The 121,896-nt window shown below is 44.3% G+C and overlaps 15 non-coding genes and 6 pseudogenes across 15 annotated transcripts; all 21 read right to left on the bottom strand.

The window, feature by feature from the left end:
- Positions 1-933: 933 nt before the first annotated feature.
- Positions 934-1,097, bottom strand: LOC132134635 (U1 spliceosomal RNA). Its single transcript, XR_009429690.1, has one exon. It is a non-coding gene; the product is annotated as a U1 spliceosomal RNA (small nuclear RNA).
- Positions 1,098-1,448: 351 nt separating this feature from the next.
- Positions 1,449-1,637, bottom strand: LOC132134735 (U2 spliceosomal RNA). Its single transcript, XR_009429734.1, has one exon. It is a non-coding gene; the product is annotated as a U2 spliceosomal RNA (small nuclear RNA).
- A 10,534-nt stretch (positions 1,638-12,171) lies between these two features.
- Positions 12,172-12,335, bottom strand: LOC132134758 (U1 spliceosomal RNA). The gene has a single exon (XR_009429752.1). It is a non-coding gene; the product is annotated as a U1 spliceosomal RNA (small nuclear RNA).
- Positions 12,336-22,543: 10,208 nt separating this feature from the next.
- Positions 22,544-22,707, bottom strand: LOC132134770 (U1 spliceosomal RNA). Its single transcript, XR_009429764.1, has one exon. It is a non-coding gene; the product is annotated as a U1 spliceosomal RNA (small nuclear RNA).
- A 351-nt stretch (positions 22,708-23,058) lies between these two features.
- LOC132134702 (U2 spliceosomal RNA) lies at positions 23,059-23,237 on the bottom strand (annotated as a pseudogene).
- A 4,725-nt stretch (positions 23,238-27,962) lies between these two features.
- LOC132134614 (U1 spliceosomal RNA) lies at positions 27,963-28,126 on the bottom strand. The gene has a single exon (XR_009429669.1). It is a non-coding gene; the product is annotated as a U1 spliceosomal RNA (small nuclear RNA).
- Positions 28,127-28,477: 351 nt separating this feature from the next.
- Positions 28,478-28,654, bottom strand: LOC132134685 (U2 spliceosomal RNA; annotated as a pseudogene).
- Positions 28,655-34,706: 6,052 nt separating this feature from the next.
- LOC132134658 (U1 spliceosomal RNA) lies at positions 34,707-34,871 on the bottom strand. Its single transcript, XR_009429713.1, has one exon. It is a non-coding gene; the product is annotated as a U1 spliceosomal RNA (small nuclear RNA).
- A 12,355-nt stretch (positions 34,872-47,226) lies between these two features.
- LOC132134625 (U1 spliceosomal RNA) lies at positions 47,227-47,390 on the bottom strand. The gene has a single exon (XR_009429680.1). It is a non-coding gene; the product is annotated as a U1 spliceosomal RNA (small nuclear RNA).
- Positions 47,391-47,742: 352 nt separating this feature from the next.
- On the bottom strand, positions 47,743-47,922 carry LOC132134715 (U2 spliceosomal RNA; annotated as a pseudogene).
- A 4,723-nt stretch (positions 47,923-52,645) lies between these two features.
- LOC132134612 (U1 spliceosomal RNA) lies at positions 52,646-52,809 on the bottom strand. The gene has a single exon (XR_009429668.1). It is a non-coding gene; the product is annotated as a U1 spliceosomal RNA (small nuclear RNA).
- Positions 52,810-53,160: 351 nt separating this feature from the next.
- LOC132134678 (U2 spliceosomal RNA) lies at positions 53,161-53,337 on the bottom strand (annotated as a pseudogene).
- A 6,356-nt stretch (positions 53,338-59,693) lies between these two features.
- Positions 59,694-59,857, bottom strand: LOC132134677 (U1 spliceosomal RNA). Its single transcript, XR_009429724.1, has one exon. It is a non-coding gene; the product is annotated as a U1 spliceosomal RNA (small nuclear RNA).
- A 10,756-nt stretch (positions 59,858-70,613) lies between these two features.
- On the bottom strand, positions 70,614-70,777 carry LOC132134665 (U1 spliceosomal RNA). Its single transcript, XR_009429719.1, has one exon. It is a non-coding gene; the product is annotated as a U1 spliceosomal RNA (small nuclear RNA).
- A 12,731-nt stretch (positions 70,778-83,508) lies between these two features.
- Positions 83,509-83,672, bottom strand: LOC132134764 (U1 spliceosomal RNA). The gene has a single exon (XR_009429758.1). It is a non-coding gene; the product is annotated as a U1 spliceosomal RNA (small nuclear RNA).
- Positions 83,673-84,023: 351 nt separating this feature from the next.
- LOC132134698 (U2 spliceosomal RNA) lies at positions 84,024-84,200 on the bottom strand (annotated as a pseudogene).
- A 6,244-nt stretch (positions 84,201-90,444) lies between these two features.
- Positions 90,445-90,608, bottom strand: LOC132134640 (U1 spliceosomal RNA). Its single transcript, XR_009429695.1, has one exon. It is a non-coding gene; the product is annotated as a U1 spliceosomal RNA (small nuclear RNA).
- An 8,521-nt stretch (positions 90,609-99,129) lies between these two features.
- Positions 99,130-99,293, bottom strand: LOC132134603 (U1 spliceosomal RNA). The gene has a single exon (XR_009429659.1). It is a non-coding gene; the product is annotated as a U1 spliceosomal RNA (small nuclear RNA).
- A 9,253-nt stretch (positions 99,294-108,546) lies between these two features.
- LOC132134611 (U1 spliceosomal RNA) lies at positions 108,547-108,710 on the bottom strand. The gene has a single exon (XR_009429667.1). It is a non-coding gene; the product is annotated as a U1 spliceosomal RNA (small nuclear RNA).
- Positions 108,711-109,061: 351 nt separating this feature from the next.
- Positions 109,062-109,239, bottom strand: LOC132134676 (U2 spliceosomal RNA; annotated as a pseudogene).
- Positions 109,240-115,595: 6,356 nt separating this feature from the next.
- On the bottom strand, positions 115,596-115,759 carry LOC132134653 (U1 spliceosomal RNA). Its single transcript, XR_009429708.1, has one exon. It is a non-coding gene; the product is annotated as a U1 spliceosomal RNA (small nuclear RNA).
- Between the last annotated feature and the right edge of the window lie 6,137 nt (positions 115,760-121,896).

Raw genomic sequence — 121,896 nt, 5'->3', positions numbered from 1 at the left:
CGCTCGACATAGCAATCGTCGCTACACTTGATCTTAGCCAAAAGGCAGAGAAGCGATGCCGCTAAGACGCAGCGGGGAGGTAGCCGGACACGGCGATGCCCATCTCGGCTTTGGTAAGTCTGGGGGACCTAAAAACGCTGGGGGATGGTAGTACCCTCCCCTGTGTGCAACGTCACTGGGCCTCGTCACTCTCGGCCTGACGCTGGCACTGCAGCGACGGAAAGTACGGCATCGCTCGTAACTCCCAAACGGTTCGTCACAGAGCCTTATGTCATGGGAATCCTTGGCTCGAGCCGAACCAGACGCAGGTCTCAGATTGGCTCGTCGCTCTGACAAAATTTTCGTGTATTTGGGATTTTGTCAAAAACCTTCTTTTGCAACCTAGCGCCAGGTATTTGGCCCAGTCCCACCCAAAGCAGCACAGAAAGCTTCTCTGGAGTCTGTCTGTCAATAATCATCCCAAAAAAGTGGAAATTTCCATTCACCTTGGCGAGGGGACCTCAAAACGTGCTAAGGTGGCTTGTCCGAGATGGCTCGAATGGCTATAACTCCAGGAAGGAATGAGATCCCTTCACCCAAATCGGCACACCTGTGCAGGGGCTCAGTCAGAGGCCAGGTGAAAAAGGGCGCTGGGACAGGCCACTCGGTGGCGCTGTAAGTGACAACAAAATTAATACCAATTGAAAAAGGACAATCAAACAACATGGAGACAGCTACAGCTAGGCTGCAGTCAGTCCAATCGACTTTCAAAGTAAGGTCTGTGCTATATTCGAACTAAACCACCCACCAAGGTCCGATTTTTCAAGAGCGTAACTGACTTTGTTTCACAGGCGCACAACACATACCTCGCATGTGATAGAACTCCCCATTCTGAAATGCAAAAAAAAAAAAAACCTGGAAAAAACCTCTTCTGCTTTGTTTCACCAACAATTTCAGGGGAGAGCGCGAACGCAGCCCCCCACTACCATAAATTATGCAGTCGAGATTCCCGCATTTGGGGAATTCGCAGGGGTCAGCATGGCCGGAGTGCAATGGCCAAGCCTCGCCCTGGGTGAACCGCCTTCTTGATCATGGTGTATCCCTTGCCAGGTAAGTATGAAGGCCCAGGCGATCAGCCAGAGGTATGATTTGCGTCTCTACCGTCCACACCAATGGTTAGCCCCCCTCCAGGAAAGGAAGGACGGGTGCCTTCCGTTACTGGCCTGGAAACTGCCAAGCTCATGGGCCGGTGCTTCCCAACGCCGGTTTTAGATGACTCTCTTTAACCAAACACACCTGATTTGATGCATCACCTCGTCTGTGAAAGACCTCAGGTGGGTGCATCGTTCGTGGAAGAGTCCAAGACCCCAGGAGGGCGCATCAGGAAAAAAGTTCGCAATACACCACAGCATGGCAGATCTCATTCCTTGTTCTGCTATTCGACACAATAAACGGCAATCCCCAAAAAGGGAAAGCACACCGTTCCTGGAGACACTGCAATACCAGGCCGATGCTTGGAGTGGACGGAGCAAGCCCCGGCTCCAGCTCCATGATCTAAAAATCCATTTAATATGTAGTCCCCGGATGGGGGACGTATCAGATATTAAACCTCTCGCTCCAGTTTTTCACAAGTTCATCAAACAACCGCAGTAAGAATTTTCATCAAGCACGGTGAGTAATGGCTTCTCCTATCATTGTTTCTTGCACCTCTTGCCACATGTACAGTTTATCTATCTCTGTCGCTGATGAGGGATTCACATGTGATAAATGCAGGGAAATAGTTAGGCTGACAGAGAAGATTTCAGAATTAGAGACACGCATCCAAACTTTAATTGAGGACAGTAAAAATGTTAGGGCTCTAGATACGGCTTTGGATGCGTCTAGCTCAGGGATTCCTGTACATTGTTCGGTTCCGGAAACAGAGCCCCAGCAGCAGGGCAACTGGGTGACGGTGAGGCAGCGTAGTCGTGGGTCAAAACACCGCTCTTCTGTTCCGATCAAAACATTAAACAGGTTCTCCCCACTCAGTGATGCACCCACTGAGAAACCTGATGAAAGTGCTCTAGTTATTGGTGATTCTATTGTACGGAACGTGAATATAGAGACACCAGCCACCATAGTCAAATGTTTACCGGGAGCCAGAGCGCCTGACATCTTGTTCAGTATTTATACTGAACAGTGTTTATACATCAGTGTTTATACTTGACTAACTGGGGCCCAGGTCAGGAAGCAGACAGACTGGCTAAACCGACCGTCTGCTAGCTGCCTCCCGTCACAGAGGTCAGTTAATTCTCAGCACATAGAGACTTCTTCACCTAGATATCACACTATAGAGACTGTGTCTGTTCCCCGAACTAGAAAATACAAAAAACGTCCAAACCAAGCTAAGATTAACAATTTAATTGAGGTTCAACAAATAAAAAACAGAAGCAATATGGATAAACAAATGATAAAGCTTGGCTTATTGAATATCAGATCCCTTTCTACGAAAACACTTTTTGTAAATAATATGATCACTGATCATAATATAGATGTACTCTGTTTGACAGAAACCTGGCTAAAACCTGATGATTACATTATTTTAAATGAGTCCACCCCCCAAGATTACTGTTATAAACATGAGCCCCGTCTAAAAGGCAAAGGTGGAGGTGTTGCTTCAATTTATAACAACGTTTTCAGGATTTCTCAGAGGGCAGGCTACAAGTATAACTCGTTTGAAGTAATGGTACTTCATATAACATTATCCAAAGAAACAAATGTTAATGATAAATCCCCTGTTATGTTTGTACTGGCTACTGTATACAGGCCACCAGGGCACCATACAGACTTTATTAAAGAGTTTGGTGATTTTACATCCGAGTTAGTTCTGGCTGCAGATAAAGTTTTAATAGTTGGTGATTTTAATATCCATGTTGATAATGAAGACGATGCATTGGGATCAGCATTTATAGACATTCTGAACTCTATTGGTGTTAGACAACACGTTTCAGGACCTACTCATTGTCGAAATCATACTCTAGATTTAATACTGTCACATGGAATTGATGTTGATGGTGTTGAAATTATTCAGCCAAGTGATGATATCTCAGATCATTATTTAGTTCTTTGCAAAATTCATATAGCCAAAATTGTAAATTCTACTTATTGTTACAAGTATGGAAGAACCATAACTTCTAACACAAAAGACTGCTTTTTAAGTTATCTTCCTGATGTAACCAAATTCTTTAGCATATCCAAAACCTCAGAACAACTTGATGATGTAACAGAAACTATGGACTCTCTCTTTTCTAGCACTTTAAATAAAGTTGCTCCTTTACGCTTAAGGAAGGTTATAGAAAACAGTTTTACACCATGGTATAATGAGCATACTCGCACCATAAAGAGAGCAGCCCGAAAAATGGAGCGCAGCTGGAGGAAAACAAAACTAGAGGTATTTCGTATTGCTTGGCGGGAAAGTAACATATCCTACAGAAAAGCATTAAAAACTGCTAGATCCGATTACTTTTCTTCTCTTTTAGAAGAAAACAAACATAACCCCAGGTATTTATTCAATACAGTGGCTAAATTAACGAAAAATAAAGCCTCAACAAGTGTTGACATTTCCCAACACCACAGCAGTAATGACTTTATGAACTACTTTACTTCTAAAATCGATACTATTAGAGATAAAATTGCAACCATTCAGCCGTCAGCTACAGTATCACATCAGACAGTGCACTATAGACCCCCTGAGGAACAGTTCCACTCATTCTCTACCATAGGAGAGGAAGAATTGTATAAACTTGTTAAATCATCTAAACCAACAACATGTATGTTAGACCCTATACCATCTAAGCTCCTGAAAGAGGTGCTTCCAGAAGTCATAGATCCTCTTCTGACTATTATTAATTCCTCATTGTCATTAGGACATGTCCCCAAAACCTTCAAACTGGCTGTTATTAAGCCTCTCATCAAAAAACCACAACTTGACCCCAAAGAACTAGTTAATTATAGACCAATCTCGAATCTCCCTTTTCTGTCCAAGATACTAGAAAAGGTGGTATCCACACAATTATATTCCTTCTTAGAGAAAAATGGTATATGTGAGGATTTCCAGTCAGGATTTAGACCGTATCATAGTACTGAGACTGCTCTTCTTAGAGTTACAAATGATCTGCTCTTATCATCTGATCGTGGGTGTATCTCTCTATTAGTTTTATTGGATCTTAGTGCTGCGTTTGACACAATTGACCACAACATTCTTTTGCATAGACTTGAATACTTTGTTGGCATCAGTGGAAGTGCATTAGCATGGTTTAAATCGTACTTATATGACCGCCATCAGTTCGTAGCAGTGAATGAAGATGTATCCTATCGATCACAAGTGCAGTATGGAGTACCTCAAGGCTCAGTACTAGGGCCGCTACTCTTCACGCTTTATATGTTACCCTTGGGAGATATCATCAGGAAACATGGTGTTAGCTTTCACTGTTATGCTGATGATACTCAGCTCTATATTTCTTCGCGGCCCGGTGAAACACACCAATTTGAAAAACTAATGGATTGCATAGTCGATATAAAAAACTGGATGACGAGTAATTTCTTACTGCTAAATTCTGAAAAAACAGAGGTGTTAATTATAGGGCCTAAAAACTCTGCTTGTAATAACCTAGAACACTGTCTAAGACTTGATGGTTGCTCTGTCAATTCTTCATCATCAGTTAGGAACCTAGGTGTGCTACTTGATCGCAATCTTTCCTTAGAAAGCCACGTTTCTAGCATTTGTAAAACTGCATTTTTCCATCTCAAAAATATATCTAAATTACGGCCTATGCTCTCAATGTCAAATGCAGAAATGTTAATCCACGCATTTATGACCTCAAGGTTAGATTATTGTAATGCTTTATTGGGTGGTTGTTCTGCACGCTTAGTAAACAAACTACAGCTAGTCCAAAATGCAGCAGCAAGAGTTCTTACTAGAACCAGGAAGTATGACCATATTAGCCCGGTCCTGTCAACACTGCACTGGCTCCCTATCAAGCATCGCATAGATTTTAAAATATTGCTTATTACTTATAAAGCCCTGAATGGTTTAGCTCCTCAGTATTTGAATGAGCTCCTTTTAAATTATAACCCTCTACGTCCGCTACGTTCTCAAAACTCAGGCAATTTGATAATACCTAGAATATCAAAATCAACTGCAGGCGGCAGATCCTTTTCCTATTTGGCGCCCAAACTCTGGAATAACCTACCTAACATTGTTCGGGAGGCAGACACACTCTTGCAGTTTAAATCTAGATTAAAGACCCATCTCTTTAACCTGGCATACACATAACAAACGAATATGCTTTTATTATCCAAATCCGTTAAAGGATTTTTAGGCTGCATTAATTAGGTAAACCGGAACCGGATACACTTCCCATAACAATCTATGTACTTGCTACATCATTAGAAGAATGGCATCTACGCTAATATTTGTCTGTTTCTCTCTTGTTCCGAGGTCACCGTGGCCACCAGATCCAGTCTGTGTCCAGATCAGAGGGTCACTGCAGTCACCCGGATCCAGTACGTATCCAGACCAGATGGTGGATCAGCACCTAGAAAGGACCTCTACATCCATGAAAGACAGCGGAGACCAGGACAACTAGATCCCCAGATACAGATCCCCTGTAAAGACCTTGTCTCAGAGGAGCACCAGGACAAGACCACAGGAAACAGATGATTCTTCTGCACAATTTGACTTTGCTGCAGCCTGGAATTGAACTACTGGTTTCGTCTGGTCAGAGTAGAACTGGCCCCCCAACTGAGCCTGGTTTCTCCCAAGGTTTTTTTTTCTCCATTCTGTCACCGATGGAGTTTCGGTTCCTTGCCGCTGTCGCCTCTGGCTTGCTTAGTTGGGGACACTTCATCTACAGCGACATCATTGACTTGATTGCAAATAAATGCACAGACACTATTTAACTGAACAGAGATGACATAACTGAATCCAATGATGAACTGCCTTTAACTATCATTTTTGCATTATTGACACTGTTTTCCTAATAAATGTTGTTCAGTTGCTTTGACGCAATGTATTTTGTTTAAAGCGCTATATAAATAAAGGTGACATTGACATTGATAAGAACAGATTTTTTTTCTTTCGAAAAGGTTTTATTGTCAATAGTTACATTTTTTCCATTTGCATTTTTACTTTCACACACATTTTTCTTTTCAAGCACACATTAAAACAAGCCATATAATATATAATAAATACACATGGTAAAATGAAAGAAACAATCATTGTTAAAAAACATTTGATTAAAACCACAGTGTTTTGCTTGTTTTTAAAAGTCCATATTTGAGGTGTGTTTAAAAGGTGCGATCGGTTTCAAAAGTAAAATACAAATTTAAAAAAGCAAACAAGCCTCATATGCATGTTAATAAAACCAATTTCATTGATAAAACACCATAAAAAACAATTTATTGGATAAAAACCAATAAAAAAAAACATCTGTTGTGCAAGACCGGGGGTGAGTCCTCATCAAGTCGGTCTTCACCCCACTCTCCAGAACAGGGACATGAGATGCTACTTTACGGGCTCAGCGGAGATCCCCTCTCCTCCGGCCCGCTGGCCCGCTGTTCCCGTAGCCAGAATGGTTAGGGTGCATCTACGGGCAGCCAGGGTCGGTGCCTGCCGGGACCCTCTCTGTGCGACCCCGGCCCCCCCGTCCGAATATCGTCGTCCGGTACCCCTGCAGCCTTGATGTTACCTTTAGCTCGCATGCATGGAGGGTTACCGTAACGCGCTTCCCCACCAGCAGATTTCTGGTGGCCCAGATGGCATCCTTGATGACGTTGAGGGTGAGCCAGAGCGAGGTAAATTTCTGTGCCGTCAAGTCCTTCAAACTTGTTTGGCCTCACTTAGTGTGAGGCCCGGAACTGGACTCACCGGTTTCCGGTCCTGCACAACAGAAATGAGAGACTTGTGTTTAGTTAAATGGTGACATCTTCACTCTCTAAAAGGTATTTCTTTAAAAACTTTTTTATAAAACTGTAGTCTTTAGGCAAGTTAAAAGACACTGGGGTTTTCAAATCTACTGGTAAAATTTTCAAAGTTCTTAGGAAGACCCCATCCAAAATCGCGCCATTGCAGCCGTCTTGTTTTCTTTGGATGGGGTCATGGCATAACTGATGTGCAAGGCGGTGAAGCGGCTGCCTAAAAACAGGTGGGGGTCTGGGAGGCCTTTTCCAACGTTCTCTGGCCTTTTCTTGACTGTCTCCCTCTTCAGGCACTCCCACTTGGACCCCCACAGGAAGTAAAACACCGCCCTCTCCAGTTTCACCAGGAACCACCGAGGGGGGCTAAAAACAGAACAGACAAGTAAAATCAGAGGTAAAATCACATATTTAAAAATAAAAATTTTACCTTCAATCGTCAACTGTCTTAGTCCCCAAAACCCTAGTCTTTTCCTAACTTTCCCTAGCAAGTCAGTCCAGTTTTCCCGTCCTCCACCCTCTTTATCAAATTTAACACCTAAAATTTTAAAGTCCTCCTGTGTCCACGTCCCCCCACGGCCCGAAGAGCTGGGCCTCAGACTTGTTTCTATTGAGTTTGGCGCCCGAGGCCCGACCGTACCAGTCAGTCAAGTCCAGTGCTCTTCGTATAGATAAAATGTCCGTGGTTAAAAGAGTAACATCGTCCATGTATAAGGCACAAGTCGCTGTCAGTCCACCCGTCCCAGGAACGTCCAGTCCTTTGACCCATTTATCCTTTCTCAAGATCTGTGCCAGTGGCTCGATACAAGCCACATACAGGAGAGGAGATAAAGGACATCCCTGATGGACACCACTGTGTATGTTCACAGTTTTGGAAAGATGCCCGTTTACAAGGAATTTGCTGACTAGTCCCTTGTACAGCAGTCCCACCCAGGCTACAAACCTCTTTGTTGGAAAACCCATTTTTTGCAGTACCTGAAAAAGGTACTGGTGCGAGACTCGGTCAAATGCTTTTTCAAAGTCTAAATTTAGGACTACTAGCCGAATATTTCTGTCTCTCGCATAACAGATGGCGTCTCTGATCAGTACTAGGCTGTCTGTTATCTTTCTTCCGGGCACAGAACAAGCTTGATCCGGGTGAATCACGTCCTCTAAAGCCGTTGACATGCGTGTTGCTAAAATTTTGCTAAAAAGTTTATAATCAAAATTTAAAAGTGTTATGGGTCTCCAGTTTTTTAAGTCAGTCCGGTCACCTTTTTTGTGAAGTAAAGAAACTATCCCTATTCTAAAACTGTCTGGAAGTATGTCGAGGGTCTCAAACTCTTTAAAAACTGTCAAAAGCTCTTGTCCTAAAATGTCCCAAAATGTTAGATAAAACTCTAGGGGAAGTCCATCCACTCCTGGGGACTTCCCCTTCTTAAAACCTCCAAGTGCTTTTTGGATTTCTAAGATGTTAAAATCTTGGGTTAAAATCTCATTTTGACAGTCAACCCTTTCCTCAATAAAATTTAAAACTTCTTTTGCAGTGTCAAAGTGTACCTTTTTAAAACTATATAATGCCCCATAAAATTTTTCCACATCCTCTAAAATCTCTTTTGTTGTGTTAACCTCCCTATCCCCTGTTTTAACCCTGGTTAACCCCCCACCCCTTGTTATTATTTTCTTAAAAAAATATCTGGTACACTTTTCGCCTTTTTCTATTTCTCTCTCTTTACTTCTTAAAAGGACCCCTTTACTTTTTATATTGGCTAAAACTGACATTTCTTTTTTTACTTCCTGAATTTCGTCGATAAAATCAAAACCATTATTTAAAAGATTAAAATACCTTTGTAGTCTTTTCTGCAACCCCAACATGCGTTTCTTTTCCCTACTCTTCTTTTCTTTCCCTATCTTTCTAAAAAACTGTCTTGTCCGGTCCTTTACCATCTCCCACCACTGTGCACGTGTATCGTAAAAGTCTTGGAGGGTCTGCCATTGGCTGAACTGTTCCCTATATTCTAAAACTATATCCTTGTCTTCCAACAGGGAACAGTTCAGCTTCCACAGCCCTCCCCCTACCGTCACACCCATGGGCAGTGAAAGGGTGCAAGACAGCATTATGTGATCAGAGAAAAAGAGGGGGGTTAATGTAGCATCGGTCGGCGGGCAGTCCCTTGTAAAAACGTAGTCGATTCGAGAGGCTTTGGTACTATCACCACTGAACCAGGTGAAGCCCTCCTCTCTTTGATGCAAAATTTTAAAACAGTCGACTAAATTAAAATCTCTGACTAAACCCTGCAATAACACCGACGTTTTGTCCACTCTAAAATCCTCCCCTACCCTTTTCCTGTCTGTTTTGGATAAAACACAATTAAAATCCCCTGCTACCATTAGGGGGGCCCTACCTAGCATGTGGGGTTGCAAGTCTTCTAAAAGCTCATATCTTTCATTCTTTTCCGTAAAACCATATACATTAAGAACATTAAAATCCCTGTCTAAAAAGGTCAGATTTACTAAAAGTGCCCGGCCTTGCCTCACCACAGTGCTGCCCTTCACCAAGATGTTAGGATTATTAATTAAAACCGCAACTCCGTCATTTTTGTTAAAATTTGATCCGCTCCATATGGAGGCTCCTGCGGACCATAGCTCCTCCATTTTCTTGTACCTAGTTAAAAAGGGCAGAGAACACTCTTGTAATAAAAACAAATCTGACTTAAAAGATTTTAAAAGGGACAAAATACTCTGTGCTCTAATGGTGGACCTCACACTTCTTACATTGATAGTAGAGATGGTGAGGGCCATGAGCAGTAGGGTTAAAAAGGTATAAGACATTTAAAACAGAAGACAGTAAAAAGACTACAAAGATACGATTAAAATCATGTTATATCTTGTTGCATTTGCCTTTCCTTTTCCTCAGACGAGCTGGGATCAGGAGGGCAAATGCCTGTCGCTTCAGAGGCCACAGAGGAAACCTCTTGTGGCTCTTTTGGCGACGATGCTGTTAGCTTAATGTGCAAAAAGGATACCTCATTAGGGGACTCTAGGGGCCACATGCGCTCCAGATCTACCGAATCGATACTATCAAGCTTATATGCTGCCCTAGATTTTTTCTCCTCCGTTACAATCAGAGGAGACCCCGCAGGTCTTTTTTGCACCTGAGCGTTAGGGAGTGAACACTCTGTCTCACTCCCGGTAGATTCCTGCACCCCATCCGAAACTGTTACTAGTGAGGAATTGGTTTTTTCCTCACTTTCCTCTCCCTCCATGACCATTTCCTGTTCCGTTGCCTCCGCCCCTGTGGCCGTCCCACTTCCTCCTTCCTGCCCAATCCCTGAGGCCGGCTGGGAATTTGAAATTCCCGCCAAAACCTCAGGGACCGCCTCCTCTTTCCTTTGTTCATTCGTTTGTTGCCCATGTGGGGTGGCCATTTTGAGCTTGTTGGCAAAACTTTTAGGGCAGTCTCTGTAGAGGTGGTTTGTTTCTCCACAAAGATTGCACCGTCTGAAATTGGTACAATAATCAAACTGTGACCAATTTCTATACACTTCCCACATACTAACTCTTGGCATGCTTCAGCGAGATGACCAAACCTGCAACCCTTCCTGCAGAGTTTGGTATGTAGCCTCTGCTCTCTCCGAGCACAATCATGGAAGGCAGATGTTTCAGGCCCTGGTAGCCCCCAGCGTCTTTCCATTGTTTAATGGGAATTCGCCAGGAGCATGTCCAAATGCCATCTTCATCTAACACTTTGACAGGCTGGCCTCGAACAGTGCAAAATCTACCCAACCAAACATAAATATCATCTCCAGTCACTGTTTCATTGAACATCCTTACAATCACAGTTTTAAGTGTGTTATCAGAAAGTTTCTCGACAGTGAACATGGAGAACTGGGCTTTAACTGAATCAAACCTTTGCCAAAAGTCATTAAGCAGGGAAGCGGTTTTAAAACTGACATCAAATCCTTTGTTCAAGGGCAGAGTCATCAAACAATTCAGGTCATCAGATCTAAAAGCTAAGGTCTTTTGGATCAGCTATACGGGACATTCCAAGGAGCTTCCCCTCAACCTGCCTGAATAAAAAACGCACGCTGTGGTGCCTCCGCACGCCGGCAGGGGCAGCCGACATGGTGGAGGCACCAACATTCTAAAAACTTAAAACAACAATAAATACAATAATAAATAACCAAATAAATAATTAAAATACCTTACCTTAAAACTTGTTTTAGCCCGAAGCAGCAGAGTTCAATGTACCTCTCGAAGTTGTGTTACTCAAGATATAAAAAGATCTCTAGTCAGGAAACCTCCAAGAGGCGATCGCAGTCTCAACCGTCCGACAAGATATGTGATCTTAGCCAAAAGGCCGTGAAGCGATGCCGCTAAGACGCAGCGGGGAGGAAGCCGGACACGGCGATGCCCATCTCGGCTTTGGTAAGTCTGGGGGACCTAAAAACGCTGGGGGATGGTAGTACCCTCCCCTGTCTGCAACGTCACCGGGCCTCGTCACGCTCGGCCTGACGCTGGCACTGCAGCGACGGAAAGTACGGCATCGCTCGTAATTCCCAAACGGTTCGTCGCAGAGCCACGTGCCTTATGTCATGGGAATCCTTGGCTCGAGCCGAACCAGACGCAGGTCTCAGATTGGCTCGTCGCTCTGACGGAATTTCGGGGATTTGGGATTTTGTCGAAAACCTTCTTTTGCAACCTAGCGCCGCCAGGTATTTGGCCCAGTCCCACCCAAAGCAGCACAGAAAGCTTCTTTGGAGTCTGCCTGTCAATAATCATCCCAAAAAAGTGGAAATTTCCATTCACCTTGGCGAGGGGACCTCAAAACGTGCTAAGGTGGCGTGTCCGAGATGGCTCGAATGGCTATAACTCCAGGAAGGAATGAGATCCCTTCACCCAAATCGGCACACCTGTGCAGGGGCTCAGTCAGAGGCCAGGTGAAAAAGGGCGCTGCGACAGGCCACTCGGTGGCGCTGTAAGCGACAACAAAATTAATACCAATTGAAAAAGGACAACCAAACAACATGGAGACAGCTACAGCTAGGCTGCAGTCAGTCCAATCGACTTTCAAAGTAAGGTCTGTGCTATATTCGAACTGAACCACCCACCAGGGTCCGATTTTTCAAGAGCGTAACTGACTTTGTTTCACAGGCGCACAACACATACCTCGCATGTGACAGAACTCCCCATTCTGAAACGCAAAAAAAAACGCAAAACGCAAAAAAATCCTCTTCTGCTTTGTTTCACCAACAATTTCAGGGGAGAGCGCGAACGCAGTCCCCCACTACCATAAATTATGCAGTCGAGATTCCCGCATTTTGGGAATTCGCAGGGGTCAGCATGGCCGGAGTGCAATGGGCAAGCCTCGCCCTGGGTGAACCGCCTTCTTGATCATGGTGTCTCCCCTGCCAGGTAAGTATGAAGGCCCAGGCGGTCAGCCAGAGGTATGATTTGCGTCTCTACCGTCCACACCAACGGTTAGCCCCCCTCCAGGAAAGGAAGGATGGGTGCCTTCCGTTACTGGCCTGGAAACTGCCAAGCTCATGGGCCGGGGCTTCCCAACGCCGGTTTTAGATGACTCTCTTTAACCAAACACACCTGATTCGGTGCATCACCTCGTCTGTGAAAGACCTCAGGTGGGTGCATCATTCGTGGAAGAGTCCAAGACCCCAGGAGGGCGCATCAGGAAAAAAGTTCGCAATACACCACTGCATGGCAGATCTCATTCCTTGTTGCAAATACAGTTGCTATTTAATGAAAAGTGAGATACGCACCACATGTGGTGCACATGTGTGCCAAAATTCAACGCTCATTTTTATGCAAATTCTACAGTATTATGGGATAAAACTTACAAAAATGGATTCCTCTGAGTGCCCTGAGTACAGTACAACTGTTTTCTCTAGGCCTCATAAAAAAATTTCTTCCGACTTCCACCCCCCTCGAGCTGCCTTTTCTAGCCAGGGAGCGTGCACCCTGGCCGGCATGGATGAGTAGGTACGAGGGGGGTGGACGGTACTATTTTTTTGCTAAATTCGGGGGATCCCTAGGGGTCGAGGGGCCTACCGTATGCGACCATCCTCGAGTTCCTGGGTGGTCCAGTTCCTGAGTTATAACGGTTCAAATTCCACATTTTGGGGGGCCGTAACTCGGACCCCCGGGGTCATAGGGACATGGGGCTAGTGTCGTCGGATAGAGCTCCCAAAGGTCTAATTTTGACCAGAGTTTGGTGTTTTTTCCCCTCTCTTTGGGTGAGTTATGGCCGGTCAAATTTTGGGACTTTTTGCATTTGCGGGCCCGTATCTCTGGCCCCCGGGGTCTATCGACTTGTGGGAGGTGGCTTCAGAGAGGGCCCTTTGAGGGCTATCAAGTCACCGAGTTTCAAGTCGCTAGGTCTCTTCCTTCCATTTGACTATCAAAAATGTGGGGGGCCATAAATTCGCCCCCCGGGGTGTTATGGATGGGGGGACAGCGGTGTTCGGTAGGCCTTCTGGAGGTCTTACTCCGTCCTGAGTTTGGTGCAGTTTGGCCCCGTTTTGGCCGTTTTGACCCCCGGGGTCATAGGGACATGGGGCTAGTGTCGTCGGATAGACGGCCCCCTGGTCTGACGTTTTTCTATGCATATTTCTACAGTATAATGGGATAAAACTTACTAAAATGGATTCCCTGAGTGCCCTGAGTGCAGTACAAGTGTTTTCTCTAGGCCTCATAAAAAAATTTTCTTCCGACTTCCACCCCCCTCAAGCTGCCTTCTCTAGCCGGGGAGGGTGCACCCTGGCCGGCATGGATGAGTAGGTGCGAGGGGGGTGGATGTCATTAGTCATTAGACTAGAAAATGAATGGGAAATAGACTGGTAAGGGACCAAGGTAATTTACAGTTTATTAGACTAAAAGTGGAATGACAAATAGACTGGTAAGTGACCAAGAAAATAGTTCCATTTGTAGTTTCTTAGACTAGAGGTGGTATGAAAAATAGACTGGTAACTGAATCAAGGAAATAGTCATATTTGTAGTTTATCAGACTAGAAAATGAATGAGAACTAGACTGGTAGGTGACCAAGGAAATAGTACTATTTGTAGTTTATTAGACTAGAAGTTGAATGAGAAATAGACTGGTAAGTGATCCAAGGGAATAGTCCCATTTGTAGTTTATTAGACTAGAAAAAGAATGGAAAATAGACTGGTGAGTGAATCAAAGGAATAGTCAAATTTGTAGTTTATTAAACTAGAAGTGTAATGAGAAATAGACTGCAAATTGTGCTCTCTAATGTATTAGACTCAAAGTTGTATTAACAGACTACAAATGGGACCTAAAAAGTTATATAAGTAACCAATGCTTGGGCAGTGTCCCTTGCATTCATCCTTTTGCTATTCATCCTTTAGTGTTTTAACAAAAGTAGATATGGCTTTGGACGACTGTCCCTTGTGCTTTCGTGGCTATAATCAGCTAAGCCAACACCTTCGTGTTTTTCACAAGGTGCGGAATGTGAAGGAGCGCAAGCTTCTCCTATCCATTGCTTCTGGGAGAGCTTCTCACGGCGGTACCGGCAGCTGAGGAAGCGGTCAAATCCCACCCCCTCTAGGCAGGTTGCACGGGCAACACATAGTCTGCTATCGGCCCTCAACAGCCCTGGGGAGGAGGAGTGCTCAGAGTCGCAGGTTGACAGACTAGATGAAGAGCCAGCCACCAGGCCTGAGGCAGAGCCAGCCACAGGACCCGAGGAGGAGGTCGCCGGGCCTTCAAAGAAGGCCCACTCCTCCGATGCACCATACCCCTTTCCGGACCACGTGCCAGCCCTAAGTGAGTATGACACTTGTCACTTTGATAACACCATACAATAACTTTCATTAATAAATCTCCTATTTGTAGATTATTAGACTAGAAGTTACCTGAGAAATAGACTGGTAAGTGAACCAAGGAAATAATCTCATTTGTTGTTGATTAGACTAGAAGTTGAATTAGAAATAGACTGGTAAGTGAACCAAGGAAATAGCCCCATTTATAGTTTGTTAGACTACAAGGGAAATGAGAAATAGACTGATAAGTGACGAAGGAAATAGTACCATTTGTAGTTTATTAGACTAGAAAATTATAGTAATATAATTATACATATGCACACACATATTATGTATGTATATATATATATATATATATATATATATATATGTATAATATAGTTTATTATATATTTAATTTAATTTAATTTAATATAATAATAATAATAATAATGTTTGTTAGTGTTTACCTCTATGTTATCGACCTGACTCACCTGGTCCTTCTCTTGTGCTTTCTTTTTGCAGATCAGCTCATTGAGGAGTCCAGGGCCCACTGGGAGGGCATCAACCCCACTCCGAAATTAATAAATAATGTGTCCTCAAAGATTTTTAGAATAAAAAATTTTATTTCATATATGTCAGCTGGCCAGACCAATCTGGCCAGCTTGATGTTTTTGGACAACAGGGCAAAGGTCCGGTCCTGGCTGTCTTTTTTAAGGAAATGCAACATTGCAGAGCCAACTCTGCACCATTACCTAAAAAATGTGGCACAGTTCCTCAAATATCTTAATGAGACCCCGCCGCCCACATGCCGGCTCTCCCGTGTGGCTTTCATTGGGATTAGGAGGGAAATCCAGAACTTGACCCGCCCAGTAAAGCGCAGCGTGGCAGTCCACGAGCTGGCTGTAAAACAAGCCAAGGAGGCCCGCCTGATCCCTAAAGCCACACTGCGAGCTTGCCGGGACTCTGCCAAAAAAATTATTTCTGAGATTCTGGGTAAGTTTTTGAATCCTTTCTCCTCTCATTATTTGGCGATCAATGTGATCCTTTATGCTTCTCTTTTTTTCTGTGAAGATCGTCTGAAGACTAGTCCTGAGAAAAAGGACCAATGGTCTTTTTATGGACACCTCACCACTTACTGGGCCAGCATTTATGGTCACCACGGAGGGGTGTTCCAAAATTTAACAATTAAAGAGGTGGAGGATGCCCGTGCGACAGCTACAGAAGGCCACTTTGTCATTAATGTGAGTGGTTCTCTTTCTCTCTGTCTCTCGTTGTCCACATGGTTTTCTTTAAAATAAAACTCAGCTTATGCCACTTCACACTGTTTCTAAAGATATCAGCCCACAAGACCAACCAGGCCTTTGGTGCAGCCCAGCTGGCCCTGGACCAGGAGGAGTATGGGTGGCTTGAGGAATTCCTTTCACTCCGGTCCAACTTGGTAGGGGGACGAGTTGCAAACTACTTCTTCTTTACCTCAAAGGCCAGCTCCTGCAAAAACTTGAACAAGTATTTTCAGGATGCGTGGGCGAGCATGGGGTTACCAGGCACACCCACATTTACTGATGTGAGGACTGCCATCGCCACCCATGTAAGCATTCCTGTACTTGTCCCGGCTTTATGAGTTTCTGGTGTGTTTTTTTCTAACTCTTTGCCTATGCTGTTCTCTCTCCAAAAAGGCAAAGAAAACTCACTGCCCGGAAGATAGGCACAAAGTGGCACAGTTCATGTGCCACGACACCACCACAGCTGACAGGTTTTATGCCCTCAACCTTAATGCAAAGCAGGCAGCAGAACACCGTCGCCTCTTTGATACAGCTGTGGTGGGTGAGGAAGCTGATAGTCCAAGGCAGCAAGGTGCCAAGAGAAGAAAGACGACAAAACCCCACAAGATGCCAGCTGAGGAAAAGTCCTCATCCACCAGCCCAACGCTCTCCGACAGCCCTCCCGATGCCGAAGAAGGCCAGAAGTCTGGGAAATCTGCTTCAGTAAGTACAATTTCCCATGGATTGGTTTAACTGTTTGTGACAAGTAGACATGTTCACTAACACTTTGCCTTTCTTATTATTTCTATAAGGAAAGAAGCACATTAATGAAGATGGTCCTCAGACGCAGACTGATGGTGAAGAACTCCCCACTTAAATCACCACAGGAAATAGCGTCTAAAAAGCTGGTGCAGCAAGTAAAAAAAGAGACTGGAGAAATTTAAAAAAAAATCCCGTAAATAATTTATGTAGCTATTTAAATTGTTTGTTTTGATATTTTTTATGATAATTGTTCTACTGCTTTTATTTCTACGATAAAAAAGTAAGGTTATCTTTTTATTTGTTTTGATAGCCTGTTCCATTTTTCTTTTTTCTTTTTTCTTTTTTTTGTAAATAGTTATAGTTAAGGTTAATGTCAGTTTGCTCTGAATCTTTCTGAACATGTTTATTTATTTATTTTATTTTTCTTATATAATGCATGTTTCCTATTATACTTTTTATATATTGTGTTTTTTTTGTACAGAACTTTGAGGCATTTTTGATTTTGACTTTACAATGTCTGCAAAACAAAAAGTTCAATAAATATTTGAAATTGAATTAAGGTGTCATTACTTTACACACACTCACACACACTCACACACACACACACACACACACACACACACACACACACACACACACACATATATATTACATGTAATAAAAATAATTTAAACATATTTATATATTGTGTGTGTAAATAAAAAGGTATATGTAATAAATACATAATAAATATATAGTATTTCTATACATAAAATGTTTAATAAAAACATATTTTACTATATTTTGAATAACTTGAAATTAGGATGTTTTCACATAAATACACTTCTATTTCAAATGTATTCAGGCCGATCATCATAACCAGTTAAACTGATTATTAGACTAGAAGTTGAATGAGAAATAGACTGAAATAGTGAAATGTATTGTTTATTAGACTAGAAAAGGAATGAGAAATTGACTGGTAAGTGACTAAGGAAATAGTACTTTTTGTAGTTTATTAGACTAAAAGTTTTGAATAAGAAATAGACTGGCAAGGGATCAGGCAAATAGTGCCATATGTAGTTTATTAGACTATAAAATTACTGAGAAATAGACTGGCAAGTGATCCATGAAATAGTGCCATATGTTTTCACATTAATACACTTCTATTTCAAATTTATTCAGGCCGATCATCATCACCAGTTAAACTGATTATTAGACTAGAAGTTGAATGAGAAATAGACTGAAATAGTGAAATGTATTGTTTATTAGACTAGAAAAGGAATGAGAAATAGTCTGGTAAGTGACCAAGGAAATAGTACTTTTTGTAGCTTATTAGACTAAAAGTTTGCATAAGAAATAAACTGGCAAGTGATCAAGGAAATAGTGCCATATGTAGTTTATTAGACTATAAAAATGAATGAGAAATAGACTGGCAAGTGATCCATGAAATAGTGCCATATGTTTTCACATTAATACACTTCTATTTCAAACTTATTCAGGCCGATCATCATCACCAGTTAAACTGATTATTAGACTAGAAGTTGAATGAGAAATAGACTGAAATAGTGAAATGTATTGTTTATTAGACTAGAAAAGGAATGAGAAATAGACTGGTAAGTGACCAAGGAAATAGTACTTTTTGTAGTTTATTAGACTAAAAGTTTTGAATAAGAAATAGACTGGCAAGTGATCAAGGAAATAGTGCCATATGTAGTTTATTAGACTATGAAATGAATGAGAAATAGACTGGCAAGTGATCCATGAAATAGTGCCATATGTTTTCACATTAATACACTTCTATTTCAAATGTATTCAGGCCGATCATCATAACCAGTTAAACTGATTATTAGACTAGAAGTTGAATGAGAAATAGACTGAAATAGTGAAATGTATTGTTTATTAGACTAGAAAAGGAATGAGAAATTGACTGGTAAGTGACCAAGGAAACAGTACTTTTTGTAGTTTATTAGACTAAAAGTTTTGAATAAGAAATAGACTGGCAAGGGATCAAGCAAATAGTGCCATATGTAGTTTATTAGACTATAAAATTACTGAGAAATAGACTGGCAAGTGATCCATGAAATAGTGCCATATGTTTTCACATTAATACACTTCTATTTCAAATTTATTCAGGCCGATCATCATCACCAGTTAAACTGATTATTAGACTAGAAGTTGAATGAGAAATAGACTGAAATAGTGAAATGTATTGTTTATTAGACTAGAAAAGGAATGAGAAATAGTCTGGTAAGTGACCAAGGAAATAGTACTTTTTGTAGCTTATTAGACTAAAAGTTTGAATAAGAAATAAACTGGCAAGTGATCAAGGAAATAGTGCCATATGTAGTTTATTACACTATAAAAATGAATGAGAAATAGACTGGCAAGTGATCCATGAAATAGTGCCATATGTTTTCACATTAATACACTTCTATTTCAAATTTATTCAGGCCGATCATCATCACCAGTTAAACTGATTATTAGACTAGAAGTTGAATGAGAAATAGACTGAAATAGTGAAATGTATTGTTTATTAGACTAGAAAAGGAATGAGAAATAGACTGGTAAGTGACCAAGGATATAGTACTTTTTGTAGTTTATTAGACTAAAAGTTTTGAATGAGAAATAGACTGGCAAGTGATCAAGGAAATAGTGCCATATGTAGTTTATTAGACTAGAAAATTAATGAGAAATAGACTGGCAAGTGATCCATGAAATAGTGCCATATGTAGTTCATTAGACTATGAGTGGAATGAGAAATAGACTGGTCAGTGACCAAGGAAATAGTCCCATTTGAAGTTGTTTGGACTAAAAGGGGAATGAGAAATAGACTGCAAAGTGTGCACTCTTGTTTTATAAAACGTATTTTACAATACATTATGGATAAATTGGAATTAGGAAGATTTCAAATAAAGTAACTGTTAAGTGACAAATGAAATAGCCCCATGTGTAGTTCATTAGACTAGAAGTGATTTGAGAAATAGACTGACAATAAAAAATATTGCTATTTAATATACTGCAAGACTTGCAACATTTGTGGTGCAAATGAACCAAAATCCAACATTTTTTCTATGCATATTTCTACAGTATTATGGGATAAAACTTACAAAAATGGATTCCTTTGAGTGCCCTGAGTACAGTACAACTGTTTTCTCTAGGCCTCATAAAAAAAATTTTCTTCCGACTTCCACCCCCCTCGAGCTGCCTTCTCTAGCCGGGGAGGGTGCACCCTGGCCGGCATGGATGAGTAGGTGCGAGGGGGGTGGATGGTACTATTCTCTTGCTAATATCTCCACGAAGCGGTGGACCCCGGGGCTGAAATTACCTACCGTATGCGACCACCCTCGAGTTCCTGGGTGGTCCGGTTCCTGAGTTATAACGGTTCAAATCCCACATTTTGGGGGGCCGTAACTCGGACGCCCGGGGTCATAGGAACATGGGGCTGGTGTCGTCGGATAGAGCTCCCAAAGGTCTAATTTTGACCAGAGTTTGGTGTTGTTTCCCTTCTTTCCGAGTGAGTTATGGCCGGTCAAATTTTGGGACTTTTTGCATTTGCGGGTCCATATCTCTAGCCCCCGGGGGTCTATCGACTTGGGGGAGGTGGCTTCAGAGAGGGCCCTTCGAGGGCTATCAAGTCACCAAGTTTCAAGTCGCTAGGTCTCTTCCTTCCATTTGACTATCAAAAATGTGGGGGGCCATAACTCCGCCCCCGGGGTGTTATGGATGGGGGGGGGCAGCGGTGTTCGGTAGGCCTTCTGGAGTTCTTACTCTGACCCGAGTTTGGTGCAGTTTGGCCCCGTTTTGGCGGAGTTACAGCTTGGCAAAATCTGTGACATTTTGGTTAACATTCACCACAATTTTGGATATGTCCGCAAATGTTCCGGATGTGATCCGTGGTCATTCCGTGAATATAATGGTCAAATGGACAAATAGTGGGTTCGTGGGACCCAGGGTGGGGGTCCGCAAGTGGTCCGCTGATGATCCGCAGTCATTGTGTGAACATAATGGTCAAATGGACAAATAGTGGGTTCGTGGGACCCAGGGTGGGGGTCCGCAAGTGGTCCGCAGATGATCCGCAGTCATTGTGTGAATATAATGGTCAAATGGACAAATACGGGGTTCGTGGGACCCAGGGTGGGGGTCCGCAAGGGGTCTGCAGATGATCCGCAGTCATTGTGTGAATATAATGGTCAAATGGACAAATAATGGGTTCGTGGGACCCGGGTTGGGGGTCCGATGGGGGTCCGCATCGGTTCCGTGGTCATTCTGTAACTTTAAAGGTCAAATGGACAAATATAGGTTTCGTGGGCAAAAAAATCGTACACCCCCCATTCGGGTAAATGCCACTGTTTTAAACCTGAGGTGTACTGCTCCGTGCGCCACCCTGTGGAGAAGTGCTGAATGGCATGTAGGGGCCTCAAATTTGGGTGGGCTTCCGCGGGGCCCCTCGGGGGTCCAGATCCTCCTGCGCCGGTCAGGGGTCTCCCGTGGGCCGGCAGACATCGACGCCGCATCCGTCAAAATTTTTTGGGGGTCAGCGCGCAGGTCCCCTTAACCCACGTACACGAGCCCTCAAACTTATACCTGAATGGACGCTCCAAAAAAAAAAGGACTTTCTGGAGAAGTCAAGACGTGACATCCCTAGGAGCTTGCCATTCACCTCTTTAAAACAAAAGCGCACGCTGTGGTGCCTCCGCACGCCGGCACGGGCAGCCGACATGATGGAGGCACCAACAGCCTAGAAACTTAAAACAACAATAAATACAATAATAAATAACCAAATAAATAATTAAAAGACCTTACCTTAAAACGTGTTGGAGCCCGAAGCAGCAGAGTTCAATGTACCTCTCGAAGTTGTGTGACTCAAGATATAAAAAGATCTCGAGTCAGGAAACCTCCAAGAGGCGATCGCAGTCTAAACCGTCTGACAAGGTACGTGATCTTAGCCAAAAGGCCGAGAAGCGATGCCGCTAAGACGCAGCGGGCAGGAAGCCGGACACGGCGATGCCCATCTCGGCTTTGGTAAGTCTGGGGGACCTAAAAACGCTGGGGGATGGTAGTACCCTCCCCTGTCTGCAACGTCACCGGGACTCGTCACGCTCGGCCTGACACTGGCACTGCAGTGACGGAAAGTACGGCATCGCTCGTAACTCCCAAACGGTTCGTCGCAGAGCCACGTGCCTTATGTAATGGGAATCCTTGGCTCGAGCCGAACCAGACGCAGGTCTCAGATTGGCTCGTCGCTCTGACAAAATTTTCGGGTATTTGGGATTTTGTCGAAAACCTTCTTTTGCAACCTAGCGCCAGGTATTTGGCCCAGTCCCACCCAAAGCAGCACAGAAAGCTTCTCTGGAGTCTGCCTGTCAATAATCATCCCAAAAAAGTGGAAATTTCCATTCACCTTGGCGAGGGGACCTCAAAACGTGCTAACGTGGCGTGTCCGAGATGGCTCGAATGGCTATAACTCCAGGAAGGAATGAGATCCCTTCACCCAAATCGGCACACCTGTGCAGGGGCTCAGTCAGAAGCAAGGTGAAAAAGGGCGCTGCGACAGGCCACTCGGTGGCGCTGTAAGCGACAACAAAATTAATACCAATTGAAAAAGGACAACCAAACAACATGGAGACAGCTACAGCTAGGCTGCAGTCAGTCCAATCGACTTTCAAAGTAAGGTCTGTGCTATATTCGAACTGAACCACCCACCAGGGTCCGATTTTTCAAGAGTGTAACTGACTTTGTTTCACAGGCGCACAACACATACCTCGCATGTGACAGAACTCCCCATTCTGAAACGCAAAAAAAAAAAAAACCTGGAAAAAACCTCTTCTGCTTTGTTTCACCAAGAATTTCAGGGGAGAGCGCGAACGCAGTCCCCCACTACCATAAATTATGCAGTCGAGATTCCCGCATTTGGGGAATTCGCAGAGGTCAGCATGGCCGGAGTGCAATGGGCAAGCCTCGCCCTGGGTGAACCGCCTTCTTGATCATGGTGTCTCCCCTGCCAGGTAAGTATGAAGGCCCAGGCGGTTAGCCAGAGGTATGATTTGCGTCTCTACCGTCCACACCAACGGTTAGCCCCCCTCCAGGAAAGGAAGGACGGGTGCCTTCCGTTACTGGCCTGGAAACTGCCAAGCTCATGGGCCGGTGCTTCCCAACGCCGGTTTTAGATGACTCTCTTTAACCAAACACACCTGATTCGATGCATCACCTCGTCTGTAAAAGACCTCAGGTGGGTGCATCGTTCATGGAAGAGTCCAAGACCCCAGGAGGGCGCATCAGGAAAAAAGTTCGCAATACACCACAGCATGGCAGATCTCATTCCTTGTTCTGCTATTCGACACAATAAACGGCAATCCCCAAAAAGGGAAAGCACACCGTTCCTGGAGACACTGCAATACCAGGCCGATGCTTGGAGTGGGCGGAGCAAGCCCCGGCTCCAGCTCCGTGATCTAAAAATCCATTTAATATGTAGTCCCCGGATGGGGGACGTATCAGATATTAAACTGATAAGAACAGATTTTTTTATTTTTTTATTAAATCCATACACTCATACAAATTTACAAATTAATCACTTGCAACAAAGGCATACATATTTTCTGAACATACATGTCCCAAGCCTACAGAACTAAAAAATCATTCCGAACTCAAAAATCATTTCATAAAGGGAAGATTACAATCAGACACATTACAATCAGAACCTCATAACCAGTACTAAATTTTTAAAACCCAAGACTTTATCCCACCCCTACCCGAGGGAGCCCCCCCCATACAGCCCTCATCCCCTCCTCCCCATGAACGACCTTATACCCATTTACCTCTTTCACCAAACTAGCCAAAAGTGTTGAAAATAACTTTTGAGGTTCTAAACCAGGCAACTGCTTCCTCAGGCACCTTAGTCGCCAGTCCCATAAGATACGCTTCCCTTCTGAGATAGTAACCCATACTACTCTTCTCTGATTGTTCTCTATATTTCCCAACCCTACTCCATACAACACTAAGTCCCGGGTAATCAATGGTCCTCCCCACTCTCTCCACCAGCCAGTGACTGCTTTCCATAAAGCCACTGCTCCTGGACATGACCACAAGGCGTGCTCAATTGTCTCTTCTTCCCCGCAACCCACTGGGCACAAAGGAGATCTGCCCTGACCATGCCTATATAAACGCTCCCGTACTGGAAGCCTCCCTAATGCTGCCAACCAGTTCACATCCTTACACCTCCCTACCAAATAATCTGGTTGCAAGGACAACCAGTTCACTTCAATTGGAGGCCCTGCCTCTCTAGCTTCCTTAACAGAGCTCTCCTTCAACCTATCATACAGCTTCCTATGATTTAACAACAGTGACTCTTCCAAGCACCAAGGATTCCCTTTAATGATGTCTGCCGCCACTTTATAATGTTCAGGCCTATCCAGTGACCAAGGTACCCTATTACTCCACCCTGTTAAATGCCTCAAAGGCCAGCCCAACCAAAAGTGAGCCAACACATGTGCTTTATGCTCTAGAGCCTGTACCACTAGGCGAGCTGCAAAAGCAATAAACAAAGCCGTAACCTTCCAAGGGAGGCATGGCACCCCTCTGCCTCCCTCACCCAGAGGACGAAACATCTGCGCTCTTGATACTAACTCAGTCCTCCCTCTCCAAATAAAAGAAAAAATCAACTTCTCCATTCTCCTCCCCTGCCAAAAAGGTAGGGGAAAAACATAAGCCAGATAGTTAATACTGGGCAACACATCTGCCTTCACTACCTGTACTCTACCCCATAGTGACAGATCCCTAACACTCCACCGGCTTACTTTAGACTGTAAAGATTCCAACAGCCCCTCCCAATTTTGTTGTGCACTATTCACCTTGAAAAAGCGAACACCCAAAATTTTAATGCCATCCTGACACAAGGTATACCCTCCTGGAACCACAGTCCTCTTACTCCACCGTCCTACAAACATCACTGAAGATTTACTGACGTTTATCTTGGCACCTGTGGCTTCTGAAAAACTATGCAAAATATCTCCTGTCACTACAAAATCTTTTTCAGTGGTCAAAAAGACTGTCATATCATCTGCGTAAGCTAACACTTTTGGCCTTAACCCTCCTCCACCTGGCATTACTACACCAGTCAAAGCTGGTTTTAATCGTAGTCGACTAATCAGAGGCTCTAAAGACAGTATATAACACAAGGGTGACAAAGGACACCCTTGCCTCACACCACCCAACTGTTTCACTGGTTCAGAATAGAACCCGTTTATCCTAATCTGACTGAAAGCCTCACTATACAAAAGCTGGACCCAGGCTATGAACCCTGGGCCAAACCCAAGCTTCTCCAACACTGACCACAAAAAAGAATGGCTAACCCTATCAAAGGCCTTTTCCTGGTCAAGGCTCAGGATTGCCAAAGGAAGCTGACGTTGCTCAGCCCAACTGATTAAGTCCCGGACCAAAACTAAATTGAGGCTGCCTGATCTTCCTGGGACCCCACAAGTTTGATCTGGATGAACCACCAAATCTAACACCCCCTTAAGCCGTATGGTTAAGACTTTTGCCAGAATCTTATAATCAGTAGTAAGTAAAGTTATTGGCCGCCAATTTGCCAAATCCTCCTTACTATTTTTCTTATGCAGGAGGGTCACCAACCCCCTCCTCATAGACAAAGGCAATTTCCCCACTTCCAGACTTTCCTGATAAACTTTAATCAGTTCAGTGCCTACTAAAGGCAAAAAGGCTTGATAAAATTCAGCCGGTAGACCATCACCACCTGGAGACGTGCCTCTCTTCAAGGACTTAATTGCTACCTCTACTTCCTTCAAGGTGACCTCCTTCTCTAACCTGCCTGCCTCCACTTTATCCAAGGTCCTGTCCAGATCCTCTAAAAACCCCTCCGCTGTTGACTCTCTTACTTCTCTATTCGCAAACAGCTCCTTATAAAAGGCAACTGAAGCCTTCAGCATTCCTTCAACTGAGTAGACCTTACCCTTCTCTGTATTTAAACATTCCATACTGCTACGCTTCTGCCTGCTCTTCACAGTAGAAAAGAAAAACTTTGTAGGCCTTTCATCTAGCACACGCTGACATACACCTGACTGCACAACAAACTTCTGTGCTTCTCCTCTATAATGTTCATTCAAAGAATCCTGCAAGAGTTTGGCTTTCTTCCACCCTTGACCAGTGCTCAATAGACCTTGAGAGCATAAAACTTGCAATTCTTTAGTCCATTGACGCACTTGATTCCTCTTAGCCTGCCCCAAAGCTAAACCCCATGCCCTGCAAAAAAAACCTAATCCTCTCCTTCACCCCTTCCCACCAGTCAGAATGTGACTGGTAGAATCCTTTTAAATTACACCACCCAGCAAATAATACCCGGAAAACCTTACAAAAGGTTTGGTCCTGGAGGTATGTTACATTCATCCTCCACTTCAGATCCCCCACGGCTCCATCCACTTGTTCCTTCATACCAGTACACTCCTGACTTGATGCACTCATACTTCTCTGATCACTCGCACCTGTCGCTTGTTGAAGATGCCTCTCCCTTTCTGCTGGTAGACTGCTAAGAATGGCATCCAGGTCCGCCTGCAGATCATCACCTTCCTTCAATATGCTCGCATATGATTTGTTTCTTGATGGACAGGTACGTAAAGATGATCGGCCTTGCCGCAAAGGCTAAAAAGCTTTGGTGCGGGGCAGGCCGAAGCAACGTGGTCTGCCTTCCCACAAAACCGACAGCGCTGTCCTTCACAGTCTGTTTTAACGTGTCCTTCTCCACCACATCTCCTGCAATACACGGGCTGCCCAGGGTAGTAGAGAAAGCCCCTGTTAGGCCCAATGGAAATGGACCCTGGTAGGTGAACCAGGCTTCCAGGGACCGCTGAATCCACCCGGAGCTTCACAAAAAAACGCCTCTTTCCAGTCCAAATCCCAAACCGATCCCTCACACGCTCACCTCCTTTCACAACCTCACAGTGCCTCTCAAGGAAAGTCATTACCTCCACATCCTCAACAAAAGGATTATACAGATGGACTGTGAGAGGTAAGTAATCCTGTGCAAACAAAGGGTGCAAACTCAATCCTTCCAACAACTTGTGCTTTTTCTTCCCCCAAGACTCAAAAAAACTCACACAGTCCGTTAGATTGAAGAAGGTCAGATCCATAAATCCTAGTGCTGTGAAATCCTGAAGACAGAACACTGAAGAAGCTGCTACATTGAAGACTCCTTTCAAGACGTCCACGACCACAAATTCCCTCCTGAAGTTTTCCTTTACAAACCGGACAGCATTCTGAAGCACTTGAATCCGTACAGTATTCTTCAACCACGCCATCATGGTCGGCAAAGTACCATCTCCGCTCGACATAGCAATCGTCGCTGCACTTGATCTTAGCCAAAAGGCCGAGGAGCGATGCCGCTAAGACGCAGCGGGGAGGAAGCCGGACACGGCGATGCCCATCTCGGCTTTGGTAAGTCTGGGGGACCTAAAAACGCTGGGGGATGGTAGTACCCTCCCCTGTGTGCAACGTCACCGGGCCTCGTCACTCTCGGCCTGACACTGGCACTGCAGCGACGGAAAGTACGGCATCGCTCGTAACTCCCAAACGGTTCGTCACAGAGCCACGTGCCTTATGTCATGGGAATCCTTGGCTCGAGCCGAACCAGACGCAGGTCTCAGATTGGCTCTTCGCTCACAGAATTTTCGTGTATTTGGGATTTTGTCAAAAACCTTCTTTTGCAACCTAGCGCCAGGTATTTGGCCCAGTCCCACCCAAAGCAGCACAGAAAGCTTCTCTGGAGTCTGTCTGTCAATAATCATCCCAAAAAAGTGGAAATTTCCATTCACCTTGGCGAGGGGACCTCAAAACGTGCTAAGGTGGCTTGTCCGAGATGGCTCGAATGGCTATAACTCCAGGAAGGAATGAGATCCCTTCACCCAAATCGGCACACCTGTGCAGGGGCTCAGTCAGAGGCCAGGTGAAAAAGGGCGCTGCGACAGGCCACTCGGTGGCGCTGTAAGCGACAACAAAATTAATACCAATTGAAAAAGGACAATCAAACAACATGGAGACAGCTACAGCTAGGCTGCAGTCAGTCCAATCGACTTTCAAAGTAAGGTCTGTGCTATATTCGAACTGAACCACCCACCAAGGTCCGATTTTTCAAGAGCGTGACTGACTTTGTTTCACAGGCGCACAACACATACCTCGCATGTGATAGAACTCCCCATTCTGAAATGCAAAAAAAAAAAAAACCTGGAAAAAACCTCTTCTGCTTTGTTTCACCAACAATTTCAGGGGAGAGCGCGAACGCAGTCCCCCACTACCATAAATTATGCAGTCGAGATTCCCGCATTTGGGGAATTCGCAGGGGTCAGCATGGCCGGAGTGCAATGGCCAAGCCTCGCCCTGGGTGAACCGCCTTCTTGATCATGGTGTATCCCTTGCCAGGTAAGTATGAAGGCCCAGGCGATCAGCCAGAGGTATGATTTGTGTCTCTACCGTCCACACCAATGGTTAGCCCCCCTCCAGGAAAGGAAGGACGGGTGCCTTCCGTTACTGGCCTGGAAACTGCCAAGCTCATGGGCCGGTGCTTCCCAACGCCGGTTTTAGATGACTCTCTTTAACCAAACACACCTGATTCGATGCATCACCTCGTCTGTGAAAGACCTCAGGTGGGTGCATCGTTCGTGGAAGAGTCCAAGACCCCAGGAGGGCGCATCAGGAAAAAAGTTCGCAATACACCACAGCATGGCAGATCTCATTCCTTGTTCTGCTATTCGACACAATAAACGGCAATCCCCAAAAAGGGAAAGCACACCGTTCCTGGAGACACTGCAATACCAGGCCGATGCTTGGAGTGGACGGAGCAAGCCCCGGCTCCAGCTCCATGATCTAAAAATCCATTTAATATGTAGTCCCCGGATGGGGGACGTATCAGATATTAAACTGATAAGAACAGATTTTTTTTCTTTCGAAAAAGTTTTATTGTCAACAGTTACATTTTTTCCATTTGCATTTTTACTTTCACACACATTTTTCTTTTCAAGCACACATTAAAACAAGCCATATAATATATAATAAATATACATGGTAAAATGAAAGAAACAATCATTGTTAAAAAACATTTGATTAAAACCACAGTGTTTTGCTTGTTTTTAAAAGTCCATATTTGAGGTGTGTTTAAAAGGTGCGATCGGTTTCAAAAGTAAAATACAAATTTAAAAAAGCAAACAAGCCTCATATGCATGTTAATAAAACCAATTTCATTGATAAAACACCATAAAAACCAATTTATTGGATAAAAACCAATTAAAAAAAACCATCTGTTGTGCAAGACCGGGGGTGAGTCCTCATCAAGTCGGTCTTCACCCCACTCTCCAGAACAGGGACATGAGATGCTACTTTACGGGCTCAGCGGAGATCCCCTCTCCTCCGGCCCGCTGGCCCGCTGTTCCCGTAGCCAGAATGGTTAGGGTGCATCTACGGGCAGCCAGGGTCGGTGCCTGCCGGGACCCTCTCTGTGCGACCCCGGCCCCCCCGTCCGAATATCGACGTCCGGTACCCCTGCAGCCTTGATGTTACCTTTAGCTCGCATGCATGGAGGGTTACCGTAACGCGCTTCCCCACCAGCAGGTTTCTGGTGGCCCAGATGGCATCCTTGATGACGTTGAGGGTGAGCCAGAGCGAGGTAAATTTCTGTGCCGTCAAGTCCTTCAAACTTGTTTGGCCCCACTTAGTGTGAGGCCCGGAACTGGACTCACCGGTTTCCGGTCCTGCACAACAGAAATGAGAGACTTGTGTTTAGTTAAATGGTGACATCTTCACTCTCTAAAAGGTATTTCTTTAAAAACTTTTTTATAAAACTGTAGTCTTTAGGCAAGTTAAAAGACACTGGGGTTTTCAAATCTACTGGTAAAATTTTCAAAGTTCTTAGGTAAGACCCCATCCAAAATCGCGCCATTGCAGCCGTCTTGTTTTCTTTGGATGGGGTCATGGCATAACTGATGTGCAAGGCGGTGAAGCAGCTGCCTAAAAACAGGTGGGGGTCTGGGAGGCCTTTTCCAACGTTCTCTGGCCTTTTCTTGACTGTCTCCCTCTTCAGGCACTCCCACTTGGACCCCCACAGGAAGTAAAACACCGCCCTCTCCAGTTTCACCAGGAACCACCGAGGGGGGCTAAAAACAGAACAGACAAGTAAAATCAGAGGTAAAATCACATATTTAAAAATAAAAATTTTACCTTCAATCGTCAACTGTCTTAGTCCCCAAAACCCTAGTCTTTTCCTAACTTTCCCTAGCAAGTCAGTCCAGTTTTCCCGTCCTCCACCCTCTTTATCAAATTTAACACCTAAAATTTTAAAGTCCTCCTGTGTCCACGTCCCCCCACGGCCCGAAGAGCTGGGCCTCAGACTTGTTTCTATTGAGTTTGGCGCCCGAGGCCCGACCGTACCAGTCAGTCAAGTCCAGTGCTCTTCGTATAGATAAAATGTCCGTGGTTAAAAGAGTAACATCGTCCATGTATAAGGCACAAGTCGCTGTCAGTCCACCCGTCCCAGGAACGTCCAGTCCTTTGACCCATTTATCCTTTCTCAAGATCTGTGCCAGTGGCTCGATACAAGCCACATACAGGAGAGGAGATAAAGGACATCCCTGATGGACACCACTGTGTATGTTCACAGTTTTGGAAAGATGCCCGTTTACAAGGAATTTGCTGACTAGTCCCTTGTACAGCAGTCCCACCCAGGCTACAAACCTCTTTGTTGGAAAACCCATTTTTTGCAGTACCTGAAAAAGGTACTGGTGCGAGACTCGGTCAAATGCTTTTTCAAAGTCTAAATTTAGGACTACTAGCCGAATATTTCTGTCTCTCGCATAACAGATGGCGTCTCTGATCAGCACTAGGCTGTCTGTTATCTTTCTTCCGGGCACAGAACAAGCTTGATCCGGGTGAATCACGTCCTCTAAAGCCGTTGACATGCGTGTTGCTAAAATTTTGCTAAAAAGTTTATAATCAAAATTTAAAAGTGTTATGGGTCTCCAGTTTTTTAAGTCAGTCCGGTCACCTTTTTTGTGAAGTAAAGAAACTATCCCTATTCTAAAACTGTCTGGAAGTATGTCGAGGGTATCAAACTCTTTAAAAACTGTCAAAAGCTCTTGTCCTAAAATGTCCCAAAATGTTAGATAAAACTCTAGGGGAAGTCCATCCACTCCTGGGGACTTCCCCTTCTTAAAACCTCCAAGTGCTTTTTGGATTTCTAAGATGTTAAAATCTTGGGTTAAAATCTCATTTTGACAGTCAACCCTTTCCTCAATAAAATTTAAAACTTCTTTTGCAGTGTCAAAGTGTACCTTTTTAAAACTATATAATGCCCCATAAAATTTTTCCACATCCTCTAAAATCTCTTTTGTTGTGTTAACCTCCCTATCCCCTGTTTTAACCCTGGTTAACCCCCCACCCCTTGTTATTATTTTCTTAAAAAAATATCTGGTACACTTTTCGCCTTTTTCTATTTCTCTCTCTTTACTTCTTAAAAGGACCCCTTTACTTTTTATATTGGCTAAAACTGACATTTCTTTTTTTACTTCCTGAATTTCGTCGATAAAATCAAAACCATTATTTAAAAGATTAAAATACCTTTGTAGTCTTTTCTGCAACCCCAACATGCGTTTCTTTTCCCTACTCTTCTTTTCTTTCCCTATCTTTCTAAAAAACTGTCTTGTCCGGTCCTTTACAATCTCCCACCACTGTGCACGTGTATCGTAAAAGTCTTGGAGGGTCTGCCATTGGCTGAACTGTTCCCTATATTCTAAAACTATATCCTTGTCTTCCAACAGGGAACAGTTCAGCTTCCACAGCCCTCCCCCTACCGTCACACCCATGGGCAGTGAAAGGGTGCAAGACAGCATTATGTGATCAGAGAAAAAGAGGGGGGTTAATGTAGCATCGGTCGGCGGGCAGTCCCTTGTAAAAACGTAGTCGATTCGAGAGGCTTTGGTACTATCACCACTGAACCAGGTGAAGCCCTCCTCTCTTTGATGCAAAATTTTAAAACAGTCGACTAAATTAAAATCTCTGACTAAACCCTGCAATAACACCGACGTTTTGTCCACTCTAAAATCCTCCCCTACCCTTTTCCTGTCTGTTTTGGATAAAACACAATTAAAATCCCCTGCTACCATTAGGGGGGCCCTACCTAGCACGTGGGGTTGCAAGTCTTCTAAAAGCTCATATCTTTCATTCTTTTCCGTAAAACCATATACATTAAGAACATTAAAATCCCTGTCTAAAAAGGTCAGATTTACTAAAAGTGCCCGGCCTTGCCTCACCACAGTGCTGCCCTTCACCAAGATGTTAGGATTATTAATTAAAACCGCAACTCCGTCATTTTTGTTAAAATTTGATCCGCTCCATATGGAGGCTCCTGCTGACCATAGCTCCTCCATTTTCTTGTACCTAGTTAAAAAGGGCAGAGAACACTCTTGTAATAAAAACAAATCTGACTTAAAAGATTTTAAAAGGGACAAAATACTCTGTGCTCTAATGGTGGACCTCACACTTCTTACATTGATAGTAGAGATGGTGAGGGCCATGAGCAGTAGGGTTAAAAAGGTATAAGACATTTAAAACAGAAGACAGTAAAAAGACTACAAAGATACGATTAAAATCATGTTATATCTTGTTGCATTTGCCTTTCCTTTTCCTCAGATGAGCTGGGATCAGGAGGGCAAATGCCTGTCGCTTCAGAGGCCACAGAGGAAACCTCTTGTGGCTCTTTTGGCGACGATGCTGTTAGCTTAATGTGCAAAAAGGATACCTCATTAGGGGACTCTAGGGGCCACATGCGCTCCAGATCTACCGAATCGATACTATCAAGCTTATATGCTGCCCTAGATTTTTTCTCCTCCGTTACAATCAGAGGAGACCCCGCAGGTCTTTTTTGCACCTGAGCGTTAGGGAGTGAACACTCTGTCTCACTCCCGGTAGATTCCTGCACCCCATCCGAAACTGTTACTAGTGAGGAATTGGTTTTTTCCTCACTTTCCTCTCCTTCCATGACCATTTCCTGTTCCGTTGCCTCCGCCCCTGTGGCCGTCCCACTTCCTCCTTCCTGCCCAATCCCTGAGGCCGGCTGGGAATTTGAAATTCCCGCCAAAACCTCAGGGACCGCCTCCTCTTTCCTTTGTTCATTCGTTTGTTGCCCATGTGGGGTGGCCATTTTGAGCTTGTTGGCAAAACTTTTAGGGCAGTCTCTGTAGAGGTGGTTTGTTTCTCCACAAAGATTGCACCGTCTGAAATTGGTACAATAATCAAACTGTGACCAATTTCTCTACACTTATGCTTCAGCGAGATGACCAAACCTGCAACCCTTCCTGCAGAGTTTGGTATGTAGCCTCTGTTCTCTCCGAGCACAATCATGGAAGGCAGATGTTTCAGGCCCTGGTAGCCCCCAGCGTCTTCCCATTGTTTAATGGGAATTCGCCAGGAGCATGTCCAAATCCCATCTTCATCTAACACTTTGACAGGCTGGCCTCGAACAGTGCAAAATCTACCCAACCAAACATAAATATCATCTCCAGTCACTGTTTCATTGAACATCCTTACAATCACAGTTTTAAGTGTGTTATCAGAAAGTTTCTCGACAGTGAACATGGAGAACTGGGCTTTAACTGAATCAAACCTTTGCCAAAAGTCATTAAGCAGGGAAGCGGTTTTAAAACTGACATCAAATCCTTTGTTCAAGGGCAGAGTCATCAAACAATTCAGGTCGTCAGATCTAAAAGCTAAGGTCTTTTGGATCAGCTTGCTGGAAAAGTCCATACGGGACATTCCAAGGAGCTTCCCCTCAACCTGCCTGAATAAAAAACGCACGCTGTGGTGCCTCCGCACGCCGGCAGGGGCAGCCGACATGGTGGAGGCACCAACAGCCTAAAAACTTAAAACAACAATAAATACAATAATAAATAACCAAATAAAAAATTAAAAGACCTTACCTTAAAACTTGTTTTAGCCCGAAGCAGCAGAGTTCAATGTACCTCTCGAAGTTGTGTGACTCAAGATATAAAAAGATCTCTAGTCAGGAAACCTCCAAGAGGCGATCGCAGTCTCAACCGTCCGACAAGATATGTGATCTTAGCCAAAAGGCCGAGAAGCGATGCCGCTAAGACGCAGCGGGGAGGAAGCCGGACACGGCGATGCCCATCTCGGCTTTGGTAAGTCTGGGGGACCTAAAAACGCTGGGGGATGGTAGTACCCCTGTCTGCAACGTCACCGGGCCTCGTCACGCTCGGCCTGACGCTGGCACTGCAGCGACGGAAAGTACGGCATCGCTCGTAATTCCCAAACGGTTCGTCGCAGAGCCACGTGCCTTATGTCATGGGAATCCTTGGCTCGAGCCGAACCAGACGCAGGTCTCAGATTGGCTCGTCGCTCTGACGGATATTTCGGGTATTTGGGATTTTGTCGAAAACCTTCTTTTGCAACCTAGCGCCAGGTATTTGGCCCAGTCCCACCCAAAGCAGCACATAAAGCTTCTTTGGAGTCTGCCTGTCAATAATCATCCCAAAAAGGTGGACATTTCCATTCACCTTGGCGAGGGGACCTCAAAACGTGCTAAGGTGGCGTGTCCGAGATGGCTCGAATGGCTATAACTCCAGGAAGGAATGAGATCCCTTCACCCAAATCGGCACACCTGTGCAGGGGCTCAGTCAGAGGCCAGGTGAAAAAGGGCGCTGCGACAGGCCACTCGGTGGCGCTGTAAGTGACAACAAAATTAATACCAATTGAAAAAGGACAACCAAACAACATGGAGACAGCTACAGCTAGGCTGCAGTCAGTCCAATCGACTTTCAAAGTAAGGTCTGTGCTATATTCGAACTGAACCACCCACCAGGGTCCGATTTTTCAAGAGCGTAACTGACTTTGTTTCACAGGCGCACAACACATACCTCGCATGTGACAGAACTCCCCATTCTGAAACGCAAAAAAAAAAAAAAACCCTGGAAAAAAACCTCTTCTGCTTTGTTTCAACAACAATTTCAGGGGAGAGCGCGAACACAGTCCCCCACTACCATAAATTATGCAGCTCTAGATTCCCGCATTTGGGGAATTCGCAGGGGTCAGCATGGCCGGAGTGCAATGGGCAAGCCTCGCCCTAGGTGAACCGCCTTCTTGATTATGGTGTCTCCCCTGCCAGGTAAGTATGAAGTCCCAGGCGGTCAGCCAGAGGTATGATTTGCGTCTCTACCGTCCACACCAACGGTTAGCCCCCCTCCAGGAAAGGAAGGACGGGTGCCTTCCGTTTCTGGCCTGGAAACTGCCAAGCTCATGGGCCGGTGCTTCCCAACGCCGGTTTTAGATGACTCTCTTTAACCAAACACACCTGATTCGGTGCATCACCTCGTCTGTGAAAGACCTCAGGTGGGTGCATCGTTCATGGAAGAGTCCAAGACCCCAGGAGGGCGCATCAGGAAAAAAGTTCGCAATTCACCACAGCATGGCAGATCTCATTCCTTGTTGCAAATACAGTTGCTATTTAATGAAAAGTGAGATACGCACCACATGTGGTGCACATGTGTGCCAAAATTCAACGCTCATTTTTATGCAAATTCTACAGTATTATCGGATAAAACTTACAAAAATGGATTCCTCTGAGTGCCCTGAGTACAGTACAAGTGTTTTCTCTAGGCCTCATAAAAAAATTTCTTCCGACTTCCACCCCCCTCGAGCTGCCTTTTCTAGCCAGGGAGCGTGCACCCTGGCCGGCATGGATGAGTAGGTACGAGGGGGGTGGATGGTACTATTTTTTTGCTAATATCTCCGCGAAGCGGTGGAACCCGGGGCTGAAATTCGGGGGATCCCTAGAGGCTTGAGGGGCCTACCGTATGCGACCACCCTCGAGTTCCTGGGTGGTCCAGTTCCTGAGTTATAATGGTTCAAATTCCACATTTTGGGGGGCCGTAACTCGGACCCCCGGGGTCATAGGGACATGGGGCTAGTGTCGTCGGATAGAGCTCCCAAAGGTCTAATTTTGACCAGAGTTTGGTGTTGTTTCTCCTCTTTTCGAGTGAGTTATGGCCGGTCAAATTTTGGGACTTTTTGCATTTGCGGGTCCATATCTCTGGCTCCCGGGGGTCTTTCGACTTGGGGGAGGTGGCTCCCGGGGTGTTATGGATGGGGGGACAGCGGTGTTCGGTAGGCCTTCTGGAGGTCTTACTCCGTCCGGAGTTTGGTGCAGTTTGGCCCCGTTTTGGCCGTTTTGACCCCCAGGGTCATGGGGACATGGGGCTAGTGTCGTCGGATAGACGGCCCCCTGGTCTGACTTTTTTCTATGCATATTTCTACAGTAAAATGGGATAAAACTTACAAAAATGGATTCCCTGAGTGCTCTGAGTACAGTACAAGTGTTTTCTCTAGGCCTCATAAAAAAAATTTTCTTCCGACTTCCACCCCCCTCAAGCTGCCTTCTCTAGCCGGGGAGTGGATGTCATTAGTCATTAGACTAGAAAATGAATGGGAAATAGACTGGTAAGGGACCAAGGTAATTTACAGTTTATTAGACTAAAAGTGGAATGAGAAATAGACTGGTAAGTCACCAAGAAAATAGTTCCATTTGTAGTTTCTTAGACTAGAGGTGGTATGAAAAATAGACTGGTAACTGAATCAAGGAAATAGTCATATTTGTAGTTTATCAGACTAGAAAATGAATGAGAAATAGACTGGTAGGTGACCAAGGAAATAGTACTATTTGTAGTTTATTAGACTAGAAGTTGAATGAGAAATAGACTGGTAAGTGATCCAAGGGAATAGTCTCATTTGTAGTTTATTAGACTAGAAAAAGAATGAAAAATAGACTGGTGAGTGAATCAAAGGAATAGTCAAATTTGTAGTTTATTAAACTAGAAGTGTAATGAGAAATAGACTGCAAATTGTGCTCTCTAATGTATTAGACTCAAAGTTGTATTAACAGACTACAAATGGGACCTAAAAAGTTATATAAGTAACCAATGCTTGGGCAGTGTCCCTTGCATTCATCCTTTTGCTATTCATCCTTTAGTGTTTTAACAAAAGTAGATATGGCTTTGGACGACTGTCCCTTGTGCTTTCGTGGCTATAATCAGCTAAGCCAACACCTTCGTGTCTTTCACAAGGTGCGGAATGTGAAGGAGCGCAAGCTTCTCCTATCCATTGCTTCTGGGAGAGCTTCTCACGGCGGTACCGGCAGCTGAGGAAGCGGTCAAATCCCACCCCCTCTAGGCAGGTTGCACGGGCAACACATAGTCTGCTATCGGCCCTCAACAGCCCTGGGGAGGAGGAGTGCTCAGAGTCGCAGGTTGACAGACTAGATGAAGAGCCAGCCACCAGGCCTGAGGCAGAGCCAGCCACAGGACCCGAGGAGGAGGTCGCCGGGCCTTCAAAGAAGGCCCACTCCTCCGATGCACCATACCCCTTTCCGGACCACGTGCCAGCCCTAAGTGAGTATGACACTTGTCACTTTGATAACACCATACAATAACTTTCATTAATAAATCTCCTATTTGTAGATTATTAGACTAGAAGTTACCTGAGAAATAGACTGGTAAGTGAACCAAGGAAATAATCTCATTTGTTGTTCATTAGACTAGAAGTTGAATTAGAAATAGACTGGTAAGTGAACCAAGGAAATAGCCCCATTTATAGTTTGTTAGACTACAAGATAAATGAGAAATAGACTGATAAGTGACCAAGGAAATAGTACCATTTGTAGTTTATTAGACTAGAAAATTATAGTAATATAATTATACATATACACACACATATTATGTATGTATATATATATATATATATATATATATATATATATATATATATATATATATATATATATATATATATATATAATTTATTATATATTTAATTTAATTTAATTTAATTTAATTTAATTTAATTTAATTTAATTTAATATAATAATAATAATAATAATAATAATGTTTGTTAGTGTTTACCTCTATGTTATCGACCTGACTCACCTGGTCCTTCTCTTGTGCTTTCTTTTTGCAGATCAGCTCATTGAGGAGTCCAGGGCCAACTGGGAGGGCATCAACCCCACTCCGAAATTAATAAATAATGTGTCCTCAAAGATTTTTAAAATAAAATTTTTTATTTCATATATGTCAGCTGGCCAGACCAATCTGGCCAGCTTGATGTTTTTGGACAACAGGGCAAAGGTCCGGTCCTGGCTGTCTTTTTTAAAGAAATGCAACATTGCAGAGCCAACTGTGCACCATTACCTAAAAAATGTGGCACAGTTCCTCAAATATCTTAATGAGACCCCGCCGCCCACATGCCGGCTCTCCCGTGTGGCTTTCATTGGGATTAGGAGGGAAATCCAGAACTTGACCCGCCCAGTAAAGCGCAGCGTGGCAGTCCACGAGCTGGCTGTAAAACAAGCCAAGGAGGCCCGCCTGATCCCTAAAGCCACACTGCGAGCTTGCCGGGACTCTGCCAAAAAAATTATTTCTGAGATTCTGGGTAAGTTTTTGAATCCTTTCTCCTCTCATTATTTGGCGATCAATGTGATCCTTTATGCTTCTCTTTTTTTCTGTGAAGATCGTCTGAAGACTAGTCCTGAGAAAAAGGACCAATGGTCTTTTTATGGACACCTCACCACTTACTGGGCCAGCATTTATGGTCACCGTGGAGGGGTGTTCCAAAATGTAACAATTAAAGAGGTGGAGGATGCCCGTGCGACAGCTACAGAAGGCCACTTTGTCATTAATGTGAGTGGTTCTCTTTCTCTCTGTCTCTCGTTGTCCACATGGTTTTCTTTAAAATAAAACTCAGCTTATGCCACTTCTCACTGTTTCTAAAGATATCAGCCCACAAGACCAACCAGGCCTTTGGTGCAGCCCAGCTGGCCCTGGACCAGGAGGAGTATGGGTGGCTTGAGGAATTCCTTTCACCCCGGTCCAACTTGGTAGGGGGACGAGTTGCAAACTACTTCTTCTTTACCTCAAAGGCCAGCTCCTGCAAAAACTTGAACAAGTATTTTCAGGATGCGTGGGCGAGCATGGGGTTACCAGGCACACCCACATTTACTGATGTGAGGACTGCCATCGCCACCCATGTAAGCATTCCTGTACTTGTCCCGGCTTTATGAGTTTCTGGTGTGTTTTTTTCTAACTCTTTGCCTATGCTGTTCTCTCTCCAAAAAGGCAAAGAACACTCACTGCCCGGAAGATAGGCACAAAGTGGCACAGTTCATGTGCCACGACACCACCACAGCTGACAGGTTTTATGCCCTCAACCTTAATGCAAAGCAGGCAGCAGAACACCGTCGCCTCTTTGATACAGCTGTGGTGGGTGAGGAAGCTGATAGTCCAAGGCAGCAAGGTGCCAAGAGAAGAAAGACGACAAAACCCCACAAGATGCCAGCTGAGGAAAAGTCCTCATCCACCAGCCCAACGCTCTCCGACAGCCCTCCCGATGCCGAAGAAGGCCAGAAGTCTGGGAAATCTGCTTCAGTAAGTACAATTTCCCATGGATTGGTTTAACTGTTTGTGACAAGTAGACATGTTCACTAACACTTTGCCTTTCTTATTATTTCTATAAGGAAAGAAGCACATTAATGAAGATGGTCCTCAGACGCAGACTGATGGTGAAGAACTCCCCACTTAAATCACCACAGGAAATAGCGTCTAAAAAGCTGGTGCAGCAAGTAAAAAAAGAGACTGGAGAAATTTAAAAAAAAATCCCGTAAATAATTTATGTAGCTATTTAAATTGTTTGTTTTGATGTTTTTTATGATAATTGTTCTACTCCTTTTATTTCTACGATAAAAAAGTAAGGTTATCTTTTTATTTGTTTTGATAGCCTGTTCCATTTTTCTTTTTTCTTTTTTTTGTAAATAGTTATAGTTAAGGTTAATATCAGTTTGCTCTGAATCTTTCTGAACATGTTTATTTATTTATTTTATTTTTCTTATATAATGCATGTTTCCTATTATACTTTTTATATATTGTGTTTTTTTTGTACAGAACTTTGAGGCATTTTTGATTTTGACTTTACAATGTCTGCAAAACAAAAAGTTCAATAAATATTTGAAATTGAATTAAGGTGTCATTACTTTACACACACTCACACACACTCACACACACACACACACACACACACACAAATATATATTACATGTAATAAAAATAATTTAAACATATTTATATATTGTGTGTGTAAATAAAAAGGTATATGTAATGAATACATAATAAATATATAGTATTTCTATACATAAAATGTTTAATAAAAACATATTTTACTATATTTTGAATAACTTGAAATTAGGATGTTTTCACATAAATACACTTCTATTTCAAATGTATTCAGGCCGATCATCATAACCAGTTAAACTGATTATTAGACTAGAAGTTGAATGAGAAATAGACTGAAATAGTGAAATGTATTGTTTATTAGACTAGAAAAGGAATGAGAAATAGACTGGTAAGTGACCAAGGAAATAGTACTTTTTGTAGTTTATTAGACTAAAAGTTTTGAATAAGAAATAGACTGGCAAGGGATCAAGGAAATAGTGCCATATGTAGTTTATTAGACTATAAAATTAATGAGAAATAGACTGGCAAGTGATCCATGAAATAGTGCCATATGTTTTCACATTAATACACTTCTATTTCAAATTTATTCAGGCCGATCATCATCACCAGTTAAACTGATTATTAAACTAGAAGTTGAATGAGAAATAGACTGAAATAGTGAAATGTATTGTTTATTAGACTAGAAAAGGAATGAGAAATAGACTGGTAAGTGACCAAGGAAACAGTACTTTTTGTAGTTTATTAGACTAAAAGTTTTGAATAAGAAATAGACTGGCAAGTGATCAAGGAAATAGTGCCATATGTAGTTTATTAGACTATGAAATGAATGAGAAATAGACTGGCAAGTGATCCATGAAATAGTGCCATATGTTTTCACATTAATACACTTCTATTTCAAATGTATTCAGGCCGATCATCATAACCAGGTAAACTGATTATTAGACTAGAAGTTGAATGAGAAATAGACTGAAATAGTGAAATGTATTGTTTATTAGACTAGAAAAGGAATGAGAAATAGTCTGGTAAGTGACCAAGGACATAGTACTTTTTGTAGCTTATTAGACTAAAAGTTTGAATAAGAAATACACTGGCAAGTGATCAAGGAAATAGTGCCATATGTAGTTTATTAGACTATGAAATGAATGAGAAATAGACTGGCAAGTGATCCATGAAATAGTGCCATATGTTTTCACATTAATACACTTCTATTTCAAATGTATTCAGGCCGATCATCATAACCAGTTAAACTGATTATTAGACTAGAAGTTGAATGAGAAATAGACTGATATAGTGAAATGTATTGTTTATTAGACTAGAAAAGGAATGAGAAATAGACTGGTAAGTGACCAAGCAAATAGTACTTTTTGTAGTTTATTAGACTAAAAGTTTTGAATAAGAAATAGACTGGCAAGTGATCCATGAAATAGTGCCATATGTTTTCACATTAATACACTTCTATTTCAAACTTATTCAGGCCGATCATCATCACCAGTTAAACTGATTATTAGACTAGAAGTTGAATGAGAAATAGACTGAAATAGTGAAATGTATTGTTTATTAGACTAGAAAAGGAATGAGAAATAGACTGGTAAGTGACCAAGGATATAGTACTTTTTGTAGTTTATTAGACTAAAAGTTTTGAATGAGAAATAGACTGGCAAGTGATCAAGGAAATAGTGCCATATGTAGTTTATTAGACTAGAAAATTAATGAGAAATAGACTGGCAAGTGATCCATGAAATAGTGCCATATGTAGTTCATTAGACTATGAGTGGAATGAGAAATTGACTGGTCAGTGACCAAGGAAATAGTCCCATTTGAAGTTGTTTGGACTAAAAGTGGAATGAGAAATAGACTGCAAAGTGTGCACTCTTGTTTTATAAAACGTATTTTACAATACATTATGGATAAATTGGAATTAGGAAGATTTCAAATAAAGTAACTGTTAAGTGACAAATGAAATAGCCCCATGTGTAGTTCATTAGACTAGAAGTGATTTGAGAAATAGACTGACAATAAAAAATATTGCTATTTAATATACTGCAAGACTTGCAACATTTGTGGTGCAAATTAACCAAAATCCAACAGTTTTTTCTATGCATATTTCTACAGTATTATGGGATAAAACTTACAAAAATGGATTCCTTTGAGTGCCCTGAGTACAGTACAACTGTTTTCTCTAGGCCTCATAAAAAAATTTTTCTTCCGACTTCCACCCCCCTCGAGCTGCCTTCTCTAGCCGGGGAGGGTGCACCCTGGCCGGCATGGATGAGTAGGTGCGAGGGGGGTGGATGGTACTATTTTCTTGCTAATATCTCCGCGAAGCGGTGGACCCCGGGGCTGAAATTACCTACCGTATGCGACCACCCTCGAGTTCCTGGGTGGTCCGGTTCCTGAGTTATAACGGTTCAAATCCCACATTTTGGGGGGCCGTAACTCGGACGCCCGGGGTCATAGGAACATGGGGCTGGTGTCGTCGGATAGAGCTCCCAAAGGTCTAATTTTGACCAGAGTTTGGTGTTGTTTCCCTTCTTTCCGAGTGAGTTATGGCCGGTCAAATTTTGGGACTTTTTGCATTTGCGGGTCCATATCTCTAGCCCCCGGGGGTCTATCGACTTGGGGGAGGTGGCTTCAGAGAGGGCCCTTCGAGGGCTATCAAGTCACCAAGTTTCAAGTCACTAGGTCTCTTCCTTCCATTTGACTATCAAAAATGTGGGGGGCCATAACTCCGCCCCCGGGGTGTTATGGATGGGGGGGGCAGCGGTGTTCGGTAGGCCTTCTGGAGTTCTTACTCTGACCCGAGTTTGGTGCAGTTTGGCCCCGTTTTGGCGGAGTTACAGCTTGGCAAAGTCTGTGACATTTTGGTTAACATTCACCACATTTTTCTATGCATATTTCTACAGTATAATGGGATAAAACTTACAAAAATGGATTCCTCTGAGTGCCCTGAGTACAGTACAAGTGTTTTCTCTAGGCTTCATAAAAAAAATTTTCTTCCGACTTCCACCCCCCTCGAGCTGCCTTTTCTAGCCAGGGAGGGTGCACCCTGGCCGGCATGGATGAGTTGGTATGAGGGGGGTGGATGGTACTATTTTTTTGCTAATATCTCCGCGAAGCGGTGGACCCCGAGGCTAAAATTTGGGGGATCCCTAGAAGATCGAGGGGCCTACCGTATGCGACCACCCTCGAGTTCCTGGGTATTCCGGTTCCTGAGTTATAACGGTTCAAATTCCACATTTTGTGGGGCCGTAACTCGGACCCCCGGGGTCATAGGAACATGGGGCTGGTGTAGTCGGATAGAGCTCCCAAAGGTCTAATTTTGACCTGAGTTTGGTGTTTTTTCCTCTCTTTTTGGGTGAGTTATTGCCGGTCAAATTTTGGGACTTTTTGCATTTGCGGGCCCGTATCTCTGGCCCCCGGGGGTCTATCGACTTGGGGGAGGTGGCTTCAGAGAGGGCCCTTTGAGGGCTATCAAGTCACCGAGTTTCAAGTTGCTAGGTCTCTTCCTTCCATTTGACTATCAAAAATGTGTGGGGCAATAACTCCGCCCCCCGGGGTGTTATGGATGGGGGGGCATCGGTGTTCGGTAGGCCTTCTGGAGGTCTTACTCTGACCCGAGTTTGGTGCAGTTTGGCCCCGTTTTGGCGGAGTTACAGCTTGGCAAAATCTGTGACATTTTGGTTAACATTCACCACAATTTTGGATATGTCCGCAAATGTTCCAGATGTGATCCGTGGTCATTCCGTGAATATAATGGTCAAATGGACAAATAGTGGGTTCGTAGGACCCAGGGTGGGGGTCCGCAAGTGGTCCGCTGATGATCCGCAGTCATTGTGTGAACATAATGGTCAAATGGACAAATAGTGGGTTCGTGGGACCCAGGGTGGGGGTCCGCAAGTGGTCCGCAGATGATCCGCAGTCATTGTGTGAATATAATGGTCAAATGGACAAATACGGGGTTCGTGGGACCCAGGGTGGGGGTCCGCAAGGGGTCTGCAGATGATCCGCAGTCATTGTGTGAATATAATGGTCAAATGGACAAATAATGGGTTCGTGGGACCCGGGATGGGGGTCCGATGGGGGTCCGCATCGGTTCCGTGGTCATTCTGTAACTTTAAAGGTCAAATGGACAAATATAGGTTTCGTGGGCAAAAAAATCGTACACCCCCCATTCGGGTAAATGCCACTGTTTTAACCCTCTGGAGTCTAAGGGTATTTTTGGGGCCTGGAGAAGTTTTGTCATGCCCTGACATTTGTGCTTTTTTCAGTTTCTTATAAATATCTAAATGGCTAAAGTCTAATCTCACTGTAATCAGCACAAACTGGGCTATAATAATATAAGAAATGCATGTATGTACATGATTGTGTTTTTGAGAAAAAAATATTATGCGTGGTTAGTGAAAAACTAAAAATGTTAAAACACTTGAATAAGGCAAAAAAACACATAAAGAACAATGGTTCCCAGGATTTTTGAGAACTGGAGCTTGTAGCCTAGAATTTTTCTTTCTAAATGATGTGAAAATCATCTTGTTTACTCACTCACAGAGAACAATATATTGATTTAAATTTTCTAAGACACTTTTTGTTGGTAAAAGTCATATGCGAGTAGGCGTCAACTACCATGAATATCATTGTGATTTACACCTGAGAAGACAAAGGCCTGCATAATGAGCTGCATAATGAGCCATTCAGTCATCTGTGCCACTGAGAGGAAGGAGTTACAAGAAAGAATGCAAGAACAAAATAAATCTATATAATTTTATGTTTGTAGTTTATTTAGAATATATTTAATTATCCCACAACACATTTTAATATCCACTTGGGGGTGCAGTTAAACAGTTTATTAGAAACAATCAAAGCTGACTTTCAAACAAATTGTTTGGCATCATTGTGTGACTCCAGTCACACAAACCTTCAGAAATCCTTTTAACAATCTTATTTTCTACAAAAAAAAACATTTATTGTTATTATTATTATCATTATTATTAATGTTGAAAAGAGCTGAGAATATTTTTCTGGGTTTTTAGGGGGAATAAATTGAAAGAAAAGCATGTTTTTACATTTGTGACAGTTATCTATTTGTTACATTTATATTATTTACATCAAGCTTTTGAATGGTATATTATTGTATATTGTTATTGAAACTTCATAATGTTTCACTTGATTACTATACATTTAGTCAGGAATTATAGTTTGGAAAAAGTATTTGGAATAAGTCTAACTAGTAAAATGTTTACACGTTATGTGAAAACTAGTACAAGTATATAAATAAATAAAAAGAGACTTACTCATGTTTATGATCTCTGCTGAATAAAGTGCTGCATTCTTTTTTTCTGAGGAAATCCATTTCTCAAATCCTCAACCACATGACATCTTTTTGGGGTGAATTATGTCTTATTCCTCTCATCGCGAAGCAAACAGTAAAATAAACACTTGAAGAACAGTCTCGCTGCTTTTTCTTCTGTTATGGGCGTATTCAAGCTGCGCGCTTCAGTTTGAATCTGAATAGCGCGTTCAGCGCGGGGGCGTGGTCACATTAGATATAATGAAGGGAGACTTGAAAAACAGACATCGCGTTGTTTTCATATGGATTACTTTATCACAGAATATCTGTTTTCGGCGGCACTTGTTTAGTTTAAAAATAGACATGTCAAGCTTTCTATAGATATCTCCCCCATGTATTTTCGTTGAGTATTCACGGAGTTACAGTTCATTTTAATGACTTGTTTGTAAATGAAGATAAGCGCAGACAAAGGCTGCAGACAGCACACCTTGTTTGTTATCTTTATTTTATGAGTGCACAAAGTTTTGTTGTTATTATGTCTGTATCCAAAAAAAAGTAGACCCTTTACAGATTCGATTGATGTATTGCTCTTATCTGTACGATTAAAACTGAAAGTGTAATTTAAGGTCTTTTCGGGGTTATCAGGAGAAAATGACTCAAAACGCGTATCCGCGTTAATCGACTCGAAAGGGTTAAACCTGAGGTGTACTGCTCCGTGCGCCACCCTGTGGAGAAGTGCTGAATGGCATGTAGGGGCCTCAAATTTGGGTGGGCTTCCGCGGGGCCCCTCGGGGGTCCTGATCCTCCTGCGCCGGTCAGGGGTCTCCCGTGGGCCGGCAGACATCGACGCCGCGTCCGTCAAAAATTTTTTGGGGTCAGCGCGCAGGTCCCCTTAACCCACGTACACGAGCCCTCAAACTTATACCTGAATGGACGCTCCAAAAAAAAAAGGACTTTCTGGAGAAGTCAAGACGTGACATCCCTAGGAGCTTGCCATTCACCTCTTTAAAACAAAAGCGCACGCTGTGGTGCCTCCGCACGCCGGCACGGGCAGCCGACATGATGGAGGCACCAACAGCCTAGAAACTTAAAACAACAATAAATACAATAATAAATAACCAAATAAATAATTAAAAGACCTTACCTTAAAACGTGTTGGAGCCCGAAGCAGCAGAGTTCAATGTACCTCTCGAAGTTGTGTGACTCAAGATATAAAAAGATCTCGAGTCAGGAAACCTCCAAGAGGCGATCGCAGTCTAAACCGTCTGACAAGGTACGTGATCTTAGCCAAAAGGCCGAGAAGCGATGCCGCTAAGACGCAGCGGGCAGGAAGCTGGACACGGCGATGCCCATCTCGGCTTTGGTAAGTCTGGGGGACCTAAAAACGCTGGGAGATGGTAGTACCCTCCCCTGTCTGCAACGTCACCGGGACTCGTCACGCTCGGCCTGACGCTGGCACTGCAGTGACGGAAAGTACGGCATCGCTCGTAACTCCCAAACGGTTCGTCGCAGAGCCACGTGCCTTATGTAATGGGAATCCTTGGCTCGAGCCGAACCAGACGCAGGTCTCAGATTGGCTCGTCGCTCTGACAAAATTTTCGGGTATTTGGGATTTTGTCGAAAACCTTCTTTTGCAACCTAGCGCCAGGTATTTGGCCCAGTCCCACCCAAAGCAGCACAGAAAGCTTCTCTGGAGTCTGCCTGCCAATAATCATCCCAAAAAAGTGGAAATTTCCATTCACCTTGGCGAGGGGACCTCAAAACGTGCTAACGTGGCGTGTCTGAGATGGCTCGAATGGCTATAACTCCAGGAAGGAATGAGATCCCTTCACCCAAATCGGCACACCTGTGCAGGGGCTCAGTCAGAAGCAAGGTGAAAAAGGGCGCTGCGACAGGCCACTCGGTGGCGCTGTAAGCGACAACAAAATTAATACCAATTGAAAAAGGACAACCAAACAACATGGAGACAGCTACAGCTAGGCTGCAGTCAGTCCAATCGACTTTCAAAGTAAGGTCTGTGCTATATTCGAACTGAACCACCCACCAGGGTCCGATTTTTCAAGAGTGTAACTGACTTTGTTTCACAGGCGCACAACACATACCTCGCATGTGACAGAACTCCCCATTCTGAAACGCAAAAAAAAAAAAAAACCTGGAAAAAACCTCTTCTGCTTTGTTTCACCAAGAATTTCAGGGGAGAGCGCGAACGCAGTCCCCCACTACCATAAATTATGCAGTCGAGATTCCCGCATTTGGGGAATTCGCAGAGGTCAGCATGGCCGGAGTGCAATGAGCAAGCCTCGCCCTGGGTGAACCGCCTTCTTGATCATGGTGTCTCCCCTGCCAGGTAAGTATGAAGGCCCAGGCGGTCAGCCAGAGGTATGATTTGCGTCTCTACCGTCCACACCAACGGTTAGCCCCCCTCCAGGAAAGGAAGGACGGGTGCCTTCCGTTACTGGCCTGGAAACTGCCAAGCTCATGGGCCGGTGCTTCCCAACGCCGGTTTTAGATGACTCTCTTTAACCAAACACACCTGATTCGATGCATCACCTCGTCTGTGAAAGACCTCAGGTGGGTGCATCGTTCATGGAAGAGTCCAAGACCCCAGGAGGGCGCATCAGGAAAAAAGTTCGCAATACACCACAGCATGGCAGATCTTATATAGATGTTCTGCTATTCGACACAATAAACGGCAATCCCCAAAAAGGGAAAGCACACCGTTCCTGGAGACACTGCAATACCAGGCCGATGCTTGGAGTGGATGGAGCAAGCCCCGGCTCCAGCTCCGTGATCTAAAAATCCATTTAATATGTAGTCCCCGGATGGGGGACGTATCAGATATTAAACTGATAAGAACAGATTTTTTTTTTTTTTTTATTAAATCCATACACTCATACAAATTTACAAATTAATCACTTGCAACAAAGGCATACAATATTTTCTGAACATACATGTCCCAAGCCTACAGAACTAAAAAATCATTCCGAACTCAAAAATCATTTCATAAAGTGAAGATACAACACATTACAATCAGAACCTCATAACCAGTACTAAATTTTTAACACCCAAGACTTTATCCCACCCCTACCCGAGGGAGCCCCCCCCATACAGCCCTCATCCCCTCGTCCCCATGAACGACCTTATACCCATTTACCTCTTTCACCAAACTAGCCAAAAGTGTTGAAAATAACTTTTGAGGTTCTAAACCAGGCAACTGCTTTCTCAGGCACCTTAGTCGCCAGTCCCATAAGATACGCTTCCCTTCTGAGATAGTAACCCATACTACTCTTCTCTGATTGTTCTCTATATTTCCCAACCCTACTCCATACAACACTAAGTCCCGGGTAATCAATGGTCCTCCCCACTCTCTCCACCAGCCAGTGACTGCTTTCCATAAAGCCACTGCTCCTGGACATGACCACAAGGCGTGCTCAATTGTCTCTTCTTCCCCGCAACCCACTGGGCACAAAGGAGATCTGCCCTGACCATGCCTATATAAACGCTCCCGTACTGGAAGCCTCCCTAATGCTGCCAACCAGTTCACATCCTTACACCTCCCTACCAAATAATCTGGTTGCAAGGACAACCAGTTCACTTCAATTGGAGGCCCTGCCTCTCTAGCTTCCTTAACAGAGCTCTCCTTCAACCTATCATACAGCTTCCTATGATTTAACAACAGTGACTCTTCCAAGCACCAAGGATTCCCTTTAATGATGTCTGCCGCCACTTTATAATGTTCAGGCCTATCCAGTGACCAAGGTACCCTATTACTCCACCCTGTTAAATGCCTCAAAGGCCAGCCCAACCAAAAGTGAGCCAACACATGTGCTTTATGCTCTAGAGCCTGTACCACTAGGCGAGCTGCAAAAGCAATAAACAAAGCCGTAACCTTCCAAGGGAGGCATGGCACCCCTCTGCCTCCCTCACCCAGAGGACGAAACATCTGCGCTCTTGATACTAGCTCAGTCCTCCCTCTCCAAATAAAAGAAAAAATCAACTTCTCCATTCTCCTCCCCTGCCAAAAAGGTAGGGGAAAAACATAAGCCAGATAGTTAATACTGGGCAACACATCTGCCTTCACTACCTGTACTCTACCCCATAGTGACAGATCCCTAACACTCCACCGGCTTACTTTAGACTGTAAAGATTCCAACAGCCCCTCCCAATTTTGTTGTGCACTATTCACCTTGAAAAAGCGAACACCCAAAATTTTAATGCCATCCTGACACAAGGTATACCCTCCTGGAACCACAGTCCTCTTACTCCACCGTCCTACAAACATCACTGAAGATTTACTGACGTTTATCTTGGCACCTGTGGCTTCTGAAAAACTATGCAAAATATCTCCTGTCACTACAAAATCTTTTTCAGTGGTCAAAAAGACTGTCATATCATCTGCGTAAGCTAACACTTTTGGCCTTAACCCTCCTCCACCTGGCATTACTACACCAGTCAAAGCTGCTTTTAATCGTAGTCGACTAATCAGAGGCTCTAAAGACAGTATATAACACAAGGGTGACAAAGGACACCCTTGCCTCACACCACCCAACTGTTTCACTGGTTCAGAATAGAACCCGTTTATCCTAATCTGACTGAAAGCCTCACTATACAAAAGCTGGACCCAGGCTATGAACCCTGGGCCAAACCCAAGCTTCTCCAACACTGACCACAAAAAAGAATGGCTAACCCTATCAAAGGCCTTTTCCTGGTCAAGGCTCAGGATTGCCAAAGGAAGCTGACGTTGCTCAGCCCAACTGATTAAGTCCCGGACCAAAACTAAATTGAGGCTGCCTGATCTTCCTGGGACCCCACAAGTTTGATCTGGATGAACCACCAAATCTAACACCCCCTTAAGCCGTATGGTTAAGACTTTTGCCAGAATCTTATAATCAGTAGTAAGTAAAGTTATTGGCCGCCAATTTGCCAAATCCTCCTTACTATTTTTCTTATGCAGGAGGGTCACCAACCCCCTCCTCATAGACAAAGGCAATTTCCCCACTTCCAGACTTTCCTGATAAACTTTAATCAGTTCAGTGCCTACTAAAGGCAAAAAAGCTTGATAAAATTCAGCCGGTAGACCATCACCACCTGGAGACGTGCCTCTCTTCAAGGACTTAATTGCTACCTCTACTTCCTTCAAGGTGACCTCCTTCTCTAACCTGCCTGCCTCCACTTTATCCAAGGTCCTGTCCAGATCCTCTAAAAACCCCTCCGCTGTTGACTCTCTTACTTCTCTATTCGCAAACAGCTCCTTATAAAAGGCAACTGAAGCCTTCAGCATTCCTTCAACTGAGTAGACCTTACCCTTCTCTGTATTTAAACATTCCATACTGCTACGCTTCTGCCTGCTCTTCACAGTAGAAAAGAAAAACTTTGTAGGCCTTTCATCTAGCACACGCTGACATACACCTGACTGCACAACAAACTTCTGTGCTTCTCCTCTATAATGTTCATTCAAAGAATCCTGCAAGAGTTTGGCTTTCTTCCACCCTTGACCAGTGCTCAATAGACCTTGAGAGCATAAAACTTGCAATTCTTTAGTCCATTGACGCACTTGATTCCTCTTAGCCTGCCCCAAAGCTAAACCCCATGCCCTGCAAAAAAAACCTAATCCTCTCCTTCACCCCTTCCCACCAGTCAGAATGTGACTGGTAGAATCCTTTTAAATTACACCACCCAGCAAATAATACCCGGAAAACCTTACAAAAGGTTTGGTCCTGGAGGTATGTTACATTCATCCTCCACTTCAGATCCCCCACGGCTCCATCCACTTGTTCCTTCATACCAGTACACTCCTGACTTGATGCACTCATACTTCTCTGATCACTCGCACCTGTCGCTTGTTGAAGATGCCTCTCCCTTTCTGCTGGTAGACTGCTAAGAATGGCATCCAGGTCCGCCTGCAGATCATCACCTTCCTTCAATATGCTCGCATATGATTTGTTTCTTGATGGACAGGTACGGTAAAGATGATCGGCCTTGCCGCAAAGGCTACAAAGCTTTGGTGCGGGGCAGGCCGAAGCAACGTGGTCTGCCTTCCCACAAAACCGACAGCGCTGTCCTTCACAGTCTGTTTTAACGTGTCCTTCTCCACCACATCTCCTGCAATACACGGGCTGCCCAGGGTAGTAGAGAAAGCCCCTGTTAGGCCCAATGGAAATGGACCCTGGTAGGTGAACCAGGCTTCCAGGGACCGCTGAATCCACCCGGAGCTTCACAAAAAAACGCCTCTTTCCAGTCCAAATCCCAAACCGATCCCTCACACGCTCACCTCCTTTCACAACCTTACAGTGCCTCTCAAGGAAAGTCATTACCTCCACATCCTCAACAAAAGGATTATACAGATGGACTGTGAGAGGTAAGTAATCCTGTGCAAACAAAGGGTGCAAACTCAATCCTTCCAACAACTTGTGCTTTTTCTTCCCCCAAGACTCAAAAAAACTCACACAGTCCGTTAGATTGAAGAAGGTCAGATCCATAAATCCTAGTGCTGTGAAATCCTGAAGACAGAACACTGAAGAAGCTGCTACATTGAAGACTCCTTTCAAGACGTCCACGACCACAAATTCCCTCCTGAAGTTTTCCTTTACAAACCGGACAGCATTCTGAAGCACTTGAATCCGTACAGTATTCTTCAACCACGCCATCATGGTCGGCAAAGTACCATCTCCGCTCGACATAGCAATCGTCGCTACACTTGATCTTAGCCAAAAGGCCGAGAAGCGATGCCGCTAAGACGCAGCGGGGAGGAAGCCGGACACGGCGATGCCCGTCTCGGCTTTGGTAAGTCTGGGGGACCTAAAAACGCTGGGGGATGGTAGTACCCTCCCCTGTGTGCAACGTCACCGGGCCTCGTCACTCTCTGCCTGACGCTGGCACTGCAGCGACGGAAAGTACGGCATCGCTCGTAACTCCCAAACGGTTCGTCACAGAGCCACGTGCCTTATGTCATGGGAATCCTTGGCTCGAGCCGAACCAGACGCAGGTCTCAGATTGGCTCGTCGCTCTGACAGAATTTTCGTGTATTTGGGATTTTGTCAAAAACCTTCTTTTGCAACCTAGCGCCAGGTATTTGGCCCAGTCCCACCCAAAGCAGCACAGAAAGCTTCTCTGGAGTCTGTCTGTCAATAATCATCCCAAAAAAGTGGAAATTTCCATTCACCTTGGCGAGGGGACCTCAAAACGTGCTAAGGTGGCTTGTCCGAGATGGCTCGAATGGCTATAACTCCAGGAAGGAATGAGATCCCTTCACCCAAATCGGCACACCTGTGCAGGGGCTCAGTCAGAGGCCAGGTGAAAAAGGGCGCTGCGACAGGCCACTCGGTGGCGCTGTAAGCGACAACAAAATTAATACCAATTGAAAAAGGACAATCAAACAACATGGAGACAGCTACAGCTAGGCTGCAGTCAGTCCAGTCGACTTTCAAAGTAAGGTCTGTGCTATATTCGAACTGAACCACCCACCAAGGTCCGATTTTTCAAGAGCGTAACTGACTTTGTTTCACAGGCGCACAACACATACCTCGCATGTGATAGAACTCCCCATTCTGAAATGCAAAAAAAAAAAAAACCTGGAAAAAACCTCTTCTCCTTTGTTTCACCAACAATTTCAGGGGAGAGCGCGAACGCAGTCCCCCACTACCATAAATTATGCAGTCGAGATTCCCGCATTTGGGGAATTCGCAGGGGTCAGCATGGCCGGAGTGCAATGGCCAAGCCTCGCCCTGGGTGAACCGCCTTCTTGATCATGGTGTATCCCTTGCCAGGTAAGTATGAAGGCCCAGGCGATCAGCCAGAGGTATGATTTGCGTCTCTACCGTCCACACCAATGGTTAGCCCCCCTCCAGGAAAGGAAGGACGGGTGCCTTCCGTTACTAGCCTGGAAACTGCCAAGCTCATGGGCCGGTGCTTCCCAACGCCGGTTTTAGATGACTCTCTTTAACCAAACACACCTGATTCGATGCATCACCTCGTCTGTGAAAGACCTCAGGTGGGTGCATCGTTCGTGGAAGAGTCCAAGACCCCAGGAGGGCGCATCAGGAAAAAAGTTCGCAATAAACCACAGCATGGCAGATCTCATTCCTTGTTCTGCTATTCGACACAATAAACGGCAATCCCCAAAAAGGGAAAGCACACCGTTCCTGGAGACACTGCAATACCAGGCCGATGCTTGGAGTGGACGGAGCAAGCCCCGGCTCCAGCTCCATGATCTAAAAATCCATTTAATATGTAGTCCCCGGATGGGGGACGTATCAGATATTAAACTGATAAGAACAGATTTTTTTTCTTTCGAAAAAGTTTTATTGTCAACAGTTACATTTTTTCCATTTGCATTTTTACTTTCACACACATTTTTCTTTTCAAGCACACATTAAAACAAGCCATATTATATATAATAAATACACATGGTAAAATGAAAGAAACAATCATTGTTAAAAAACATTTGATTAAAACCACAGTGTTTTGCTTGTTTTTAAAAGTCCATATTTGAGGTGTGTTTAAAAGGTGTGATCGGTTTCAAAAGTAAAATACAAATTTAAAAAAGCAAACAAGCCTCATATGCATGTTAATAAAACCAATTTCATTGATAAAACACCATAAAAACCAATTTATTGGATAAAAACCAATAAAAAAAAACATCTGTTGTGCAAGACCGGGGGTGAGTCCTCATCAAGTCGGTCTTCACCCCACTCTCCAGAACAGGGACATGAGATGCTACTTTACGGGCTCAGCGGAGATCCCCTCTCCTCCGGCCCGCTGGCCCGCTGTTCCAATAGCCAGAATGGTTTGGGTGCATCTACGGGCAGCCAGGGTCGGTGCCTGCCGGGACCCTCTCTGTGCGACCCCGGCCCCCCCGTCCGAATATCGTCGTCCGGTACCCCTGCAGCCTTGATGTTACCTTTAGCTCGCATGCATGGAGGGTTACCGTAACGCGCTTCCCCACCAGCAGGTTTCTGGTGGCCCAGATGGCATCCTTGATGACGTTGAGGGTGAGCCAGAGCGAGGTAAATTTCTGTGCCGTCAAGTCCTTCAAGCCCCGGCCCACGCCAAGGATGGCGAGCTGGTACCCGAACTGGGCCCCACCTGCTGGTAGGCACGGGAAATACACGGGTAGCCGGTCTTGGCCCACAGGTCCCGCGCAGTGCTGCAGTCCCAGAGCAGGTGGTGGGCGGTCTCCGGGGAATTGCAGCCGGACCGAGGGCAGATGGGGTTTTTGGCCATGCCTCTGGAGTGCATAACCGCCCTGACCGGGAGGATCTCATGAGCCACCATCCACGACAAGTCCTTGTGCCTGTTCTGGAGAGCAGGGTGAGCCGCATTCCGCCAAACTTGTTTGGCCTCACTTAGTGTGAGGCCCGGAACTGGACTCACCGGTTTCCGGTCCTGCACAACAGAAATGAGAGACTTGTGTTTAGTTAAATGGTGACATCTTCACTCTCTAAAAGGTATTTCTTTAAAAACTTTTTTATAAAACTGTAGTCTTTAGGCAAGTTAAAAGACACTGGGGTTTTCAAATCTACTGGTAAAATTTTCAAAGTTCTTAGGTAAGACCCCATCCAAAATAGCGCCATTGCAGCCGTCTTGTTTTCTTTGGATGGGGTCATGGCATAACTGATGTGCAAGGCGGTGAAGCGGCTGCCTAAAAACAGGTGGGGGTCTGGGAGGCCTTTTCCAACGTTCTCTGGCCTTTTCTTGACTGTCTCCCTCTTCAGGCACTCCCACTTGGACCCCCACAGGAAGTAAAACACCGCCCTCTCCAGTTTCACCAGGAACCACCGAGGGGGGCTAAAAACAGAACAGACAAGTAAAATCAGAGGTAAAATCACATATTTAAAAATAAAAATTTTACCTTCAATCGTCAACTGTCTTAGTCCCCAAAACCCTAGTCTTTTCCTAACTTTCCCTAGCAAGTCAGTCCAGTTTTCCCGTCCTCCACCCTCTTTATCAAATTTAACACCTAAAATTTTAAAGTCCTCCTGTGTCCACGTCCCCCCACGGCCCGAAGAGCTGGGCCTCAGACTTGTTTCTATTGAGTTTGGCACCCGAGGCCCGACCGTACCAGTCAGTCAAGTCCAGTGCTCTTCGTATAGATAAAATGTCCGTGGTTAAAAGAGTAACATCGTCCATGTATAAGGCACAAGTCGCTGTCAGTCCACCCGTCCCAGGAACGTCCAGTCCTTTGACCCATTTATCCTTTCTCAAGATCTGTGCCAGTGGCTCGATACAAGCCACATACAGGAGAGGAGATAAAGGACATCCCTGATGGACACCACTGTGTATGTTCACAGTTTTGGAAAGATGCCCGTTTACAAGGAATTTGCTGACTAGTCCCTTGTACAGCAGTCCCACCCTGGCTACAAACCTCTTTGTTGGAAAACCCATTTTTTGCAGTACCTGAAAAAGGTACTGGTGCGAGACTCGGTCAAATGCTTTTTCAAAGTCTAAATTTAGGACTACTAGCCGAATATTTCTGTCTCTCGCATAACAGATGGCGTCTCTGATCAGTACTAGGCAGTCTGTTATCTTTCTTCCGGGCACAGAACAAGCTTGATCCGGGTGAATCACGTCCTCTAAAGCCGTTGACATGCGTGTTGCTAAAATTTTGCTAAAAAGTTTATAATCAAAATTTAAAAGTGTTATGGGTCTCCAGTTTTTTAAGTCAGTCCGGTCACCTTTTTTGTGAAGTAAAGAAACTATCCCTATTCTAAAACTGTCTGGAAGTATGTCGAGGGTCTCAAACTCTTTAAAAACTGTCAAAAGCTCTTGTCCTAAAATGTCCCAAAATGTTAGATAAAACTCTAGGGGAAGTCCATCCACTCCTGGGGACTTCCCCTTCTTAAAACCTCCAAGTGCTTTTTGGATTTCTAAGATGTTAAAATCTTGGGTTAAAATCTCATTTTGACAGTCAACCCTTTCCTCAATAAAATTTAAAACTTCTTTTGCAGTGTCAAAGTGTACCTTTTTAAAACTATATAATGCCCCATAAAATTTTTCCACATCCTCTAAAATCTCTTTTGTTGTGTTAACCTCCCTATCCCCTGTTTTAACCCTGGTTAATCCCCCACCCCTTGTTATTATTTTCTTAAAAAAATATCTGGTACACTTTTCGCCTTTTTCTATTTCTCTCTCTTTACTTCTTAAAAGGACCCCTTTACTTTTTATATTGGCTAAAACTGACATTTCTTTTTTTACTTCCTGAATTTCGTCGATAAAATCAAAACCATTATTTAAAAGATTAAAATACCTTTGTAGTCTTTTCTGCAACCCCAACATGCATTTCTTTTCCCTACTCTTCTTTTCTTTCCCTATCTTTCTAAAAAACTGTCTTGTCCGGTCCTTTACCATCTCCCACCACTGTGCACGTGTATCGTAAAAGTCTTGGAGGGTCTGCCATTGGCTGAACTATTCCCTATATTCTAAAACTATATCCTTGTCTTCCAACAGGGAACAGTTCAGCTTCCACAGCCCTCCCCCTACCGTCACACCCATGGGCAGTGAAAGGGTGCAAGACAGCATTATGTGATCAGAGAAAAAGAGGGGGGTTAATGTAGCATCGGTCGGCGGGCAGTCCCTTGTAAAAACGTAGTCGATTCGAGAGGCTTTGGTACTATCACCACTGAACCAGGTGAAGCCCTCCTCTCTTTGATGCAAAATTTTAAAACAGTCGACTAAATTAAAATCTCTGACTAAACCCTGCAATAACACCGACGTTTTGTCCACTCTAAAATCCTCCCCTACCCTTTTCCTGTCTGTTTTGGATAAAACACAATTAAAATCCCCTGCTACCATTAGGGGGGCCCTACCTAGCATGTGGGGTTGCAAGTCTTCTAAAAGCTCATATCTTTCATTCTTTTCCGTAAAACCATATACATTAAGAACATTAAAATCCCTGTCTAAAAAGGTCAGATTTACTAAAAGTGCCCGGCCTTGCCTCACCACAGTGCTGCCCTTCACCAAGATGTTAGGATTATTAATTAAAACCGCAACTCCGTCATTTTTGTTAAAATTTGATCCGCTCCATATGGAGGCTCCTGCGGACCATAGCTCCTCCATTTTCTTGTACCTAGTTAAAAAGGGCAGAGAACACTCTTGTAATAAAAACAAATCTGACTTAAAAGATTTTAAAAGGGACAAAATACTCTGTGCTCTAATGGTGGACCTCACACTTCTTACATTGATAGTAGAGATGGTGAGGGCCATGAGCAGTAGGGTTAAAAAGGTATAAGACATTTAAAACAGAAGACAGTAAAAAGCCTACAAAGATACGATTAAAATTATGTTATATCTTGTTGCATTTGCCTTTCCTTTTCCTCAGACGAGCTGGGATCAGGAGGGCAAATGCCTGTCGCTTCAGAGGCCACAGAGGAAACCTCTTGTGGCTCTTTTGGCGACGATGCTGTTAGCTTAATGTGCAAAAAGGATACCTCATTAGGGGACTCTAGGGGCCACATGCGCTCCAGATCTACCGAATCGATACTATCAAGCTTATATGCTGCCCTAGATTTTTTCTCGTCCGTTACAATCAGAGGAGACCCCGCAGGTCTTTTTTGCACCTGAGCGTTAGGGAGTGAACACTCTGTCTCACTCCCGGTAGATTCCTGCACCCCATCCGAAACTGTTACTAGTGAGGAATTGGTTTTTTCCTCACTTTCCTCTCCTTCCATGACCATTTCCTGTTCCGTTGCCTCCGCCCCTGTGGCCGTCCCACTTCCTCCTTCCTGCCCAATCCCTGAGGCCGGCTGGGAATTTGAAATTCCCGCCAAAACCTCAGGGACCGCCTCCTCTTTCCTTTGTTCATTCGTTTGTTGCCCATGTGGGGCGGCCATTTTGAGCTTGTTGGCAAAACCTTTAGGGCAGTCTCTGTAGAGGTGGTTTGTTTCTCCACAAAGATTGCACCGTCTGAAATTGGTACAATAATCAAACTGTGACCAATTTCTCTACACTTCCCACATACTAACTCTTGGCATGCTTCAGCGAGATGACCAAACCTGCAACCCTTCCTGCAGAGTTTGGTATGTAGCCTCTGCTCTCTCCGAGCACAATCATGGAAGGCAGATGTTTCAGGCCCTGGTAGCCCCCAGCGTCTTCCCATTGTTTAATGGGAATTCGCCAGGAGCATGTCCAAATGCCATCTTCATCTAACACTTTGACAGGCTGGCCTCGAACAGTGCAAAATCTACCCAACCAAACATAAATATCATCTCCAGTCACTGTTTCATTGAACATCCTTACAATCACAGTTTTAAGTGTGTTATCAGAAAGTTTCTCGACAGTGAACATGGAGAACTGGGCTTTAACTGAATCAAACCTTTGCCAAAAGTCATTAAGCAGGGAAGCGGTTTTAAAACTGACATCAAATCCTTTGTTCAAGGGCAGAGTCATCAAACAATTCAGGTCGTCAGATCTAAAAGCTAAGGTCTTTTGGATCAGCTATACGGGACATTCCAAGGAGCTTCCCCTCAACCTGCCTGAATAAAAAACGCACGCTGTGGTGCCTCCGCACGCCGGCAGGGGCAGCCGACATGGTGGAGGCACCAACATTCTAAAAACTTAAAACAACAATAAATACAATAATAAATAACCAAATAAATAATTAAAATACCTTACCTTAAAACTTGTTTTAGCCCGAAGCAGCAGAGTTCAATGTACCTCTCGAAGTTGTGTGACTCAAGATATAAAAAGATCTCTAGTCAGGAAACCTCCAAGAGGCGATCGCAGTCTCAACCGTCCGACAAGATATGTGATCTTAGCCAAAAGGCCGTGAAGCGATGCCGCTAAGACGCAGCGGGGAGGAAGCCGGACACGGCGATGCCCATCTCGGCTTTGGTAAGTCTGGGGGACCTAAAAACGCTGGGGGATGGTAGTACCCTCCCCTGTCTGCAACGTCACCGGGCCTCGTCACGCTCGGCCTGACGCTGGCACTGCAGCGACGGAAAGTACTGCATCGCTCGTAATTCCCAAACGGTTCGTCGCAGAGCCACGTGCCTTATGTCATGGGAATCCTTGGCTCGAGCCGAACCAGACGCAGGTCTCAGATTGGCTCGTCGCTCTGATGGAATTTCGGGGATTTGGGATTTTGTCGAAAACCTTCTTTTGCAACCTAGCGCCGCCAGGTATTTGGCCCAGTCCCACCCAAAGCAGCACAGAAAGCTTCTTTGGAGTCTGCCTGTCAATAATCATCCCAAAAAAGTGGAAATTTCCATTCACCTTGGCGAGGGGACCTCAAAACGTGCTAAGGTGGCGTGTCCGAGATGGCTCGAATGGCTATAACTCCAGGAAGGAATGAGATCCCTTCACCCAAATCGGCACACTTGTGCAGGGGCTCAGTCAGAGGCCAGGTGAAAAAGGGCGCTGCGACAGGCCACTCGGTGGCGCTGTAAGCGACAACAAAATTAATACCAATTGAAAAAGGACAACCAAACAACATGGAGACAGCTACAGCTAGGCTGCAGTCAGTCCAATCGACTTTCAAAGTAAGGTCTGTGCTATATTCGAACTGAACCACCCACCAGGGTCCGATTTTTCAAGAGCGTAACTGACTTTGTTTCACAGGCGCACAACACATACCTCGCATGTGACAGAACTCCCCATTCTGAAACGCAAAAAAAAACGCAAAACGCAAAAAAAACCTCTTCTGCTTTGTTTCACCAACAATTTCAGGGGAGAGCGCGAACGCAGTCCCCCACTACCATAAATTATGCAGTCGAGATTCCCGCATTTGGGGAATTCGCAGGGGTCAGCATGGCCGGAGTGCAATGGGCAAGCCTCGCCCTGGGTGAACCGCCTTCTTGATCATGGTGTCTCCCCTGCCAGGTAAGTATGAAGGCCCAGGCGGTCAGCCAGAGGTATGATTTGCGTCTCTACCGTCCACACCAACGGTTAGCCCCCCTCCAGGAAAGGAAGGATGGGTGCCTTCCGTTACTGGCCTGGAAACTGCCAAGCTCATGGGCCGGGGCTTCCCAACGCCGGTTTTAGATGACTCTCTTTAACCAAACAAACCTGATTCGGTGCATCACCTCGTCTGTGAAAGACCTCAGGTGGGTGCATCATTCGTGGAAGAGTCCAAGACCCCAGGAGGGCGCATCAGGAAAAAAGTTCGCAATACACCACTGCATGGCAGATCTCATTCCTTGTTGCAAATACAGTTGCTATTTAATGAAAAGTGAGATACGCACCACATGTGGTGCACATGTGTGCCAAAATTCAACGCTCATTTTTATGCAAATTCTACAGTATTATGGGATAAAACTTACAAAAATGGATTCCTCTGAGTGCCCCGAGTACAGTACAACTGTTTTCTCTAGGCCTCATAAAAAAATTTCTTCCGACTTCCACCCCCCTCGAGCTGCCTTTTCTAGCCAGGGAGCGTGCACCCTGGCCGGCATGGATGAGTAGGTACGAGGGGGGTGGACGGTACTATTTTTTTGCTAAATTCGGGGGATCCCTAGGGGTCGAGGGGCCTACCGTATGCGACCATCCTCGAGTTCCTGGGTGGTCCAGTTCCTGAGTTATAACGGTTCAAATTCCACATTTTGGGGGGCCGTAACTCGGACCCCCGGGGTCATAGGGACATGGGGCTAGTGTCGTCGGATAGAGCTCCCAAAGGTCTAATTTTGACCAGAGTTTGGTGTTTTTTCCCCTCTCTTTGGGTGAGTTATGGCCGGTCAAATTTTGGGACTTTTTGCATTTGCGGGCCCGTATCTCTGGCCCCCGGGGTCTATCGACTTGTGGGAGGTGGCTTCAGAGAGGGCCCTTTGAGGGCTATCAAGTCACCGAGTTTCAAGTCGCTAGGTCTCTTCCTTCCATTTGACTATCAAAAATGTGGGGGGCCATAAATTCGCCCCCCGGGGTGTTATGGATGGGGGGACAGCGGTGTTCGGTAGGCCTTCTGGAGGTCTTACTCCGTCCTGAGTTTGGTGCAGTTTGGCCCCGTTTTGGCCGTTTTGACCTCCGGGGTCATAGGGACATGGGGCTAGTGTCGTCGGATAGACGGCCCCCTGGTCTGACGTTTTTCTATGCATATTTCTACAGTATAATGGGATAAAACTTACTAAAATGGATTCCCTGAGTGCCCTGAGTGCAGTACAAGTGTTTTCTCTAGGCCTCATAAAAAAATTTTCTTCCGACTTCCACCCCCCTCAAGCTGCCTTCTCTAGCCGGGGAGGGTGCACCCTGGCCGGCATGGATGAGTAGGTGCGAGGGGGGTGGATGTCATTAGTCATTAGACTAGAAAATGAATGGGAAATAGACTGGTAAGGGACCAAGGTAATTTACAGTTTATTAGACTAAAAGTGGAATGACAAATAGACTGGTAAGTGACCAAGAAAATAGTTCCATTTGTAGTTTCTTAGACTAGAGGTGGTATGAAAAATAGACTGGTAACTGAATCAAGGAAATAGTCATATTTGTAGTTTATCAGACTAGAAAATGAATGAGAAATAGACTGGTAGGTGACCAAGGAAATAGTACTATTTGTAGTTTATTAGACTAGAAGTTGAATGAGAAATAGACTGGTAAGTGATCCAAGGGAATAGTCCCATTTGTAGTTTATTAGACTAGAAAAAGAATGGAAAATAGACTGGTGAGTGAATCAAAGGAATAGTCAAATTTGTAGTTTATTAAACTAGAAGTGTAATGAGAAATAGACTGCAAATTGTGCTCTCTAATGTATTAGACTCAAAGTTGTATTAACAGACTACAAATGGGACCTAAAAAGTTATATAAGTAACCAATGCTTGGGCAGTGTCCCTTGCATTCATCCTTTTGCTATTCATCCTTTAGTGTTTTAACAAAAGTAGATATGGCTTTGGACGACTGTCCCTTGTGCTTTCGTGGCTATAATCAGCTAAGCCAACACCTTCGTGTCTTTCACAAGGTGCGGAATGTGAAGGAGCGCAAGCTTCTCCTATCCATTGCTTCTGGGAGAGCTTCTCACGGCGGTACCGGCAGCTGAGGAAGCGGTCAAATCCCACCCCCTCTAGGCAGGTTGCACGGGCAACACATAGTCTGCTATCGGCCCTCAACAGCCCTGGGGAGGAGGAGTGCTCAGAGTCGCAGGTTGACAGACTAGATGAAGAGCCAGCCACCAGGCCTGAGGCAGAGCCAGCCACAGGACCCGAGGAGGAGGTCGCCGGGCCTTCAAAGAAGGCCCACTCCTCCGATGCACCATACCCCTTTCCGGACCACGTGCCAGCCCTAAGTGAGTATGACACTTGTCACTTTGATAACACCATACAATAACTTTCATTAATAAATCTCCTATTTGTAGATTATTAGACTAGAAGTTACCTGAGAAATAGACTGGTAAGTGAACCAAGGAAATAATCTCATTTGTTGTTGATTAGACTAGAAGTTGAATTAGAAATAGACTGGTAAGTGAACCAAGGAAATAGCACCATTTATAGTTTGTTAGACTACAAGAGAAATGAGAAATAGACTGATAAGTGACGAAGGAAATAGTACCATTTGTAGTTTATTAGACTAGAAAATTATAGTAATATAATTATACATATACACACACATATTATGTATGTATATATATATATATATATATATATATATATATATATATAAATATATATATATGTATAATATAGTTTATTATATATTTAATTTAATTTAATTTAATATAATAATAATAATAATAATGTTTGTTAGTGTTTACCTCTATGTTATCGACCTGACTCACCTGGTCCTTCTCTTGTGCTTTCTTTTTGCAGATCAGCTCATTGAGGTGTCCAGGGCCCACTGGGAGGGCATCAACCCCACTCCGAAATTAATAAATAATGTGTCCTCAAAGATTTTTAGAATAAAAAATTTTATTTCATATATGTCAGCTGGCCAGACCAATCTGGCCAGCTTGATGTTTTTGGACAACAGGGCAAAGGTCCGGTCCTGGCTGTCTTTTTTAAGGAAATGCAACATTGCAGAGCCAACTCTGCACCATTACCTAAAAAATGTGGCACAGTTCCTCAAATATCTTAATGAGACCCCGCCGCCCACATGCCGGCTCTCCCGTGTGGCTTTCATTGGGATTAGGAGGGAAATCCAGAACTTGACCCGCCCAGTAAAGCGCAGCGTGGCAGTCCACGAGCTGGCTGTGAAACAAGCCAAGGAGGCCCGCCTGATCCCTAAAGCCACACTGCGAGCTTGCCGGGACTCTGCCAAAAAAATTATTTCTGAGATTCTGGGTAAGTTTTTGAATCCTTTCTCCTCTCATTATTTGGCGATCAATGTGATCCTTTATGCTTCTCTTTTTTTCTGTGAAGATCGTCTGAAGACTAGTCCTGAGAAAAAGGACCAATGGTCTTTTTATGGACACCTCACCACTTACTGGGCCAGCATTTATGGTCACCACGGAGGGGTGTTCCAAAATTTAACAATTAAAGAGGTGGAGGATGCCCGTGCGACAGCTACAGAAGGCCACTTTGTCATTAATGTGAGTGGTTCTCTTTCTCTCTGTCTTTCGTTGTCCACATGGTTTTCTTTAAAATAAAACTCAGCTTATGCCACTTCACACTGTTTCTAAAGATATCAGCCCACAAGACCAACCAGGCCTTTGGTGCAGCCCAGCTGGCCCTGGACCAGGAGGAGTATGGGTGGCTTGAGGAATTCCTTTCACTCCGGTCCAACTTGGTAGGGGGACGAGTTGCAAACTACTTCTTCTTTACCTCAAAGGCCAGCTCCTGCAAAAACTTGAACAAGTATTTTCAGGATGCGTGGGCGAGCATGGGGTTACCAGGCACACCCACATTTACTGATGTGAGGACTGCCATCGCCACCCATGTAAGCATTCCTGTACTTGTCCCGGCTTTATGAGTTTCAGGTGTGTTTTTTTTCTAACTCTTTGCCTATGCTGTTCTCTCTCCAAAAAGGCAAAGAACACTCACTGCCCGGAAGATAGGCACAAAGTGGCACAGTTCATGTGCCACGACACCACCACAGCTGACAGGTTTTATGCCCTCAACCTTAATGCAAAGCAGGCAGCAGAACACCGTCGCCTCTTTGATACAGCTGTGGTGGGTGAGGAAGCTGATAGTCCAAGGCAGCAAGGTGCCAAGAGAAGAAAGACGACAAAACCCCACAAGATGCCAGCTGAGGAAAAGTCCTCATCCACCAGCCCAACGCTCTCCGACAGCCCTCCCGATGCCGAAGAAGGCCAGAAGTCTGGGAAATCTGCTTCAGTAAGTACAATTTCCCATGGATTGGTTTAACTGTTTGTGACAAGTAGACATGTTCACTAACACTTTGCCTTTCTTATTATTTCTATAAGGAAAGAAGCACATTAACGAAGATGGTCCTCAGACGCAGACTGATGGTGAAGAACTCCCCACTTAAATCACCACAGGAAATAGCGTCTAAAAAGCTGGTGCAGCAAGTAAAAAAAGAGACTGGAGAAATTGAAAAAAAAAATCCCGTAAATAATTTATGTAGCTATTTAAATTGTTTGTTTTGATATTTTTTATGATAATTGTTCTACTGCTTTTATTTCTACGATAAAAAAGTAAGGTTATCTTTTTATTTGTTTTGATAGCCTGTTCCATTTTTCTTTTTTCTTTTTTCTTTTTTTTGTAAATAGTTATAGTTAAGGTTAATGTCAGTTTGCTCTGAATCTTTCTGAACATGTTTATTTATTTATTTTATTTTTCTTATATAATGCATGTTTCCTATTATACTTTTTATATATTGTGTTTTTTTGTACAGAACTTTGAGGCATTTTTGATTTTGACTTTACAATGTCTGCAAAACAAAAAGTTCAATAAATATTTGAAATTGAATTAAGGTGTCATTACTTTACACACACTCACACACTCACACACACACACACACACACACACACACACACACACACACACACACACACACACACACACACACATATATATTACATGTAATAAAAATAATTTAAACATATTTATATATTGTGTGTGTAAATAAAAAGGTATATGTAATAAATACATAATAAATATATAGTATTTCTATACATAAAATGTTTAATAAAAACATATTTTACTATATTTTGAATAACTTGAAATTAGGATGTTTTCACATAAATACACTTCTTTTTCAAATGTATTCAGGCCGATCATCATAACCAGTTAAACTGATTATTAGACTAGAAGTTGAATGAGAAATAGACTGAAATAGTGAAATGTATTGTTTATTAGACTAGAAAAGGAATGAGAAATTGACTGGTAAGTGACCAAGGAAATAGTACTTTTTGTAGTTTATTAGACTAAAAGTTTTGAATAAGAAATAGACTGGCAAGGGATCAGGCAAATAGTGCCATATGTAGTTTATTAGACTATAAAATTACTGAGAAATAGACTGGCAAGTGATCCATGAAATAGTGCCATATGTTTTCACATTAATACACTTCTATTTCAAATTTATTCAGGCCGATCATCATCACCAGTTAAACTGATTATTAGACTAGAAGTTGAATGAGAAATAGACTGAAATAGTGAAATGTATTGTTTATTAGACTAGAAAAGGAATGAGAAATAGTCTGGTAAGTGACCAAGGAAATAGTACTTTTTGTAGCTTATTAGACTAAAAGTTTGCATAAGAAATAAACTGGCAAGTGATCAAGGAAATAGTGCCATATGTAGTTTATTAGACTATAAAAATGAATGAGAAATAGACTGGCAAGTGATCCATGAAATAGTGCCATATGTTTTCACATTAATACACTTCTATTTCAAACTTATTCAGGCCGATCATCATCACCAGTTAAACTGATTATTAGACTAGAAGTTGAATGAGAAATAGACTGAAATAGTGAAATGTATTGTTTATTAGACTAGAAAAGGAATGAGAAATAGACTGGTAAGTGACCAAGGAAATAGTACTTTTTGTAGTTTATTAGACTAAAAGTTTTGAATAAGAAATAGACTGGCAAGGGATCAAGCAAATAGTGCCATATGTAGTTTATTAGACTATAAAATTACTGAGAAATAGACTGGCAAGTGATCCATGAAATAGTGCCATATGTTTTCACATTAATACACTTCTATTTCAAATTTATTCAGGCCGATCATCATCACCAGTTAAACTGATTATTAGACTAGAAGTTGAATGAGAAATAGACTGAAATAGTGAAATGTATTGTTTATTAGACTAGAAAAGGAATGAGAAATAGTCTGGTAAGTGACCAAGGAAATAGTACTTTTTGTAGCTTATTAGACTAAAAGTTTGAATAAGAAATAAACTGGCAAGTGATCAAGGAAATAGTGCCATATGTAGTTTATTAGACTATAAAAATGAATGAGAAATAGACTGGCAAGTGATCCATGAAATAGTGCCATATGTTTTCACATTAATACACTTCTATTTCAAATTTATTCAGGCCGATCATCATCACCAGTTAAACTGATTATTAGACTAGAAGTTGAATGAGAAATAGACTGAAATAGTGAAATGTATTGTTTATTAGACTAGAAAAGGAATGAGAAATAGACTGGTAAGTGACCAAGGATATAGTACTTTTTGTAGTTTATTAGACTAAAAGTTTTGAATGAGAAATAGACTGGCAAGTGATCAAGGAAATAGTGCCTTATGTAGTTTATTAGACTAGAAAATTAATGAGAAATAGACTGGCAAGTGATCCATGAAATAGTGCCATATGTAGTTCATTAGACTATGAGTGGAATGAGAAATAGACTGGTCAGTGACCAAGGAAATAGTCCCATTTGAAGTTGTTTGGACTAAAAGTGGAATGAGAAATAGACTGCAAAGTGTGCACTCTTGTTTTATAAAACGTATTTTACAATACATTATGGATAAATTGGAATTAGGAAGATTTCAAATAAAGTAACTGTTAAGTGACAAATGAAATAGCCCCATGTGTAGTTCATTAGACTAGAAGTGATTTGAGAAATAGACTGACAATAAAAAATATTGCTATTTAATATACTGCAAGACTTGCAACATTTGTGGTGCAAATGAACCAAAATCCAACATTTTTTCTATGCATATTTCTACAGTATTATGGGATAAAACTTGGATGGATTCCAAAATGGATTCCTTTGAGTGCCCTGAGTACAGTACAACTGTTTTCTCTAGGCCTCATAAAAAAAATTTTCTTCCGACTTCCACCCCCCTCGAGCTGCCTTCTCTAGCCGGGGAGGGTGCACCCTGGCCGGCATGGATGAGTAGGTGCGAGGGGGGTGGATGGTACTATTCTCTTGCTAATATCTCCACGAAGCGGTGGACCCCGGGGCTGAAATTACCTACCGTATGCGACCACCCTCGAGTTCCTGGGTGGTCCGGTTCCTGAGTTATAATGGTTCAAATCCCACATTTTGGGGGGCCGTAACTCGGACGCCCGGGGTCATAGGAACATGGGGCTGGTGTCGTCGGATAGAGCTCCCAAAGGTCTAATTTTGACCAGAGTTTGGTGTTGTTTCCCTTCTTTCCGAGTGAGTTATGGCCGGTCAAATTTTGGGACTTTTTGCATTTGCGGGTCCATATCTCTAGCCCCCGGGGGTCTATCGACTTGGGGGAGGTGGCTTCAGAGAGGGCCCTTCGAGGGCTATCAAGTCACCAAGTTTCAAGTCGCTAGGTCTCTTCCTTCCATTTGACTATCAAAAATGTGGGGGGCCATAACTCCGCCCCCGGGGTGTTATGGATGGGGGGGGGCAGCGGTGTTCGGTAGGCCTTCTGGAGTTCTTACTCTGACCCGAGTTTGGTGCAGTTTGGCCCCGTTTTGGCGGAGTTACAGCTTGGCAAAGTCTGTGACATTTTGGTTAACATTCACCACATGTGGTGAAATTAACCAAAATCCAACATTTTTTCTATGCATATTTCTGCAGTATAATGGGATAAAACTTACAAAAATGGATTCCTCTGAGTGCCCTGAGTACAGTACAAGTGTTTTCTCTAGGCTTCATAAAAAAAAATTTCTTCCGACTTCCACCCCCCTCGAGCTGCCTTTTCTAGCCAGGGAGGGTGCACCCTGGCCGGCATGGATGAGTTGGTATGAGGGGGGTGGATGGTACTATTTTTTTGCTAATATCTCCGCGAAGCGGTGGACCCCGAGGCTAAAATTCGGGGGATCCCTAGAAGATCGAGGGGCCTACCGTATGCGACCACCCTCGAGTTCCTGGGTATTCCGGTTCCTGAGTTATAACGGTTCAAATTCCACATTTTGTGGGGCCGTAACTCGGATCCCCGGGGTCATAGGAACATGGGGCTGGTGTAGTCGGATAGAGCTCCCAAAGGTCTAATTTTGACCTGAGTTTGGTGTTTTTTCCTCTCTTTTTGGGTGAGTTATTGCATTTGCGGGCCCGTATCTCTGGCCCCCGGGGGTCTATCGACTTCGGGGAGGTGGCTTCAGAGAGGGCCCTTTGAGGGCTATCAAGTCACCGAGTTTCAAGTTGCTAGGTCTCTTCCTTCCATTTGACTATCAAAAATGTGTGGGGCAATAACTCCGCCCCCCGGGGTGTTATGGATGGGGGGGCATCGGTGTTCGGTAGGCCTTCTGGAGGTCTTACTCTGACCCGAGTTTGGTGCAGTTTGGCCCCGTTTTGGCGGAGTTACAGCTTGGCAAAATCTGTGACATTTTGGTTAACATTCACCACAATTTTGGATATGTCCGCAAATGTTCCGAATGTGATCTGTGGTCATTCCGTGAATATAATGGTCAAATGGACAAATAGTGGGTTCGTGGGACCCAGGGTGGGGGTCCGCAAGTGGTCCGCTGATGATCCGCAGTCATTGTGTGAACATAATGGTCAAATGGACAAATAGTGGGTTCGTGGGACCCAGGGTGGGGGTCCGCAAGTGGTCCGCAGATGATCCGCAGTCATTGTGTGAATATAATGGTCAAATGGACAAATACGGGGTTCGTGGGACCCAGGGTGGGGGTCCGCAAGGGGTCTGCAGATGATCCGCAGTCATTGTGTGAATATAATGGTCAAATGGACAAATAATGGGTTCGTGGGACCCGGGATGGGGGTCCGATGGGGGTCCGCATCGGTTCCGTGGTCATTCTGTAACTTTAAAGGTCAAATGGACAAATATAGGTTTCGTGGGCAAAAAAATCGTACACCCCCCATTCGGGTAAATGCCACTGTTTTAAACCTGAGGTGTACTGCTCCGTGCGCCACCCTGTGGAGAAGTGCTGAATGGCATGTAGGGGCCTCAAATTTGGGTGGGCTTCCGCGGGGCCCCTCGGGGGTCCTGATCCTCCTGCGCCGGTCAGGGGTCTCCCGTGGGCCGGCAGACATCGACGCCGCGTCCGTCAAAAATTTTTTGGGGTCAGCGCGCAGGTCCCCTTAACCCACGTACACGAGCCCTCAAACTTATACCTGAATGGACGCTCCAAAAAAAAAAGGACTTTCTGGAGAAGTCAAGACGTGACATCCCTAGGAGCTTGCCATTCACCTCTTTAAAACAAAAGCGCACGCTGTGGTGCCTCCGCACGCCGGCACGGGCAGCCGACATGATGGAGGCACCAACAGCCTAGAAACTTAAAACAACAATAAATACAATAATAAATAACCAAATAAATAATTAAAAGACCTTACCTTAAAACGTGTTGGAGCCCGAAGCAGCAGAGTTCAATGTACCTCTCGAAGTTGTGTGACTCAAGATATAAAAAGATCTCGAGTCAGGAAACCTCCAAGAGGCGATCGCAGTCTAAACCGTCTGACAAGGTACGTGATCTTAGCCAAAAGGCCGAGAAGCGATGCCGCTAAGACGCAGCGGGCAGGAAGCCGGACACGGCGATGCCCATCTCGGCTTTGGTAAGTCTGGGGGACCTAAAAACGCTGGGGGATGGTAGTACCCTCCCCTGTCTGCAACGTCACCGGGACTCGTCACGCTTGGCCTGACGCTGGCACTGCAGTGACGGAAAGTACGGCATCGCTCGTAACTCCCAAACGGTTCGTCGCAGAGCAACGTGCCTTATGTAATGGGAATCCTTGGCTCGAGCCGAACCAGACGCAGGTCTCAGATTGGCTCGTCGCTCTGACAAAATTTTCGGGTATTTGGGATTTTGTCGAAAACCTTCTTTTGCAACCTAGCGCCAGGTATTTGGCCCAGTCCCACCCAAAGCAGCACAGAAAGCTTCTCTGGAGTCTGCCTGCCAATAATCATCCCAAAAAAGTGGAAATTTCCATTCACCTTGGCGAGGGGACCTCAAAACGTGCTAACGTGGCGTGTCCGAGATGGCTCGAATGGCTATAACTCCAGGAAGGAATGAGATCCCTTCACCCAAATCGGCACACCTGTGCAGGGGCTCAGTCAGAAGCAAGGTGAAAAAGGGCGCTGCGACAGGCCACTCGGTGGCGCTGTAAGCGACAACAAAATTAATACCAATTGAAAAAGGACAACCAAACAACATGGAGACAGCTACAGCTAGGCTGCAGTCAGTCCAATCGACTTTCAAAGTAAGGTCTGTGCTATATTCGAACTGAACCACCCACCAGGGTCCGATTTTTCAAGAGTGTAACTGACTTTGTTTCACAGGCGCACAACACATACCTCGCATGTGACAGAACTCCCCATTCTGAAACGCAAAAAAAAAAAAAAAACCTGGAAAAAACCTCTTCTGCTTTGTTTCACCAAGAATTTCAGGGGAGAGCGCGAACGCAGTCCCCCACTACCATAAATTATGCAGTCGAGATTCCCGCATTTGGGGAATTCGCAGGGGTCAGCATGGCCGGAGTGCAATGGGCAAGCCTCGCCCTGGGTGAACCGCCTTCTTGATCATGGTGTCTCCCCTGCCAGGTAAGTATGAAGGCCCAGGCGGTCAGCCAGAGGTATGATTTGCGTCTCTACCGTCCACACCAACGGTTAGCCCCCCTCCAGGAAAGGAAGGATGGGTGCCTTCCGTTACTGGCCTGGAAACTGCCAAGCTCATGGGCCGGGGCTTCCCAACGCCGGTTTTAGATGACTCTCTTTAACCAAACACACCTGATTCGGTGCATCACCTCGTCTGTGAAAGACCTCAGGTGGGTGCATCGTTCGTGGAAGAGTCCAAGACCCCAGGAGGGCGCATCAGGAAAAAAGTTCGCAATACACCACTGCATGACAGATCTCATTCCTTGTTGCAAATACAGTTGCTATTTAATGAAAAGTGAGATACGCACCACATGTGGTGCACATGTGTGCCAAAATTCAACGCTCATTTTTATGCAAATTCTACAGTATTATGGGATAAAACTTACAAAAATGGATTCCTCTGAGTGCCCTGAGTACAGTACAACTGTTTTCTCTAGGCCTCATAAAAAAATTTCTTCCGACTTCCACCCCCCTCGAGCTGCCTTTTCTAGCCAGGGAGCGTGCACCCTGGCCGGCATGGATGAGTAGGTACGAGGGGGGTGGATGGTACTATTTTTTTGCTAAATTCGGGGGATCCCTAGGGGTCGAGGGGCCTACCGTATGCGACCATCCTCGAGTTCCTGGGTGGTCCAGTTCCTGAGTTATAACGGTTCAAATTCCACATTTTGGGGGGCCGTAACTCGGACCCCCAGTGTCATAGGGGCATGGGGCTAGTGTCGTCGGATAGAGCTCCCAAAGGTCTAATTTTGACCAGAGTTTGGTGTTTTTTCCCCTCTCTTTGGGTGAGTTATGGCCGGTCAAATTTTGGGACTTTTTGCATTTGCGGGCCCGTATCTCTGGCCCCCGGGGTCTATCGACTTGTGGGAGGTGGGTTCAGAGAGGGCCCTTTGAGGGCTATCAAGTCACCGAGTTTCAAGTCGCTAGGTCTCTTCCTTCCATTTGACTATCAAAAATGTGGGGGGCCATAAATTCGCCCCCCGGGGTGTTATGGATGGGGGGACAGCGGTGTTCGGTAGGCCTTCTGGAGGTCTTACTCCGTCCTGAGTTTGGTGCAGTTTGGCCCCGTTTTGGCCGTTTTGACCCCCGGGGTCATAGGGACATGGGGCTAGTGTCGTCGGATAGACGGCCCCCTGGTCTGACATTTTTCTATGCATATTTCTACAGTATAATGGGATAAAACTTACTAAAATGGATTCCCTGAGTGCCCTGAGTACAGTACAAGTGTTTTCTCTAGGCCTCATAAAAAAATTTTTCTTCCGACTTCCACCCCCCTCAAGCTGCCTTCTCTAGCCGGGGAGGGTGCACCCTGGCCGGCATGGATGAGTAGGTGCGAGGGGGGTGGATGTCATTAGTCATTAGACTAGAAAATGAATGGGAAATAGACTGGTAAGGGACCAAGGTAATTTACAGTTTATTAGACTAAAAGTGGAATGACAAATAGACTGGTAAGTGACCAAGAAAATAGTTCCATTTGTAGTTTCTTAGACTAGAGGTGGTATGAAAAATAGACTGGTAACTGAATCAAGGAAATAGTCATATTTGTAGTTTATCAGACTAGAAAATGAATGAGAAATAGACTGGTAGGTGACCAAGGAAATAGTACTATTTGTAGTTTATTAGACTAGAAGTTGAATGAGAAATAGACTGGTAAGTGATCCAAGGGAATAGTCCCATTTGTAGTTTATTAGACTAGAAAAAGAATGGAAAATAGACTGGTGAGTGAATCAAAGGAATAGTCAAATTTGTAGTTTATTAAACTAGAAGTGTAATGAGAAATAGACTGCAAATTGTGCTCTCTAATGTATTAGACTCAAAGTTGTATTTACAGACTACAAATGGGACCTAAAAAGTTATATAAGTAACCAATGCTTGGGCAGTGTCCCTTGCATTCATCCTTTTGCTATTCATCCTTTAGTGTTTTAACAAAAGTAGATATGGCTTTGGACGACTGTCCCTTGTGCTTTCGTGGCTATAATCAGCTAAGCCAACACCTTCGTGTCTTTCACAAGGTGCGGAATGTGAAGGAGCGCAAGCTTCTCCTATCCATTGCTTCTGGGAGAGCTTCTCACGGCGGTACCGGCAGCTGAGGAAGCGGTCAAATCCCACCCCCTCTAGGCAGGTTGCACGGGCAACACATAGTCTGCTATCGGCCCTCAACAGCCCTGGGGAGGAGGAGTGCTCAGAGTCGCAGGTTGACAGACTAGATGAAGAGCCAGCCACCAGGCCTGAGGCAGAGCCAGCCACAGGACCCGAGGAGGAGGTCGCCGGGCCTTCAAAGAAGGCCCACTCCTCCGATGCACCATACCCCTTTCCGGACCACGTGCCAGCCCTAAGTGAGTATGACACTTGTCACTTTGATAACACCATACAATAACTTTCATTAATAAATCTCCTATTTGTAGATTATTAGACTAGAAGTTACCTGAGAAATAGACTGGTAAGTGAACCAAGGAAATAATCTCATTTGTTGTTCATTAGACTAGAAGTTGAATTAGAAATAGACTGGTAAGTGAACCAAGGAAATAGCCCCATTTATAGTTTGTTAGACTACAAGAGAAATGAGAAATAGACTGATAAGTGACGAAGGAAATAGTACCATTTGTAGTTTATTAGACTAGAAAATTATAGTAATATAATTATACATATACACACACATATTATGTATGTATATATATATATATATATATATATATATATATATATGTATAATATAGTTTATTATATATTTAATTTAATTTAATTTAATATAATAATAATAATGTTTGTTAGTGTTTACCTCTATGTTATCGACCTGACTCACCTGGTCCTTCTCTTGTGCTTTCTTTTTGCAGATCAGCTCATTGAGGAGTCCAGGGCCCACTGGGAGGGCATCAACCCCACTCCGAAATTAATAAATAATGTGTCCTCAAAGATTTTTAGAATAAAATTTTTTATTTCATATATGTCAGCTGGCCAGACCAATCTGGCCAGCTTGATGTTTTTGGACAACAGGGCAAAGGTCCGGTCCTGGCTGTCTTTTTTAAGGAAATGCAACATTACAGAGCCAACTGTGTACCATTACCTAAAAAATGTGGCACAGTTCCTCAAATATCTTAATGAGACCCAGCCGCCCACATGCCGGCTCTCCCGTGTGGCTTTCATTGGGATTAGGAGGGAAATCCAGAACTTGACCCGCCCAGTAAAGCGCAGCGTGGCAGTCCACGAGCTGGCTGTAAAACAAGCCAAGGAGGCCCGCCTGATCCCTAAAGCCACACTGCGAGCTTGCCGGGACTCTGCCAAAAAAATTATTCCTGAGATTCTGGGTAAGTTTTTGAATCCTTTCTCCTCTCATTATTTGGCGATCAATGTGATCCTTTATGCTTCTCTTTTTTTCTGTGAAGATCGTCTGAAGACTAGTCCTGAGAAAAAGGACCAATGGTCTTTTTATGGACACCTCACCACTTACTGGGCCAGCATTTATGGTCACCGTGGAGGGGTGTTCCAAAATTTAACAATTAAAGAGGTGGAGAATGCCGTGCGACATCTACAGATGGCCACTTTGTCATTAATGTGAGTGGTTCTCTCTCTCTCTGTCTCTCGTTGTCCACATGGTTTTCTTTAAAATAAAACTCAGCTTATGCCACTTCTCACTGTTTCTAAAGATATCAGCCCACAAGACCAACCAGGCCTTTGGTGCAGCCCAGCTGGCCCTGGACCAGGAGGAGTATGGGTGGCTTGAGGAATTCCTTTCACCCCGGTCCAACTTGGTAGGGGGACGAGTTGCAAACTACTTCTTCTTTACCTCAAAGGCCAGCTCCTGCAAAAACTTGAACAAGTATTTTCAGGATGCGTGGGCGAGCATGGGGTTACCAGGCACACCCACATTTACTGATGTGAGGACTGCCATCGCCACCCATGTAAGCATTCCTGTACTTGTCCCGGCTTTATGAGTTTCTGGTGTGTTTTTTTCTAACTCTTTGCCTATGCTGTTCTCTCTCCAAAAAGGCAAAGAACACTCACTGCCCGGAAGATAGGCACAAAGTGGCACAGTTCATGTGCCACGACACCACCATAGCTGACAGGTTTTATGCCCTCAACCTTAATGCAAAGCAGGCAGCAGAACACCGTCGCCTCTTTGATACAGCTGTGGTGGGTGAGGAAGCTGATAGTCCAAGGCAGCAAGGTGCCAAGAGAAGAAAGACGACAAAACCCCACAAGATGCCAGCTGAGGAAAAGTCCTCATCCACCAGCCCAACGCTCTCCGACAGCCCTCCCGATGCTGAAGAAGGCCAGAAGTCTGGGAAATCTGCTTCAGTAAGTACAATTTCCCATGGATTGGTTTAACTGTTTGTGACAAGTAGACATGTTCACTAACACTTTGCCTTTCTTATTATTTCTATAAGGAAAGAAGCACATTAATGAAGATGGTCCTCAGACGCAGACTGATGGTGAAGAACTCCCTACTTAAATCACCACAGGAAATAGCGTCTAAAAAGCTGGTGCAGCAAGTAAAAAAGAGACTGGAGAAATTTAAAAAAAAATCCCCGTAAATAATTTATGTAGCTATTTAAATTGTTTGTTTTGATATTTTTTATGATAATTGTTCTACTCCTTTTATTTCTACGATAAAAAAGTAAGGTTATCTTTTTATTTGTTTTGATAGCCTGTTCCATTTTTCTTTTTTCTTTTTTTGTAAATAGTTATAGTTAAGGTTAATGTCAGTTTGCTCTGAATCTTTCTGAACATGTTTATTTATTTATTTTATTTTTCTTATATAATGCATGTTTCCTATTATACTTTTTATATATTGTGTTTTTTTGTACAGAACTTTGAGGCATTTTTGATTTTGACTTTACAATGTCTGCAAAACAAAAAGTTCAATAAATATTTGAAATTGAATTAAGGTGTCATTACAAACACACACATTCACACACACACACACACACACACACACACACACACACACACACACACACACACACACACACACACACACACACACAAATATATATTACATGTAATAAAAATAATTTAAACATATTTATATATTGTGTGTGTAAATAAAAAAGTATATGTTATAAATACATAATAAATATATAGTATTTCTATACATAAAATGTTTAATAAAAACATATTTTACTATATTTTGAATAACTTGAAATTAGGATGTTTTCACATAAATACACTTCTATTTCAAATGTATTCTGGCCGATCATCATAACCAGTTAAACTGATTATTAGACTAGAAGTTGAATGAGAAATAGACTGAAATAGTGAAATGTATTGTTTATTAGACTAGAAAAGGAATGAGAAATAGACGGGTAAGTGACCAAGGAAATAGTACTTTTTGTAGTTTATTAGACTAAAAGTTTTAAATAAGAAATAGACTGGCAAGGGATCATGGAAATAGTGCCATATGTAGTTTATTAGACTATAAAATTAATGAGAAATAGACTGGCAAGTGATCCATGAAAAAGTGCCATATGTTTTCACATTAATACACTTCTATTTCAAATTTATTCAGGCCGATCATCATCACCAGTTAAACTGATTATTAGACTAGAAGTTGAATGAGAAATTGACTGAAATAGTGAAATGTATTGTTTATTAGACAAGAAAAGGAATGAGAAATAGATTGGTAAGTGACCAAGGAAACAGTACTTTTTGTAGCTTATTAGACTAAAAGTTTTGAATAAGAAATAGACTGGCAAGTGATCAAGGAAATAGTGCCATATGTAGTTTATTAGACTATGAAATGAATGAGAAATAGACTGGCAAGTGATCCATGAAATAGTGCCATATGTTTTCACATTAATAAACTTCCATTTCAAATGTATTCAGGCCGATTATCACCAGTTAAACTAATTATTAGACTTGAAATTGAATGAGAAATAGACTTAAATAGTCAAATTTGTTGTTTATTAGACTAGAAAAGGAATGAGAAATAGACTGGTAAGTGACCAAGGAAATAGTACTTTTTGTAGTTTATTAGACTAAAAGTTTTGAATGAGAAATAGACTGGCAAGGGATCAAGGAAATAGTGCCATATGTAGTTTATTAGACTAGAAAATGAATGAGAAGTAGACTGGCAAGTGATCCATGAAATAGTGCCATATGTAGTTCATTAGACTATGAGTGGAATGAGAAATAGACTGGTCAGTGACCAAGGAAATAGTCCCATTTGAAGTTGTTTGGACTAAAAGTGGAATGAGAAATAGACTGCAAAGTGTGCACTCTTGTTTTATAAAACGTATTTTACAATAAATTATGGATAAATTGGAATTAGGAAGATTTCAAATAAAGAAACTGTTAAGTGACAAATGAAATAGCTCCGTGTGTAGTTCATTAGACTAGAAGTGATTTGAGAAATAGACTGACAATAAAAAATATTGCTATTTAATTTACTGCAAGACTTGCAACATTTGTGGTTCAAATTAACCAAAATTCAACATTTTTTCTATGCATATTTCTACAGTATTATGGGATAAAACTTACAAAAATGGATTCCTCCGAGTGCCCTGAGTACAGTACAACTATTTTCTCTAGGCCTCATAAAAAAAATTTTCTTCGGACTTCCACCCCCCTCGAGCTGCCTTCTCTAGCCGGGGAGGGTGCACCCTGGCCGGCATGGATGAGTAGGTGCGAGGGGGGTGGATGGTACTATTTTTTTGCTAATATCTCCGCGAAGCGGTTTGCCCCGGGGCTGAAATTACCTACCGTATGCGACCACCCTCGAGTTCCTGGGTGGTCCGGTTCCTGAGTTATAACGGTTCAAATCCCACATTTTGGGGGGCCGTAACTCGGACGCCCGGGGTCATAGGGACATGGGGCTGGTGTCGTCGGATAGAGCTCCCAAAGGTCTAATTTTGACCAGAGTTTGGTGTTGTTTCCCTTCTTTCCGAGTGAGTTATGGCAGGTCAAATTTTGGGACTTTTTGCATTTGCGGGTCCATATCTCTGGCCCCCGGGGGTCTATCGACTTGGGGGAGGTGGCTTCAGAGAGGGCCCTTCGAGGGCTATGAAGTCACCAAGTTTCAAGTCGCTAGGTCTCTTCCTTCCATTTGACTATCAAAAATGTGGGGGGCCATAACTCCGCCCCCGGGGTGTTATGGATGGGGGGGGCAGCGGTGTTCGGTAGGCCTTCTGGAGTTCTTACTCTGACCCGAGTTTGGTGCAGTTTGGCCCCGTTTTGGCGGAGTTACAGCTTGGCAAAGTCTGTGACAGTTTGGTGAACATGCACCACATGTGGTGAAGTTAACCAAAATCCAACATTTTTATATGCATATTTCTACAGTATTATGGGATAAAACTTACAAAAATTGATTCCTCTGAGTGCCCTGGGTACAGTACAAGTGTTTTCTCTAGACCTCATAAAAAATTTTTTCTTCCGACTTCCACCCCCCTCGAGCTGCCTTCTCTAGCCGGGGAGGGTGCACCCTGTCCGGCATGGATGAGTAGGTGCGAGGGGGGTGGATGGTACTATTTTTTTGCTAATTTCTCCGCGATGCGGCAGACCCCGGGGCTGAAATTCGGGGGATCCCTAGAGGGTCGAGGGGCCTACCGTATGCGACCACCCTCGAGTTCCTGGGTGGTCCGGTTCCTGAGTTATAACGGTTCAAATCCCACATTTTGGGGGGCCGTAACTCGGACCCCCGGGGTCATAGGAACAAGGGGCTGGTGTCGTCGGATAGGGGTCCCCAACGTCTAATATTGACCAGAGTTTGGTGTTTTTTCCCCTCTCTTTGGGTGAGTTATGGCCGGTCAAATTTTGGGACTTTTTGCATTTGCGGGCCCGTATCTCTGGCCCCTGGGGGTCTATCGACTTGGGGGAGGTGGCTTCAGAGAGGGCCCTTTGAGGGCTATCACGTCATTGAGTTTCAAGTCGCTAGGTCTCTTCCTTCCATTTGACTATCAAAAATGTGGGGGGCCATAACTCCGCCCCCCCGGGGTGTTATGGATGGGGGGGCAGCGGTGTTCGGTACGCCTTCTGGAGGTCTTACTCTGACCCGAGTTTGGTGCAGTTTGGCCCCGTTTTGGCCGTTTTGACCCCCGGGGTCATAGGGACATGGGGCTAGTGTCGTCGGATAGACGGCCCCCTGGTCTGACTTTTTTCTATGCATATTTCTACAGTATAATGGGATAAAACTTACAAAAATGGATTCCTCTGAGTGTCCTGAGTACAGTACAACTGTTTTCTCTAGACCTCATATTAAAATCTTTCTTCCGACTTCCAACCCCCTCAAGCTGCCTTCTCTAGACGGGGAGGGTGCACCCTGGCGGCATGGATGAGTAGGTGCTAGGGGGGTGGATGGTACTATTTCTTTGCTAATTTCTCCGCGATGCGGTGGACCCCGGGGCTGAAATTCGGGTGATCCCTAGAGGGTTGAGGGGCCTACCGTATGCGACCACCCTCGAGTTCCTGGGTGGTCCGGTTCCTGAGTTATAACGGTTCAAATCCCACATTTTGCGGGGCCGTAACTCGGACCCCCGGGGTCATAGGGACATTGGGCTGGTGTCGTCGGATAGAGGGCCCCCTGGTCTGACTTTGACCCGATTTTGGTGCAGTTTGGCACCGTTTTGGCGGAGTTACAGCTTGGCAAAGTGTGTGACATTTTGGTTAACATGCACCACATGTGGTGAAATTAACCAAACATTTTTTCTATGCATATTTCTTCAATATTATGGGATAAAACTTACAAAAATGGATTCCTCTGAGTGCCCTGAGTACAGTACAAGTGTTTTCTCTAGGCCTCATAATAAAATTTTTCTTCCGTCTTCCACCCCCCTCGAGCTGCCTTCTCTAGCCGGGGAGGCCGATCATCATCACCAGTTAAACTGATTATTAAACTAGAAGTTGATTGAGAAATAGACTGAAATAGTGAAATGTATTGTTTATTAGACTAGAAAAGGAATGAGAAATAGACTGGTAAGTGACCAAGGAAACAGTACTTTTTGTAGTTTATTAGACTAAAAGTTTTGAATAAGAAATAGACTGGCAAGTGATCAAGGAAATAGTGCCATATGTAGTTTATTAGACTATGAAATGAATGAGAAATAGACTGGCAAGTGATCCATGAAATAGTGCCATATGTTTTCACATTAATACACTTCTATTTCAAATGTATTCAGGCCGATCATCATAACCAGTTAAACTGATTATTAGACTAGAAGTTGAATGAGAAATAGACTGAAATAGTGAAATGTATTGTTTATTAGACTAGAAAAGGAATGAGAAATAGACTGGTAAGTGACCAAGGAAATAGTACTTTTTGTAGTTTATTAGACTAAAAGTTTTGAATAAGAAATAGACTGGCAAGGGATCAAGGAAATAGTGCCATATGTAGTTTATTAGACTATAAAATTAATGAGAATTAGACTGGCAAGTGATCCATGAAATAGTGCCATATGTTTTCACATTAATACACTTCTATTTCAGATTTATTCAGGCCGATCATCATCACCAGTTAAACTGATTATTAGACTAGAAGTTGAATGAGAAATAGACTGAAATAGTGAAATGTATTGTTTATTAGACTAGAAAAGGAATGAGAAATAGACTGGTAAGTGACCAAGGAAATAGTACTTTTTGTAGTTTATTAGACTAAAAGTTTTGAATGAGAAATAGACTGGCAAGTGATCAAGGAAATAGTGCCATATGTAGTTTATTAGACTAGAAAATGAATGAGAAATAGACTGGCAAGTGATCCATGAAATAGTGCCATATGTAGTTCATTAGACTATGAGTGGAATGAGAAATAGACTGGTCAGTGACCAAGGAAATAGTCCCATTTGAAGTTGTTTGGACTAAAAGTGGAATGAGAAATAGACTGCAAAGTGTGCACTCTTGTTTTATAAAACGTATTTTACAATACATTATGGATAAATTGGAATTAGGAAGTTTTCAAATAAAGTAACTGTTAAGTGACAAATGAAATAGCCCCATGTGTAGTTCATTAGACTAGAAGTGATTTGAGAAATAGACTGACAATAAAAAATATTGCTGATTAATATACTGCAAGACTTGCAACATTTCTCTGCAACATTCAACATACTCTGACCCGAGTTTGGTGCAGTTTGGCCCCGTTTTGGTGGAGTTACAGCTTGGCAAAGTCTGTGACATTTTGGTTACCAAATAACCAAAATCCAACATTTTTTCTATGCATATTTCTACAGTATAATGGGATAAAACTTACAAAAATGGATTCCTCTGAGTGCCCTGAGTACAGTACAAGTGTTTTCTCTAGGCCTCATAAAAAAATTTTCTTCCAACTTCCACCCCCCTCGAGCTGCCTTTTCTAGCCAGGGAGGGTGCACCCTGGCCGGCATGGATGAGTAGGTATGAGGGGGGTGGATGGTACTATTTTTTTGCTAATATCTCCGCGAAGCGGTGGACCCCGAGGCTAAAATTCGGGGGATCCCTAGAGGATCGAGGGGCCTACCGTATGCGACCACCCTCGAGTTCCTGGGTGTTCCGGTTCCTGAGTTATAACGGTTCAAATTCCACATTTTGTGGGGATGTAACTCGGACCCCCGGGGTCATAGCAACATGGGGCTGGTGTAGTCGGATAGAGCTCCCAAAGGTCTAATTTTGACCTGAGTTTGGTGTTTTTTCCTCTCTTTTTGGGTGAGTTATTGCCGGTCAAATTTTGGGACTTTTTGCATTTGCGGGCCCGTATCTCTGGCCCCCGGGGGTCTATCGACTTGGGGGAGGTGGCTTCAGAGAGGGCCCTTTGAGGGCTATCAAGTCACCGAGTTTCAAGTTGCTAGGTCTCTTCCTTCCATTTGACTATCAAAAATGAGTGGGGCAATAACTCCGCCCCCCGGGGTGTTATGGATGGGGGGGCAGCGGTGTTCGGTAGGCCTTCTGGAGGTCTTACTCTGACCCGAGTTTGGTGCAGTTTGGCCCCGTTTTGGCGGAGTTACAGCTTGGCAAATTCTGTGACATTTTGGTTAACATTCACCACAATTTTGGATATGTCCGCAAATGTTCCAGATGTGATCCGTGGTCATTCCGTGAATATAATGGTCAAATAGTGGGTTCGTGGGACCCAGGGTGGGGGTCCGCAAGGGGTCTGCAGATGATCCGCAGTCATTGTGTGAATATAATGGTCAAATGGACAAATAATGGGTTCGTGGGACCCGGGTTGGGGGTCCGACGGGGGTCCGCATCGGTTCCGTGGTCATTCTGTAACTTTAAAGGTCAAATGGACAAATATCGGTTTCGTGAGCAAAAAAAACGTACACCCCCCATTCGGGTAAATGCCACTGTTTTAAACCTGAGGTGTACTGCTCCGTGCGCCACCCTATGGAGAAGTGCTGAATGGCATGTAGGGGCCTCAAATTTGGCCTTTTTGACGCCGCGTCCGTCAAAAATTTTTTGGGGTCAGCGCGCATGTCCCCTTAACCCACGTAGACGAGCCCTCAAACTTATACCTGAATGGACGCTCCAAAAAAAAAAAGGACTTTCTGGAGAAGTCAAGACGTGACATCCCTAGGAGCTTGCCATTCACCTCTTTAAAACAAAAGCGCACGCTGTGGTGCCTCCGCACGCCGGCACGGGCAGCCGACATGATGGAGGCACCAACAGCCTAGAAACTTAAAACAACAATAAATACAATAATAAATAACCAAATAAATAATTAAAAGACCTTACCTTAAAACGTGTTGGAGCCCGAAGCAGCAGAGTTCAATGTACCTCTCGAAGTTGTGTGACTCAAGATATAAAAAGATCTCGAGTCAGGAAACCTCCAAGAGGCGATCGCAGTCTAAACCGTCTGACAAGATACGTGATCTTAGCCAAAAGGCCGAGAAGCGATGCCGCTAAGACGCAGCGGGCAGGAAGCCGGACACGGCGATGCCCATCTCGGCTTTGGTAAGTCTGGGGGACCTAAAAACGCTGGGGGATGGTAGTACCCTCCCCTGTCTGCAACGTCACCGGGACTCGTCACGCTCGGCCTGACGCTGGCACTGCAGCGACGGAAAGTACGGCATCGCTCGTAACTCCCAAACGGTTCGTCGCAGAGCCACGTGCCTTATGTAATGGGAATCCTTGGCTCGAGCCGAACCAGACGCAGGTCTCAGATTGGCTCGTTGCTCTGACAGAATTTTCGGGTATTTGGGATTTTGTCGAAAACCTTCTTTTGCAACCTAGCGCCAGGTATTTGGCCCAGTCCCACCCAAAGCAGCACAGAAAGCTTCTCTGGAGTCTGCCTGTCAATAATCATCCCAAAAAAGTGGAAATTTCCATTCACCTTGGCGAGGGGACCTCAAAACGTGCTAACGTGGCGTGTCCGAGATGGCTCGAATGGCTATAACTCCAGGAAGGAATGAGATCCCTTCACCCAAATCGGCACACCTGTGCAGGGGCTCAGTCAGAAGCAAGGGGAAAAAGGGCGCTGCGACAGGCCACTCGGTGGCGCTGTAAGCGACAACAAAATTAATACCAATTGAAAAAGGACAACCAAACAACATGGAGACAGCTACAGCTAGGCTGCAGTCAGTCCAATCGACTTTCAAAGTAAGGTCTGTGCTATATTCGAACTGAACCACCCACCAGGGTCCGATTTTTCAAGAGCGTAAAAATCGGTGAAAGCGTTGTTTCACAGGCGCACAACACATACCTCGCATGTGACAGAACTCCCCATTCTGAAACGCAAAAAAAAAAAAACCTGGAAAAAACCTCTTCTGCTTTGTTTCACCAACAATTTCAGGGGAGAGCGCGAACGCAGTCCCCCACTACCATAAATTATGCAGTCGAGATTCCCGCATTTGGGGAATTCGCAGGGGTCAGCATGGCCGGAGTGCAATGGGCAAGCCTCGCCCTGGGTGAACCGCCTTCTTGATCATGGTGTCTCCCCTGCCAGGTTAGTATGAAGGCCCAGGCGGTCAGCCAGAGGTACGATTTGCGTCTCTACCGTCCACACCAACGGTTAGCCCCCCTCCAGGAAAGGAAGGACGGGTGCCTTCCATTACTGGCCTGGAAACTGCCAAGCTCATGGGCCGGTGCTTCCCAACGCCGGTTTTAGATGACTCTCTTTAACCAAACACACCTGATTCGATGCATCACCTCGTCTGTGAAAGACCTCAGGTGGGTGCATCGTTCGTGGAAGAGTCCAAGACCCCAGGAGGGCGCATCAGGAAAAAAGTTCGCAATACACCACAGCATGGCAGATCTCATTCCTTGTTCTGCTATTCGACACAATAAACGGCAATCCCCAAAAAGGGAAAGCACACCGTTCCTGGAGACACTGCAATACCAGGCCGATGCTTGGAGTGGACGGAGCAAGCCCCGGCTCCAGCTCCGTGATCTAAAAATCCATTTAATATGTAGTCCCCGGATGGGGGACGTATCAGATATTAAACTGATAAGAACAGATTTTTTTTCTTTCAAAAAAGTTTTATTGTCACGAGTTACATTTTTTCCATTTGCATTTTTACTTTCACACACATTTTTCTTTTCAAGCACACATTAAAACAAGCCATATAATATATAATAAATACACATGGTAAAATGAAAGAAACAATCATTGTTAAAAAACATTTGATTAAAACCACAGTGTTTTGCATGTTTTTAAAAGGCCATATTTGGGGTGTGTTTAAAAGGTGCGATTGGTTTCAAAAGTAAAATACAAATTTAAAAAAGCAAACAAGCCTCATATGCATGTTAATAAAACCAATTTTATTGATAAAACACAATAAAAACCAATTTATTGGATAAAAACCAATAAAAAAAACCATCTGTTGTGCAAGACCGGGGGTGAGTCCTTATCAAGTCGGTCTTCACCCCACTCTCCAGAACAGGGACATGAGATGCTACTTTACGGGCTCAGCGGAGATCCCCTCTCCTCCGGCCCGCTGGCCCGCTGTTCCCGTAGCCAGAATGGTGAGGGTGCATCTACGGGCAGCCAGGGTCGGTGCCTGCCGGGACCCTCTCTGTGCGACCCCGGCCCCCCAGTCCGAATATCGTCGTCCGGTACCCCTGCAGCATTGATGTTACCTTTAGCTCGCATGCATTGAGGGTTACCGTAACGCGCTTCCCCACCAGCAGGTTTCTGGTGGCCCAGATGGCATCCTTGATGACGTTGAGGGTGAGCCAGAGCGAGGTAAATTTCTGTGCCGTCAAGTCCTTCAAGCCCCGGCCCACCCCAAGGATGGCGAGCTGGTACCCGAACTGGGCCCCACCTGCTGGTAGGCACGGGAAATACAGGGGGCCGGTCTTGGCCCACAGGGCCCGCGCAGTGCTGCAGTCCCAGAGCAGGTGGTGGACGGTCTCCGGGGAATTGCAGCCGGACCGAGGGCAGATGGGGTTTTTGGCCATGCCTCTGGAGTGCATAACCGCCCTGACCGGGAGGATCTCATGAGCCACCATCCACGATAAGTCCTTGTGCCTGTTCTGGAGAGCAGGGTGAGCCGCATTCCGCCAAACTTGTTTGGCCTCACTTAGTGTGAGGCCCGGAACTGGACTCACCGGTTCCCGGTCCTGCACAACAGAAATGAGAGACTTGTGTTTAGTTAAAATGGTGACATCTTCACTCTCTAAAAGGTATTTCTTTAAAAACTTTTTTATAAAACTGTACTCTTTAGGCAAGTTAAAAGACACTGGGGTTTTCAAATCTACTGGTAAAATTTTCAAAGTTCTTAGGTAAGACCCCATCCAAAATCGCGCCATTGCAGCCGTCTTGTTTTCTTTGGATGGGGTCATGGCATAACTGATGTGCAGGGCGGTGAAGCAGCTGCCTAAAAACAGGTGGGGGTCTGGGAGGCCTTTTCCACCGTTCTCTGGCCTTTTCTTGACTGTCTCCCTCTTCAGGCGCTCCCACTTGGACCCCCACAGGAAGTAAAACACCGCCCTCTCCAGTTTCACCTGGAACTGCCGAGGGGGGCTAAAAACAGAACAAACAAGTAAAATCAGAGGTAAAATCACAGATTTAAAAATTAAAATTTTACCTTCAATCGTCAACTGTCTTAGTCCCCAAAACCCTAGTCTTTTCCTAACTTTCCCTAGCAAGTCAGTCCAGCTTTCCCGTCCTCCACCCTCTTTATCAAATTTAACACCTAAAATTTTAAAATCGTTGTCTTTAAAAACCAAATCAAGTCCTCCTGTGTCCACGTCCCCCCACGGCCCGAGGAGCTGGGCCTCAGACTTGTTTCTATTGAGTTTGGCGCCCGAGGCCCGACCGTACCAGTCAGTCAAGTCCAGTGCTCTTCGTATAGATAAAATGTCTGTGGTTAAAAGAGTAACATCGTCCATGTATGTTCACAGTTTTGGAAAGATGCCCGTTTACAAGGAATTTGCTGACTAGTCCCTTGTACAGCAGTCCCACCCAGGCTACAAACCTCTTTGGAAAACCCATTTTTTGCAGTACCTGAAAAAGGTACTGGTGCGAGACTCGGTCAAATGCTTTTTCAAAGTCTAAATTTAGGACTACTAGCCGAATATTTCTGTCTCTCGCATAACAGATGGCGTCTCTGATCAGCACTAGGCTGTCTGTTATCTTTCTTCCGGGCACAGAACAAGCTTGATCCGGGTGAATCACGTCCTCTAAAGCCGTTGACATGCGTGTTGCTAAAATTTTGCTAAAAAGTTTATAATCAAAATTTAAAAGTGTTATGGGTCTCCAGTTTTTTAAGTCAGTCCGGTCACCTTTTTTGTGAAGTAAAGAAACTATCCCTATTCTAAAACTGTCTGGAAGTCTGTCGAGGGTCTCAAACTCTTTAAAAACTGTCAAAAGCTCTTGTCCTAAAATGTCCCAAAATGTTAGATAAAACTCTAGGGGAAGTCCATCCACTCCTGGGGACTTCCCCTTCTTGAAACCTCCAAGAGCTTTTTGGATTTCTAAGATGTTAAAATCTTGGGTTAAAATCTAATTTTGACAGTCAACCCTTTCCTCAATAAAATGTAAAACTTCTTTTGCAGTGTCAAAGTGTACCTTTTTAAAACTATATAATGCCCCATAAAATTTTTCCACATCCTCTAAAATCTCTTTTGTTGTGTTAACCTCCCTATCCCTTGTTTTAACCCTGGTTAACCCCCCACCCCTTGTTATTATTTTCTTAAAAAAATATCTGGTACACTTTTCGCCTTCTTCTATTTCTCTCTCTTTACTTCTTAAAAGGACCCCTTTACTTTCTATATTGGCTAAAACTGACATTTCTTTTTTTACTTCCTGAATTCCTCGTTAAAATCAAAACCATTATTTAAAAGATTAAAATACCTTTGTAGTCTTTTCTGGAACCCCAACATGCGTTTCTTTTCCCTACTCTTCTTTTCTTTCCCTATCTTTCTAAAAAACTGTCTTGTCCGGTCCTTTACCATCTCCCACCACTGTGCACGTGTATCGTAAAAGTCTTGGAGGTTCTGCCATTGGCTGAACTGTTCCCTATATTCTAAAACTATATCCTTGTTTTCCAACAGGGAACAGTTCAGCTTCCACAGCCCTCCCCCTACCGTCACACCCATGGGCAGTGAAAGGGTGCAAGACAGCATCATGTGATCAGAGAAAAAGAGGGGGGTTAATGTAGCATCGGTCGGCGGGCAGTCCCTTGTAAAAACGTAGTCGATTCGAGAGGCTTTGTCACCATCACCACTGAACCAGGTGAAGCCCTCCTCTCTTTGATGCAAAATTTTAAAACAGTCGACTAAATTAAAATCTCTGACTAAACCCTGCAATAAAACCGACGTTTTGTCCACTCTAAAATCCTCCCCTACCCTTTTCCTGTCTGTTTTGGATAAAACACAATTAAAATCCCCTGCTACCATTAGGGGGGCCCTACCTAGCATGTGGGGTTGCAAGTCTTCTAAAAGCTCATATCTTTCATTCTTTTCCATAACCATATACATTAAGAACATTAAAATCCCTGTCTAAAAAGGTCAGATTTACTAAAAGTGCCCGGCCTTGCCTCACCACAGTGCTGCCCTTCACCAAGATATTAGGATTATTAATTAAAACCGCAACTCCGTCATTTTTGTTAAAATTTGATCCGCTCCATATGGAGGCTCCTGCGGACCATAGCTCCTCCATTTTCTTGTACCTAGTTAAAAAGGGCAGAGAACACTCTTGTAATAAAAACAAATCTGACTTAAAAGATTTTAAAAGGGACAAAATACTCTGTGCTCTAATGGTGGACCTCACACTTCTTACATTGATAGTAGAGATGGTGAGGGCCATGAGTAGTAGGGTTAAAAAGGTATAAGACATTTAAAACAGAAGACAGTAAAAAGACTACAAAGATATGATTAAAATCATGTTATATCTTGTTGCATTTGCCTTTCCTTTTCCTCAGACGAGCTGGGATCAGGAGGGCAAATGCCTGTCGCTTCAGAGGCCACAGAGGAAACCTCTTGTGGCTCCTTTGGCGACGATGCTGTTAGCTTAATGTGCAAAAAGGAAACCTCATTGGGGGACTCTAGGGGCCACATGCGCTCCAGATCTACCGAATCAGAACTATCAAGCTTATATGCTGCCCTAGATTTTTTCTCCTCCGTTACAATCAGAGGAGACCCCGCAGGTCTTTTTTGCACCTGAGCGTTAGGGAGTGAACACTCTGTCTCACTCCCGGTAGATTCCTGCACCCCATCCGAAACTGTTACTAGTGAGGAATTTGTTTTTTCCTCACTTTCCTCTCCTTCCATGACCATTTCCTGTTCCGTTGCCTCCGCCCCTGTAGCCGTCCCACTTCCTCCTTCCTGCCCAATTTCTGAGGCCGGCTGGGAATTTGAAATTCCCGCCAAAACCTCAGGGACCGCCTCCTCTTTCCTTTGTTCATTCGTTTGTTGCCCATGTGGGGCGGCCATTTTGAGCTTGTTGGCAAAACTTTTAGGGCAGTCTCTGTAGAGGTGGTTTGTTTCTCCACAAAGATTGCACCGTCTGCCATTGGTACAATCATCAAACTGTGACCAATTTCTCTACACTTCCCACATACTAACTCTTGGCATGCTTCAGCGAGATGACCAAACCTGCAACCCTTCCTGCAGAGTTTGGTATGTAGCCTCTGTTCTCTCAGAGCACAATCATGGAAGGCAGATGTTTCAGGCCCTGGTAGCCCCCAGCGTCTTCCCATTGTTTAATGGGAATTCGCCAGAAGCATGTCCAAATGCCATCTTCATCTAACACTTTGACAGGCTGGCCTCGAACAGTGCAAAATCTACCCAACCAAACATAAATATCATCTCCAGTCACTGTTTCATTGAACATTCTTACAATCACAGTTTTAAGTGTGTTATCAGAAAGTTTCTCGACAGTGAACATGGAGAACTGGGCTTTAACTGAATCAAACCTTTGCCAAAAGTCATTAAGCAGGGAAGCGGTTTGTTTAATTTGATTAAACATCAAATCCTTTGTTCAAGGGCAGAGTCATCAAACAATTCAGGTCGTCAGATCTAAAAGCTAAGGTCTTTTGGATCAGCTTGCTGGAAAAGTCCATACGTGACATTCAAAAGAGCTTCCCCTCAACCTGCCTGAATAAAAAATGCACGCTGTGGTGCCTCCGCACGCCGGCACGGGCAGCCGACATGGTGGAGGCACCAACAGCCTAAAAACTTAAAACAACAATAAATACAATAATAAATAACCAAATAAATAATTAAAAGACCTTACCTTAAAACTTGTTTTAGCCCGAAGCAGCAGAGTTCAATGTACCTCTCGAAGTTGTGTGACTCAAGATATAAAAAGATCTCTAGTCAGGAAACCTCCAAGAGGCGATCGCAGTCTCAACCGTCCGACAAGATACGTGATCTTAGCCAAAAGGCCGAGAAGCGATGCCGCTAAGACGCAGCGGGGAGGAAGCCGGACACGGCGATGCCCATCTCGGCTTTGGTAAGTCTGGGGGACCTAAAAACGCTGGGGGATGGTAGTACCCTCCCCTGTCTGCAACGTCACCGGGCCTCGTCACGCTCGGCCTGACGCTGGCACTGCAGCGACGGAAAGTACGGCATCGCTCGTAATTCCCAAACGGTTCGTCGCAGAGCCACGTGCCTTATGTCATGGGAATCCTTGGCTCGAGCCGAACCAGACGCAGGTCTCAGATTGGCTCATCGCTCTGACGGAATTTTCGGGTATTTGGGATTTTGTCGAAAACCTTCTTTTGCAACCTAGCGCCAGGTATTTGGCCCAGTCCCACCCAAAGCAGCACAGAAAGCTTCTTTGGAGTCTGGCTGTCAATAATCATCCCAAAAAAGTGGAAATTTTCATTCACCTTGGCGAGGGGACCTCAAAACGTGCTAAGGTGGCGTGTCCAAGATGGCTCGAATGGCTATAACTCCAGGAAGGAATGAGATCCCTTCACCCAAATCGGCACACCTGTGCAGGGGCTCAGTCAGAGGCCAGGTGAAAAAGGGCGCTGCGACAGGCCACTCGGTGGCGCTGTAAGCGACAACAAAACTAATACCAATTGAAAAAGGACAACCAAACAACATGGAGACAGCTACAGCTAGGCTGCAGTCAGTCCAATCGACTTTCAAAGTAAGGTCTGTGCTATATTCGAACTGAACCACCCACCAGGGTCCGATTTTTCAAGAGCGTAACTGACTTTGTTTCACAGGCGCACAACACATACCACGCATGTGACAGAACTCCCCATTCTGAAACGCAAAAAAAACGCGAAACGCATAAAAAACCTCTTCTGCTTTGTTTCACCAACAATTTCAGGGGAGAGCGCGAACGCAGTCCCCCACTTCCATAAATTATGCAGTCGAGATTCACGCATTTGGGGAATTCGCAGGGGTCAGCATGGCCGGAGTGCAATGGGCAAGCCTCGCCCTGGGTGAACCGCCTTCTTGATCATGGTGTCTCCCCTGCCAGGTAAGTATGAAGGCCCAGGCGGTCAGCCAGAGGTATGATTTGCGTCTCTACCGTCCACACCAACGGTTAGCCCCCCTCCAGGAAAGGAAAGATGGGTGCCTTCCGTTACTGGCCTGGAAACTGCCAAGCTCATGGGCCGGGGCTTCCCAACGCCGGTTTTAGATGACTCTCTTTAACCAAACACACCTGATTCGGTGCATCACCTCGTCTGTGAAAGACCTCAGGTGGGTGCATCGTTCATGGAAGAGTCCAAGACCCCAGGAGGGCGCATCAGGAAAAAAGTTCGCAATACACCACAGCATGGCAGATCTCATTCCTTGTTGCAAATACAGTTGCTATTTAATGAAAAGCGAGATACGCACCACATGTGGTGCACATGTGTGCCAAAATTCAACGCTCATTTTTATGCAAATTCTACAGTATTATCGGATAAAACTTACAAAAATGGATTCCTCTGAGTGCCCTGAGTACAGTACAACTGTTTTCTCTAGGCCTCATAAAAAATTTTTCTTCCGACTTCCACCCCCCTCGAGCTGCCTTCTCTAGCCGGGAAGTGTGCACCCTGGCCGGCATGGATGAGTAGGTGCGAGGGGGGTTGGATGGTACTATTTTTTTGCTAATATCTCCGCGAAGCGGTGGACCCCGGGGCTGAAATTCGGGGGATCCCTAGAGGGTCGAGGGGCCTACCGTATGCGACCACCCTCGAGTTCTTGGGTGGTCCGGTTCCTGAGTTATAACGGTTCAAATCCCACATTTTGGGGGGCCGTAACTTTGACCCCCGGGGTCATAGGGACATGGGGCAGGTGTCGTCGGATAGAGGGCCCCCTGGTCTGACTTTGACCCGATTTTGGTGCAGTTTGGACACGTTTTGGCGGAGTTACAGCTTGGCAAAATCTGTGACATTTTGGTTAATTAACCAAAATCCAACATTTTTATATGCATATTTCTACAGTATTATGGGATAAAACATACAAAAATGGATTCCTCTGAGTGCCCTGAGTACAGTACAAGTGTTTTCTCTAGGCCTCATAAAAAAATTTCTTCCGACTTCCACCCCCCTCGAGCTGCCTTTTCTAACCAGGGAGCGTGCACCCTGGCCGGCATGGATGAGTAGGTACGAGGGGGGTGGATGATACTATTTTTTTGCTAATATCTCCGCGAAGCGGTGGAACCTGAAATTCGGGGGATCCCTAGAGGGTCGAGGGGCCTACCGTATGCAACCACCCTCGAGTTCCTGGGTGGTCCAGTTCCTGAGTTATAATGGTTCAAATTCCACATTTTGGGGGGCCGTAACTCGGACCCCCAGGGTCATAGGGACATGGGGCTAGTGTCGTCGGATAGAGCTCCCAAAGGTCTAATTTTGACCAGAGTTTGGTGTTGTTTCTCCTCTTTTCGAGTGAGTTATGGCCAGTCAAATTTTGGGACTTTTTGCATTTGCGGGTCCATATCTCTGGCTCCCGGGGGACTTGGGGGAGGTGGCTTCAGAGAGGGCCCTTTGAGGGCTATCAAGTCACCGAGTTTCAAGTTGCTAGGTCTCTTCCTTCCATTTGACTATCAAAAATGTGGGGGGCCATAAATTCGCCCCCCGGGGTGTTATGGATGGGGGGACAGCTGTGTTCGGTAGGCCTTCTGGAGGTCTTACTCCGTCCCGAGTTTGGTGCAGTTTGGCCCCGTTTTGGCCGTTTTGACCCCCGGGGTCATAGGGACATGGGGCTAGTGTCGTCGGATAGACGGCCCCCTGGTCTGACTTTTTTCTATGCATATTTCTACAGTATAATGGGATAAAACTTACAAAAATGGATCCCCTGAGTGCCCTGAGTACAGTACAAGTGTTTTCTCTAGGCCTCATAAAAAAAAAATTTCTTCCGACTTCCACCCCCCTCAAGCTGCCTTCTCTAGCCGGGGAGGGTGCACCCTGGCCGGCATGGATGAGTAGGTGCGAGGGGGGTGGATGTCATTAGTCATTAGACTAGAAAATGAATGGGAAATAGACTGGTAAGGGACCAAGGTAATTTACAGTTTATTAGAATAAAAGTGGAATGAGAAATAGACTGGTAAGTGACCAAGAAAATAGTTCCATTTGTAGTTTCTTAGACTAGAGGTGGTATGAAAAATAGACTGGTAACTGAATCAAGGAAATAGTCATATTTGTAGTTTATCAGACTAGAAAATGAATGAGAAATAGACTGGTAGGTGACCAAGGAAATAGTACTATTTGTAGTTTATTAGACTAGAAGTTGAATGAGAAATAGACTGGTAAGTGATCCAAGGGAATAGTCCCATTTGTAGTTTATTAGACTAGAAAAAGAATGAAAAAAAACTGGTGAGTGAATCAAAGGAATAGTCAAATTTGTAGTTTATTAAACTAGAAGTGTAATGAGAAATAGACTGCAAATTGTGCTCTCTAATGTATTAGACTCAAAGTTGTATTAACAGACTACAAATGGGACCTAAAAAGTTATATAAGTAACCAATGCTTGGGCAGTGTCCCTTGCATTCATCCTTTTGCTATTCATCCTTTAGTGTTTTAACAAAAGTAGATATAGCTTTGGACGACTGTCCCTTGTGCTTTCGTGGCTATAATCAGCTAAGCCAACACCTTCGTGTCTTTCACAAGGTGCGGAATGTGAAGGAGCGCAAGCTTCTCCTATCCATTGCTTCTGGGAGAGCTTCTCACGGCGGTACCGGCAGCTGAGGAAGCGGTCAAATCCCACCCCCTCTAGGCAGGTTGCACGGGCAACACATAGTCTGCTATCGGCCCTCAACAGCCCTGGGGAGGAGGAGTGCTCAGAGTCGCAGGTTGACAGACTAGATGAAGAGCCAGCCACCAGGCCTGAGGCAGAGCCAGCCACAGGACCCGAGGAGGAGGTCGCCGGGCCTTCAAAGAAGGCCCACTCCTCCGATGCACCATACCCCTTTCCGGACCACGTGCCAGCCCTAAGTGAGTATGACACTTGTCACTTTGATAACACCATACAATAACTTTCATTAATAAATCTCCTATTTGTAGATTATTAGACTAGAAGTTACCTGAGAAATAGACTGGTAAGTGAACCAAGGAAATAATCTCATTTGTTGTTCATTAGACTAGAAGTTGAATTAGAAATAGACTGGTAAGTGAACCAAGGAAATAGCCCCATTTATAGTTTGTTAGACTACAAGAGAAATGAGAAATAGACTGATAAGTGACCAAGGAAATAGTACCATTTGTAGTTTATTAGACTAGAAAATTATAGTAATATAATTATACATATACACACACATATTATGTATATATATATATATATATATATATATATATATATATATATATATATATATATATATATATATATATATATATATATATATATATATATATATATATATAATTTATTATATATTTAATTTAATTTAATTTAATATAATAATAATAATAATAATAATGTTTGTTAGTGTTTACCTCTATGTTATCGACCTGACTCACCTGGTCCTTCTCTTGTGCTTTCTTTTTGCAGATCAGCTCATTGAGGAGTCCAGGGCCCACTGGGAGGGCATCAACCCCACTCCGAAATTAATAAATAATGTGTCCTCAAAGATTTTTAGAATAAAATTTTTTATTTCATATATGTCAGCTGGCCAGACCAATCTGGCCAGCTTGATGTTTTTGGACAACAGGGCAAAGGTCCGGTCCTGGCTGTCTTTTTTAAGGAAATGCAACATTGCAGAGCCAACTGTGCACCATTACCTAAAAAATGTGGCACAGTTCCTCAAATATCTTAATGAGACCCCGCCGCCCACATGCCGGCTCTCCCGTGTGGCTTTCATTGGGATTAGGAGGGAAATCCAGAACTTGACCCGCCCAGTAAAGCGCAGCGTGGCAGTCCACGAGCTGGCTGTAAAACAAGCCAAGGAGGCCCGCCTGATCCCTAAAGCCACACTGCGAGCTTGCCGGGACTCTGCCAAAAAAATTTTTTCTGAGATTCTGGGTAAGTTTTTGAATCCTTTCTCCTCTCATTATTTGGCGATCAATGTGATCCTTTATGCTTCTCTTTTTTTCTGTGAAGATCGTCTGAAGACTAGTCCTGAGAAAAAGGACCAATGGTCTTTTTATGGACACCTCACCACTTACTGGGCCAGCATTTATGGTCACCGTGGAGGGGTGTTCCAAAATGTAACAATTAAAGAGGTGGAGGATGCCCGTGCGACAGCTACAGAAGGCCACTTTGTCATTAAGGTGAGTGGTTCTCTTTCTCTCTGTCTCTCGTTGTCCACATGGTTTTCTTTAAAATAAAACTCAGCTTATGCCACTTCTCACTGTTTCTAAAGATATCAGCCCACAAGACCAACCAGGCCTTTGGTGCAGCCCAGCTGGCCCTGGACCAGGAGGAGTATGGGTGGCTTGAGGAATTCCTTTCACTCCGGTCCAACTTGGTAGGGGGACGAGTTGCAAACTATTTCTTCTTTACCTCAAAGGCCAGCTCCTGCAAAAACTTGAACAAGTATTTTCAGGATGCGTGGGCGAGCATGGGGTTACCAGGCACACCCACATTTACTGATGTGAGGACTGCCATCGCCACCCATGTAAGCATTCCTGTACTTGTCCCGGCTTTATGAGTTTCTGGTGTGTTTTTTTCTAACTCTTTGCCTATGCTGTTCTCTCTCCAAAAAGGCAAAGAACACTCACTGCCCGGAAGATAGGCACAAAGTGGCACAGTTCATCACCACCACAGCTGACAGGTTTTATGCCCTCAACCTTAATGCAAAGCAGGCAGCAGAACACCGTCGCCTCTTTGATACAGCTGTTGTGGGTGAGGAAGCTGATAGTCCAAGGCAGCAAGGTGCCAAGAGAAGAAAGACGACAAAACCCCACAAGATGCCAGCTGAGGAAAAGTCCTCATCCACCAGCCCAACGCTCTCCGACAGCCCTCCCGATGCCGAAGAAGGCCAGAAGTCTGGGAAATCTGCTTCAGTAAGTACAATTTCCCATGGATTGGTTTAACTGTTTGTGACAAGTAGACATGTTCACTAACACTTTGCCTTTCTTATTATTTCTATAAGGAAATAAGCACATTAATGAAGATGGTCCTCAGACGCAGACTGATGGTGAAGAACTCCCCACTTAAATCACCACAGGAAATAGCGTCTAAAAAGCTGGTGCAGCAAGTAAAAAAAGAGACTGGAGAAATTAAAAAAAAAATCCCCGTAAATAATTTATGTAGCTATTTAAATTGTTTGTTTTGATATTTTTTATGATAATTGTTCTACTCCTTTTATTTCTACGATAAAAAAGTAAGGTTATCTTTTTATTTGTTTTGATAGCCTGTTCCATTTTTCTTTTTTCTTTTTTTTGTAAATAGTTATAGTTAAGGTTAATATCAGTTTGCTCTGAATCTTTCTGAACATGTTTATTTATTTATTTTATTTTTCTTATATAATGCATTTATATAAATGCGACCACCCTCGAGTTCCTGGGTGGTCCGGTTCCTGAGTTATAACGGTTCAAATCCCACATTTTGGGGGCCGTAACTCGGACGCCCGGGGTCATAGGAACATGGGGCTGGTGTCGTCGGATAGAGCTCCCAAAGGTCTAATTTTGACCAGAGTTTGGTGTTGTTTCCCTTCTTTCCGAGTGAGTTATGGCCGGTCAAATTTTGGGACTTTTTGCATTTGCGGGTCCATATCTCTGGCCCCCGGGGGTCTATCGACTTGGGGGAGGTGGCTTCAGAGAGGGCCCTTCGAGGGCTATCAAGTCACCAAGTTTCAAGTCGCTAGGTCTCCTTCCATTTGACTATCAAAAATGTGGGGGGCCATAACTCCGCCCCCGGGGTGTTATGGATGGGGGGGGCAGCGGTGTTCGGTAGGCCTTCTGGAGTTCTTACTCTGACCCGAGTTTGGTGCAGTTTGGCCCCGTTTTGGCGGAGTTACAGCTTGGCAAAGTCTGTGACATTTTGGTTACCAAATAACCAAAATCCAACATTTTTTCTATGCATATTTCTACTGTATAATGGGATAAAACTTACAAAAACGGATTCCTCTGAGTGCCCTGAGTACAGTACAAGTGTTTTCTCTAGGCCTCATAAAAAAATTTTCTTCCGACTTCCACCCTCTCGAGCTGCCTTTTCTAGCCAGGGAGGGTGCACCCTGGCCGGCATGGATGAGTAGGTATGAGGGGGGTGGATGGTACTATTTTTTGCTAATATCTCCGCGAAGCGGTGGACCCCGAGGCTAAAATTCGGGGGATCCCTAGAGGATCGAGGGGCCTACCGTATGCGACCACCCTCGAGTTCCTGGGTGTTCCGGTTCCTGAGTTATAACGGTTCAAATTCCACATTTTGTGGGGCCATAACTCGGACCCCCGGGGTCATAGGAACATGGGGCTGGTGTAGTCGGATAGAGCTCCCAAAGGTCTAATTTTGACCTGAGTTTGGTGTTTTTTCCTCTCTTTTTGGGTGAGTTATTGCCGGTCAAATTTTGGGACTTTTTGCATTTGCGGGCCCGTATCTCTGGCCCCCGGGGGTCTATCGACTTGGGGGAGGTGGCTTCAGAGAGGGCCCTTTGAGGGCTATCAAGTCACCGAGTTTCAAGTTGCTAGGTCTCTTCCTTCCATTTGACTATTAAAAATGTGTGGGGCAATAACTTCGCCCCCCGGGGTGTTATGGATGGGGGGGCAGCGGTGTTCGGTAGGCCTTCTGGAGGTCTTACTCTGACCCGAGATTGGTGCAGTTTGGCAAATAGTGGGTTCGTGGGACCCAGGGTGGGGGTCCGCAAGTGGTCCGCAGATGATCCGCAGTCATTGTGTGAACATAATGGTCAAATGGACAAATAGTGGGTTCGTGGGACCCAGGGTGGGGGTCCGCAAGTGGTCCGCAGATGATCCGCAGTCATTGTGTGAATATAATGGTCAAATGGACAAATACGGGGTTCGTGGGACCCAGGGTGGGGGTCCGCAAGGGGTCTGCAGATGATCCGCAGTCATTGTGTGAATATAATGGTCAAATGGACAAATAATGGGTTCGTGGGACCCGGTTGGGGGTCCGACGGGGGTCCGCATCGGTTCCGTGGTCATTCTGTAACTTTAAAGGTCAAATGGACAAATATAGGTTTCGTGGGCAAAAAAATCGTACACCCCCCATTCGGGTAAATGCCACTGTTTTAAACCTGAGGTGTACTGCTCCGTGCACCACCCTATGGAGAAGTGCTGAATGGCATGTAGGGGCCTCAAATTTGGGTGGGCTTCCGCGGGGCCCCTCGGGGGTCCAGATCCTCCTGCGCCGGTCAGGGGTCTCCCGTGGGCCAGCGCGGTCCGGCAGACATCGACGCCGCGTCCGTCAAAAATTTTTTGGGGTCAGCGCGCAGGTCCCCTTAACCCACGTACACGAGCCCTCAAACTTATACCTGAATGGACGCTCCAAAAAAAAAAGGACTTTCTGGAGAAGTCAAGACGTGACATCCCTAGGAGCTTGCCATTCACCTCTTTAAAACAAAAGCGCACGCTGTGGTGCCTCCGCACGCCGGCACGGGCAGCCGACATGATGGAGGCACCAACAGCCCAGAAACTTAAAACAACAATAAATACAATAATAAATAACCAAATAAATAATTAAAAGACCTTACCTTAAAACGTGTTGGAGCCCGAAGCAGCAGAGTTCAATGTACCTCTCGAAGTTGTGTGACTCAAGATATAAAAAGATCTCGAGTCAGGAAACCTCCAAGAGGCGATCGCAGTCTAAACCGTCTGACAAGATACGTGATCTTAGCCAAAAGGCCGAGAAGCGATGCCGCTAAGACGCAGCGGGCAGGAAGCCGGACACGGCGATGCCCATCTCGGCTTTGGTAAGTCTGGGGGACCTAAAAACGCTGGGGGATGGTAGTACCCTTATGTAATGGGAATCCTTGGCTCGAGCCGAACCAGACGCAGGTCTCAGATTGGCTCGTCGCTCTGAGAGAATTTTCGGGTATTTGGGATTTTGTCGAAAACCTTCTTTTGCAACCTAGCGCCAGGTATTTGGCCCAGTCCCACCCAAAGCAGCACAGAAAGCTTCTCTGGAGTCTGCCTGTCAATAATCATCCCAAAAAAGTGGAAATTTCCATTCACCTTGGCGAGGGGACCTCAAAACGTGCTAACGTGGCGTGTCCGAGATGGCTCGAATGGCTATAACTCCAGGAAGGAATGAGATCCCTTCACCCAAATCGGCACACCTGTGCAGGGGCTCAGTCAGAAGCAAGGTGAAAAAGGGCGCTGCGACAGGCCACTCGGTGGCGCTGTAAGCGACAACAAAATTAATACCAATTGAAAAAGGCAACCAAACAACATGGAGACAGCTACAGCTAGGCTGCAGTCAGTCCAATCGACTTTCAAAGTAAGGTCTGTGCTATATTCGAACTGAACCACCCACCAGGGTCCGATTTTTCAAGAGCGTAACTGACTTTGTTTCACAGGCGCACAACACATACCTCGCATGTGACAGAACTCCCCTGTCCCCTGAAACGCAAAAAAAAACGCAAAACGCAAAAAAAACCTCTTCTGCTTTGTTTCACCAACAATTTCAGGGGAGAGTGCGAACGCAGTCCCCCACTACCATAAATTATGCAGTCGAGATTCCCGCATTTGGGGAATTCGCAGGGGTCAGCATGGCCGGAGTGCAATGGGCAAGCCTCGCCCTGGGTGAACCGCCTTCTTGATCATGGTGTCTCCCCTGCCAGGTAAGTATGAAGGCCCAGGCGGTCAGCCAGAGGTATGATTTGCGTCTCTACCGTCCACACCAACGGTTAGCCCCCCTCCAGGAAAGGAAGGATGGGTGCCTTCCGTTACTGGCCTGGAAACTGCCAAGCTCATGGGCCGGGGCTTCCCAACGCCGGTTTTAGATGACTCTCTTTAACCAAACACACCTGATTCGGTGCATCACCTCGTCTGTGAAAGACCTCAGGTGGGTGCATCGTTCATGGAAGAGTCCAAGACCCCAGGAGGGCGCATCAGGAAAAAAGTTCGCAATACACCACAGCATGGCAGATCTCATTCCTTGTTGCAAATACAGTTGCTATATAATGAAAAGTGAGATACGCACCACATGTGGTGCATATGTGTGCCAAAATTCAACGCTCATTTTCATGCAAATTCTACAGTATTATCGGATAAAACTTACAAAAATGGATTCCTCTGAGTGCCCTGAGTACAGTACAACTGTTTTCTCTAGGCCTCATAAAAAAATTTTCTTCCGACTTCCACCCCCCTCGAGCTGCCTTCTCTAGCCGGGAAGTGTGCACCCTGGCCGGCATGGATGAGTAGGTACGAGGGGGGTGGATGGTACTATTTTTTTGCTAATATCTCCGCGAAGCGGTGGAACCCGGGGCTCAAATTCGGGGGATCCCTAGAGGGTCGAGGGGCCTACCGTATGCGACCACCCTCGAGTTCCTGGGTGGTCCAGTTCCTGAGTTATAATGGTTCAAATTCCACATTTTGGGAGGCCGTAACTCGGACCCCCGGGGTCATAGGGACATGGGGCTAGTGTCGTCGGATAGAGCTCTCAAAGGTCTAATTTTGACCAGATTTTGGTGTTGTTTCTCCTCTTTTCGAGTGAGTTATGGCCGGTCAAATTTTGGGACTTTTTGCATTTGCGGGTCCATATCTCTGGCTCCCGGGGGTCTATCGACTTGGGGGAGGTGGCTTCAGACAGGGCCCTTTGAGGGCTATCAAGTCACCGAGTTTCAAATTGCTAGGTCTCTTCCTTCCATTTGACTATCAAAAATGTGGGGGGCCATAAATTCGCCCCCCGGGGTGTTATGGATGGGGGGACAGCGGTGTTCGGTAGGCCTTCTGGAGGTCTTAATCCGTCCCGAGTTTTGTGCAGTTTGGCCCCGTTTTGGCCATTTTGACCCCCGGGGTCATAGGGACATGGGGCTAGTGTCGTCGGATAGACGGCCCCCTGGTCTGACTTTTTTCTATGCATATTTCTACAGTATAATGGGATAAAACTTACAAAAATGGATTCCCTGAGTGCCCTGAGTACAGTACAAGTGTTTTCTCTAGGCCTCATAAAAAAAATTTTCTTCCGACTTCCACCCCCCTTAAGCTGCCTTCTCTAGCCGGGGAGGGTGCACCCTGGCCGGCATGGATGAGTAGGTGTGAGGGGAAAATGAATGGGAAATAGACTGGTAAGGGACCAAGGTAATTTACAGTTTATTAGACTAAAAGTGGAATGAGAAATAGACTGGTAAGTGACCAAGAAAATAGTTCCATTTGTAGTTTCTTAGACTAGAGGTGGTATGAAAAATAGACTGGTAACTGAATCAAGGAAATAGTCATATTTGTAGTTTATCAGACTAGAAAATGAATGAGAAATAGACTGGTAGGTGACCAAGGAAATAGTACTATTTGTAGTTTATCAGACTAGAAGTTGAATGAGAAATAGACTGGTAAGTGATCCAAGGGAATAGTCCCATTTGTAGTTTATTAGACTAGAAAAAGAATGAAAAATAGACTGGTGAGTGAATCAAAGGAATAGTCAAATTTGTAGTTTATTAAACTAGAAGTGTAATGAGAAATAGACTGCAAATTGTGCTCTCTAATGTATTAGACTCAAAGTTGTATTAACAGACTACAAATGGGACCTAAAAAGTTATATAAGTAACCAATGCTTGGGCAGTGTCCCTTGCATTCATCCTTTTGCTATTCATCCTTTAGTGTTTTAACAAAAGTAGATATGGCTTTGGACGACTGTCCCTTGTGCTTTCGTGGCTATAATCAGCTAAGCGCAAGCTTCTCCTATCCATTGCTTCTGGGAGAGCTTCTCACGGCGGTACCGGCAGCTGAGGAAGCGGTCAAATCCCACCCCCTCTAGGCAGGTTGCACGGGCAACACATAGTCTGCTATCGGCCCTCAACAGCCCTGGGGAAGAGGAGTGCTCAGAGTCGCAGGTTGACAGACTAGATGAAGAGCCAGCCACCAGGCCTGAGGCAGAGCCAGCCACAGGACCCGAGGAGGAGGTCGCCGGGCCTTCAAAGAAGGCCCACTCCTCCGATGCACCATACCCCTTTCCGGACCACGTGCCAGCCCTAAGTGAGTATGACACTTGTCACTTTGATAACACCATACAATAACTTTCATTAATAAATCTCCTATTTGTAGATTATTAGACTAGAAGTTACCTGAGAAATAGACTGGTAAGTGAACCAAGGAAATAATCTCATTTGTTGTTCATTAGACTAGAAGTTGAATTAGAAATAGACTGGTAAGTGAACCAAGGAAATAGCCCCATTTATAGTTTGTTAGACTACAAGAGAAATGAGAAATAGACTGATAAGTGACCAAGGAAATAGTACCATTTGTAGTTTATTAGACTAGAAAATTATAGTAATATAATTATACATATACACACACATATTATGTATGTATATATATATAAATATATATATATATATATATATATATATATATATATATATATATATATATATATAAATTATAATTTAATTTAATTTAATTTAATTTAATTTAATTTAATTTAATTTAATTTAATTTAATAATAATAATAATAATAATAATAATGTTTGTTAGTGTTTACCTCTATGTTATCGACCTGACTCACCTGGTCCTTCTCTTGTGCTTTCTTTTTGCAGATCAGCTCATTGAGGAGTCCAGGGCCAACTGGGAGGGCATCAACCCCACTCCGAAATTAATAAATAATGTGTCCTCAAAGATTTTTAGAATAAAAATTTTTATTTCATACATGTCAGCTGGCCAGACCAATCTGGCCAGCTTGATGTTTTTGGACAACAGGGCAAAGGTCCGGTCCTGGCTGTCTTTTTTAAAGAAATGCAACATTGCAGAGCCAACTGTGCACCATTACCTAAAAAATGTGGCACAGTTCCTCAAATATCTTAATGAGACCCCGCCGCCCACATGCCGGCTCTCCCGTGTGGCTTTCATTGGGATTAGGAGGGAAATCCAGAACTTGACCCGCCCAGTAAAGCGCAGCGTGGCAGTCCACGAGCTGGCTGTAAAACAAGCCAAGGAGGCCCGCCTGATCCCTAAAGCCACACTGCGAGCTTGCCGGGACTCTGCCAAAAAAATTATTTCTGAGATTCTGGGTAAGTTTTTGAATCCTTTCTCCTCTCATTATTTGGCGATCAATGTGATCCTTTATGCTTCTCTTTTTTTCTGTGAAGATCGTCTGAAGACTAGTCCTGAGAAAAAGGACCAATGGTCTTTTTATGGACACCTCACCACTTACTGGGCCAGCATTTATGGTCACTGTGGAGGGGTGTTGCAAAATGTAACAATTAAAGAGGTGGAAGATGCCCGTGCGACAGCTACAGAAGGCCACTTTGTCATTAATGTGAGTGGTTCTCTTTCTCTCTGTCTCTCGTTGTCCACATGGTTTTCTTTAAAATAAAACTCAGCTTATGCCACTTCTCACTGTTTCTAAAGATATCAGCCCACAAGACCAACCAGGCCTTTGGTGCAGCCGAGCTGGCCCTGGACCAGGAGGAGTATGGGTGGTTTGAGGAATTCCTTTCACTCCGGTCCAACTTGGTAGGGGGACGAGTTGCAAACTACTTCTTCTTTACCTCAAAGGCCAGCTCCTGCAAAAACTTGAACAAGTATTTTCAGGATGCGTGGGCGAGCATGGGGTTACCAGGCACACCCACATTTACTGATGTGAGGACTGCCATCGCCACCCATGTAAGCATTCCTGTACTTGTCCCGGCTTTATGAGTTTCTGGTGTGTTTTTTTCTAACTCTTTGCCTATGCTGTTCTCTCTCCAAAAAGGCAAAGAACACTCACTGCCCGGAAGATAGGCACAAAGTGGCACAGTTCATGTGCCACGACACCACCACAGCTGACAGGTTTTATGCCCTCAACCTTAATGCAAAGCAGGCAGCAGAACACCGTCGCCTCTTTGATACAGCTGTGGTGGGTGAGGAAGCTGATAGTCCAAGGCAGCAAGGTGCCAAGAGAAGAAAGACGACAAAACCCCACAAGATGCCAGCTGAGGAAAAGTCCTCATCCACCAGCCCAACGCTCTCCGACAGCCCTCCCGATGCCGAAGAAGGCCAGAAGTCTGGGAAATCTGCTTCAGTAAGTACAATTTCCCATGGATTGGTTTAACTGTTTGTGACAAGTAGACATGTTCACTAACACTCTGCCTTTCTTATTATTTCTATAAGGAAAGAAGCACATTAATGAAGATGGTCCTCAGACGCAGACTGATGGTGAAGAACTCCCCACTTAAATCACCACAGGAAATAGCGTCTAAAAAGCTGGTGCAGCAAGTAAAAAAAGAGACTGGAGAAATTTAAAAAAAAATCCCGTAAATAATTTATGTAGCTATTTAAATTGTTTGTTTTGATGTTTTTTATGATAATTGTTCTACTCCTTTTATTTCTACGATAAAAAAGTAAGGTTATCTTTTTATTTGTTTTGATAGCCTGTTCCATTTTTCTTTTTTCTTTTTTTTGTAAATAGTTATAGTTAAGGTTAATATCAGTTTGCTCTGAATCTTTCTGAACATGTTTATTTATTTATTTTATTTTTCTTATATAATGCATGTTTCCTATTATACTTTTTATATATTGTGTTTTTTTGTACAGAACTTTGAGGCATTTTTGATTTTGACTTTACAATGTCTGCAAAACAAAAAGTTCAATAAATATTTGAAATTGAATTAAGGTGTCATTACTTTACACACACTCACACACACTCACACACACACACACACACACACACAAATATATATTACATGTAATAAAAATAATTTAAACATTTATATATTGTGTGTGTAAATAAAAAGGTATATGTAATGAATACATAATAAATATATAGTATTTCTATACATAAAATGTTTAATAAAAACATATTTTACTATATTTTGAATAACTTGAAATTAGGATGTTTTCACATAAATACACTTCTATTTCAAATGTATTCAGGCCGATCATCATAACCAGTTAAACTGATTATTAGACTAGAAGTTGAATGAGAAATAGACTGAAATAGTGAAATGTATTGTTTATTAGACTAGAAAAGGAATGAGAAATAGACTGGTAAGTGACCAAGGAAATAGTACTTTTTGTAGTTTATTAGACTAAAAGTTTTGAATAAGAAATAGACTGGCAAGGGATCAAGGAAATAGTGCCATATGTAGTTTATTAGACTATAAAATTAATGAGAAATAGACTGGCAAGTGATCCATGAAATAGTGCCATATGTTTTCACATTAATACACTTCTATTTCAAATTTATTCAGGCCGATCATCATCACCAGTTAAACTGATTATTAAACTAGAAGTTGAATGAGAAATAGACTGAAATAGTGAAATGTATTGTTTATTAGACTAGAAAAGGAATGAGAAATAGACTGGTAAGTGACCAAGGAAACAGTACTTTTTGTAGTTTATTAGACTAAAAGTTTTGAATAAGAAATAGACTGGCAAGTGATCAAGGAAATAGTGCCATATGTAGTTTATTAGAATATGAAATGAATGAGAAATAGACTGGCAAGTGATCCATGAAATAGTGCCTTATGTTTTCACATTAATACACTTCTATTTCAAATGTATTCAGGCCGATCATCATAACCAGGTAAACTGATTATTAGACTAGAAGTTGAATGAGAAATAGACTGAAATAGTGAAATGTATTGTTTATTAGACTAGAAAAGGAATGAGAAATAGTCTGGTAAGTGACCAAGGACATAGTACTTTTTGTAGCTTATTAGACTAAAAGTTTGAATAAGAAATACACTGGCAAGTGATCAAGGAAATAGTGCCATATGTAGTTTATTAGACTAGAAAATTAATGAGAAATAGACTGGCAAGTGATCCATGAAATAGTGCCATAGGTAGTTCATTAGACTATGAGTGGAATGAGAAATTGACTGGTCAGTGATCAAGGAAATAGTCCCATTTCAAGTTGTTTGGACTAAAAGTGGAATGAGAAATACACTGCAAAGTGTGCACTCTTGTTTTATAAAACGTATTTTACAATACATTATGGATAAATTGGAATTAGGAAGATTTCAAATAAAGTAACTGTTAAGTGACAAATGAAATAGCCCCATGTGTAGTTCATTAGACTAGAAGTGATTTGAGAAATAGACTGACAATAAAAAAATATTGCTATTTAATATACTGCAAGACTTGCAACATTTGTGGTGCAAATTAACCAAAATCCGACAGTTTTTTCTATGCATATTTCTACAGTATTATGGGATAAAACTTACAAAAATGGATTCCTCTGAGTGCCCTGAGTACAGTACAACTGTTTTCTCTAGGCCTCATAAAAAAAATTTTCTTCCGACTTCCACCCCCCTCGAGCTGCCTTCTCTAGCCGGGGAGGGTGCACCCTGGCCGGCATGGATGAGTAGGTGCGAGGGGGGTGGATGGTACTATTTTCTTGCTAATATCTCCGCGAAGCGGTGGACCCCGGGGCTGAAATTACCTACCGTATGCGACCACCCTCGAGTTCCTGGGTGGTCCGGTTCCTGAGTTATAACGGTTCAAATCCCACATTTTGGGGGGCCGTAACTCGGACGCCCGGGGTCATAGGAACATGGGGCTGGTGTCGTCGGATAGAGCTCCCAAAGGTCTAATTTTGACCAGAGTTTGGTGTTGTTTCCCTTCTTTCCGAGTGAGTTATGGCCGGTCAAATTTTGGGACTTTTTGCATTTGCGGGTCCATATCTCTGGCCCCCGGGGGTCTATCGACTTGGGGGAGGTGGCTTCAGAGAGGGCCCTTCGAGGGCTATCAAGTCACCAAGTTTCAAGTCGCTAGAACTCTTCCTTCCATTTGACTATCAAAAATGTGGGGAGCCATAACTCCGCCCCCGGGGTGTTATGGATGGCGGGGCAGCGGTGTTCGGTAGGCCTTCTGGAGTTCTTACTCTGACCCGAGTTTGGTGCAGTTTGGCCCCGTTTTGGCGGAGTTACAGCTTGGCAAAGTCTGTGACATTTTGGTTAACATTCACCACAATTTTGGATATGTCCGCAAATGTTCCGGATGTGATCCGTGGTCATTCCGTGAATATAATGGTCAAATGGACAAATAGTGGGTTCGTGGGACCCAGGGTGGGGGTCCGCAAGTGGTCCGCAGATGATCCGCAGTCATTGTGTGAACATAATGGTCAAATGGACAAATAGTGGGTTCGTGGGACCCAGGGTGGGGGTCCGCAAGTGGTCCGCAGATGATCCGCAGTCATTGTGTGAATATAATGGTCAAATGGACATATACGGGGTTCGTGGGACCCAGGGTGGGGGTCCGCAAGGGGTCTGCAGATGATCCGCAGTCATTGTGTGAATATAATGGTCAAATGGACAAATAATGGGTTCGTGGGACCCGGGTTGGGGGTCCGACGGGGGTCCGCATCGGTTCCGTGGTCATTCTGTAACTTTAAAGGTCAAATGGACAAATATAGGTTTCGTGGGCAAAAAAATCGTACACCCCCCATTCGGGTAAATGCCACTGTTTTAAACCTGAGGTGTACTGCTCCGTGCGCCACCCTGTGGAGAAGTGCTGAATGGCATGTAGGGGCCTCAAATCTGGGTGGGCTTCCGCGGGGCCCCTCGGGGGTCCAGATCCTCCTGCGCCGGTCAGGGGTCTCCCGTGGGCCGGCGCGGTCCAGCAGACATCGACGCCGCGTCCGTCAAAAATTTTTTGGGGTCAGCGCGCAGGTCCCCTTAACCCACGTACACGAGCCCTCAAACTTATACCTGAATGGACGCTCCAAAAAAAAAGGACTTTCTGGAGAAGTCAAGACTTGACATCCCTAGGAGCTTGCCATTCACCTCTTTAAAACAAAAGCGCACGCTGTGGTGCCTCCGCACGCCGGCACGGGCAGCCGACATGATGGAGGCACCAACAGCCTAGAAACTTAAAACAACAATAAATACAATAATAAATAACCAAATAAATAATTAAAAGACCTTACCTTAAAACGTGTTGGAGCCCGAAGCAGCAGAGTTCAATGTACCTCTCGAAGTTGTGTGACTCAAGATATAAAAAGATCTCGAGTCAGGAAACCTCCAAGAGGCGATCGCAGTCTAAACCGTCTGACAAGGTACGTGATCTTAGCCAAAAGGCCGAGAAGCGATGCCGCTAAGACGCAGCGGGCAGGAAGCCGGACACGGCGATGCCCATCTCGGCTTTGGTAAGTCTGGGGGACCTAAAAATGCTGGGGGATGGTAGTACCCTCCCCTGTCTGCAACGTCACCGGGACTCGTCACGCTCGGCCTGACGCTGGCACTGCAGCGACGGAAAGTACGGCATCGCTCGTAACTCCCAAACGGTTCGTCACAGAGCCTTATGTCATGGGAATCCTTGGCTCGAGCCGAACCAGACGCAGGTCTCAGATTGGCTCGTCGCTCTGACAAAATTTTCGTGTATTTGGGATTTTGTCAAAAACCTTCTTTTGCAACCTAGCGCCAGGTATTTGGCCCAGTCCCACCCAAAGCAGCACAGAAAGCTTCTCTGGAGTCTGTCTGTCAATAATCATCCCAAAAAAGTGGAAATTTCCATTCACCTTGGCGAGGGGACCTCAAAACGTGCTAAGGTGGCTTGTCCGAGATGGCTCGAATGGCTATAACTCCAGGAAGGAATGAGATCCCTTCACCCAAATCGGCACACCTGTGCAGGGGCTCAGTCAGAGGCCAGGTGAAAAAGGGCACTGCGACAGGCCACTCGGTGGCGCTGTAAGCGACAACAAAATTAATACCAATTGAAAAAGGACAATCAAACAACATGGAGACAGCTACAGCTAGGCTGCAGTCAGTCCAGTCGACTTTCAAAGTAAGGTCTGTGCTATATTCGAACTGAACCACCCACCAAGGTCCGATTTTTCAAGAGCGTAACTGACTTTGTTTCACAGGCGCACAACACATACCTCGCATGTGATAGAACTCCCCATTCTGAAATGCAAAAAAAAAAAAAACCTGGAAAAAACCTCTTCTCCTTTGTTTCACCAACAATTTCAGGGGAGAGCGCGAACGCAGTCCCCCACTACCATAAATTATGCAGTCGAGATTCCCGCATTTGGGGAATTCGCAGGGGTCAGCATGGCCGGAGTGCAATGGCCAAGCCTCGCCCTGGGTGAACCGCCTTCTTGATCATGGTGTATCCCTTGCCAGGTAAGTATGAAGGCCCAGGCGATCAGCCAGAGGTATGATTTGCGTCTCTACCGTCCACACCAATGGTTAGCCCCCCTCCAGGAAAGGAAGGACGGGTGCCTTCCGTTACTAGCCTGGAAACTGCCAAGCTCATGGGCCGGTGCTTCCCAACGCCGGTTTTAGATGACTCTCTTTAACCAAACACACCTGATTCGATGCATCACCTCGTCTGTGAAAGACCTCAGGTGGGTGCATCGTTCGTGGAAGAGTCCAAGACCCCAGGAGGGCGCATCAGGAAAAAAGTTCACAATAAACCACAGCATGGCAGATCTCATTCCTTGTTCTGCTATTCGACACAATAAACGGCAATCCCCAAAAAGGGAAAGCACACCGTTCCTGGAGACACTGCAATACCAGGCCGATGCTTGGAGTGGACGGAGCAAGCCCCGGCTCCAGCTCCATGATCTAAAAATCCATTTAATATGTAGTCCCCGGATGGGGGACGTATCAGATATTAAACTGATAAGAACAGATTTTTTTTTCTTTCGAAAAAGTTTTATTGTCAACAGTTACATTTTTTCCATTTGCATTTTTACTTTCACACACATTTTTCTTTTCAAGCACACATTAAAACAAGCCATATTATATATAATAAATACACATGGTAAAATGAAAGAAACAATCATTGTTAAAAAACATTTGATTAAAACCACAGTGTTTTGCTTGTTTTTAAAAGTCCATATTTGAGGTGTGTTTAAAAGGTGTGATCGGTTTCAAAAGTAAAATACAAATTTAAAAAAGCAAACAAGCCTCATATGCATGTTAATAAAACCAATTTCATTGATAAAACACCATAAAAACCAATTTATTGGATAAAAACCAATAAAAAAAAACATCTGTTGTGCAAGACCGGGGGTGAGTCCTCATCAAGTCGGTCTTCACCCCACTCTCCAGAACAGGGACATGAGATGCTACTTTACGGGCTCAGCGGAGATCCCCTCTCCTCCGGCCCGCTGGCCCGCTGTTCCCATAGCCAGAATGGTTTGGGTGCATCTACGGGCAGCCAGGGTCGGTGCCTGCCGGGACCCTCTCTGTGCGACCCCGGCCCCCCCGTCCGAATATCGTCGTCCGGTACCCCTGCAGCCTTGATGTTACCTTTAGCTCGCATGCATGGAGGGTTACCGTAACGCGCTTCCCCACCAGCAGGTTTCTGGTGGCCCAGATGGCATCCTTGATGACGTTGAGGGTGAGCCAGAGCGAGGTAAATTTCTGTGCCGTCAAGTCCTTCAAGCCCCGGCCCACGCCAAGGATGGCGAGCTGGTACCCGAACTGGGCCCCACCTGCTGGTAGGCACGGGAAATACACGGGTAGCCGGTCTTGGCCCACAGGTCCCGCGCAGTGCTGCAGTCCCAGAGCAGGTGGTGGGCGGTCTCCGGGGAATTGCAGCCGGACCGAGGGCAGATGGGGTTTTTGGCCATGCCTCTGGAGTGCATAACCGCCCTGACCGGGAGGATCTCATGAGCCACCATCCACGACAAGTCCTTGTGCCTGTTCTGGAGAGCAGGGTGAGCCGCATTCCGCCAAACTTGTTTGGCCTCACTTAGTGTGAGGCCCGGAACTGGACTCACCGGTTTCCGGTCCTGCACAACAGAAATGAGAGACTTGTGTTTAGTTAAATGGTGACATCTTCACTCTCTAAAAGGTATTTCTTTAAAAACTTTTTTATAAAACTGTAGTCTTTAGGCAAGTTAAAAGACACTGGGGTTTTCAAATCTACTGGTAAAATTTTCAAAGTTCTTAGGTAAGACCCCATCCAAAATAGCGCCATTGCAGCCGTCTTGTTTTCTTTGGATGGGGTCATGGCATAACTGATGTGCAAGGCGGTGAAGCGGCTGCCTAAAAACAGGTGGGGGTCTGGGAGGCCTTTTCCAACGTTCTCTGGCCTTTTCTTGACTGTCTCCCTCTTCAGGCACTCCCACTTGGACCCCCACAGGAAGTAAAACACCGCCCTCTCCAGTTTCACCAGGAACCACCGAGGGGGGCTAAAAACAGAACAGACAAGTAAAATCAGAGGTAAAATCACATATTTAAAAATAAAAATTTTACCTTCAATCGTCAACTGTCTTAGTCCCCAAAACCCTAGTCTTTTCCTAACTTTCCCTAGCAAGTCAGTCCAGTTTTCCCGTCCTCCACCCTCTTTATCAAATTTAACACCTAAAATTTTAAAGTCCTCCTGTGTCCACGTCCCCCCACGGCCCGAAGAGCTGGGCCTCAGACTTGTTTCTATTGAGTTTGGCGCCCGAGGCCCGACCGTACCAGTCAGTCAAGTCCAGTGCTCTTCGTATAGATAAAATGTCCGTGGTTAAAAGAGTAACATCGTCCATGTATAAGGCACAAGTCGCTGTCAGTCCACCCGTCCCAGGAACGTCCAGTCCTTTGACCCATTTATCCTTTCTCAAGATCTGTGCCAGTGGCTCGATACAAGCCACATACAGGAGAGGAGATAAAGGACATCCCTGATGGACACCACTGTGTATGTTCACAGTTTTGGAAAGATGCCCGTTTACAAGGAATTTGCTGACTAGTCCCTTGTACAGCAGTCCCACCCTGGCTACAAACCTCTTTGTTGGAAAACCCATTTTTTGCAGTACCTGAAAAAGGTACTGGTGCGAGACTCGGTCAAATGCTTTTTCAAAGTCTAAATTTAGGACTACTAGCCGAATATTTCTGTCTCTCGCATAACAGATGGCGTCTCTGATCAGTACTAGGCTGTCTGTTATCTTTCTTCCGGGCACAGAACAAGCTTGATCCGGGTGAATCACGTCCTCTAAAGCCGTTGACATGCGTGTTGCTAAAATTTTGCTAAAAAGTTTATAATCAAAATTTAAAAGTGTTATGGGTCTCCAGTTTTTTAAGTCAGTCCGGTCACCTTTTTTGTGAAGTAAAGAAACTATCCCTATTCTAAAACTGTCTGGAAGTATGTCGAGGGTCTCAAACTCTTTAAAAACTGTCAAAAGCTCTTGTCCTAAAATGTCCCAAAATGTTAGATAAAACTCTAGGGGAAGTCCATCCACTCCTGGGGACTTCCCCTTCTTAAAACCTCCAAGTGCTTTTTGGATTTCTAAGATGTTAAAATCTTGGGTTAAAATCTCATTTTGACAGTCAACCCTTTCCTCAATAAAATTTAAAACTTCTTTTGCAGTGTCAAAGTGTACCTTTTTAAAACTATATAATGCCCCATAAAATTTTTCCACATCCTCTAAAATCTCTTTTGTTGTGTTAACCTCCCTATCCCCTGTTTTAACCCTGGTTAATCCCCCACCCCTTGTTATTATTTTCTTAAAAAAATATCTGGTACACTTTTCGCCTTTTTCTATTTCTCTCTCTTTACTTCTTAAAAGGACCCCTTTACTTTTTATATTGGCTAAAACTGACATTTCTTTTTTTACTTCCTGAATTTCGTCGATAAAATCAAAACCATTATTTAAAAGATTAAAATACCTTTGTAGTCTTTTCTGCAACCCCAACATGCATTTCTTTTCCCTACTCTTCTTTTCTTTCCCTATCTTTCTAAAAAACTGTCTTGTCCGGTCCTTTACCATCTCCCACCACTGTGCACGTGTATCGTAAAAGTCTTGGAGGGTCTGCCATTGGCTGAACTGTTCCCTATATTCTAAAACTATATCCTTGTCTTCCAACAGGGAACAGTTCAGCTTCCACAGCCCTCCCCCTACCGTCACACCCATGGGCAGTGAAAGGGTGCAAGACAGCATTATGTGATCAGAGAAAAAGAGGGGGGTTAATGTAGCATCGGTCGGCGGGCAGTCCCTTGTAAAAACGTAGTCGATTCGAGAGGCTTTGGTACTATCACCACTGAACCAGGTGAAGCCCTCCTCTCTTTGATGCAAAATTTTAAAACAGTCGACTAAATTAAAATCTCTGACTAAACCCTGCAATAACACCGACGTTTTGTCCACTCTAAAATCCTCCCCTACCCTTTTCCTGTCTGTTTTGGATAAAACACAATTAAAATCCCCTGCTACCATTAGGGGGGCCCTACCTAGCATGTGGGGTTGCAAGTCTTCTAAAAGCTCATATCTTTCATTCTTTTCCGTAAAACCATATACATTAAGAACATTAAAATCCCTGTCTAAAAAGGTCAGATTTACTAAAAGTGCCCGGCCTTGACTCACCACAGTGCTGCCCTTCACCAAGATGTTAGGATTATTAATTAAAACCGCAACTCCGTCATTTTTGTTAAAATTTGATCCGCTCCATATGGAGGCTCCTGCGGACCATAGCTCCTCCATTTTCTTGTACCTAGTTAAAAAGGGCAGAGAACACTCTTGTAATAAAAACAAATCTGACTTAAAAGATTTTAAAAGGGACAAAATACTCTGTGCTCCAATGGTGGACCTCACACTTCTTACATTGATAGTAGAGATGGTGAGGGCCATGAGCAGTAGGGTTAAAAAGGTATAAGACATTTAAAACAGAAGACAGTAAAAAGCCTACAAAGATACGATTAAAATTATGTTATATCTTGTTGCATTTGCCTTTCCTTTTCCTCAGACGAGCTGGGATCAGGAGGGCAAATGCCTGTCGCTTCAGAGGCCACAGAGGAAACCTCTTGTGGCTCTTTTGGCGACGATGCTGTTAGCTTAATGTGCAAAAAGGATACCTCATTAGGGGACTCTAGGGGCCACATGCGCTCCAGATCTACCGAATCGATACTATCAAGCTTATATGCTGCCCTAGATTTTTTCTCGTCCGTTACAATCAGAGGAGACCCCGCAGGTCTTTTTTGCACCTGAGCGTTAGGGAGTGAACACTCTGTCTCACTCCCGGTAGATTCCTGCACCCCATCCGAAACTGTTACTAGTGAGGAATTGGTTTTTTCCTCACTTTCCTCTCCTTCCATGACCATTTCCTGTTCCGTTGCCTCCGCCCCTGTGGCCGTCCCACTTCCTCCTTCCTGCCCAATCCCTGAGGCCGGCTGGGAATTTGAAATTCCCGCCAAAACCTCAGGGACCGCCTCCTCTTTCCTTTGTTCATTCGTTTGTTGCCCATGTGGGGCGGCCATTTTGAGCTTGTTGGCAAAACTTTTAGGGCAGTCTCTGTAGAGGTGGTTTGTTTCTCCACAAAGATTGCACCGTCTGAAATTGGTACAATAATCAAACTGTGACCAATTTCTCTACACTTCCCACATACTAACTCTTGGCATGCTTCAGCGAGATGACCAAACCTGCAACCCTTCCTGCAGAGTTTGGTATGTAGCCTCTGCTCTCTCCGAGCACAATCATGGAAGGCAGATGTTTCAGGCCCTGGTAGCCCCCAGCGTCTTCCCATTGTTTAATGGGAATTCGCCAGGAGCATGTCCAAATGCCATCTTCATCTAACACTTTGACAGGCTGGCCTCGAACAGTGCAAAATCTACCCAACCAAACATAAATATCATCTCCAGTCACTGTTTCATTGAACATCCTTACAATCACAGTTTTAAGTGTGTTATCAGAAAGTTTCTCGACAGTGAACATGGAGAACTGGGCTTTAACTGAATCAAACCTTTGCCAAAAGTCATTAAGCAGGGAAGCGGTTTTAAAACTGACATCAAATCCTTTGTTCAAGGGCAGAGTCATCAAACAATTCAGGTCGTCAGATCTAAAAGCTAAGGTCTTTTGGATCAGCTATACGGGACATTCCAAGGAGCTTCCCCTCAACCTGCCTGAATAAAAAACGCACGCTGTGGTGCCTCCGCACGCCGGCAGGGGCAGCCGACATGGTGGAGGCACCAACATTCTAAAAACTTAAAACAACAATAAATACAATAATAAATAACCAAATAAATAATTAAAATACCTTACCTTAAAACTTGTTTTAGCCCGAAGCAGCAGAGTTCAATGTACCTCTCGAAGTTGTGTGACTCAAGATATAAAAAGATCTCTAGTCAGGAAACCTCCAAGAGGCGATCGCAGTCTCAACCGTCCGACAAGATATGTGATCTTTGCCAAAAGGCCGTGAAGCGATGCCGCTAAGACGCAGCGGGGAGGAAGCCGGACACGGCGATGCCCATCTCGGCTTTGGTAAGTCTGGGGGACCTAAAAACGCTGGGGGATGGTAGTACCCTCCCCTGTCTGCAACGTCACCGGGCCTCGTCACGCTCGGCCTGACGCTGGCACTGCAGCGACGGAAAGTACTGCATCGCTCGTAATTCCCAAACGGTTCGTCGCAGAGCCACGTGCCTTATGTCATGGGAATCCTTGGCTCGAGCCGAACCAGACGCAGGTCTCAGATTGGCTCGTCGCTCTGATGGAATTTCGGGGATTTGGGATTTTGTCGAAAACCTTCTTTTGCAACCTAGCGCCGCCAGGTATTTGGCCCAGTCCCACCCAAAGCAGCACAGAAAGCTTCTTTGGAGTCTGCCTGTCAATAATCATCCCAAAAAAGTGGAAATTTCCATTCACCTTGGCGAGGGGACCTCAAAACGTGCTAAGGTGGCGTGTCCGAGATGGCTCGAATGGCTATAACTCCAGGAAGGAATGAGATCCCTTCACCCAAATCGGCACACTTGTGCAGGGGCTCAGTCAGAGGCCAGGTGAAAAAGGGCGCTGCGACAGGCCACTCGGTGGCGCTGTAAGCGACAACAAAATTAATACCAATTGAAAAAGGACAACCAAACAACATGGAGACAGCTACAGCTAGGCTGCAGTCAGTCCAATCGACTTTCAAAGTAAGGTCTGTGCTATATTCGAACTGAACCACCCACCAGGGTCCGATTTTTCAAGAGCGTAACTGACTTTGTTTCACAGGCGCACAACACATACCTCGCATGTGACAGAACTCCCCATTCTGAAACGCAAAAAAAAACGCAAAACGCAAAAAAAACCTCTTCTGCTTTGTTTCACCAACAATTTCAGGGGAGAGCGCGAACGCAGTCCCCCACTACCATAAATTATGCAGTCGAGATTCCCGCATTTGGGGAATTCGCAGGGGTCAGCATGGCCGGAGTGCAATGGGCAAGCCTCGCCCTGGGTGAACCGCCTTCTTGATCATGGTGTCTCCCCTGCCAGGTAAGTATGAAGGCCCAGGCGGTCAGCCAGAGGTATGATTTGCGTCTCTACCGTCCACACCAACGGTTAGCCCCCCTCCAGGAAAGGAAGGATGGGTGCCTTCCGTTACTGGCCTGGAAACTGCCAAGCTCATGGGCCGGGGCTTCCCAACGCCGGTTTTAGATGACTCTCTTTAACCAAACAAACCTGATTCGGTGCATCACCTCGTCTGTGAAAGACCTCAGGTGGGTGCATCATTCGTGGAAGAGTCCAAGACCCCAGGAGGGCGCATCAGGAAAAAAGTTCGCAATACACCACTGCATGGCAGATCTCATTCCTTGTTGCAAATACAGTTGCTATTTAATGAAAAGTGAGATACGCACCACATGTGGTGCACATGTGTGCCAAAATTCAACGCTCATTTTTATGCAAATTCTACAGTATTATGGGATAAAACTTACAAAAATGGATTCCTCTGAGTGCCCCGAGTACAGTACAACTGTTTTCTCTAGGCCTCATAAAAAAATTTCTTCCGACTTCCACCCCCCTCGAGCTGCCTTTTCTAGCCAGGGAGCGTGCACCCTGGCCGGCATGGATGAGTAGGTACGAGGGGGGTGGACGGTACTATTTTTTTGCTAAATTCGGGGGATCCCTAGGGGTCGAGGGGCCTACCGTATGCGACCATCCTCGAGTTCCTGGGTGGTCCAGTTCCTGAGTTATAACGGTTCAAATTCCACATTTTGGGGGGCCGTAACTCGGACCCCCGGGGTCATAGGGACATGGGGCTAGTGTCGTCGGATAGAGCTCCCAAAGGTCTAATTTTGACCAGAGTTTGGTGTTTTTTCCCCTCTCTTTGGGTGAGTTATGGCCGGTCAAATTTTGGGACTTTTTGCATTTGCGGGCCCGTATCTCTGGCCCCCGGGGTCTATCGACTTGTGGGAGGTGGCTTCAGAGAGGGCCCTTTGAGGGCTATCAAGTCACCGAGTTTCAAGTCGCTAGGTCTCTTCCTTCCATTTGACTATCAAAAATGTGGGGGGCCATAAATTCGCCCCCCGGGGTGTTATGGATGGGGGGACAGCGGTGTTCGGTAGGCCTTCTGGAGGTCTTACTCCGTCCTGAGTTTGGTGCAGTTTGGCCCCGTTTTGGCCGTTTTGACCTCCGGGGTCATAGGGACATGGGGCTAGTGTCGTCGGATAGACGGCCCCCTGGTCTGACGTTTTTCTATGCATATTTCTACAGTATAATGGGATAAAACTTACTAAAATGGATTCCCTGAGTGCCCTGAGTGCAGTACAAGTGTTTTCTCTAGGCCTCATAAAAAAATTTTCTTCCGACTTCCACCCCCCTCAAGCTGCCTTCTCTAGCCGGGGAGGGTGCACCCTGGCCGGCATGGATGAGTAGGTGCGAGGGGGGTGGATGTCATTAGTCATTAGACTAGAAAATGAATGGGAAATAGACTGGTAAGGGACCAAGGTAATTTACAGTTTATTAGACTAAAAGTGGAATGACAAATAGACTGGTAAGTGACCAAGAAAATAGTTCCATTTGTAGTTTCTTAGACTAGAGGTGGTATGAAAAATAGACTGGTAACTGAATCAAGGAAATAGTCATATTTGTAGTTTATCAGACTAGAAAATGAATGAGAAATAGACTGGTAGGTGACCAAGGAAATAGTACTATTTGTAGTTTATTAGACTAGAAGTTGAATGAGAAATAGACTGGTAAGTGATCCAAGGGAATAGTCCCATTTGTAGTTTATTAGACTAGAAAAAGAATGGAAAATAGACTGGTGAGTGAATCAAAGGAATAGTCAAATTTGTAGTTTATTAAACTAGAAGTGTAATGAGAAATAGACTGCAAATTGTGCTCTCTAATGTATTAGACTCAAAGTTGTATTAACAGACTACAAATGGGACCTAAAAAGTTATATAAGTAACCAATGCTTGGGCAGTGTCCCTTGCATTCATCCTTTTGCTATTCATCCTTTAGTGTTTTAACAAAAGTAGATATGGCTTTGGACGACTGTCCCTTGTGCTTTCGTGGCTATAATCAGCTAAGCCAACACCTTCGTGTCTTTCACAAGGTGCGGAATGTGAAGGAGCGCAAGCTTCTCCTATCCATTGCTTCTGGGAGAGCTTCTCACGGCGGTACCGGCAGCTGAGGAAGCGGTCAAATCCCACCCCCTCTAGGCAGGTTGCACGGGCAACACATAGTCTGCTATCGGCCCTCAACAGCCCTGGGGAGGAGGAGTGCTCAGAGTCGCAGGTTGACAGACTATATGAAGAGCCAGCCACCAGGCCTGAGGCAGAGCCAGCCACAGGACCCGAGGAGGAGGTCGCCGGGCCTTCAAAGAAGGCCCACTCCTCCGATGCACCATACCCCTTTCCGGACCACGTGCCAGCCCTAAGTGAGTATGACACTTGTCAATTTGATAACACCATACAATAACTTTCATTAATAAATCTCCTATTTGTAGATTATTAGACTAGAAGTTACCTGAGAAATAGACTGGTAAGTGAACCAAGGAAATAATCTCATTTGTTGTTGATTAGACTAGAAGTTGAATTAGAAATAGACTGGTAAGTGAACCAAGGAAATAGCACCATTTATAGTTTGTTAGACTACAAGAGAAATGAGAAATAGACTGATAAGTGACGAAGGAAATAGTACCATTTGTAGTTTATTAGACTAGAAAATTATAGTAATATAATTATACATATACACACACATATTATGTATGTATATATATATATATATATATATATATATATATATATGTATAATATAGTTTATTATATATTTAATTTAATTTAATTTAATTTAATATAATAATAATAATAATAATGTTTGTTAGTGTTTACCTCTATGTTATCGACCTGACTCACCTGGTCCTTCTCTTGTGCTTTCTTTTTGCAGATCAGCTCATTGAGGTGTCCAGGGCCCACTGGGAGGGCATCAACCCCACTCCGAAATTAATAAATAATGTGTCCTCAAAGATTTTTAGAATAAAAATTTTTATTTCATATATGTCAGCTGGCCAGACCAATCTGGCCAGCTTGATGTTTTTGGACAACAGGGCAAAGGTCCGGTCCTGGCTGTCTTTTTTAAGGAAATGCAACATTGCAGAGCCAACTCTGCACCATTACCTAAAAAATGTGGCACAGTTCCTCAAATATCTTAATGAGACCCCGCCGCCCACATGCCGGCTCTCCCGTGTGGCTTTCATTGGGATTAGGAGGGAAATCCAGAACTTGACCCGCCCAGTAAAGCGCAGCGTGGCAGTCCACGAGCTGGCTGTAAAACAAGCCAAGGAGGCCCGCCTGATCCCTAAAGCCACACTGCGAGCTTGCCGGGACTCTGCCAAAAAAATTATTTCTGAGATTCTGGGTAAGTTTTTGAATCCTTTCTCCTCTCATTATTTGGCGATCAATGTGATCCTTTATGCTTCTCTTTTTTTCTGTGAAGATCGTCTGAAGACTAGTCCTGAGAAAAAGGACCAATGGTCTTTTTATGGACACCTCACCACTTACTGGGCCAGCATTTATGGTCACCACGGAGGGGTGTTCCAAAATTTAACAATTAAAGAGGTGGAGGATGCCCGTGCGACAGCTACAGAAGGCCACTTTGTCATTAATGTGAGTGGTTCTCTTTCTCTCTGTCTTTCGTTGTCCACATGGTTTTCTTTAAAATAAAACTCAGCTTATGCCACTTCACACTGTTTCTAAAGATATCAGCCCACAAGACCAACCAGGCCTTTGGTGCAGCCCAGCTGGCCCTGGACCAGGAGGAGTATGGGTGGCTTGAGGAATTCCTTTCACTCCGGTCCAACTTGGTAGGGGGACGAGTTGCAAACTACTTCTTCTTTACCTCAAAGGCCAGCTCCTGCAAAAACTTGAACAAGTATTTTCAGGATGCGTGGGCGAGCATGGGGTTACCAGGCACACCCACATTTACTGATGTGAGGACTGCCATCGCCACCCATGTAAGCATTCCTGTACTTGTCCCGGCTTTATGAGTTTCAGGTGTGTTTTTTTTCTAACTCTTTGCCTATGCTGTTCTCTCTCCAAAAAGGCAAAGAACACTCACTGCCCGGAAGATAGGCACAAAGTGGCACAGTTCATGTGCCACGACACCACCACAGCTGACAGGTTTTATGCCCTCAACCTTAATGCAAAGCAGGCAGCAGAACACCGTCGCCTCTTTGATACAGCTGTGGTGGGTGAGGAAGCTGATAGTCCAAGGCAGCAAGGTGCCAAGAGAAGAAAGACGACAAAACCCCACAAGATGCCAGCTGAGGAAAAGTCCTCATCCACCAGCCCAACGCTCTCCGACAGCCCTCCCGATGCCGAAGAAGGCCAGAAGTCTGGGAAATCTGCTTCAGTAAGTACAATTTCCCATGGATTGGTTTAACTGTTTGTGACAAGTAGACATGTTCACTAACACTTTGCCTTTCTTATTATTTCTATAAGGAAAGAAGCACATTAACGAAGATGGTCCTCAGACGCAGACTGATGGTGAAGAACTCCCCACTTAAATCACCACAGGAAATAGCGTCTAAAAAGCTGGTGCAGCAAGTAAAAAAAGAGACTGGAGAAATTGAAAAAAAAATCCCGTAAATAATTTATGTAGCTATTTAAATTGTTTGTTTTGATATTTTTTATGATAATTGTTCTACTGCTTTTATTTCTACGATAAAAAAGTAAGGTTATCTTTTTATTTGTTTTGATAGCCTGTTCCATTTTTCTTTTTTCTTTTTTCTTTTTTTTGTAAATAGTTATAGTTAAGGTTAATGTCAGTTTGCTCTGAATCTTTCTGAACATGTTTATTTATTTATTTTATTTTTCTTATATAATGCATGTTTCCTATTATACTTTTTATATATTGTGTTTTTTTGTACAGAACTTTGAGGCATTTTTGATTTTGACTTTACAATGTCTGCAAAACAAAAAGTTCAATAAATATTTGAAATTGAATTAAGGTGTCATTACTTTACACACACTCACACACTCACACACACACACACACACACACACACACACACACACACACACATATATATTACATGTAATAAAAATAATTTAAACATATTTATATATTGTGTGTGTAAATAAAAAGGTATATGTAATAAATACATAATAAATATATAGTATTTCTATACATAAAATGTTTAATACAAAACATATTTTACTATATTTTGAATAACTTGAAATTAGGATGTTTTCACATAAATACACTTCTATTACAAATGTATTCAGGCCGATCATCATAACCAGTTAAACTGATTATTAGACTAGAAGTTGAATGAGAAATAGACTGAAATAGTGAAATGTATTGTTTATTAGACTAGAAAAGGAATGAGAAATTGACTGGTAAGTGACCAAGGAAATAGTACTTTTTGTAGTTTATTAGACTAAAAGTTTTGAATAAGAAATAGACTGGCAAGGGATCAGGCAAATAGTGCCATATGTAGTTTATTAGACTATAAAATTACTGAGAAATAGACTGGCAAGTGATCCATGAAATAGTGCCATATGTTTTCACATTAATACACTTCTATTTCAAATTTATTCAGGCCGATCATCATCACCAGTTAAACTGATTATTAGACTAGAAGTTGAATGAGAAATAGACTGAAATAGTGAAATGTATTGTTTATTAGACTAGAAAAGGAATGAGAAATAGTCTGGTAAGTGACCAAGGAAATAGTACTTTTTGTAGCTTATTAGACTAAAAGTTTGCATAAGAAATAAACTGGCAAGTGATCAAGGAAATAGTGCCATATGTAGTTTATTAGACTATAAAAATGAATGAGAAATAGACTGGCAAGTGATCCATGAAATAGTGCCATATGTTTTCACATTAATACACTTCTATTTCAAACTTATTCAGGCCGATCATCATCACCAGTTAAACTGATTATTAGACTAGAAGTTGAATGAGAAATAGACTGAAATAGTGAAATGTATTGTTTATTAGACTAGAAAAGGAATGAGAAATAGACTGGTAAGTGACCAAGGAAATAGTACTTTTTGTAGTTTATTAGACTAAAAGTTTTGAATAAGAAATAGACTGGCAAGGGATCAAGCAAATAGTGCCATATGTAGTTTATTAGACTATAAAATTACTGAGAAATAGACTGGCAAGTGATCCATGAAATAGTGCCATA

Source organism: Carassius carassius, unplaced genomic scaffold (genome assembly GCF_963082965.1).
Source record: "Carassius carassius unplaced genomic scaffold, fCarCar2.1 SCAFFOLD_61, whole genome shotgun sequence".
Taxonomy (NCBI): Eukaryota; Metazoa; Chordata; class Actinopteri; order Cypriniformes; family Cyprinidae; genus Carassius; species Carassius carassius.
Note: the sequence above shows the minus strand (reverse complement) of the source record. Positions and strands in the feature narration are given on the sequence as shown.